The sequence below is a fragment of the Mustela nivalis genome, assembly GCF_964662115.1.
Source record: "Mustela nivalis genome assembly, chromosome: 8".
NCBI classification, from domain to species: domain Eukaryota; kingdom Metazoa; phylum Chordata; class Mammalia; order Carnivora; family Mustelidae; genus Mustela; species Mustela nivalis.
Genome location: NC_139027.1, coordinates 25,225,075 through 25,369,253, shown reverse-complemented (window position 1 = coordinate 25,369,253; position 144,179 = coordinate 25,225,075). Strand labels below are relative to the sequence as shown.

At 38.5% G+C, this 144,179-nt stretch overlaps 3 protein-coding genes and 2 long non-coding RNA genes across 6 annotated transcripts; 2 read left to right on the top strand and 3 right to left on the bottom strand.

Annotated features, from left to right (window-relative positions):
- Nucleotides 1-887: 887 nt before the first annotated feature.
- Nucleotides 888-22,282, top strand: LOC309871857. Its single transcript, XR_014315526.1, has 3 exons — nucleotides 888-1,002; nucleotides 10,624-10,673; nucleotides 21,562-22,282. It is a non-coding gene; the product is annotated as an uncharacterized lncRNA (long non-coding RNA).
- On the bottom strand, nucleotides 15,286-56,819 carry YIPF4 (Yip1 domain family member 4). 2 transcript variants are annotated; one of them, XM_082745285.1, is made up of 6 exons: nucleotides 56,504-56,810; nucleotides 42,089-42,242; nucleotides 40,448-40,619; nucleotides 37,442-37,519; nucleotides 31,552-31,665; nucleotides 15,286-17,135 (listed from the first exon to the last, which is right to left on the bottom strand). In XM_082745285.1, exons 1-6 carry the CDS (start codon nucleotides 56,580-56,582, stop codon nucleotides 17,127-17,129), a joined length of 606 nt encoding a protein of 201 aa, XP_082601411.1. In that variant the 5' UTR covers nucleotides 56,583-56,810; the 3' UTR covers nucleotides 15,286-17,126. The 2 variants fall into 2 exon arrangements, with proteins under 2 accessions (XP_082601411.1, XP_082601410.1); XM_082745284.1 differs by lacking the exon at nucleotides 15,286-17,135 and adding an exon at nucleotides 28,004-28,405 and having other exon boundaries at nucleotides 56,504-56,819.
- LOC309871856 lies at nucleotides 19,286-21,567 on the bottom strand. Its single transcript, XR_014315525.1, has 2 exons — nucleotides 19,797-21,567; nucleotides 19,286-19,583 (listed from the first exon to the last, which is right to left on the bottom strand). It is a non-coding gene; the product is annotated as an uncharacterized lncRNA (long non-coding RNA).
- A 19,558-nt stretch (nucleotides 56,820-76,377) lies between the features above and the next one.
- NLRC4 (NLR family CARD domain containing 4) lies at nucleotides 76,378-100,364 on the top strand (the record flags this gene model as incomplete). Its single annotated transcript, XM_082743000.1, is given in 18 exon segments — nucleotides 76,378-76,601; nucleotides 76,603-76,637; nucleotides 78,276-78,786; nucleotides 78,788-78,896; nucleotides 78,898-79,405; nucleotides 79,408-79,473; nucleotides 79,476-79,542; nucleotides 79,544-79,605; nucleotides 79,608-79,667; nucleotides 79,670-79,743; nucleotides 79,747-79,875; nucleotides 79,879-80,204; nucleotides 80,206-80,315; nucleotides 87,749-87,916; nucleotides 91,562-91,693; nucleotides 98,017-98,076; nucleotides 99,268-99,326; nucleotides 100,275-100,364. Coding segments are annotated over 18 exon segments (2,790 nt in total).
- Nucleotides 100,365-102,016: 1,652 nt separating this feature from the next.
- SLC30A6 (solute carrier family 30 member 6) lies at nucleotides 102,017-142,292 on the bottom strand. The gene is made up of 14 exons (XM_082745283.1): nucleotides 142,220-142,292; nucleotides 137,026-137,112; nucleotides 132,099-132,183; nucleotides 131,179-131,221; nucleotides 130,128-130,193; nucleotides 123,032-123,112; nucleotides 122,222-122,257; nucleotides 121,429-121,523; nucleotides 119,012-119,060; nucleotides 118,378-118,497; nucleotides 114,230-114,332; nucleotides 113,153-113,200; nucleotides 112,085-112,153; nucleotides 102,017-105,536 (listed from the first exon to the last, which is right to left on the bottom strand). The coding sequence occupies exons 1-14, from the start codon at nucleotides 142,220-142,222 to the stop codon at nucleotides 105,036-105,038; spliced, it is 1,386 nt and encodes a 461-aa protein (XP_082601409.1). The 5' UTR covers nucleotides 142,223-142,292; the 3' UTR covers nucleotides 102,017-105,035.
- Nucleotides 142,293-144,179: the final 1,887 nt, after the last annotated feature.

Below are 144,179 nucleotides of genomic sequence, written 5' to 3'. Positions count from 1 at the left end.
TGGGAAATGATTTAGAAAAAATACAAGGCACAGCAACGTACATAAAGGTCATTGTTGTATAAAAGTGGGGGAGAGAGACTATGGTACACATATATACGTATGAATAAAACAGCTCTGGAAAAATATAAAAGTGATACGATTGTTGGGGGTAGCCTGGCTCGCTCCGTCAGTAGAGTACTTGACTCTTGATCCCAGGTTCCTGTGTTTAAGTCCCACACTGGGCATGGAGCCTATTAAAAAAAATTAAAATAAAAAACATATAAAAAATAAACTTTAAAAATCCAGAACAGGGGCCCCTGAGTGGCTCAGTGGGTTAAAACCTCAGCTCAGGTCATGATCTCGGGTCCTGGGATCGAGCCCCGCATTGGGCTCTCTGCTCAGTAGGGAGCCTGCTTCCTTCTCTCTCTCTGCCTGCCTCTCTGCCTACTTGTGATCTCTGTCTGTCAAATAAATAAATAAAATCTTAAAAAAAAAAAAAAAACTCAGAACAGATTGTACTAGAATAATTAAAAACAAAAAGTTATGATTGTTTACTTCAAAGGAGGATAACTGAGTATCTGGGGGCCAGTTACTACAAAGCTTTGTGAAACTTTCAAATTTTGAACCATATGGGTACATTACCCATTAGCAAAATAAAATCATCGAGTAAGTGTCCTGAAGGGAGAAGATTGACCAATTAGGTACAAACTATTGAAAGCAAATCAAGGCCATAGTGATTGTAAACACCACAGGAAAATGTTTCATCTTGGATTTGGTGCCCCTGCACAGTTCTTGCCTTTAGCTGATACCTTGAAGCGCCCCTTCTGTTCCCACTCAGCTTATTTAAAAATGGGTGTGTCACTTCAGTGGATGATATGGACTGGCTCCCTCAACCTGCATTCTGCCCTTCTCTAGGGTGCCTTCCTGTACAGGAGAGGCTAGAACACCAAAACCCGCCATCCTGGCTCCTACGCAGGCCCAACTCTGGATGTGAGATGGCCTCTGTCAGCTAGACACACTCAGGTGAGATTTGGAAGGGCAAAAATCAGGTGAGAGCTCTTTTCTTGCTCTTCTTTGCTTACCTCTCTGCGGCAGGTGAGGTCATGGAAATGTGAGATTTTATTATCTTACAGCAACACCTCCAGTGTCTTCCCACAGCTTTCTCGGGATTGAAGTACAGTTACTGTGGTAACAGGAGCCATGTTGGATTCCCGAATCAGGCATCTATGAAGCCTGCTTCCATGGTGTTGTGGTCCTGAACTCAGTCATTCCAAGTAGTGGCCTCAGAAGGCAGTCCCTTGGCGAGTCAGTTCCATATTGCTATAGAAGGCATTTCTGACGTTCCAGCCTAGAACACGCTCCCTCAGCCCTTTCGAAGATTTTCCGAGCGCCTCAATCTATATAATATACCTCTTCATGTTTAAGATACCTCCAGTGGAGGCACCTGGGTGGCTCCGTCTGTTAGCATCTGCCTTAGGCTCAGGTCAGGATCCCAAGGTCCTGGGATCGAACCCCACATCTGGCTCCTTGTCAGTGGGGAGCCTCCTTCTCCCTCTCCTCTCCACTCATGCTCTGTCACTATTTCTGTCATTCTCTCACAAATAAATAAAAATCTTAAAAAAAGAAAAAAAACAAGGATACCTCTAGTGGTTTCTGTTTCCTGCACTGAACCCTAGCTGGTACAATCAGTAAGATTTTAGAGTACACGGGAATGTTGTGCGTGGACCCTCACGTTCTAATCCAGGGTGTTCTCATTACTACTCCCTTTTCGCTCCATGGTCCTGGCCTGCCCTTCACTGTGATTCCAACCTGATGCCAGGCTAGTAAGATACACAGAACCCAAATTCAGCAGTCCTCTGGCTTTGCTGCTTATTCTAACCTTTGTTCCAAGTCCTTTAGCCTTGGGCATAAGCTCCCCTCTGGAGCTGAGTTTCTACAGTTTCTGAAGAACTAGACTTTTGCTTAATCCCTTGGAAGCTGAGTTCCTGCCTAGATGATTAGAAAATTATCTGGATCTCTGCTCACTGCAAGGGCTCCAGACTGGAAACCACCGCAGGGAGCCATGACGACCAGCATGACTATCCAGGTGGTTAAAATACTGACACAGCTACTATCCTGACATGCCGGTGTTTCCTCACACTTCCCTCCCACCTGGAGGCCCTCCAGGCCCTCTCTCCAATACGTCCTCTCAAGAGTTAATGGTCTGCCCAGCAGGGTCTTCTAGGCACTGGTTCCACAGCCATGGTCAGCCTCAATTCTGATTGGTCTTTGTTCCCAGTTGGTTGTCAAACATTTCGAAGAGCAGCTCTGCATACAAGCCTTTAGTGTCTTTGCTGATTGGGTAATGGTTTTTTAGCTCTATTATTTCTTTGCAGCTGGGATGTTTGCTTTCCATTTACTCCATGAATCTTGACTGTTCAGCTCTGGGGACTATTATTATCCAACTCTGGGTTTTAGATTTCAGTTTCTATTGATGTCCAGGATTTTTATAATATCTATTGCATCCTTCTGACAGATTTTTTAGGTTTGATTAATGTCACTAACTCCTTATTGCTGGAAAGACTCTGAGATTATGGACACCTTATAAAAGCCTCGATTTGGGGCACCTGGGTGGCTCAGTGGGTTAAAGCCTCTGCCTTCGGCTCAGGTCATGGTCCCAGGGTCCTGGGATCAGTCCTGGGATCGGTCCTGGGATTGAGCCCCGTGTCAGGCTCTCTGCTCAATGGGGAGCCTGCTTCCTCCTCTCTCTCTCTGCCGGCCTCTCTGCCTACTTGTGATCTGTCAAATAAATTAAAAAAAAAAAAATAAAATAAAATAAAAGCCTCGATTTTTACCAGCCATTAGTCCCAGGCTTTTTTTTTCCCCTTAAGATTATTTATTTATTTATTTGCCAGACAGAGATCACACCGAGCTGAGTGCCCAATGCAGGGCTCCTCCCCAGGACCCTGGGATCATGATCCGAGCCAAAGGCAGAGGCTTTAACCCACTGAGCCACCCAGGTGCCCCAGTCCCAGGCTCTTGAATCAATCCTATTCTACACTATTTTTATAAGAAATAATATTTTTAAAACATTTTAAATGTTAAAATATGCTTAAATTCTTTAAGCTAAATAAAAGTTTATCTCATGTCCATTATTAAAAAATAAAATTTCTGGTTAAAATTTAGGTCTTCTCTTTAAAAGCTATAATAATTAAATTGTACACCCTTAAATTGAGTTTATCTGTATTATTTTCCTAATAACAGTATTTCCATACTGTTAAAAATCAAGACAATTTGACAAAATTGGTCAAATTCACACTCCACCTCTACAAAAGGTGGCAACTTTTATGTTGCAAAACACATAAAAAAAAAAGTGCCTGGGTGGCTCAGTCGATTAAGTGGCTGCCTTCGGCTTGGGTCATGATTCCAAGGTCCTGGGATTGTACCCCACATCACACTCCCTGCTCAGTGGGGACCTGCTTCTCCCTCTCCCTCTGCCTGCTGCTCTGCCTGCTTGTGCACTCTATCTGTCAAATAAATAAATAAAATCTTTTAAAAAATTAATTTAAAAACTACATTAATTAAAACACACATACTAGGTTTTTCCATCTTATTTGGGTCATTATTCCACCACATAGAGAACCAATAGTTGTTACAAGTTATGTAATTCATAATCCACCTTTTTAAAGTATATTGGTGCTTTTCTTGTAAGGAATCTTGTAAGAAGGGGGTTGCAAGATAAATTCATAAGGGAGAACATTTAAACCAGAAGAAATTCAAAAGGGTGCATATTAAGTTTTTTTCAGAAAGGAAAATCAAGGACATTTTTTAAAAGATTTTATTTATTTATTTGACACAGAGAGCGAGAGAGCTCAGGTAGGCAGAGCAGCAGGCAGAGAGAGGGGTGTAGCGGGGGGGGGGGAGTGGGACCCCCCGCTGAGCAGAGAGCCCAATGTGGGACTTGATCCCAGGACCCTAAGATCATGACCTGAGTTGAAGGCAGAGGCCACTGAGCCACCCAGGTGCCCCAAGGACATGTTTTAAATTAGAAAGAAGAAATCCTTGTGAAAATGTATTAATCTTTGTGAAATGTGTTAATCTGTGCTAGCAAAACAAGGACAAAAATCCAAAAAGAAGACACGGGATACAAGAACACAGTAACTATCCATGACTCCAGTGAGGAACAATGTCAAGATGCGGCCGATTTGGAAGGCATCTATCTCCAGAGGACATAAGTCAGTGGGCTCCCTGTATTCAAAGAATGGAAGTATTTCATGCTATGGATGGGTAAAAGAGGCACATATGTCTTCTCTTCAGTAGGGAAAAAGGAAGGCAATTGAGATTTGTAGGAAAAACAAGTAAAACAAAATCTCAAGAAAGCCATGGTCCAGATATGAAGTAGACTAAAATGGGGCTTGATTTTGATCATGATGGAATTCAAGGAAAGGGACATTTTCTCGTAAGTGGCAGAGGAGGGGGTCAAAAAGTGGACTCGTGACAGGAAATGTTGTCCTAGTGCAGCACTTGTTTCCACACTGAGTAATGTTTACATTGTGATAACAGAGCAAACGCTGCTTACTGCCATTCAAAGTCTAGAGCTGATGAGGGACAAAACACTGAATATTGTTTATAGTTACAGAAGAGAATGTAGTTGCCATTAACCTTGATGTCATAAAATTAAAAGATAGAAAGCAAAAGTGAGGCTGACAGAGGTTGGTTGGAAGGACAGAAGGACAGGTGGGTGTGGTAACAGCTTCGTCTTACCTACAGGGGAGACAAGAGCGATGTAAAAAAAAAAAAAGCTGATCGAACAAGGAACAGTAGCTTATCTTAAGTTATAAAGACTTTCAATATAAGAACTAAAAATAATATACTAAAACTGGAGGGGAGAGAGAATAGCTTAAGTCGTTAAATCTTTACCTTTCAAAGGTAGGAGTAAAGGTCTGCAATTGATACATCAAGAAATATTAACATAGGAGGGGCACCAGGGTGTCTCAGTCAGTTGAGCGTCTGCCTTAGGCTTGGGTCATGGTCTCAGGGCCCTGGGATCAAGCCCCACATCGGGGTCCTTGATCAGCAGGAAGCCTGCTTCTCCCTCTCTCTCTCTGCCTTTGCTCCCACTGCTTGTGCTCTCTGTCAAATAAATAAAATCTTAAAAAAAAAAAAAAGGAAATATTAACATAGGAATATTATTTAGTTATAAAGATGACTATGTGAAAACAAAAATGAATTGCTGTAGAGAAGCAGTACTGGAATGAGTGGGGAAGGAGCAGTAGAGGGGCCGTGGCTTTTTATTGTAAGTCTTCTGGACTGGTTAATTTTTTTTTTTACTAAATATTAATTTAATTCCTAAAACTGTTAATAAAAATAAAAGTGCATTAAATTACAAATGGGCATAATAATTTTTGTTCTTAACATATCAGATGTGGGGGTGCCTGGGTGGCTCAGTGGGTTAATCCTCTGCCTTCGGCTCAGGTCATGATCTCAGGGTCCTGGGATCGAGCCCTGAATTGGGCTCTCTGCTCAGCAGGGAGCCTGCTTCCTCTTCTCTCTCTGCCTGCCTTTCTGTCTACTTGTGATCTCTGTCTATCAAATAAATAAAATCTTTAAATATATTTAAAAAAATCAGAGGTGAGGATAACTGGTAATAGATCTAGAACATTTTAGAAAATATATGATTAAACTTCATCATAAATAAATACTGTTAAATAAGTAATTTGATAAGTTTCTAAAGAATATTAGTACTTGGGGGCAACTGACTGCATGGCTCAGTCGGTTAAGCATCTGCCTTCAGCTCAGGTCATGATCCCTGGGTCCTGGATCCCTGAGCCTGCATAGGGCTCCCTGCTCAGCCAGGAACCTGCTTTTCTCTCTCCTCCCCGTTTGGGCTCTATCTCTGTCTCTCTCTTTCAAATAACTATTTAAAAAAAAGAAGAATATTAATGCTTGTATTCCTTAAGTAATTATCACCTGTTTCCTTACTTCAAAGGTTTCTAGACATGTGAGGTAATCATTGCATATGACACATTAAACATGATTTATTTATTTGAGAGAGAGAAAGCATAAGCAGGGGGAGCGGCAGAGGTAGAGGGAGAGGCAAACTCCTGCTGAGCAGAGAGCCCAATGCAGGGCTCCATCCCAGGACCCTGAGACCATGACCTGAGCAGAAGGCAGGCACTTAACAACTGAGCCACCCAGGGCACCCAGGTGCCCCAAATATGACTTTTTCAAAACTATCTGATGATCTGAGGTTTTCCTACAGATTGATGAAGGCTCTGTGGACATTTCCTTTCCTAGTGAGATATAAAACCAAGTGATGGTGTAAGGGATCTCTCAGCACTTTGTAGCTTCTCCATTTTTTTAAAAAAATGTTTTCAAGTTTTTTTTTAAAGATTTTATTTATTTATTTGACAGAGAGAGATCATAAGTAGGCAGAGAGGCAGGCAGAGAGAGAGGAGGAAGCAGGCTCCCCACTGAGCAGAGAGCCCAATGCAGGACTCGATCCCAGGACCCTGGGATCATGACCTGAGCCGAAGGCAGAGGATTAACCCACTGAGTCACCCAGACACCCTAGCTTCTCCATTTTGGGGGCACCTTCAAGCTTATGCTCCTGGGGAGTAGAGCAGTGATAAGTAACTTCCTACTACTTCGTTTTGCTCAAGCACAAAATAAGCAAAGGAGGACGGGGAGAGATTTATCCTCTCTCATTTGTTGGGACAAGTTGTTTTGCCCTAACAGCTTTAAAATTTTGCACAGCATGTAAACACTTACAAGGCTGGATTTTTTTTTTTTAAGATTTTATTTATTTATTTGGGAGAGAGAGAGCAAAAGTAAGAGGAGAGGCAGAGGGAGAGGGAGAAGCAGACTCCCCACTGAGTGGGGAGCCCGATGCAGGGCTCCATCCCAGGACCTTGAGATCATGACCTGAGCTCGAGATAGACGGTTAACCGTTTAACCAGCTGAGCCACCCAGGTGCCCCACAAGGCTGGATTCTTGTCCATGTATTGAATATCATTTGAATTTTTTGTTTTAAATGAGATTTCCCAAGACATGTCTAAAATGTCATTGAAAATCCTTTCATTATACAAGAAGCCACAAAAATTTTCTTTCAAACTCAATCTCCATTGGATATTGCTTGTTCTTCACTTTCCTGTATCCTAGTTTATCTATAATCTTTTTTTTTTGGTCTGAATTTTTTTAAATTTTTAAATTTTCAAAATTACTTTTCAGTGTACTAGAATTCATTGTTTATGCACTGTACCCAGTGCTCCATGCAATACATGCCCTCCACAATACCCACCACCAGGTTGGCCCAACTTCCCACCTTATCTATAATATTATATAAAAATCTCTCCCTTGCTATATTTTGAAACAAGGGTGGGACACTTACTGTAGCTAGCAATGAACTTCTGGTCCAGTTTTAGTGCATACATAAATGAGAGGAAAACCATAAATAATATTCATAAAATAAGAGCAGCACAAATTTTTGATTGATTAAACAAATATATATTGAATCTTTATTATGTACTAAGCACAATAAGCTATGTACTAGCTGATAAAATTCTATACCAAGATAGGACTAGAAACATTATCCTTACTAGCACTTTAACTGCTTGACATTTTAGAAAATGTATTCACTTTGTGTAGGATTTCTCATCTTTGGCACTATTGACATTTTGGACCAGAGAAGTCTTTGTTGTAGGAGGCTGTCCTATGGATTGTAGGTTTATTTAGTAGAATCTCTGATTTCTCTCTCTCTCTCTCTCTTTTTTTTTAAGATTTTATTTATTTATTTGACAGAGAGAGAGAGATCACAAGTAGGCAGAGAGGCAGACAGAGAGAGAGGAGGAAGCAGGCTCCCCACTGAGCAGAGAGCCTGATGTGGGGCTCGATCCCAGGACCCTGGGACCATGACCTGAGCCAAAGGCAGAGGCTTTAACCCACTGAGCCACCCAGGCGCCCCGCATCTCTGATTTCTAACACTAGATGCCAGTAATAATCCCTCCCCTTTTCACCTTCCTTTCACCCACTAGTGACACCCAAACATGTCTCCAGACTTTGCAAAATATCCGCTAAAGGCAAAATTGTACCTGGTTGAGGATCATTGAGTGTGATTGTATTTGAAAATTAGAACTTATTTAATTTTAGACCCTACGGTGCCAACTTTGTCTACTGCTTACATGACGAATTTGTCTTGCACATCCGAACTTGAGAGGTACAAACCATGATGGGCTCTGAGTCTTAGAGAGGACAAATGAAATCATTAGCTCTGCAATTGATGGCATTTTCAATTAACATATGAATGGTAGAACAAAAATGATATTTTTAGCTTACAGGGGTCTATCTTAAACCATACATGGCTGATAAAAAATGTGGAAATCTAAGTTCTAGGATTTCTCTTGAGTTAACCAGATGGTGTGCTTATCATCTGCCTACAAAAATCTTTCCATTCTTTTCAAATAAAAAGCTATTTTTTACTTTCCACTTCAAGATCATATGTTTTTCAATTCTTTCCAAGTGGAAAAAAATACAGGCTATGTTGGACTCTAAAATAAACTATCACAAGTCCTGGGATTCCTGGGACTTGTGACCATCTAAGGAGAATGCCACTTATGTTCATGATCTTTACCCTCACATTCTTGTATCTTCACATCCCGTAGGTTTCTAATCTATCCTTATAATGGCAGCAAAGCCACATATACTTATGTGACAGACAATATCTAAGCTTTTTTACATACATTAAAATTTTTTCCCCTTTACTGTTGTATAATTGACACACAAAAACTGCACATATTTAATGTATAGTTTGATGAGTTTGCACATATGCATACACCCATGAAACCATTACTATAATCAAGGTAATAAACAAATCAATTTCAGAGAGAAAAGTTGCAAAAATAAGACAAAGAGCTCCTTAATATCTTTTACCCAGATTCGCCAATTGTTAACATTTTAAAATTTATTATATTATATATATTTAATTAATTTATTTATTTGACAGACAGAGATCATATGTAGGCAGAGATGCAGGCAGAGAGAGAAGGAGAAGCAGGCTCCCCACTGAGCAGAGAGTCCGACGCGGGCTCGATCCCAGGACCCTGGGATCATGACCTGAGTCAAAGGCAGAGGCTTTAACCCACTGATCCACCCAGGCACCCCACCAATTTTTAACATTTTACCTTTACTTCTCCCTATTCCCTTCATATGTATCTATAATATGTAATTTTTTTCTTGAACCATTTAAGAGTAAGTTATATTCTATTATTTTATCTTTAAATACCTCAATAGTGAGTTTTTCCTAAAGTCATAGAAACTGTAATTGATGTAATACTATTATCTAATCTATCTAAACATTCAGGTTTCAACATTTGTTCGAAAAATGTCTTCTGAATCAGAAGAACATTCGAGACTATGTGTGCATTCAATTGTCATGCTTCCTTAGCATCCATTCATCTGGCAGTTTCTCAGCCTTTCTCTGTGGTAAATGGCACTGATATTTTTGAAGAGCACAGGTCAGTTGTGTTGTGGACAGTCCCTCAGTTTGGACTTGTCTGATAGCTCCCCATGAGTAGATTCAGACTAAGTGATTTGGCAAGAATACACAGAAGTGATGTTGAGTTTTTTGTTGTTGCTGTTCGGTTTTTTCTTTCCTTTTTTTTTTTTTTTTTTTTTTTTCCGATGCTGAGTTCTCATCAGTGCTTCAAAAGGCATATAATATTGGTTTGCCTCACTATTAATAACATTACCTTTAATATTGGTTAAGTTGGTATCAACCAGATTTCTCCAACTGTCAAGTTATTAGTTTACTCCTTTTACTTAATAGGTGTCTTGTGGAAAGATGGTCTGAGACTATGTAAATATTATTATTCCTCAAACTTTCATCCACTAGTTTTAGCGTCCATAATTATTACTATTATGGTTGCCAAATGATGCTTTCTTATTCCCTCATTTCTTCCACATGACTTTCTACTTTAAAAAATGAACTTTCTCTTTCTCTCTAACTTTACCATTGTGGCCATGTTCTTTTTTTTTTTTTTAAAGAGAGAGAGAAAGAACAAGGGGGGAGAGGCAAGAGAGAATCTTTTTTTAAAAGATATTTTAGAGAGACAGAGTGTGTCTCTCTAAAAGTGGGGTGCGTTCGATTGCATGGCCTGAGCTGAAATCAAGAGTAGGATGCTTAACGGACTAAGCCACCCAGGCACCCCATGGCCCTGTTCTTTACTCAATAGGTTATATCCCTTTTTGTTTGTTTGTTTGTTTGTTTTTGATGTTCAAACTATTCCAGATTTGGTCGATGAGAGCTCCTTCAAATAGGTTCCTGTGACTTTGAAATAGCACAAAAAGATGTTCCAGGGTCATCTTGTATTTTCCCTGCCTCAGACCTTGCAACCATTTCTTCAAGGAGTCTTGGTTCTTTTTAATGGAGAATGGAATTTAGGAGCCAACATCCCAATACTTTGTATACTCAAGGCTACTAGGCTGTATGAGCAAATGGGAAATAGACATATTTATATACACACATGCATACATACACATACACATATTTATATACACACATGCATACATACACATACATCATTTAATTATCATATCCCACCATATAGTATTTCCCGATCATTATAATCCTATAGAGTATCTACTACTTTTATTATTTTCATTTTACAGTTCAAGAAACCGAGGCACAGAAGTTAAGTAACTTGCTGAATGTCTACCAGGTAAGTGATAAGGGTGAGATTGGAAACTGGGTGGTCTGGTGGTCAAATATTTTAGCATAAATATTTGAGGATAAAAGTATTCTCAGAGTTGAGAAGAAAGTTTATACTATATAATCTAAAATACTTATGGGTTGACTTTAATGTCCTATCTGTTTTCCATCGGGGGAAGAAGGGAGTAGGGAAGGTACTGTTGACCTGTGAATCAAATCCACGTTTCAGACTTGGTACAGAATTTTCTCTTACCTCAGAAAAAGTAAAAGTATGCAGTTGTGCTAAATTTACTATGCCTGGTTCTCTCTTCCCCAAGGATGAGTTCAGTCCTTTAAGCATTTGCAGGCCCTCATGGAAATGGGCTTCTGGTGAGCCTGTCCAGCAATCCTGTAAATGTGCTCAGACTTCATCTCGGGCTAAATCGAGGCTCCATCTCCTGCTGCTTATTCACACTTCAAGGTATGCAGGAAAAGTAAGAAGATTAGTGTATTTTTTAAAGTGGAGCATGAAGAGGATCATGGATGTTTAGAGAAATTTATTACTTTAAAAATGAATCGGGGGCGCCTGGGTGGCTCAGTGGGTTAAGCCGCTGCCTTCGGCTCAGGTCATGATCTCAGGGTCCTGGGATCGAGTCCCGCATCGGGCTCTCTGCTCAGCAGGGAGCCTGCTTCCCTCTCTCTCTCTGCCTGCCTCTCTGACTACTTGTGATTTCTCTCTGTCAAATAAATAAATAAAATCTTTAAAAAAAAATGAACCGGGAAATACTATATGGTGGGATATGGGAAAGTTTTTATTATCTATCCAGAGAACATTTGCCTTGCTCATGATTATATTTCTCTAAAGGAAGCAAAAATATTAAGAATGACTTGTAAGCCAAGCTGAATTATGATCAGAAAGATAGATTTATATCATGACACCAGTGTGAATTTATCCTTGGAAGATACTATAACAGCAAAAGGAACGATGTTGAACATACATTAGACATATACCCTAAACTTTGGAAGTGATATGAAAAATTTTATTATTCTTTTTAAAGATTTAATTTATTTATTTGACAGAGACAGATCACAAGTAGGCAGAGAGGCAGGCAGAGAGACTGAGAGGAGGAAGCAGGCTCCCTGCTGAGCAGAGAGCCCGATGCAGGACTCGATCCCAGGACCCTGAGATCATGACCTGAGCTGAAGGCAGCGGCTTAACCCACTGAGCCACCCAGGCGCCCGAAAAATTTTATTTTTTATTTAAAAGATTTTATTTACTTATTTATCACAGAAAGAGAGAGAGAGAGAGAGAGAGAGAATATGAGTGCACAGAAGCAGAGAGGAGGGTCAGAGAGAGAGAGAGAGAAGCAGACTCTCCACTGAACAGGGAGCTCAATGTGGGGCTAGATCCCAGGACCCTGAGATCATGACCCGAGCCAAAGGCAGACACCCAACCGACTAAGCAACCCAGGCTCCCCCAAAAGAGTTGTCTTTTAGAACAAGATTAAAGCACACATGAAAGAAAACTGACATTTAACTATACTAAAGTTTTAAAATTCTATACATTCAAATATGCCATAAGCAAAATAAAAAGACAAGCTGCAGATTGGAAGAATATATTTGCAAATGTAAGCCAACGACAAGGAATTCATTTTTTTTTTTTAACATTTTATTTATTTGAGAGAAGGAAAGAGCATGCACACAAGTCGGGGGAGGGGGCAGAGGGAGAGGGAGAAGCAGACTCCCTGCCGAGCAGAAAGCCCGATGCCTGGTTTGATCCCAGGACCCTGAGATCATGACTTGAGCCAAAGGCAGAGGCTTAACTGACTGAGCCACCCAGGCGCCCCAAGGAATTAATTTCTTGAACACATAAAGAACTGCTATAAATCAGTATCAAAAAAAGACAACCCAATATTGTAAAATAAAAATAATGATGATGACGACAGAGAGTATGATCAAGCACAAGAGCCCTTTACAGAATAGGAAACCAGAACAGCTAACAAGCATATGAAAAATGCTCCACTTCATTGGTAATCAGGGACATTAAAACCACAATGAAATACCATTACCTTGGCAAAAGCTAAGAATTCTGGACATGTTAAGCATTGGTAAAGATGTGAAGCAAAAGGTAAGCTGGTGTATGGGCGTCTCAACTATGGAGACCAATTTACGGCTGATAATGAATTAGAAGGTGTTCATGCCCTAGGAACCAGCAATTCTACTCCTAGGTCAAGTTTCCTGTAGAGAAATGTTCCTTCAGTCAACAAGGCACTATGGAAAAGAATGTTCATAGCTACATCGTATGTAATACCTGGTAATACATACTTGGTTACAAGCTACCCCATCCACTGGAGAAAGGGTGAGTAGGATGTGGTTTACTCATTCAAGGAAATTCTCTACAGCAGCGAAAATGTGAATCTGCAGCTGTCTCCCCACAGATGAAGTGGATGCAGAGGAATACACACCAGAAGATACTACCGACATACAAACTTAAAACACACAAAACAATCATACATACACTGCTCAAGGATACATACATATGTAGTAAAATTGTAACGAAATGCATGGAAATGAGAACCACAAAATTTAGGAAGAGTCTTCATTTCTGTTGGGAGGAAAAGTAAGGAAAATATGATTATGGAATACAAACTGTTAGTAATGCTTTACTTCTTAAACTTTAGTTTTTATTTTTTTAAAAGATTTTTTATTTATTTGACATAGTGGGAGAGAGCGTGAGAGAAAGCACAAGCAGAGGAAGGAGCAGAGGGAGAGGGAGAAGCAGGCTCCCCATTGAGCAGGGATCCCGACATGGGGTTCAATCCCAGAACCTCATGATCATGACCTGAGCTGAAGGCAGAACCACCCAGGACCCCGTATTTTTTTTTTTTTTTTAACACAGGTGCTGATTACATTAATGTGCACATCTTTTTTTGTAAGTCTGAAATGTCTCATAGTATATTTAAAAGAAATATCACCTTTGTCTTATTTTCCTGACTAACTTCTCATGATAGAAACGTATTTCCTCATTTTGATAGAGAGGTATCACCTATTTTCCAATCAAGACTTTATGTTCCAGAATTGGGGTTCTTCCCCACTGGTTATTTGTAGAGAGTGGGGTATGATGCAGCTCCTTTGTATTTCAGGAGTTGTCATGGAAGAAAATTCTTCCAGTACTTTGTTGAAAAGGAATTAACCTGGTGATGACGATGGAACAGGGATGTGGAAGATACTGGTGCTTGGGATGGAAAAAGGAGTAGCCTGGTTAGAATAAAAGGAGTCCCAGGGACTGGGAAAGGGATTGGGTTTGGGGGAGTTTTCTTAAGAGGGCTGGATGTGTCAGGACACCTTGGTTAAGTATCTGACTCTTGATTCTGGCTCAGGTCATGATCTCAGGGCTGTGAGATCGAGCCCCACATTGAGCACACCCTGGGTGTGGAACCTGCTTAAGATGATCTCTCCTTCTCCCTGTGCCCCTTTCCCACTTCCAAAAAAGAAGAAGAAGAAGAAGAAAAGAGGTTTGGATGTGTCTCTTTAATGTGTCTGTGTCCAGAGTGGCCAAGGCTGGCATAAGTGCAGGGCCCTGAGAGCAAAGTGGAGGTTTCTGTGCTGTGCCAGCCTGTGGTCAGTGGGAAGATGGCAGTGAGGGCATTTGATGAACTTTTCAGAGCAACAGGGCCTGATGAACGACCACCCCCCAACAACAGCATTCTCTAAAAGAAGCAATGGGAACAATGGAAAACTCAAAAAACCACAGAAGAAAGATCCTTGGCAGCCAGTAAGATCAGGGGTTCTCGTAAGATCCAGTGAAGGGGTTAGAAAATCCCATATTCCACCCATACTGGAAGTCCTTTAGCCAGGCCTGAGGAAGCTCAAGGTTAGATTTAATTTAGAAAAACAGAGAAATATGATGTTTCTTGCACCTTAATGAATACACATTAAATTAGTATTAGAGAGCTACCACACTGAATAAGCAAAGGCTGGAGATTATTAGGAAAAGGTCCAAATACAGAGAAGATAGTGCAGACTTAGAAGGTAACAGGAAGGAAACAGCTAGGAGTCTCTTTTTCCTAGTTTCTCAAGGGAAGAAAATAACCTCCAAAGCACCAGGCCAGACCAATAGTAAAACAAGAAAATTTAGGTTCATAATAAGAGAACTTGTGTAACCAACGTGTTAGATAAACCAATCAGCTGGGCATCGCTGTGATTCAGCTTCCAAAAAATAAACCCTGTAGCCGACTGAAGCCAGACTTCTGAGAGTCAGATGACCAGAGAGAGAGAAATCCCACTGGGTGCCAGTTAGAAAACATCCAGGTTTGAGGAACAGTAACTAGCCAAAAAATACTCAGGAGTGAGTGGAGCTTTCAGGTAACCGTATTCTGTGACAAGCTGTTCACAAGTATGATAACACACTTACAGAAAGATTTGCATTCCCTATGCTTTAAAAAGGTAAATGTTATATAACTATTTTCTCTAATATAGGTTTCTGAAAATCAATGAACACTAAAGTATACTTAGAATAAGATTGTACAAAAGTTACTTTAAAAATCCATGTTTTAAGACTACGAACAGGAAAGAAAGCATATTGGGGTTCTCCAGAGAAATAGAACCAATAGTAAATATATAAATGTATAAATATATATATGTATAATACATATGCAAAGAATTTTATTATAAGGAATTAGCTCACATGGTTAGAGGCTGACAAGTCCAAAGATACGCAGGTTAAGTAGGCAGGCCGGAGATGCAGGAGAGCCAATGGTATAGTTCCAGTCCAGACGCTGGCAGGCTTGAAACCCAGGAAGAGTTGAGTCCAGAGGCAGGAAAAAAAAAGATGTTCCAGCTCGAAGGCAGTCAGCCATGAGGAATTTCTCTCTTGGGGGGTGGGAAGGAGGGTCAGCTTTTTTGTTGTATTCAGGCCTTCAGGTTGACGTCCACTCACCTTATGGAGGGCAATCTGTTTTACTCGGTCTACTTATTTGAATATTAATCTCATCCAAAACACTCATAGAAAACCCCCAAATAATGTTTGATCAAATATCTTTTAGTAAGGCCAATTTTTTTTTTTTTTAAGATTTTATTTTTTTTTATTTGACAGAGAGAGAGGGAACATAAGCAGGGGGAGTGGGAGAGGGAGAAGCAGGCTTCCCGCCAAGCAGGGACCCCGACTTAATCCCAGGACCCTGGGATCATGACCTGAGCTGAAGGCAGATGCTCAACGACTGAACCACCCAGCTACCCAGTAAGGCCAAATTTCTAAAAATATTTTCATATTTTTAGAACCATCCAGGGGAACCATCCAGGGGCGCCTGGGTGGTTCAGTGGGTTAAAGCCTCTGCTTTGGGCTTGGGACATGATACCACGATCCTGGGCTGGAGCTGCATCCGGCATTCTGCTCAGCAGGGAGCCTGCTTCCTCCTCTCTCTCTGCCTGCCTCTCTGCCTCCTTGTGATCTCTGTCAAATAAATAAATAAATAAATAAAATCTTAAAAAATATATTCATATTCTAAATGTTTGCTCTGATTTCCAGATTTCGAATAAAGAAACCAAGCGAGGCTTGGTATGATTTTCAAATCACCTTTGTAGTTCTGAAACTATAGCCTGCCTTTGAAGCCAAAACGTAAATCCAATTACCATTATTATCATAATTCTGAGCTCTTCTGATATTAACTTTCTCAGAAAATTTTACCTTTGTTTGTAAATTTATGATAGTAAATATACAGTTTATTGGGAAAATAAAGTGATTCTTTTTTTATATCTTTACTGCATTATTTAGACATACTCAAGTGTACTGACTTTTGTCAATTTAAGACACCTAGAAGTTTTTCTAAACTTTGGCTATAATTTCAGATTTCTTCTCTAGCATTTCATAATACTGTCTGTTCAAAATGCAATATAGTTCTTATTGGAATCATATTCCTTGGAACGCCTACAATAAAGTTTGGTATTTTCCCCCAGATGTTACTTTCAGCTCCATAGCAGCAATGAAAGCCATTAAACTATTTTAAAAATTGTGATATTTTGCCTTTTAAGTAAAGTACAGAGACACTTTTATGTGTAACAATTGAAGCTTTGAGGTAATGATTGAAATTTACATTCTTCTTTTTGTCAGATATGTTTTATAAGTGAGACCATAAGTCTAAATTACAAAGTCTGTATTAATAAGTTTTATTAAACATTTCATGCCTAAAATTTCTTCTTTGTACTTAACATTAACACACAGTAGTTAGCTCACATGGTTAGAGGTGAATGGTACTTTTAAAATATTTTTTCTTTGATCAATTGGAACTCTCAGGTGAAATTTATATAAAACACTACTTCAAATTCCTTATTGTTGAAAATGATATATGGTCTTTTTAATCTTCTCATTGATGACTGCAAATCTTTGAACTATGCGCTTTAAGCAAGAATGATTGCTTTTTGGTTGAAGTCTGAGTTAGCACTTCCCAACTTCAGCACATTTCTGATCACTGTTTGCATTCATCCTTCACATCACCTGCAAAAAGTCGTGTTTTCATTTCAGAAATGAAAATCACTTGTTTTATTTTATATTAATTCTTACACAGTATCCAAAGACATTTCAGGATGTTTCAAGAAATGTTCTAAGCTAAAGTTCATTATCATATTTTTCCACAGTTTTAGAATGTGAACATTTATGACATTTAAAAGAAATGTTAAGAAGCTTACCAACATTTTGCTGACACTTCTTTCTGGGTGTTCCCCCCCCCCCCCCCCTCCAATTTACAAGGTTCAAACACAGTATCCTTATACAAAGTATGCATGTGGGGTGCCTGGGTGGCTCAGTCATCAGGTGTCTGCCTTCGGCCCAGGTCATGATCCCAGGGTCCTGGGATTGAGCCCCACATCGGGCTCCCTGCTTAGTGGGAAGCCTGCTGCTCCCTCTCCCATTTCCCCTGCTTGTGTTCCCTCTCTCACTGTCTGTCAAATAAATAAATAAAATCTTTAAAAACAAGTATGCATGTTACAAGTGTACAGCTTGATAAATTTTCACAAACTGAACACACCCATATAATTACCACCCAGATTAAGAAATAGAACAGCATCCTAGATGCCTAAATCCTGAACCCTCTTTCAGTCACTTCCTCCCCACCGGAGAGTAACCAACATCCTGTTTTTGTACTTTACATAAATAGAACCATAAAGCATGTATTATTTTGTGTTTGGCTTCTTTGGCTAAGCATTCGGTTTTTGAACTCATCTGTGATTTCACATGTAGTTCTAGACCTTTCAATCTAATTATATTCTATTGTGTGAGAGTGCCAGAATGTGTCTATTTGTGTTGTTTCCAGTTTTGTGTGTCATTAATGGTGCTGTTATACTTACTTTGACCAATATATTACCTAATAACCACAGGTGCTCCTTAAGTTTAAATAAAATTAAGTTGAAAATGAGGGGCTCCTGCCTGATTCAGTAGGTAGAGCATGGGACTCTTGATCTAAAGGTCGTTGAGTTCAAGTGCTCATGTTGGGCAGAGAGCTTACTCAAAAAAATAATAGTAACTCTCTCAGTTGATTTAGTCACATTCCAAGTACTCAAAACCCACACACCTGCTGTGTAGATAACAAAGACTACAGACTACTTCCATCATTGTGCCAAGTTCCATCACACAGTGCTGAATTCATGTGTTGGTGTGCATACGGAATTGCTGGGCCACAGAATATGCACATGTTCCGGTGTCAAACAGTTTTGGGGTATCCATTATTTATATTTTGTTATAAATTCTCCTATTTTTTTTAAAAGACTTTATTTATTTGACAGAGATAACAAGTAGGCAGAGAGGTGGGGGGTGGTGGAGAGAAGAAAGCAGGCTCCCTGCTGAGCAGAGAGCTGGATGTGGAGCTCGATCCCAGGACCCTGGGATCATGACCTGAGCCGAAGGCAGAGGCCTCAATCCACTGAGCCACCCAGGCGCCCCATAAATTCTATTTTAAAATACTAAATGTATTTACTTCTCGCCTAAGAATTACAACGCACTAAAAGTAAAACCAAATTAAAACCAAACTATTTAGAAGTAGCAATTGCTGGGGCATGAAGTTTCACAGGTCAAGCAAAATGTAGCAACATTATTTACCAAGACAAAGACCATGCCAAAAATGTTGCAAATGTTTCTCCTATGCCATTACAACAAAAGGTCCATTACCAATGAATGTCACAATAGGACTAATAAATCTTTACCAGGATTTACCTAATTAACTTCAGTGCTAATGTAGTAACAGTAATACTACTTACCAATGCTAGCATGCATTTCAATATTTCAGCAATTTAGACAGCCATGCTCATGTTTATCAGTTAAATCAGATCTGCACATAATCTGAACTAACACTGGATATTACCAATCTTTTTAAGTTTAGGCAATCAGAGGGGCCAATGTTGCTACTGTTTAAACTGCATTTAATCACAAATGAATTTGTACATTTGTACATATGCATTGGTCTTATTTTTAAATTATTTCTCCCCTCTTGGATTGCTCATTTATATCCCTTGCTCATTTTAATTATATTCTTTTACTATTACATATTACATAATACATAATTGCCCTTATATATCCTTTGAACATTTTAAATAACTAGTTAATTTTTTTTTATTAAGGAAATTAGTCATTTGTCTATGTAAGTCTTATAAACATTTCTCCTCAACTTGTAATTTATCTTTTTTTTTTCTTTTTTAAGATTATATTTACTTGAGAGAGAGACCATACAAGCAGGGAGTGCGGCAGAGGGAGTGGGAGAAACAGGTTCCTGACTGAGCAGGAAGCCCAGACACACCTTGATCCCAGGACCCAGGGATCATGACCTAAGCCTAAGGCAAACGCTTAACTGAGCCACTATCCTTATTTATAGAATAATTTTAAATGCCATGTAGCCAACTTTCTTAATCTCTTCCTTTTTGGTTTTTGTGTTTTATGCCATCATGCTTTGAAAACCTTAATTTTTCTGGGGCGCCTGGGTGGCTCAGTGGGTTAAGCCGCTGCCTTCAGCTCAGGTCATGATCTCAGGGTCCTGGGATCGAGTCCCGCATCGGGCTCTCTGCTCAGTGGGGAGCCTGCTTCCTCCTCTCTCTGTCTGCCTCTCTGCCTACTTGTGATCTCTCTCTGTCAAATAAATAAATAAAATCTTAAAAAAAAAAAAAAGAAAACCTTAATTTCTCAAAGAATTCTATGAAAAATTAAATCCTGTTTTTTTTTTCTTGCTTTTGTTTTTAAAATATTTGATAGATCTGTAATTTACTTTGGCATAAAAAGTGAGGTGCAGATCCAGCTTTGTATCTTTCCAAGTGGCCTGCCATGTCTTTCTAAGACACTGCTATTTACCTACCTGGCATCCATTTTCCCTTTACTAACTGAACTGTGACTTTGTTTAGAGCAAGTAATTTGCCCAGCTTAAAATAGCATCCCAGACTCTTGCAGCAAGGGTATCCAAGGGATGCAGCTCTATACCAAGATATAAGGGGAAGTCATGGAGTGCCATTTCTAAATAAGGGCAACTTTGACTGACATGATCATTTTGGCCTCTTTCACCTTTCTTTCTGCTAGGAATCTAGATGTAATACCTAATATGAAGCACCTACCTTGATACAATGAAAATGAAAGCCACACACCCAAAATGGCTCAACAAGAAGATAAAACAGCCTGAGTTATTGATGACATTAAGTTGCCATATTAGTCCTGGATTATATATCCTTGGATTTCTTAAGTGAGAAATATAAACTCCTATTTAATGAAGCCATTGATCATAGGGTTGCTTCTTATAACCACATATGTTCTTATCTGATGCAGTACTCCCACTTATTTAATAATTCATATCCCTCTAATAATTTCTACATTCAACGTGGGGCTCAAACTCACAACCCCAAGGGGGTGGCTCAGTTGGCTAAGCATCCAACTCTTGCTTTTGGCTCAGGTCATGATCTCGGGGTCCTGGGATGGAGCCCCAAGTGAGACTCCCTGCTCAGCATGGAGTGTGCTTGTCTCTCTCTCTCTGCTTCTCCCCCTGCTTGCATTCTCTCTCTCACTTTGTCTTTGCCTCTCTCAAGTAAATAAATAAAAATAATAATAATAATAATAAAAAAACAAATTCACAACCCGAGATCAAGAGTTGCATGCTTTTCTGACTGGGCTAGCCAGGCACCCTGATAATGCATCTTTTTGTATAAATTTGACATGCTACCATTATCATATACTAATTTTCCACATATAATTGGATCTGTTACTGGAAATGCTATTAATCTAAATTACTTCAGTATTATTAATAGCTAACATATAAGCTAATGTTTATTGAATACCAGGACAATTCAAAGGATGACAACCCTTTGAGCTTTAATTATTTAATATTAATGTGTAGTACTTGAAAGCCTAAAACTAACAGTGGACTTTAAAAAGTGGAAAAGAAAGGATTAAAGGATTAAAAAGGAAAGCAAAGATGTTTCCATTATTTTTATGATGGACTATGGTAAAAGGCAACTACACCTATGCTGCTAAGTGGCAACACTGTTATGCCATGCTGTAATGAAAAACACTAGGTTTGAGGTTTGGAGACAAACTTTTTTTTTTTTAATTTTTATAAACATGTAATATATTTTTATCCCCAGGGGTACAGGTCTGTGAATCGCCAGGTTTACACACTTCACAGCACCCACCATAGCACATACCCTCCCCAATGTCCATAACCCCACCCTTCTCCCTACCCCTCTCCCCCCAGCAACCCTCAGTCTGTTTTGTGAGATTAAGAGTCACTTTTGGTTTGTGGAGACAAACTCTTAACTGGTCGGTCAACAGTGTTATTTCAGACACTAATTTCCTCATCTGTATAATGAGAAATGATTATACTCATTAGATGATCTCTAAGGTTTTGCCGAACTCTAACACTTTTTTTTTTTTAAGATTTTATTTATTTATTTGACAGAGATCACAAGCAGGCAGAGAGAGAGAGGGGGAATCAGGCTCCCCACTGAGCAGTGAGCCCGACGACGTGGGGCTCAATCCCAGGACCCCAGGATCATGACCTGAGCCGAAGGCAGAGGCTTTAACCTGCTAAGCCACCCAGGCGCCCCTGACTCTAACACTCTTAAAGACTCATGATTAAGGCTTTGAAATTCACTGGATGTGGATCTGAGTTCAGGATTCAACGATCAGGTTTATGTATGCATTCAAAAAGTACTCGGGATAAACTGATTAACATGTCAGAAAATGTCCTATCCCAGTGAAGCTTGCATTACTGTGGAGAATAACAATAATAATAAAGATGGGAAGTAATAATTTACCTCTGTTAAAATGTGTCGCCTGTCTAAAACAATTTAAAAAAATATAAGACTGCATTGTAACACACACACACAGAGAAGACATAAAACATAACAGCTTAATGATATATGATATTAAAAACCAAACACCCATGAAAGGAGTCCTTCTCATGACTCCAAATACAAACCTTCTCCTTCCCCATTAAGGGTAACCACTATTAACCTTTTATAGCGGTCACTTTATTTTTTATAAAAATGACTTGGCCAATTGGATTGTGGTAATGGTTGTACAACTATACAAACTTACTAAAAATTATCAAACTGTATACTTACGATGGATGAACTTTGTGGTGTGCAATATTCCTCATTAAAACTGTTTAAAAAAGACTTTGCACCTCAGTATGTATCTCTAAACGCTATTGCTTAATTTTGCCTGTGTTTGAACTTCATATAAATGGAGTAATACAGGGTAAGTTCTTTGGCTTCTCCTTTGTTCACCCATAATGATTGTGAAACTCTCCACGTTACATATGGTTTTAGTCATTCATTTTCATCGTGTAACATTTCATTGTGTTACACCTATATATCCACTCTATGTTGATGGACATGCTGTTTCCAATTTTTGGCTATTATGAATCATGTTACTACGTGCATGTCTCTTGTGGCATATGTATATGCATTTCTGTTGGGTATATATCGAGAATAGAATTGTGTATCTTAGCTTTTAATATTAAAAACACGTTTCTGATACTGTACTTCTTAACAAAAGCCATGACAAGGAAAACATGGCTTAGAATGTCAGATATGGACTACTGCCAATTTAACCTGTTCAATTTCATGAACTACTGAACTTCAGCCAAATGAGTTTTCATTTCCTTCTACATACCTACTATTCTCTGTCTAAATAGTCTTCCCTCCTATCTCTGCCTAGTTGACTTCTTTTTTTTTGAAGATTTTATTTATTTATTTGAGAGAGAGAGAGAGAGAGAGAGACAGCAAGAGAGGGAATACAAGCAGGACGAGTAGGAGAGGGAGAAGCAGGCTTCTCGCTGGGCAGGGAGCCTGATGTGGGGCTCGATCCCAGGACTCTGGGATCATGACCTGAGCCAAAGGCAGATGCTTAATGACTGAGCCACCCAGGTGCCCCTGCCTAGTTAACTTTTACTTATCCCTAAGATTTTAGCTTGAGCATCATGGCTTTTCTTCAATGATAGATTCTCTTGCTTTCTCAGACCTATACTTCTTATTTCTCCACTTGCTGCAATTGTTTTACAACTGTGAAACTAACTGGCGATCTCTCCAACAATACTGCCCCCTTAAAGTCAAGGTGTGCATAGGTGGTTTCTGCATCACAGTATCCTTGCACTTAGCACAGCACCAAATAGGTCAAAGAACTCAATAAGTACTTGATGCATATCTACCTTCTCTTCACAGTCAGGGTACCAATTCAAATGTTGTTTCTTCTGAATGTTTTGTTCTTGGGGCCACCACCGATACCATCCTTTGAAAATAAAGTTTTATTATGCAAAAGATTGTCCTAAGTCCCATGGGCCAAAGAAAATTGAATATGAGGGACTTAGCACCTAGACCCATCATCATAGAGAATAATTCTGCATAAAGCTTAGAAAACATGGGAGTGTTTACCATTTGATAAGCATACTATTTAAGTGATACTTCACATAGCAACTGATTAATTTCACAAAGGTGAGCAGAGTCATAATAAAATCAAGCAAAAAGAGGGAATTTCAATCATTTACTTTCAACATAATGTGAACAGCAGCAATCTACTTTTCTATATCACCAGAAGACAGATTTCTCCCATAACCAGTCATTCTGTGTAATTAATCCTGTATAAATACTTTGGTATTTTGACATCAGTAAAGTCTGCTTGTTCAGTTTTTAATAAAAATTGCTCAGTGGCAACTATTGTAGAAAATCCAAGGTTTCTGTTCTTGATACATCTAATTTACTTATATTCCAAGTGTTAATTTAATAGAACTATTACAGGTAGCAAAGTTTACTTCCCCATTATATTAATAACCTTCATATGCTCTAATTATAAGTTAAATGTAAAAATTGTACAAAAAGTATTTTTCCTACCAATACCTAACTTATAAGAAAATCTCAGTGACAGCATTTGTATAGCTCCGAATGGTCTAGAAAGGATGTTGAAGAAATTTTTTTCAAGCCCTTGCAAACTATTAATATCTTCTAAGTAAAAACTTGTGGATACTAAAACTGAAAATAACTGAAACTGAAACTAAGTAAAGTTAAAACCAGAGTCACTACCAACATACAGTGTTTAAGACTGGGAATTATTTTACTAGTGCCATTAAAAAATTTTTTGGGGGGGCTGTCTGGGTGGCTCAGTGGTGGTGCCTCTGCCTTCGGCTCAGGTCATGATCTCAGGGTCTTAGGATCAAGTCCTGCATTAGGCTCTCTGCTCAGTGTGAAGCCTGTTTCCCCCTCTCCGCCTGACTCTCTGCCTACTTATGATCTCTCTTTCTTTCTGTCAAATAAAATCTTAAAATAAATTTTTTTTTAAGATTTTATTTATTTATTTGACAGAGTGAGATCACAAGCAGGCAGAGAGGCAGGGAGAGAGAGAGGAGAAAGCAGGCTCCCTGCTGAGCAGAGAGCCCAATGCGGGGCTCGATCTCAGGACACTGAGATCATGACCCGAGCTGAAGGCAGAGGCTTTAACCCACTGAGCCACCCAGGCGCCCCCAATTTTTTTTTTTTTTTGGAGAGAGAGTGCGCATGCATGCAGGGAAAAGGGGTGGAGGGAGAGAGAGGGAACCTCAAGCAGACTCACAGCTGATCTTGGAGCCTGATGCAGGTTCAAGATCATAACCTGAGCGGAAATTAAGAGTCAGATGCTTACCACAGTCACCCAGGAGCCCCTTACTAATGCCACCTTAATCATCCTGACACTCTTTCCTTTAATTAACCTCCAACCATGCTGCAACCTCAGCATATCAAAAGAATTTCAAACGAGAACCCTAACCTTAAGCTTCTGGTTTAATAATATGCCGTGTACAGGGAATTCTTTCAGATCACCACACTCCCGAGAGACATGGGTAGTGTCCGAAATTTATACCAGTCTGTTGCAAAGAAAATATATTCACAAGTGGAACTTTCCTCAGAAAATATCATGATTTGAAGTTCAAAGATCTAAGAATGTCTAGACTTTACTGATGTCATAATCTTATTTTTGGATTTATTTAAGAAGTGGCAACAGATTCTCAAACATATAAACTATTGCCAGGAAATCATACAAATGAGAAACAATACAGAAACTGTGATTCAGTTTCTTAAGGGAAATTAAAGAAACTGTTTATGAAAGGATGATAAAGCACTATTATTTTACGTTACCAGAGCAGAGAACTGCTTAGGGTGATTTTTAGCTCTATTAAGCCTTATTTCAGTCTGCCATGCCATGCAACCAGAAAGAAATATATTAATACAAGCCTCTTCAACTACAAACAAAGAAAAATAAAAAAAGAATTGTACGAGGGGCACCTTGTTAGCTAAGTAGGTAGAGCATGCAACTCCTGATCTTGGGGTTGTGAACCCCATGTTGGGTGTAGAGACTACTTTAAAAATAAAAATCTTAAAAAAAAATTATATGGAAGATACTATAACTTCAAAATGGCGTCACAATTCCCTAGAGCCTAAAACTGGCTAAAATATACATAAAAATGTAAAAGACAAGTAAATAACAATCATCTTAAAATATTCAACTAGTTTTGCTGAATATGAAAAATACTGTTTTTATTAGTTTGTAGAAGCTTTGTTTTATTCAATGTTTAATTGCACTGGAATTTTAAAAAATAAATTTGACTAAATTTTAAACAATAAAAATATCTACTTCATTATTTTAAGTCAATGCAAATTTTCACTAATTTAAAACTCTATATTAGCATTTTAATATTGGGGAATTTTTGGAAACATACATTGTTATATATAAAACTGTCTCATAATAGACCTTACAAATAAGCAAATTTAATAATGGTTCATAAAGCTTTATAAACCTTCCTAACTTGTTTAATACAATGAAAATTATAGATTTTAATATTTAATCAAAATTTCAATTATTTTATAATCACTTTGAAACAGAAGTAAATATTTCTCATAATTCTCCTTTTAATGATTAACATTTATCTTGATTACTACAACTGGTAACACTTAAAAACAGACACACACATACACACACACAACTAGAAGAGACAATCTGGCTAGTTCTGTCTTAAAAATACTAATAAACTAATAATTAGGTTGGAATCATGATTTAAAATCAATATGACTTAGAAAATATTATGATATAAAAACTCAAGGAAAGGACATTGTCATGGTCAGCTTATCACTGTTAGTACTGTACCTTGTACAAATTTACAAGTCATTTCCAAACTGACAATTTGTTTTAACGACCTTGCTTAGCACATGAAGATGTTGGCTGGGCTTGTAACATTATGAACTGTATCTACATAGACCCTGAGCAGGGTAGTTCTCACGATTAAATGCTATTATTTTTAAATACCTTTTTAGAACTCAAATACCTTATCTTACATCATTAGGGAATAAACATGATCCACATATGTAACCTTTTATTCACATGTTAAAGAAATGACAGCTTAAAAAAATTAAACCATTTTTTGATAGAATGGGTCCCCAAATGCCTTGACTTATTGCTTAGTAAAATATTACCCCCTGGTACCAAACCCCCAGCTTCTTAGGGAAGATTCCAGAGTCAACACCATGTACATCAAATATAATAATTCACTGTAAGAAAGTACTGACTTTAGAAATTCCTTATACGTGACAAATATTTATTTTACAGTTGCTGCATCTATAGTTATTGATCCTTCCTCATAACTTCATATTATTTTAGGCTCTAGAAATTCTATCCCTCTGGGTGCTTCTATTTGTTGCCCTAAGCTTGTTTAAAAAAATTAGTTTATGTAATTTTCTTATTACTCTACCTCAAAGATAGTTTCACACTTTTCCTGCAGCTTAAAAATAGGTTTTTTTCTTTTCTTTTTTTTTTTATAGTGGGAGAAGGGGTGAAAAGAGGGGAGACAGGCTTGGTACCTTTTTAAGACTTGCCTGAGAGTTGCTGGGTATTTCCTGACACATTTGGCTGCTAAAGGAATACATACTAAGAGATGGCCATGGCCATGTTAGCACTGAGACCAGAAAGGATAATATGATAATTTGCTAACAGTTATCAGGCATTTGCCATTTTATGGACATAAATATTTTATCTACTTTACAAAGTAATAGTAACTAAAGTACATGTAGAGTCTATGAAATAATTTGCAACAAAAATTTTACTAGTTAAATTTCTTAGGGCTTAACAAATACTGTACATTTGTTAGAGTACCTGATACTGGTTAGTAATACAGGACAAGGTGTTCTAAAGAAAAACACAGCTGGGAAGCATTTTATTTTTTTCTACTTCATTTAACATTGTTCAGGACCACAAGATTTTAAAGGTCTCTTTCCAGCAACTTTTATAACTTAGGAGTACCACTTAAAAATATTTACTGATGCTATAAATATTAGTATTTTCTACATATTAGCAATTATAATAATGCCATATCCATTAAACCTCTGTTCCTTTGGTCAGAAAGATGAACAGAAACTGAAATCAGACAGTTAGGCATTCAAAAAAGTTTTTTCGAAGCATAACCAAGCAAACCTACGTCAGCAACTGTTAAAATTAGTTTTAGTTAGACTTCTTAATAAGGACATACTGAAGCACAAGTGAGACTTTTTAAAGTATATACAATACAAAAAACAAATTTAAATTTATAAATAAAAAGATTAATGGCCAAATTAAAGAATGGTTAAGCATCAGATTTAAAATATCTTAACTTTTAGCTATTCAGAAATATATTTTGTGACTAATAAGAATTATTTCATAAATATATATGTATAAATATAAATATATATCTACAGGATCTGTGATGCAGGAGAAAACCCTTTAAAGAAAAAAAATTGCACTTTTAGATTATGAGGATGCTGCCATATTTACCCTTTGAATGAAATATAATTGCCATTCCAGGTGCTTTTGGCACAAGTTTTTAGGTGAATATTGACACAATCTTAAAAACACAATGCTTTTATATTTTATTCACTGGAATATGAAGAATCAAACAGAATTTGGAATTCTGACCCCCAAAAGTCCAGAAAACTGCAAATGCTTAATTAAATACAAAAAATATGGTTTTAAAAAGACCTCAAAACTGCCTTTACATGTAGAACATGTAAAATTTTACCATCAACAGGTTTTCTTCAATCACCTCATCAAGAATTCCCCGACTACACACAAATGTAACATTGCCTTTTTCTACTCATATATGACTTGAATCACACCCCAGTATATAAGGACAAAAAATAAATGTATAGTAAAAAGATAGGATAAATCAGGAGAGGCTTTTTGGTCTTGAATTCTTCACCCACTAACAATGAAGCAGCACTGTAGGCAGCCCAAAACACACCAAACAGCTTTAAAAAAACAAACAAAAAAGACAAAAGACAGCATATTAGCAAGTCAATTAACATTTTTGGTATCAGAGAGTAAAATAAAATTAACAGTATTTTCTTAAAACAACCCTGACAACCAACTGTGATAAACAGTACAATACTGAGAATGTTTAAAATTATTAAAAATGTTTTAAAAATGTTTGTGGTTGTTCTGTTCCTTGTCTTATGCAAACGAAATCTTTTGTTATCAAACTTGTCTCATCATAGAAATCACCTGGGTGCCTATTAAAAAGAGAATCCCAAGGGGCACCTGGTTGGCTCAGCTGGTGGAGCATGAGACTCTTGATCTTGGGGTTGTGAGTTTGAGCCCCATGCTGGGTGTGGAGCTGACATAAAAATAATTTTTTTTTTAAAAGATTTTATTTATTTGACAGAGAGAGAGATCACAAGTAGGCAGAGAGGCAGAAGGAAAGAGATGGGGGGGGCAGGCCCCCTGCTGAGCAGAGAGTCCTAAGCAGGGCTGGATTCCAGGACCCTGAGATCATGACCTGAGCCCAAGGCAGAGATTTAACCCACTGAGCCACCCAGGCACCTCTGAAAAATAAAATCTTAAAAAGAAAAAAAAAAAAAAAAAAGAATTCTGGGATTCATTCTAGCTCTGTTGAATCAAAATCACTAAGGAAAGAGTCTTGTTATCAGTCTTTTTAACAGTATCCCTTGTGATTTGGGCAACTTTTGGGCAACTGCTTCAAGAAATTTGGTTGCTGAAAGAAAATGAATTGATCATTACAAAGTTAACCTTCTCCTGATTCTTCTTCTAAGAAGTAGAAAAACAGATTAAGTGAAAATTTTACACGTTTATTAAGTGTAACAGCGTTTTCCCAGGAATAGGTGAAAGTATAGAGTTAAATAAAAAGCAGGAAAAATAATAACATTTTGGTCAAGAATTTAACTAAATAAAATGTACCATGGTTTTCTGATTATACACATAACCAATCTTAAATTATTTCCACTAGAAATTTATACAGTACTTATTGATGTAGTAATTTTATAGAGTAAAATGAGAGGAAGAACTTCAAGGGTAGAAATCAAGGAAACTATGATAGAAAAAGACTTGACACAGGATAGGATTTCTCAACCTTACACTACTGACATTTTGGTGCTGGATAATTGTTGTGGAAGCAGTCCTGTGCATTGGAGGATTTCTGGCAGTATCCCTGGCCTCTACCCACTACATATTACCAGAAGATTCCACTCTTAACCCATTTGTGACACCCTAAAATGTCTCCAGACATGGCCAAATGTCCTTGGGAGGCAAAACTGCCCTTGAAAACCACAAGTAGAGAGGTTAAAAATAAATATTGGCAGGCTGAAAATGTGTTTGAGATGGTCCAATTTTCTACTGTGTTTTTTTAAATTAAAACAAAAATAACTACAAAATATTTTAACTTTCAGAAAAGTATAGGGAAAAAAATAAGATTATGATCAAATTGCATTTGTATGTCAAACATTTTTTGTTATAAATAAATGGTTAAAGACTGGTAAGAGTTATACAGATTTAATGTTAAAAAACAGTGCTGGTAGATTAATCTGTACTCTAATGCTAGATTTAAATAAGTTTTGCAACATATTTCTCAACAAATTTTGGACTGAAACAAACATATAATACCTCACTATACAAAGAAGATTAATTAACTAGGAAAAAAAAATTTGGTGAAGAAAAATCTGAAGTTTAAAACAACTGTATCCTAAATTTTTAACAACATAAAAGACTGCCATTTTGTAATAACACATTCTTAAGCTGCATAAAGAATATTAAAGACCAACTTTCAGCTAAACTTGATTACCAAAAGTGACCAGAGGACACACAGTTTTATCAATTTTGGGAGTAGTCTCAGAAGTATTCAGTCTTTAACCCAACTTAAAACTGAATGATTCAGTAAAGTGGTGTGTTTACTAAAGTTAGGCCAGCAATGGGACTAGCTTCTGTATTGCAAGACTTGTAAGCTAACTGCTAATAATGCCAATTAAAAAAAAAAAAGAAATTTTAGGATTAGAATGGAGAGAAAAAAATGATATTCTACTTGGTCTCTAAAGTGTTCATGCAGTTCTAACATACAAAGATGTTCTCAAAATATCCTTTTATAATATTTGTAATGACAACAGCTACCACTTAAGTGCCTACTCTGTATCAGATATACATCCGTTACCATCGAGATAACAAACCCTAAAAAAGAGTTGTCAAGATTCCCAATTTGCAGAAGAGGATAAGAAAAGATATCCCCCTGCAAGGGAGGCAGCAGGTAAGTGGAAGAAACAGAATTTGAATTTAGAACTGACTGGTTCCAAAATCCATACTTTTAATACTTAATGCTTATATGTCAGTATAAGCCTGTAGTTACTCAATTCTAAAAGCAATCATTTCTCCTATATATGAATTAGTAATCAACTTTAAATAAAACCAAATGTTATAAAAATTAAGTGGCTCTAATTAAAAACAAATACTTTAAGGTGAAGGCTACATAATGGCAGTTCTGAAAGTGGTAGTCTTAAGTTCTACATATTTTCATAAAGAAAATATTACATTCATTGTATAATTTACCTACATGTGCTAAGGCATTTATTTCCCAAAATTTATACTTTCCCAAAATTAATACTTTATGTTATCATTAAATATTTAATATGGGTCTATATGTTAATTTAAATTTAACACAGTAAAAGAAATCCTGATCTCTGGAATATAGAAAGGCCAATTTATTACAATCATGTCTATTATATTTGATAAGGCAGTTATTATTTAAATAAGAGTAACATTAAATAAATGTCCAGTAAAATTTTAAATAAATATCTCCCATAAAATCGAAGTCATATGAGATTGTATTATAGAGAAGAAAAACTCAACATTAAAAAAACTATCTGAGTGTAGCATCTTATAGCCTTGTTTGCTCTTTGTTCCTTGCTCCCCTTCTAGACATACATTTTAATTTCTGGTGATTAAAATGGGAAAATAAAAGAAATAAAATTGGTAAAACCAATGAGTGAGATCACTGTTTCAAAACATTTAAAAATATATGACAGTTACAGATTACAATCTTCTTAGGCAGATACAAGTATACTTTAGTTCCTGGAAAACAGTTCATTACTCTTTTATAATATACAGTACTTACTTTTATAAGTGTAGATACCACTTCAAATGATCCAACCACCAGAAGTATAGGGGCTATTACAATGAGAGGAAGTAGTGAATATCCTATAACTCCAAGAACTTGGCCATATGCAACCTGTGAATTTTAATGTTTTAAATCAATATCATAGAAATCAAGATAATTATTTTAATCACCATAGAACATCACATATTCTTAGTTATATTTACGTAAACACAGGAAGAAATCATGAAGTATATGCTTTATATTTCAAATTATCATACTATCTGCTATGTTCCTGGATAGTCTCATCAACCCACCATAGCTTCAATTATAATAAACATTCTGATGACACCCAAATCTACATTTCAAGCCCTCTTTCCCTTTCGAGACTTGTGTATCCAATTATCTTCATTATACCTACAATATACTTTCTTGCTACCTCCCTTAAAGTTGTAGAAGGGTTATTTAAAGGGACTACAACTAGTTTATTCAAACAAAAAATTCAAGGTCTAAAGAAGCTATGTGTGATACATACAGACTACAAAGGAAGGGAGGGCAGGCAGGAGAGACTAAAGGAAAAAATATTTGGTGGCTACTGTGTGCCAAGCTCTGTGACAGAACAAGAGAGATCAATTGCAGCAACAACTCTATCAAGTAGGTATTACTACACCACTATGAAGAAACTGAATTTTAGAGAGACAAAATGCTTTGTTCAAGAAAGTAAAACTGGCAGGATTAAGAGTTCAAATTAAGATCTAGATTTTTTTAGAAGATCTTATTTATTTGAGAGAGAGACAGAGAGCACGTGCACCTGTGTGTGACAGGGTGGGGGAGGCAAGTGCAGGTTGTTGGGGGAGAAGGATAGAGGGAGGGGGAGAGGGAAAAGCAGATTTCCTGATGAATGTGCAGCCTGTCAGGGGGCTCACTCCCAGGATCCTGAGGTCATGACCTGAGTCAAAGTCCACACTTAACTGAGTCACCCAGCTGCCCCTAAGATCTAAGTTTCTTTTCTTTTCTTTTCTTTTTTTTTTTAAAGATTTTATTTATTTATTTGACAGAGAGAAATCACAAGTAGACGGAGAGGCAGGCAGAGAGAGAGAGGGAAGCAGGCTCCCTGCTGAGCAGAGAGCCTGATGTGGTACTCGATCCCAGGACCCTGAGATCATGACCTGAGCCAAAGGCAGGGGCTTAACCCACTGAGCCACCCAGGCGCCCCAAGATCTAAGTTTCTTAACTATTACATCAACAGTCCTAAATTACCAAAACATTTAATGATACCTATTTTCATATAAATATTACATGGGGTTGTATCAAAGATACAACAAATAATATGTGAACAAATATAATCTTAAGTCTCCATTAGAATTATTTTAAATTTTTATATGCAGAGTGAAAAAAGTTTCATAGGTAAATGTTATTCCAAATTTATTCAACAGTTTTAGGTTAAGATGATGGATTGAACACATTTATTTAATATCATTCCCTCCTGAAACTATACTAAAAGGGAAGGTGGGGGAAACCCTCTAAAATGGGATAGAGGGAGGTAGAGTCTTAAGCAGACTCCATCCTGAGCGGGGAGACTGATGCGGGGCTCGATCTCAATGGAGCGAAATCAAAAAGACGCTCAAGAGACTGTGCCAATCAGATGTACCCATGAACTTTTTTTTTTTTTTTTTAAGAGGCATAAACAAAGGAAACTAAACCATAAAATATCTTGGGATCTGAAAACATGGTACACACCTTGGAGAAACAAAGTAACAGAGAAATTCATAGAGGTCATGTAGGTTGGTCACTGTATAAAGGAGAACTGGTTCCTAACTGATATTTTAAAAATGTATAAACCTGAAGGCACACCTCAGCACACACAAGGAGTGATAACTAAAGGCTCACCAGGTTGTGGATGAAATCTTTGTGCACCTTCCAAATACAGATAATGCAGATCAAGTTCATTATCATTGTTTATATATCTTAGACGAGTCACAATAATGTAAGCCCCCAAATATATATGAACCCATGAATAAAATGGGAAAAAAATAATACCTCAAAAGGACCAGGAAAAAAAAGTCTGATCCTAAACTCTGTAAGTTTAGATAAGACACATGATATAAAGAGAATGAGTGTAATGAAAGAAAAGCCATTTATAAGAATCAAAGTGTTATTTTGTATAAGATAACTGCATTACTTTGGAGAAAATAAAGTTTGAGGAAAGCTACTTCCTCCTCTTTTATAGTAATTTTCAGTTGTGACACTTTATGAATGATGGTATTTTCATATTATTCTTTGCCTAGTGCATAATTACATAATCTGTATTACAAAATAAAACTATGTGCTTTGTTTTATTGTATTAATAAGTGATATAATTTTCTTTTAAAAAAGAGGCTAAACAGAATAAGAGAAGATGGGACAACAGCAACATAATTTTGGAAACTGGAAAGCAGATAACTAAACTAAGTAACAGACTTGGCAGATCTTTCTATCAAATAGGAGAAAAAGGTTTAAGGTCTCTGCATTGAGCCATCAATGTTCTTAGAGAGTCAATACCCACAAGATAACTGTGCCTGGCATCCTTACTGCTTTAATCTCTCCACAGAACAAACTGCTAGAAAAAACAAAAAGCAAAAGAAAAGAGAATAAACTGCTAAAATTCCTAGGTTTACAGTAATTCACAAAGTCTTTTTTAATGGGGCAGCAGTTCAGAAGATGTGGTTCATGGGCTACCGAGGGTCCCAGAGACTCTTCCAGAAGACTGGAAGGTCAAAAGTATTTACTATAAAAATAATAAAACATTATTTGCCTTTTCTCATTGGATTCATACTAGCAGGGAAAAACAACAATGGGTAAAATGTGCTGCTTTACTGTGAATCAAGGTGGCATAAACTATACTAGTAGTTACTGTACTCTTTACTACTACACAATCACAGAAAAAGAAAAAAAGCTAGTTTCACTTAAGAATATCCTTAATGAAACAGTTAAAATGATTAATTCTATTAAATCTCAGCTTTTGAGTATATCTCTTTAACATTCTGTATAACAAATGGGAAGTACATAGAAAGTCTTTTTTTTTTCTTTTTAAAGATTTTTTATTTAGTTATTTTTATTTATTAATTTGACAGACACAGATCACAAGTAGGCAGAGAGAAAGGCAGAAAGAGAGAAGAGGAAGCAGGCTCCCTGCTGAGCAGAGAGCCCAATGTGCGGCTCGATCCCAGGACCCTGGGATCACAACCCGAGCCAAAGGCAGAGGCTTTAAGCCCCTGAGCCACCCAGGTGTCCCCATTTTTTTTTTTCCTAAGATTTTACTTATATGTCAGAGAAAAAGAGAGCACAAGCAGGGGGAACAGTAGGCAGAGGGAGAAGCTCCTCCCCAAGGAGCCTGACACAGGACTCGATTCCAGGACCCCAGGATCATAACCTGAGCTGAAGGCAGACACTCAACTGACCGAGCCACTTAGGTATTCCCATAGGAAGCATTTCTGTTGTATCCTGGTTCAATGGTTATCCCAAAGAAAAGTGCTTCTATAACTGTTTGAATGAAGTGTTGAGTTAGATGTAATTTCAAGTAAAAATGGAACACCATTTTTACTTGAAAGAACAAGTGAAAGAAAAACTATGGTTATTCAGAGTTGGGTATCATAAGCGTTTTTTTTTTTTTTAATATTTATTTATCTGAGAGAGAGAGAGAACATGCATGAGAGAGAGCACAAGTGGTGAAGAGGGATAAGCAGGCTGTCCATCCACCAGGGAGCTGATCCAAACTTTAGCCTGATCTAAACTTAAAGATGGGTGGATATATTAATTAATGTGATTTTCTGATATCGTACAGTAAGACGTGTCAACATCTGGAAGATGTGTAAAACTCAGTGAACCAGTGTCTTCCAAATAACCGTGCATGCGTAAAAAGATCCACTCAAAGTGAAATTTTAATGAAACAAAGTATGAAAAGTTCATTAATATTGTTTGAGATTCCTTACTGCAACAAACCTTTAAGAAGCTATGACTTATTAAATGTAGGTATAGTTTCAGAGAAGAACATCCATAATCATCTGAAAAAGCTATTAAAATACTCTTTTTTCTGGATGCCAGTTAAGCAACTACTTTTGGCTCAGGTCATGATCCCAGGGTGTTGGGACTGAGCCCATATGGGCTTCCTGCTCAGTGGGGAGTCTGCTTCCACCTCTATCCCACCCCCCACCTCCCGCTTGTGCACTTTCTTTCTTTCTTTTTTTTTTTTTTTTAAGATTATTTATTTATTTAATTGTCAGAGAGAGAGAGCGAGCGAGAGCGAGCACAGGCAGACAGTGGAAGGCAGAGTCAGAGGGAGAAGCAGGCTCCCTGCGGAGCAAGGAGCCCGATGTGGGACTCGATCCCAGGACGCTGGGATCATGACCTGAGCCGAAGGCAGCTGCTTAACCAACTGAGCCACCCAGGCGTCCCAATGCACTTTCTAAAATAAATAAAATCTTAAAAAGAAATACCCTTCCTTTTCCAATTCTATGTTTAAGACCTTCTTTTTCTCATATACTTTAACCAAGACAATGTATCATAACAGACTGAATACAGAAAGCAGATATTAGAAACCAGCTTCCATTAAGCCAGACATTAAAGCTACCTGCAAAAATGCAAAACAATGCCACTCTTAGCACTTTTATGTTTTTGAAAAGGTTGTTTTTCTTTAAAATGTATTATTATTTTTTTTATATAAAAAGCAGTTTGGGGGCGCCTGGGTGGCTCAGTGGGTTAAGCCGCTGCCTTTGGCTCAGGTCATGATCTCAGGGTCTGGGATCGAGTCCTGCATCATGTTCTCTGCTCAGCAGGGAGCCTGCTTCCCTCTCTCTCTCTCTGCCTGCCTCTCTATCTACTTGTGATCTCTGTCAAATAAATAAATAAAATCTTTAAAAAAAAAAAAGCAGTTTGGTTTTTTAAAAAGATTTTATTTATTTATTTGCCAAAGAGAGCGAGAGAGATCACAAGTAGGCAGAGAGAAGAGAAGGGGAAGCAGGCTCCCCATTGAGCAGAGAGCCTGATGCGGGGCTCGGTCCCAGGACCCCGAATGACCCAATCTGAAGGTAGAGGCTTAACCCAATGAGCCACCATATTATTTATGGACACCTGGGAGGCACAGTCAGTTGACCATGGACTCTTGGCTTTGGCTTGGGTCATGAGATCAAGCCTGTGTTGGGCTCTGTACTCAGTGTCGTCTGCTTAAGATTCTCGATCTCCCTCCCATTCTGCCCCTCCCTGTCACGTGCTCTCTCAAATAAATAAGTAAATAAATTAAAAAGAAATTTTTAAATTATTTATGTTAAAATGTATTTGGTTTTATTTTTATTTTCATTATTTTTTAAAGATTTTATTTATTTGTCATAGAGACAGAGTACAAGCACAAGCAAGGGGAAAGGCAGGCAGAGAGAAAAGCAGGCTCCCTGTTCAACAGGGATTCAATCCCCGAGCCCTGGGATCGTGACCTGAGCCAAAGGCAGACACTTAACCGACTGAGCCATTGAGGCGTCTCTGGTTTTATTTTTAAATGAATAAATACATATTCAAAAATTTTATTTTAATTTCTAATATGATAAGTATTAATAAATAAAACCCACAAAAAAATCTCCTTGGGGACCTGAGATCAAAAATTTGAGAAATGCTGTACTAGAAAATAAATTATGTTTCCCTAAAAAGCTGTACATTACTTATGAGTGGTATGGGATCTTTTCTTTCTTCTTCCTTTCTTGTAACCTTTATTGAGCATGCACAAGCCCAGTATGTTGATCATCTTAGGGGAAGTAGTGTAACTTAAAAAGCAATTCTGGGACAAGAAAGAATTATGATAAATATAGCTACTGATAATATGTACAATACCAAAAATAAAATTTATGATCAGAAACAAAGGCTATTTTCAAAATCAACTACTTACTTCTCCACCAAGAACTCTGGCCAGTAAGAAAATTGTTAGGGAACCAAATATCCAAATGGTTATAATCCATGAGACCACCTTAAGGGAAAAAAAAAAAAAATTCATGCAATTAATAGCTTTGTACCAAATAAGGTGATAATTTCCCTTGAAGTCAATTCTCTGCTTATGTAAGACAGTTTGGGATATACAATTTCAGGTCATAGAGACTTTGAGTTCCCAAGTATCTTTCCAAAACCTAGTAAGAATGCAGTATGTTAATACAATTTTATATCCAAATGAAAATTTAGCAATGATCAATTGCCTAAGGAAATCTCAATATTTCAAGATCTCTGATGAAAAATTACCGCAAAAAATGAGCAAAGTATTTACTTCCAAACCTCTGGTTTACAACATCTTGCAAGGAGCTCCCAAGGTCTTTAAAATTTACATTAATTATATATGTAAGTGGGAGATATTTTAGGTAATTTTAACTCCTGAGACTTAGTGTGATAATCATATATGCCTCTATCTCCAAGTTTTATCTGCTTGCAGGGTCTAGAAATAATGAAGACCCAATAGCAAAATAAGCATATTTATTGCCCACATCCTGGTTTCTAAGCATCATTCCCTGATAAAAGGAACTAGGATTCTTTTGATAAATAACTGATGCCAGGGTTGGGGCAGGGGAGATAAAAGGAGAGCCCAGAACACTCTGTGTACTTAGAAGGAAAGGAAATGCTCAAAGAACTAATGGGAAGATGTTGAAAGGACACAGAAGCTAACCTGAAGGAGTTCCCAATGCTTAAACTGGAATAATCTCACCAATAAAATAAATAATGATAGCACTGGGTTATAATCCAGAAAATAAAATAAATATTCATGATTCCATATTGACATAAATAAATACAACAGTATTTAAGCAATGGCCAAGTACGGGTAGCTATTCCATAGAGAATACCAATCAATACATGTGGAAGGAATGAGGAAAACAGAACACCACCATGCAGTAAACACTATAGTAGTAATTGCTGAACTCAAGATCCATCAACTGATGTTAAAATTAGTGAGCTAAAGTTTGAGGAGAAACACAATGTCTGCATAGTCATAAAGTATCTCCACAAGATACTTATTTATTAATTAAAACGGAAAAATAGCAACTTTACTGTGGAGGAACTGGGCAGATACCACCCTATCACCTAATCAAGCAACCAATGTTAAAGGCACCAGTAAAAGATATATCAATATCACATATTCCCTAAGAGTATACTGAGGACACAAAATAGTATCCTTGCCAAAAATTCATGACCCCAATCTAGTCACAGAAAACATCAAGTAAAACCAAACTGAGTGATGTTCTATGGAGGCAATAATCTGTTTTTAGTCTTTCAATCCTTTGTTCAAATGAAAGATTATACAAAACAGATAAAATTAGAGATGTTCCAGGTGAAGGATTAGTGTTGAGTAGTAGACCAGAATCCCCATCCGACTTCTTCAATGCATATTTCCAACAGAATACTTGATATAAACTATTGATCTAAGGTAAATATTAATAAGACTAGTGTTATATTACACTAAGGATCTTGCTATTGCTATTCTGGATTATCCAAATGAGCACTAAATGTAATCACAACTGTCCTTTAAAAAAGGAGGGAGAGGGAATTTTGACTACAGTAGAGAAGAAGTAATGTGACCACAATAGCAGAGATTATAGTCATGCCACCAGAAACCAAAGAAAGCTGACAGCCTCTAGACGTGGGTAGAGGCTTTAACCCACTGGAGCCTACAGGGGAGTCAGCCCTGCTGATATTTTGATCTTAGCTCCTTCAAGCTCATTTTGAATTTCTGACTTGTTTAACCGTCAAATAAATTTTCACTGTTTTAAGCCACAAAACTTGTGGAAATTTGTTACAGAAGCAACAAGAAATGAATTCATTTCTCAATCATTCAGTGATAGAGTTATTTTTTACTTCCATAAAGCCTTAAGCCAGGGATTAAGGAGTAATGTGTATGTTGTTTTGATAATAAAGATAAAGCCCCTGAGAGTAAAACAAAGTATTTTTTTAAAAAGATTTTATTTATTTATTTGACAGATAAAGATCACAAGTAGGCAGAGAGGCAGGCAGAGAGAGAGAGAAAGAGAGAGGAGGAAGCAGGCTCCCTGCTGAGCAGAGAGCCTGATGTGGGGCTCAATCCCAGGACCCTGGGATCATGACCTGAGCTGAAGGCAGAGGCTTTAACCCACTGAGCCACCCAGGCACCCCAAAACAAAGTATTATATAAAAACAAATTCTGATGGAACCCTTGTCATTATTTATTAAAATATTTACTATTATGTTTTGAAGTAAGCTCTAGGCCCAGTGTGGGGTGTGAACTCACAATCAAGAATCATGTGCTCCACTGATTGAGCCAGCCAGGAGCCCCTAAAATATTTATTTTGAGAATAAATAAAAGGTAAGAACATGTTGAGTATTGTGTTTCAAACTCTTCATCCCTTGGGAGAAATCATAAAGGGCAAGGGAAGCCCTTTTGGTCACTTTGGTCACTTTAGCTTAGCTTAGAGTAGTCTCATCTGTTTATCCAGTTGCAATGCAATTGTTAGTACTTTCTAGAAGAATGATGATGTAAAAGTTTGGAAAGCATTAAAGTACTCCTCACTTATTTAATTAAAAAGAGTTCTAGAGATGAACAAGTTGGAAATAATGTGTAAAAGTAAAGCATTTCTTGGAGTGCCTGGGTGGCTCAGTGGGTTAAGCCTCTGCCTTCAGCTCAGGCCATTATATCAGGGTCCTGGGATTGAGTCCCCCATAGGGCTCTCTGCTCAGCAGGGAGTCTGCTTCCCCCTATCTCTGCCTGCCTCTCTGCCTACTTGTCATCTCTGTCTGTCAAATAAATAAATAAAAATCTTAAGAAAAAAAAAAAAGTAAAGCATTTCTTAAATATAATGTAGCATTACAGTTAACATTTGGCTACTTTTAATTTTAAAGCTCTTAAAATATTTCAATTTTCTATAAAGTAACATATACTTACCCTAAATTGTCCATACAATGATATCATGGAAAAGAAAAGAACAACAGCCAGAGGACCCCAAAAGTCAGGATTGTCCCTCACCACTTGTCTGTTAAAACCAAGTGATGGCATTGGCATCAAAACACACCGGATTTTGTAGTAAATATCCTTTAGATCGATATCCAGTTCCTCCCTATAATATAAAATAAAAATTCTTAAAAAGCATGCATTTCTGAATACTGAGACAGCTGCAATAAAATTAAAGTTTAAACATGACAGTGTCGGGCGCCTGAGTGGTTCAGTGGGTTAAGCCGCTGCCTTCGGCTCAGGTCATGATCTCAGGGTCCTGGGATCGAGTCCTGAGTCAGGCTCTCTGCTCAGCAGGGAGCCTGCTTCCTCCTCTCTCTCTCTGCCTGCCTCTCTGCCTACTTGTTATCTCTCTCTGTCAAATAAATAAATAAAATCTTAAAAAAAAAATATGACAGTGTCATCTCCATTGGTCAACAAAGCATTGCATTTTAAGTACGGCATTTCACTGATTCCATGGCATACATTTTCAACATTTTAACCTCTCTAAAATCAGGATGCTTGTCACAACTGCTGGTGTCATACCTTGTCAACCTGGAGTGAAGCCAACTTCTTCCAAGATCTGCCTTTCCATTTTACAGTCTCCTGGAGCCACTATTTTGGGGTAACTTTAAATAAAATCTTCTGCTTGAGCCCTGGACCATACTGATAATTCAGACTGCAATCCTATGAGAACTGGTGTGGGGTTTCCATTCTCAGGGGTTATTTTTCTTCTAACAGCCCACCCACTGCCAAACTGAGACAAGCAAACATCCTTGCTGCCTCTTTTTGTAGGGTGGGTTGTTTCTCATTTATCCCTACACTAATAAGATAGCCTTTTGATGTCTTAGCTTTATGCTGCCTTACATACTGTTTCCTGCTTATCGATGAACATAAAATAATTGCATCTTATGACTCACTGTTTTAAAAATTTGATGAAAAACAGTATATTAATATTAAGAAACAGAAAATTTTAACACTTAATCTACCAACAATTACCACAGAGATTAACCTGATAATGCCTTGATTTTACAGAGCTATAGGTTCTTCCCAAGCTGTTAAATTCTTTACTTTTTTTTTCTCAAATGATAATCACTTGAAAAATTTCAAGTACTATGAAGAAAGTGAAAGACTTCCTCTAGTCCTGCCAGTGCTACCTCTAAAATTTCTGCATGGGAGAGATTTTTTGGAGTGCTAATCTTTGTGGAAGTTTTAATTTACCTTAAACTTAATTTCCATAGCAAGCAGTCTGCTTTTTTACTTAGACTGGATGTTTACTTGAGATAGCTCTAAGCCCAAGTAAGCCCTAACAGTTTGGAATATCTGTGTGTGTGTGTGGGGGGGGGGTTAGGTACGCGCACGTGAGTGAGACAAATATACAGAATTACAATTCTTTCCATTTTTGCCACTCAATAGGGTTAAAATATTCTCATTATTTTAATTTTTCTAAATACTAGTAAAATTGAAAAGCACCTAATAGTCTAACCAAAAAGGTTAAGATCAACCATACTTGTATTTAAATAACACAAAAGAATATAATCATCCCACAGACTAGTTCCAAAAAACAAAGAAACACATATTACGATTTTTACATACAAGAGTGGCTTGTTATCTTCAGGATCATCATCTTCAACTTCCAAAAGCCAGCCATATCCTCTTTGTCTCAGAAATGTAGTAGCTGTAGATTCTTTAATAAAATCTCCACCAAGGTTTAATTTGACATCTGGAGATGCTATTGAACCACTGAGATCTTAGGAGGAGAGAGGACAAAACTATAAAAATCAAGGTAAAAATGTGTGACTCTTAACCAACATGAATATAATATTTAAGTAAAATAATTATCATTTGAAGATCTCTATGAATATCTGCTATGGCATATAATCCTATTTTACAGCTGATAAATAACTAAAAACCATCTTTTATTTTACAACAAGAAAATGAAAGATGAGGGAAGTGAAGACGTTTAAAGATTTCAGATAATTGGTGAGACCAGTAAAAGAATCTTAGACTTAAAACAGCCACTTTATATGGATGATATAAACAAAATATATTACATGGTATCATTTTGGATTCCCTTCATTATTATGCACACTATGTGCTTCAGAACAAATTGACTGTATAAATTCTGAAGGCATTATCCATATATATGTAAACTATTAGATAAAATTTGTTAAAGAAAAAATGCAAATGGCTTTCCCCTACATTTCATGTATTTATTTACACATTCTTTTCATTTAAATCACCAAATATCTATGCTAAGTGCTTTGTATATTAACGCTTGGTTCTGGACAACTTTTACTAGTAAGAGTTCCCAGCTATTTCAGCCCTTTTCTTTATATAATGACATCATTTATCTTTAGTTTGGGCAAAAATGAAGCTGTTTGGGGATTTTTGTTTTGCTTTTAGGGCAACTCTAAAAAGGAGTAAAGAGATTCAGTTATCCACATTACAAAATAAATTCCATTCATAGTCTCAACAGTGCCTTAGAGGTTACAGATAATTAAAATAGTACAAATGCCACATTTTCTGGTTGAAAAACAAATGGCAATAGTAAAGGGACTGAGGTCATACAGAAATTAAGTAAAAAAAAAAAAAAAAAAAATGTTGGACCAGACAATACACACTATTAAACAACCATTGCTGCTGTTAACTAGAAGCCTCATGACTGGAGTGGGTAGTTGAGACAATAATCTTGGCAAAGACAAACCAGAATAGTTTTAATACAGACTCTCCTTCCCTGAAGATCATATATAATATAAAGACTTAATTTGCACATTACTCCAAATTCTAGGTTACTTTTTGAGAACTGCTATTAGAATTCTGGCTTACACTTCAATTAATGAGTGGCTCATTTATGAGTCACATCTTAATCTGGTTGTGACAACTCCTGCAATTAATTGTAACAAAGTTTGTATTCTGGGGATAAGTCCTAGTTTTAGCTACTGATACAGCAAATCATTAATGTCCTATGTCTCCAGTTTCCTACTCAAAATACTTCCAGGTTAGCAGTAGATGATTCTAAAAAGTTTTTAAAAGGGAGTTGACTCAGCTTGAAATAAAATGCAAGTATTTTTGAATTCATGTCCTTCCCTATTTAGTCTAAAAATAGTTCCTGTAAATGCTATCATAGAATCTTGAGACTAAAATATTCTCTGAAATTACTTTCTGCTTGTTTCAATCTAAATTGAGAAATAAATAAAAGAGGTGAAATGTAACTAAAATTCCATTTCCAATAGTTACAAAGAGTGCTTTTCTCGATTTAACAAAGGGAAGATTTAGATCAGGAAGTCATTAGTATGGCAATAACATTAAAGGTTTTAGAATTATGAGGCAGGAAAGGACCTTAACAACTGTTTCCTGGCCTCCAGAAAGGACTGCACCTAACAGTCCTTAATCTAAACCAAAAAAAGGATATAGAAATTATAGTACTAAAAAATGCTGTGATGAAGAATTTTATGTTCAGCAGTTTGTCATAGCATGGATGCCAGAACCTCAAAAAGGCACCTTTAGCTTCATTTTGTAGGTTTTTTTTTTTTTTAATCCCATTTACTATAAAGTAGAAAAATATCATGGACATATGCAGGAATGCCAGTAATAGCAGTCTGACACATCCCTTAGTGTTCCCAAGATATAATTAGGTGTGGGTATAAAAAAGCAACAGAAAGTCAAAAAACTTGTAGTTAGCTTAACATGTTGACAAGAATGTCAGAAAACAAGAAGATTCCAAACTACTCCAGGAGCACAGGTTTCTTAAGTTAAACCAGAGTTAAGAACCTGCTAGCTTGGTTGTCAACTCCAGGATAGGTATTATAAAAAATTAATTTTAAATTAATTCCTTCTTGCTATACTATTTATAATATTCTTGTCATTTGCTAAGTAAAACCAATGTAAAGATAATAAATATAAGTAGATTTGTTTTTTTAAAGAAAGATTTTATTTATTTATTTTAGAGCGAGTGAAAGTGAGAGATATAGAAGGAGAGGGAGGAGCAGACATGCTGCTGAGCAGAGAACCCAATGCAGGGCTCAATCCCAGGACCCTCGGATCATGACCTGAGCTGAAGGCAGACACTTAATTAACTGAGCCACCCAGGTGCCCCGATATAAGTGGATATAAAATAAATTAATCTTTGAAAAAAATCTACTGCAAAAGGAAATCTTAAAAATGTTTCCACTTGTTTGCCTGAGAATGAGGAAGAGTATCAGTGGATTTCAAGTTTTACTGAAAGCCACCTGGAAATACTGCAGGGTAAGATTTAATAGTAATTTTCCCCTCCCTTTAAACTCAAGTATATTACTAGATGAGGGATCTTTTCTGTGAATCTTCTGAGCCTGAGAACTTCACTTGGGAAGAGGAGAAGAACTCGGTCAGTGCTGTAGGATATCATACTCAGGATGAGATTTACTGATCTGCAACTAGACGAGCTCTATATTTCTGAGAAAGAAGAGTGTTTTGCAAAGAATAATTAATTAACATTTTGTTGATACCTGTTAACATTATATATGTGGAGAAGCTTTTTCTTATTTAACAAGCAACAAGGGCAAAGATAAAAATTCTCATTTCATGTGAAAATGAAATCCATGTGTCCTTAAATCTAAAACAGAACTGAGTATTTGTGCAGCAAAATAAAACAAGCACATGTTTCACACTGAATGGATAAATTCTGTTGTTCCATTTTAGAGATAAAAACATTTTAATGCTTGCATAAGGCAATGAAAAGAGATCAAGAAACCGATGGAAGTAAATAACAATCTTGTAATTGCTAGACTTACATTGGATTTTGAAGTTATTTCTTAAGAAAAAAATTTTTTTTTATTTTATTTATTTAAGAGAGAGAGAGAGAGAGTGAGAGCATTAGCAGGGGGACAGAGCTGTAGTAGGCCGGGGGAGGGACAGAGGGAGAAGCAGATCCACAATCCTGGGATTATGAACTGAGCAGAAGGCAGATGCTTAACTGACTGAGGCACCAAGGAAGAATAATTTTTATTATTCACACAGTAAGAAACATTTTTAAAGCCTCATATGAGATTGTGTCTTAGGTTATATTTTTATTCATACTGTTTTGATTTATGGTGTTAGTACCTTTACTCTTCAATACTGTTAGTACATTTTTATATTGTATACAGTATTAATTAAAATCAATTAAATCAGGGTGCCCAGCTGGCTCAGTTGGACAGCATGTGACTCCTGATCTCAAGGTCATAAGTTCTAGCCCCAAGTTGTATGTAAAAAAATGACTCAAAAAAAAAAAAAAAAAGAAAGAAAGAAACTTAAAAAAAAGTCAATTAAATCTCCTGAACCTACCTTTGGAAAAATTAAATCTCATTTTGGCATAAATGTATGTAACAGAAATTTCTTTTGTCTTATGAATCTTTTAACCAAACTTTTTATTTTGAAATAATTATAGATTCATAGGAAGTTCCAAAACTAGTACAGAAAAGTTATATCCTTCACCCAGCTTCCTTCAATGGTACCATGTTACATAACCACCAAATCCAGGACACTATCATTGATACAGTTTGCTTTTTTTCAGATTTTACCAGTTTTATATCCACTTATTTGTGTATGTATGTGTATATAGTTCTGTGTAGTTTTATCACTCTTATAAATTTATATAATGCCTTATGAATTTAAAATTTATGGAAATAGTTTAATTTTTTAAAACAGTAAACCTTGCTTAACTACCCCAAGAAAGGCTGCCTAAAAAGTCATTTTCTTTCTTTCTCTTTCTTTCTTTCTTTCTTTGAGAGGCAGGGATCACAAGTAGTCAGAGAGGCAGAGAGAGAGAGAGAGAGGAGGAAGCAGTATCCCTGCTGAGCAGAGAGCCCGATATGGGGCTCGATCCCAGGACCCTGGGATCATGACCTGAGCTGAAGGCAGAGGCTTTAACCCACTGAGCCACCCAGGCGCCCCCTAAAAAGTCATTTTCAACTTTCAAACAGGGAAGAAAAGCTATTCTTGCCCCATTATACACCACATATCATACTACATAAGCCAACTGTATAGATGATATTTGTGATAATATCTATATGGACACAGATATTTTTTTAAAGTAGGCTCCATGCCCACTGCAGAGCCCAGCCCAGCGCTTGAATTTACTACCCTGAGATCAAGAGCTGAGCGGAGATCAAGAGTCGGACACTTAACTGAGCCACACAGGAGCCCCACATGGATATAATCTATTAAAAATCAAGTAGGAAATTTTTATAAAAGAAAAATTAACAATTCTCTTGTCCACACTATTAACTTGTATTAGAGATAGTATCTATTTTGGGGAGGGGGAAATTCACACAAGGAATAGGCTAAATGTTTGGGTACCTTAACAGAAAATTATCACTCAAAAGAGCACTGATAGTAACTATTGGATTATTATGATACTGTAATTTCTATATAAGAGTGTCTTAGTCTGTTCAGACTGCTGTAACCAAAGATCACAGACAGGTTGCCTTATAACAACAGAAATTTATTTCTCATAGTTTTAGAGGCTCTAAAGTCTAAGATCTAAAGGCTTAGATGACTAAAGTCTTCTTTCAAGGCTAAAGTCTAAAGGCTTGGAAGTCTAAGATCTGCTGGGTCAGATAAGGGCCTTCTCCTGGTCTACAGATTTTTCCTTGTATCCTAACACAGGAGTAGTGGATAGGAAGCTCTGTAGAATCTTTTTTATAAGAACATTATTCCCATTTATGAGGACTCCACCCTCTTAACCTAAATACCTCCCCAAAGTTCCCTACCTCCTAACACCATCACACTGGGCATTAGGATTTCAATATAATGAGCTTCGGAGGGGACCCAAATATTCAGACCATCACAGGGCGCAAGAAGACTGAAGAAGGCTGAGCTCAAAAAGCAATATATTGAGTCCAGTCCACTTCTACAGATTTATATAATCAACTATTAGCTTAATATTTCCTTTTAACTATGTCAGAAGCACCTAAAACTCAATATTCCAAAACTAAATTCTTTTTTTTTTTTAAAGATTTTATTTATTTATTTGACAGACAGAGATCACAAGTAGGCAGAGAGGCAGGCAGAGAGAGAGAGAGAGAGGGAAGCAGGCTTCCTGCGGAGGAGGGAGCCCAATGCGGGGCTCGATCCCAGGACCCTGAGACCATGACCCGAGCCGAAGGCAGCAGCCCAAACCACTGAGCCACCCAGGCGCCCCCCAAAACTAAATTCTTAGCATCTAAGGTCTTCCTCCAGTTTCTTCTTTCGGTGAATGGTACCATTATTCATTCAGCATTATAAACTGGAAGCTTGATAATCCTTGACAACTTCCTTCACTCACATGCTCCCTGCTCCATCCAATCCACCACTAAATTGTCACTTTCACCTCTAAATATTTTTTAACCTGTCCACTTTTCTCCATTTCTACCCCAAGCACAAGCTAGACCCAAACTGTATCTTCTGCCTGCCTGACTATAATAGTCTACTAAGTGCCTTCTCCCTAATCATTCCTGTCTCCTTACAATCCATTCTCTAAATTGTAGCCAGAAGACTCTTTCTAAAATGCTATTCTTCCACTCTCCTGTTTCAAATCCTTCAGTGGCCTTCTGCAGCTTTTTCAGCTCAGGTCCAACAATCCCTATGCACCCTACCTACTTCTCCGGAAAAATTTTCTGCACTATGCTCTAACCACACTAGGCCTCTCAAGTTCATTAAATGAACCAGGATCCCTTTTACCTCCTATGAATACCAGGCTGTTTTTATCCAACTTCAGATAATTAAATGCCATCCATTTTTCAGTTCTCCTATGTACTTGCTTAAGGAAATTTTCCTTGATCTCCCAGACTAGATTAGATTCCTTTCATTATACCCCGGGCTTTTCCTTCAGAGCATTTATCACTGTTTTTTTTTTTTGTTTGTTTGTTTTTTTTTAAAGATTTTTATTTATTTATTTGACAGAGAGAGATCACAAGCAGGCAGAGAGGCAGGCAGAGAGGCAGGCAGAGAGAGAGGAGGAAGCAGGCTCCCTGCTGAGCAGAGAGCCCGATGCGGGGCTCGATCCCAGGACCCAAGGATCACAACCTGAGCCAAAGGCAGAGGCTTAACCCACTGAGCCACCCAGGCGCCCCTATCACTGTTTATAATAACGTATTTGTGTGATTATTTGGTTAATGTTTGTAAGTTCTATGATGGCAAGAACTAAGTGTTTTGTTGTAGTTTTGTTTTGAACATATCTCCCCACCACTTATAATAGTGCCTGGCCCATAGTAGGCAACAAACATGTACTGGTTGAAATTAATGAATGAACAGAAGGGCAAATAGCCTCCTATAGCTTAAATCAGTAAGTGACATCAAAGCCCTTAAAAAAGCAAATATACAAAATTAGATTTGTATTTTGGAAACATAATCTTAGCTGCAAGATGGAAGATTGATCTAAGAGGGGAGAGATCTGAACAGGGAGAACAGTCAGGCAGCTACAGCAGAGATGAGAAATGGTAAAGGTTCAAGGCAGGGAGAAGGAAGAATAGATTCATTATATAGTTATTCTGGAGGTAGTATGAAATAATCTGATGACCAAGTAAATAAGAGAAAGTGGACACAGACTACAGACAAGTTTCTGGCCCTTGGCAAGAGGAACTATATCACAAACATTAAGTCATTTTTATTTTAGTATCTTTCTTTTTTTCAATATCGATCAATTACTCTAATAATTAATACTTCTGAATTATTTAGCTTATTTCTTTGATGACTTGAGAGTGATATAAAGAAGTGAGATACTGTAAGGACTTTAAAATCTAACTGATAGTACTGTATATCCAAACAATGGCACATTTTTCATCCAGAAAAAGGAAAAGTTACAATTCAGGCTGCAACATGGATGAAACTTGAAGACATTATGCTGAGTAAAAGACACCTGATACAGGGGCACCTGGGTGGCTTAGTGGGTTAAAGCCTCTGCCTTCAGCTTGCCTCATGATCCCAGGGTCCTGGGACTGAGCCCCTTGTCAGGCTCTCTGCTCGGTGGGGAGCCTGCACTCTCCTCTCTCTCTCTCTGCCTGTGAGCCTGCTCTCTCCTCTTTCTCTCTCTGCCTGTCTCTCCACCTACTTGAAATCTCTGTCAAATAAATAAATAAAATCTTTAAAAAAAATAGTTAAAAAAAAAAAAGACACCTGCTACAGAAAGTCAAATATTACCTCACTTACATGAAATGTCTGGAACAGGCAAACCTACAGAGATAGAAGGTAAATCAGTGGTTGCCAGTGTCTAGGTGGCAACAAAGAAGGACTAAAAACAAGTATAGGGTTGCTTTTTTTGGAGTGATGAAATGTTCTAGGCTTAGAAGTGGTGGTAGTTGTATAACTTTGTGAATAAACTGAAAACCACTGAATTGTATCCTTTCAGAGGGTGACAGGGTATGTAAATTATACCTCAATTTAAAACACACTCTTCTGTAGGTAAACGACAATGCAAATTGCCCAGTGATCATAGGTACCAAAGGAGTAAATAGGCCTAAGCTACCAGAGAAGTGGGCAGGAAGGCTATATGGAGGTAGAACCTGAATTTGGGGATGAGGGATAGCCAATAAATAGTAAAGTAAAGAGAAGAGAATTCACTCCAAGGGAAAAAAAATGGCAGGAACAAAGGCACTGAAGCTGAAGGCTTCTGATAAAGAAGTTCATCTCCAAAAGCTGTACAAGATAGGGTGGGGACAAATCATTAAGAGCATAAATAATCAAGCAAAAGGCAAATGAACTTGTCTTTATAGCTTAAGTGTTTCTTTATACACATTCTGTGTATAAATCTGGAATCTGGATCCTATGACATGCCCTTCACGAAAGGTTTTTGATGTTCACTAAGTTTGGAAAATCCTGCATACCACAATCCCCACTTGGCGTTTTAGAACTAATACTCATATTAAAGGCTCTGGGAATTCTGCATTAAGGAATTTAGCTTAACACATTACTTGTCATATGTCAAATTTATGTTCTCATGGACCTTTTCCTGCTGAGAAACACTGTTGAAGATTTTTCTGCAGATTAAAGGTAGCAAGTGAAGTGCCAACAGAGTGGTAGGGATTGCTGGATGCTGAGGAAACAGGAAACAAAACAAAACAAAACAAAACAACAGGAAAAAACAGCCTAGCTGTGAAAATAAGGAAAAAGGGAAGTGGATTTAATTTACAATTCTGTCAACGAGGAGGGTACCTGTGAGTGATGGTAGAGATGGAAAAAAACAGGAGACATAGAAAATGCTAGAGGGAAAAAGAGTGAAGATAAAGAAAGGTTCCATAAAAGACAGGAAGATAAAAAGCACTAGCAGAGGCTTATCCTAGGAAAGGAGAGAAGAAACCTTTCCTTTAAGATTTGCAGGAAAGATAAATGTTTCAAAATAGATACAAAGATAGTTAGAGGTAGAAAAATATGAAGACAGGAAAATGGCTATCAGGTGGCTTAGATCATCTTTCTTGCTTAGTTGTCTCTATTCATTACCTTTCCAACTACTTGTTGAATTTCTCTTGAATTAGTATTGGCTTCACTTCTAGGAGCACAACACCTTTATCTTAATCAAAAAGTATCATGTGGTCATTCATTCATCACAGAGTTCCTGTGAGGCTCTGTGAGCTCCGTGCTAGGCAATGCAAATAAGCAAAGCACAGCTTCTAACTGTGAGGAGCTCACAGTCTAAATCAGCATTGCTTTAGGTCTGTGAAGATGAGAAAGTATAAGACCAAGGGACAGACTCCAACAGGTACTGTGCTTGCACAGTTCTTAACTGAATGTTCTTCCCTCTGTTCAACTGGAAAAAAACCTTCAAAATATACCTCATCTCATAAGTCATCCCTGAAGACTTCCTTCATCCTTCCTGCAGAAACCACTTTCTCCTTTGAACCATACTTTTTAAACCATTTACTACGTACAACGAAACTCTTATTAGACCATTTCTTGCCGTCAGGGACTTCTTCATAAGCAGACCCCTGCACATGGAGGTACTTAGTTCATCCTATATATAAAACATTATCTACCCTTCAAAGTTTGGCAAAATTACTCCATTAAACTGTCCCAGATCTTACAGCTAGAAAAAAATTTCCTTCTCCCTTTCTAACCATTCATAACATTCTAAATCACTGCTTCTCAAGCTTTAATATGCGTATGAGTCACAGCGGGATCTTGTTAAAATGCAAATTTTGACTGAGGCAGATTCTTTATTACTAAGTGCCCAGGACATAAACCAGCTAAAGACTTACTTACTTATCTGATACAAAATCAAGTCAAAGGATCCTTGAAGACTTCTATACTACACTTTACATATATATATCATTATGTTCTTGCATTTACGGACATGCATTTCATTGCTGCTTTTGGATAGTTTTTCACTACCAACTTGAGTATTCAGGGTGGATTTCACTATTTATTTATTTACTCATTTGCTGACTTATTCATACATAGCTCATGTCCTTTTAACTTGTACTTAAGGAACTTGCTTTTATACACATCTTAAATACCTCAAAATATTATGTGTGCTTTTCATTTTTCAAAAGTTTTTTTTCATTTTTGGGGGCACCTAGGTGGCTCAGTTGGTTGAGCGTCTGCCTTCAACTCAGGTCATGATCTCAGGGTACTGGGATCAAGCCCCACACTGGGCTCCCTGCTCAGCAGGAAGCCTGCTTCTCCCCCTCTCTCTGCCACTCCCTTTGCTTGTGCTCTGAAAAATAAAGAAAATCTTTTTTTTTTTTTTTAAGATTTTATTTATGTATTTAACAGACAGAGATCACAGGTAGGCAGAGAGGAAGGCAGAGAGAGAGTGGGGAAGCAGGCTCCCTGCCGAGCAGAGAGCCCAATGCGGGGCTCGATCCCAGGACCCTGGGATCATGACTTGAGCTGAAGGCAGAGGCTCTTAACCCACTGAGCCACCCAAGCGCCCTCCTAAAGAAAATCTTTAAAAAAATATTTTTCAGGGTCACCTGGGTGGCTCAGTGGGTTAAGCCTCTGTCTTCGGCTCAAGTCATGATCTCAGGGTCCTGGGATAGAGCCCCGCATCAGACTCTCTGCTCAGCAGGAAGCCTGCTTCACATCTACTTCTGCCTGCCTCACTGCCTGCCTACTTGTGATCTCTCTCTGTCAAATAAATAAATAAAATCTTAAAAAAATATTTTTCATTTTAAAAATTTTAAAAGATTTATTTATTTTAGAGAGAGAGAGAGCAAGCGAGCCCATGAAAACATGTGCAAGTAGGGGGAAGGGCAGAGGGAGAAATAATCTCAAGCAGATGCCACACTTAAGCACTGAGCCCAATGATCATGATCTGAGCTGAAGTCCAGTCAGACACAACCAACTGAGCCATCCAGGCATCGCGCTTAGAAAAAAAATTTTAATAAGTAATCTCTACACCCAATATGGAACTCAAACTCATGACCCCAAGATAAAGAGTTGTATGCTCTATGAACTAAGCTAGCCAGGTGCCCCTGCTTTTCATTTCACAGGTGATAAAACAGAAGCTTATAGAAGCTATGTAACCTGCCTGATATCACATAGCTACTCTAAGACTCAGGACTTTAACTGAAGTCTGCTGGCTCTACATCCAGTAATTTTTTAGTTATACCATCCAAAATGTGCTGCTTTATAGTCCCAAGTATCAATGTCATATGAGATAAAAGCCGAAATCATTTATTCCTTCAACAATTACTTTGTGATGTTTACATTCTGGATTCTGTGGTAAGTGCTGGGGTATAGAAAAGATCAGGGAATTCTCTGTTTCTAACGGACAGTTAAGCAAGGTTTCATCAAGGAAGAAGCATTCCAGTTCTGTCTTAAGTCTTAACTCCAGGGAAGGAGGAGAAAGGCTTTCTAAGCATGAGGATCAGGATATGCATAGGTCTGGAGAGAAGACACCAAGGGACATTTTATAACAAAGGATTTGTATGCACAAATACTACAGACAGGTATCATTGAGAGAGACCTGGACAGAATTTAGAAGGAAAATATACACTGAAAATACTCATGGTTAGAGTAAAGAAGAAAGAATTTACATGACATGCTTAGGAACCAGAGAAAAGAGAGTTGTAGAGTCAAATTTTCATGTTCGAAAACAATAAAAAATAAGTGTGGAGCCAGTTAATAGTGAAAACTGAGCAGCAGTATCATTGCTACCATGTACCAAGCTCTTCAATCTTCCAGATATAGTACTAAGTACTGTGCATCTGCAAACTATTTCAGCACTTGTGTATTAATTCCCAGTCTGTATATGAGAAAACTGAAGCTGAGAGGCTAAGTAACTTGGGCAACATCACATGTATAGTAACTGCCAAAGCCAGGAAGTAAACCCAGGACTCTTTTACAAAAATATAAGAATCACCACAATTTCATGAAAATAATTCTGATTAGCTCTGAATTCAGATCCTTCACATGGAGGTTACTGAACTTCTCTAAGCCTCATTTTCATCATAAAATATAAGAAAAATAAAGCTCAGAAGAATTCTTATAAAGACCAAAGAAGGGGCGCCTGGGTGGCTCAGTGGGTTAAAGCCTCTGCCTTCAGCTCAGGTCATGATCCCAGGGTCCTGGGATTGAGCCCCACATTGGGCTCTCTGCTCAGCGGGGAGCCTGCTTCCTCCTCTCTCTGCCTGCCTCTCTGCCTACTTGTCATCTCTGTCTGTCAAATAAATAAATAAAATCTTTAAAAAAAAAAAAAAAAAAGACCAAAGAAGTCATTTGCTTAAAATACTTTGTAAACTTAGGTGCAGCTGGGGGGCTCAATCGGTTAAGCGTCTGCCTTCAGCTCAAGTCACGATCCCAGAATCCTTGGATCGAGCCCTGCGTTAGACTCCCTGTTCAGTAGGGAAACTGCTTCTCTCTCTCTGTCTTCCACTCCCCCTGTTTATGCTCTCTCTCTATCAAATAAATAAATAAATAAAATCTTTAAAAAATCCTCTGAATTTAAAATGCACAATGTCATCCACTTGAGGGTATTTTTATACATATATCTATTTTTGTCTATACATCTTTGGATATACAGGGAGTCTGTATCCTTAGAAGCTAAATGGACAAGTTCGAATAAACCTTACATCCGTCCGTTAGGTTAAGATTACTTATTCCAGGCTTCTTGGTTTAGTATAGAGTCAATGGGTTAGCTTGTTGTATCACTGTTAGTTTTCTTAGGTGTGTTTGAGAAAAGTTATTTCAGTGGGTTAGGGTGGATAAGGCACATATACACACAGATACATGAGTCTGAACAATGGCAAGACAATTTTTTTTAAAGTCTAGTAAATTAAAGTTGATATACCTCCCAAATCACTATGCTACCAAATTTAGATCAAACAAACTGAAATACTTTGGGTTGCTATATTTCACCAAATATTCATATTAAGTTTAAAATAAATGTATCAAGGGAGCCTGGGTGGCTCAGTGGGCTAAGCACATGCCTTTGGCCCAGGTAATGATGCCAGCGTCCTGAGATCCAGCCCCCAATGGGCTCCCTGCTCAGTGGGAAGTCTGCTTCTCCTTCTTCTCCTGTACCTGCTCTCTCTCTCTCAAATAAATAAAATCTTTTTTAAAATTTTAGGAAAAAAAGTAAAATAGCAGTATCAGCTATGTTCTCTATGATAAATAAAAATTATATTTTCCATTTTAAATTATAACCAAAATTATAATACCATTTTTAAAAAAAATAGAACTTTATCTTTTTAAAGATTTTATTTATTTATTTGACAGAGAGAGATCACAAGTAGGCAGAGAGGCAGGCAGAGAGAGAGGAGGAAGCAGGCTCCCTGCTGAGCAGAGAGCCTGATGTGGACTCAATCCCAGGACCCTTGGGATCATGTCCTGAGCTGAAGGCAGACGCTTTAACCCACTGAGCCACCCAAGCGCCCCCCCCCCGCCCGTCTTTTTTTTTAAACTTTAAATTTTAGGTAGTTAACATATGCAACATTGGTTTTTTTCAAACACCACCACTCACAAATCAAGAGGAAAACAAAACAAAGAAAAGGAAAAGAAGCTACACTAACTGATGCACTCTGAAACCATATTTCTTTCCCCCCTTTTTTTTTTAAGAATTTATTTATTTGTCAGTGAGAGAGAAAGAGAGAGAGAACATAAGCAGGGGGAGCAGCAGGCAGAGGCAGAAGCAGGCTCCCTTCCCAGCAAGGAGCCCCATGTGGGACTTGATCTCAGGGCTCTGAGATCCTGGCCTGAGCCAAAGGAAGATGCTTAACCGACTGCACCACGAAGGCGCCCCTGAAACCAGATTTCCTGGCAAACTCTAGGTTCTTCTTCTCTAGACTGAAATTTCTACAGCTTTATGCGTAATCTTTTTTATTATCAGGGAGTAAGTCCGGTTACATAGTCTAACAAAAGTAGAATTTGAAACTGACTAGCAGAGAAAAATACGGGTTCCAGAGAGTCTGGTGAGGAACAGAGAAGAGGAAAACAAACTTTCCTGTGATGTTGAAAAAGAAAAATCTAGCAGAACTGCTTCCTCGCAACAGGACAAGGAATTAAGTAAAAGCCTTTGGGAACAACCCAACTGTATTACAAGAAGTTTCAAACATACGTGGGCCCACTTCTCTGAATATTGAGGTCAAACACTATAAAACAGGAGGAAAACTGGGACGTCCGCAAGATATCAGAGTCCATAAACAAAACAAAACAAAACAAAACAAAAACCCCCACGAACTCCCAGAGGGAAGTTTGTATTCGCAGTACCGAATCTACGCCCAGCATGAAGTTATCCAGAAATAAGAGAGGACCACCGCTCCCCTACACTGTTTTCATTCTGACACCTACCCTGGCCAATCTAACCACCCCTTTTCTGAATAACAGCAAGTCACTGCAGAAATAAAATCCTACTGTGGCGTGGGCTCACTTGAGGCGCGGGGCGAGGAATTTGGGACGTCGTCCCCCGCCCGCCACTCAGGCCCTTCCCGAAGGCCGGGCAGGCGCAGAGGGCTCCGGTCCCCAGTCGGCTTCCTGCCCGTCCCCACCCGGCCGCAACCACCTCAGCACCGGAGAGAGCCCGCCGCGTGGGACCCCGCGTCTACTGGGGGGACGGGCCTTCTTGGGGTGCAGCCTCACCTTCCGCGTCTGCCGAAGAGACAAAGGTGAAGTCCCCGTTCGTGGGGGAATACGCCGGGGGCGGGCCCGGCGGCTGCATCTCGCGGCCCCTCTGCGGCTGGGCCCAGGCCCCAAGGCGGCCCAGGCACCCGCCCGCACGCACACCCTACGCTGAGGCCCGCGATCCGGGATGAGCAGGCTGGCAGCGAGGCCGGAGACAAGCTGCCCCCGAGGCTGCCCCAACGAAGTCCTTTAGGTGGCGACCGCCCAAGCACCACGACGCCGGCGCCCTGACAGCATCACAACAGTGACAGCGGCCCTTGGATTGGCTCTTTGTAATGTGCTCTCCCATTGGCTCCTGGGAGAAAGGTTCTGATTGGGTCTCTCCGTTGTTGATTCCGGAAGTTGACCCGAGGATGGGAAGTTCGCCTCTAATTCGTGGAACCTCGATGCTTCACCTACATTTTTGGCTGCTATTGTTTACTTTATGTCTCTTCGCTTGTAGCTTATCTATACTTGTTTATAACGTTTTTGTTAAGTGGATGGGTTACAGAATTTTAGAACTCGGAACGTTCCTAGAGGTCAACTCCGGTCTAGGATACCAAGATTGCTTTGCTTTCCCATTACTGTGATTACTTGTCATGGGATTTTGAGTAAATCATATAAAAGGAAGGGGGCTGGATTGGGTAATAATAAAGAAGCAGAGAAGTTGTAAATTGCCACCCAGAAACTGGGGCTGTACTCTAGCTACATTATGAGGGAGACCACTGAGGCCCAAATAAGGAAGGAATAGAATTAGGATGGTACTCAAATCTTCTGACTTCTAGTCCAGTGCTATTTTCACTACGAGGCCCTGTCTGTTGATAAACTTAACCAAATTTACGGACCCATCTACGTTTTTAAACGCTTAAATAAATATACTTAAATTTAATATACAAGTTACATAACTGTGGCTTCCAATCTGGAGAGAGAGGGTTTGGGGTAAAACATGAGACAAGACTTGCAGAGATGCGTGATGCATCAGCGGTAGAGCAATAGATTAGAAGGGAATATTGAAAGTGTTTGCATAGAAGATAACAATTAAGTTGGTACCTAAAGGAGGGTGAAAACTTCTGGAGAAGAAGGGGGGGGGGAGGGTGAGGTGGGGCTTGCTGTCAGCTTGGGTCCTAATATTCCAGAGATCATTTAATGTACTTGGGAAACCAGAAGTCATCTAGATTTTTTTGGAGTTTAAGTCTGATGGGAGAAATGGCTACAAATGAGATTGCATGAATAGGTAAAGAAGAGATCATAAGGGACGCCTGGGTGGCTGTGTTGGTTAAGCATCTGCTTTTGGCTCAGGTCATGATCCCAAGGTCCTGGGATTGAGTCCTGCACTGAGGGTCCAGTTCAGTGGGGAACCTACTTTTCCTTCTGCCTGCAACCTTTGTGTGCGTTCACTTGCTCTCTTTCAAATAAATAAATAAATAAAATCTTTTTTTTAAAGATCATTAATAATCTTGCATGCTATTCAAAGATTGGCTTTTCCCCCTTCTTTTCTGGAAGTGTTAGAGGAACCATTAAAGGAATTACAGCAAAGGAATGACATATCAGATATCGAGAGCACATACTTGTATGAGACATTTGCAGAAATATAAGTCTTGGGCTTTGGTTGCAGCATTGGAGATGGCAAAGAGAAAACATATATGAGATATACTAAGTTTAAGAATCCCCAGAACTTCATGATCAATAGGAAGAGTTTGGATTAAAGAAAAGGAAAGAGCCTAGTGTGATTTCATGTTTCTTGCTTAGGTGGTTGGATGTGTTTGTTATTTGTCAAGTGATGAAACAGAAGAAGAGGAAGAAGAGGACCTCGTGTGGGGAGAGGGGAAAGTTTTGAACACCATGCATTTAAGAATACGCAGGCTGAGCTGACTGGTTACTCTTCGGTAATAAAGACTCAGTGCACAGAGTTCTGAACTGAAGGTAGTGTCATAATCATCAGTGTATGGTTGGTAATTGCATGTATGAATATAGATGAGATGTCCCAGGAAGAGTGTGGTAAGTGGGAGAAGAGTACCAAGAATGATGCTCTTTGGAACACCACCATTTACAGGCAATCTAGGAACAGTTAGCCTGCAAAGGAGGTGAGATGAGTTGCAATTTAAAATAGGATGGCCAGGTGCTCGCTTCGGCAGCACATATACTAAAATTGGAACGATACAGAGAAGAGTATCATGGCCCATGCACAAGAATGACATGCAAATTCATGAAGCATTCCATATTTTTAAAAATATAAAATGAAATAGGATTGTCAGGATATTGGGAAAGTGACAGTTGAGCAAACATTTGAAGGATGTGATCATTTGTACTGGATACACTCAGTTAACTTGGAACTATGATTTGTAGAATTCATATTTGTATATGCCTTCAGGTTAGAGTTTCTCAAAAGAATAGTTTGTACAAGATTTGTAAGGTAGAAGTGAAGGAATAGCCATTGCACTGTAAGCCTCTTCTTAGATGTGGTGATGAACAAATGCAGTGAGTTCCAGCTACTCCTGATGGTCCTATGGTTTACATTCAAGTGTTCATGCTATTTGCAAACCCTGTCAACCAACGGAGGCCACTAGACAATTAGCTGTGACCCCACAGAGGTGATAGTTACCCAGATGAACTGTCACACTCACTTCAGGAGTTGGATGTGCTTAGCTTCTCAAATCAGTTGGTGACTCCTCTGGTTCTTCAACTCTCTCTTCTAAAACCTGCACATTCCCAGTCATTTTATCTTCAAATAATTTCTCTATCCCTTTCTCTCTCTCTCTCCTCGTTGTGGTATTTCCATAATACCATAATTATTTGGTCCACTTGATGGTGTCCCACAAGCCCCTTATGCTCTGATCACCTTTCTTCATTCTTTTTTCCTTTCTTTGGAAGCAAGATTCTCTCTCTCAAATAAATGAAAAAAATCTTTTAAAATATTTTCAATACATTGAAGATATTCCACTCTCTTTTGTTTTCTAGTTGCTGTTGGGAAATGAGCTTCATTTGACTGAAGATGATTTCTCTATTTTCTTTGGTTGCTTTTTTTTTTTTTAAAGATTTTATTAATTTATTTGACAGAAAGATCACAAGTAGGCGGAGAGTCAGGCAGAGAGAGAGAGAGAGAAGCAGGCTCCCGCTGAGCAAAGAGCCCGATGCGGGGCTCAATCCCAGGACCCTGAGATCATGACCTGAGCTGAAGGCAGCGGCTTAATCCACTGAGCCACCCAGGCGCCCCTTTCTTTGGTTGCTTTTAATATGTGTTTGCCTTTCTGTATGCAGAGAATGGAAGTGGAAATGAGTAAGTGGTATGGATTTCTTTTTGCGTATACTGCTTGGAATTTATTGGGTAACCTGAACCTCAAGGTTGTTGTCTTTCTTCAGTTCCTGAAAATTTTAGTTATTATCTCTTCCAATAGTGCCACTACTTTTCTCTCTCTCCTCTCCTTCTGAAGCTCCAATTAGATATATAACAGTAATAGTAACCCTTCAAGGATACTTTTAGCTAACAGTTTCATGGCACTTACTATGTGCCAAGTAATACTCGAAGTGCTTTTTCTAAAGATTTTCTTATTTATTCCAGAAAAAGGGAGGGGGAGGGGCAGCAGGAAAGGGAGAGAGAATCTCAAGCAGACTCTACACTGATCATGGAGCCCAACACAGGGCTCACTCTCACAACCCCAAAACCATGACCTGAGCCAAACCTAAGAGTCAGATACCCAACCAACTGTGCCTCCCCCACCCCAACTACTGTCAATGTTTTACATTAAATCATTTAATCCTCATTACAAACTCATGAAGTAGGTATTCTTTCCCCATCTTACAAACAAGGAATATGAGGCATATAAAAATTAATCACTTGCCAAAGATCACAGAAATACTAACTGGCAAAATCAGGATGTGGATTTTTAGTAATCTGACTCCAGGGCTCCGACCTCAATGCTCTGAAACCGCATTGTGTTTTGCTACGCCTGAGAGTTCAGTATTCCCCCTTTGATGTTTAAGTTTTGTGGTGGTGTTGGTGTTTTGTTTTGTTTTGTTTGGGTTTTGGCTCTATTCAAGTTAGTGGGTCACTTCACACAGCTCTGGTTGTTTACTGAATGTGACACCTTGCATTCAACTTGCAGTGGCCACAACAGAACTTAAAAGAGTAGTTTTGATGTTGCTGTGCAAGGGCTGCTGTATTCTCAGTCACTGGGTTGTCATATAATCTTAGTAAATTGTAGACATCCATTCCTCCAATCCAGACTTTGGGCAGTTGAGGTCAGGAGATTTTCAGACTGTGATTCTTGTCTCTGGAATCTTGTTTCAGGAATTTATGTCCTCTTTTGGTTCTTTAAATAATGGTTTTGTTGACCTTCAAATGCTATGTTTCATTTGCTAATTTGACTTTCATGTTTTAACTATTGTTTAAGAGGGCTAGTTTACTCAGATGAAGAAACTTTAACTGTGATAGTCACTGGGATTACCTCAAACTCCAGTAGGAAACCCATGGCTTGTTTTTTGGTTATCTTTATAACTTTTTTCATCTTAAAATTAATGCATACTTATTAGAGGAAATAAAAAGGAAAAATTGCCCTATTATATTACCTATAGAGGTAAATACCATTAACATCTTCATGTAAATTTTTACAATCCTTTTGAAAGGATTTTGTGTATAAAATTATATTACCTCATACACACTGTTTTACAACATTAATATTTTCAATGTCACCATATATTTTTCTATATTTATAATGCTGCCTTTTATTTCATTTAGTGAAGATGTTATAGTTATTAAAGAAAATTCCCTATCTTTGGACATTGGATTTCCTTCCAAATGTTCATAATTATAAACAGTACCATGATAAACAAACTTTCAGCTTTGTACATATTCATGAATGTTTCTCTAGGATAAGATTTTCAAAGAGAAATAACTGAAGTCAAAGAGGGTACAAATCTCTATAGTGTTTATTTATTTATTTTTTAAGATTTTATTTATTTATTTGACAGAGATCAGAAGTAGGCAGAGAGAGAGGAAGCAGGCTCCCCGCTGAGCAGAGAGCCTGATGCGGGGCTCAATCCCAGGACCCTGGGACCATGACCTGAGCCGAAGGCAGAGGCTTTAACCCACTGAGCCACCCAGGCGCCCCTCCATAGTGTTTAAATACATATTGCTAACTTGTCCCGTTATAGAGGTAACAAGAAGTTGTACCTCTATTGACTGAGTGTAAGAGTACTTCTTTCCCTACTCCATTTCCATTATTAACGCTAGCTATAGTAATTTTTCCAAACACGCTAATGTGATGAGTGATACATATTTTGTTGTTTCAATTTTCATTTCATTGATTTCAATTACCTTATGATACTTTAAAGTACTTGAAAAGTGGACAGAATCTAAATAGTGGGTAGGAGAGAAATCTGAATGGGAATGAAAGGATGTGTTTTCAATTTTTAGTTAATGCTAGTGAGAGAAGAATTTAATACAAAAAACTGTAATGTAAAGGTAAATAAATCCCTGACCGCAGGCAACTGTCATTAAATTTATAGCCAAGGAAGCAGATGTTGTGTACACTTAAAGGACTGGATGGTAAATCTGGAAAAACGGAATTGAAAGCTCTCAGAATGTATTTAAGCACATTGTAGGGTCATTACATAAGGACCAGTATGCCATACCATTGCTAATTCATTTTTCACTTGTTGGTTTTCTATTTTGGTAGATGGCACCCTCATTCACTTCATCATCAAAGCCAGAAACTTCAGTGCCATTACTGACTCTTGTCTGTCACTTACCGGAGTCCCATCCAGTCTTGCTTGTTCTTCCTCTCACAGACCTGGAAAGCACTTCTCTCCATCTTTGATACCACCACTCGTATTCAAGTTACTGTTATTTCTCACGTGAACAACTGCAATCACTTTTTAACTGGTTTTACATTGGAGCGGCTAAAGCAACCTTTAAAAACACAAACACCATGTCACCATGTTTAATGTAGAATCATTCCTTGGCTTCCCACTGTATTTAGGGTAAAATCCAAATTCCTTACTATCTCTTGCTTACCTCCTCAGACTCCTTTCATGTCACTCTCCTGCTTGCAATCTGTTACTCTGGCTTTTTTTTTTTTTTTTCATTTTTAGAATTAGCAAGGCTCTGTGCTTGCTTCCTTCTGCTTGGAAGGTTCTTTCCTGGCACTTTTAGGGCTGGTTAAATTCACCCTTAAGACCCCAGCTTGGGGCACCTGTGTGGCTCAGTGGGTTGACGCCTCTGCCTTCCGCTCTGGTCGTGATCCAGGGTCCTGGGATCGAGCCCCACATCGGGCTCTCTGCTCAGCGGGGAGCCTGCTTCCCCCTTCTCTCTGTCTGCCTCTCTGCCTACTTGTGATCTCTGTCAAATAAGTAAATAAAATCTTTAAAAAAAAAAAAAAGACCCCAGCTTAAATGTAAACTTTCTAGATTCCTTGGCTACCACATCAATCTCTATTATAGTATCCTGATTATTTCTTTCCCAGCACTTATCACAAAATGTCATTGTTCTATTTATCTACTAACTTATTTATTTTTTCAACATGTTCAGTTAGCTAGCATATAGTACATTATTAGTTTTTGATGTACTTTCCAACGACTCATCAGTTGTGTATAACACCCAGTACTCATCACCACATGTGCCCTCCTTAATAACCATCACCTGGTTACCCCACTCTCCAACCCCCTTCCCCTCTATAACCCTATTTGTTTCCTGGAGTCCAGAGTCTCTCATGATTTATCTCCCTCTGATTTCTTCCCATTCAGTTTTCCCATTCCATTCCCATTCCCATTCCTTTCCTCTGTGGTCCTCTGCGCCATTCCTTATGTTCCACATGAGTGAAACCATATGATAATTATCTTTCTCTGCTTGACTTATTTCACTCAGCATAATTCCCTCCAGTTCCATCCATATCAAGGCAAATGGTGGGTATTCATCCTTTCTGATGGCTGAGTAATATTACATTGTATATATGCACCACATCTTTAGCCATTCATCTGTTGAAGGGCATCTCTGCTCTTTCCACAGTTTGGCTATTGTAGACATTGCTGCTGTGAACATTGGGGTGAATATGGTCCTTCTTTTCACTACATCTGTATCTCTGGGGTGAACACCTAATAGTGCAATTGTTGGTTTGTAGGGTAGCACTTATTTATTTTTTACATAAAAAATAAATGAGTAAGTGAAAGAACAAATGAATGCAAACAAAATGAGATACCACTTTACACACAATAAAGATGGCTGTAGTAGGAAAGACATATAATAACAAGTGTTGACAAGGATGTGGAGATGGGATGCCTGGATGGTTCAATCAGTTAACTGTCTGCCTTCAGCTGAGGTCGTGATCCCAGGGTCCTGGGATGGAGCCCTGCATCATGGGTCCCTACTCAGTGGGGAGCCTGCTTCTCCTTCTGGCTTTCCCCTGCACCAGCTTCTGCACTCTCTGTCTCTCTCAAATAAATTTTAAAAATCCCTTTTTTAAATGATGTGGAGAAGTTGGGACCATCACACACTATCCTCATTAATGTAAAGTAGTGCCACTGCTTAGGAAAACAGTATGTCATTTACTCAAATGATCTATATGATCTATCAATTTTACTCCTATGTGCATGCCAAGGGGAAATGAAGTATATGTCCACACAAAAGCTTGTGTGGTAGCATCATTCATAATAGCCCAAAATGAAGAAGTTCTAATCCACAAGAACAAGTAAAATTTGGTATATCCATATACTGAAATATTATTTGGCAATAAAAAGTAATGAAGGGCAGATACATGCTACAGCAGGGATAAATCTTGAAAATCTTATGCTAAGTAAAGAAGCCATTTATAGACAACCATGTATTGTAATTCCATTTATATGAAATATTCAGAATAGGCAAGTCTGTAGAGACAGTAGATTAGTGGTTGCGTAGGGGTGGGGAGCATTGGGGTTAGGGGTAATAGTTAAGAAGTACAGATTCTCTTTTGGGGATAATGAAAATGTTCTAAAATTGTAATGTTGGATATAAAATTCTGAGAATAGACTAAAAGTTATTGAATTATACACCTTAAATTACTGGATTGTAAGGTATGTGAATTATGTCTCAATAAAGCTGTTTAAAAAGATAAGTGGATGGGGATCCTGGGTGGCTCAGTCAGTTAAGCATATGCTTTCTGCTCAGGTCATGATCCCAGAGTCCCGGGTTGGAGTCTCACATTAGGTGCTCAGCTCAGCAGGAAGCCTGCTTCTCCCTCTCCCACTCCCCTTGCTTGTGCTCTTGCTCTCTTTCTGTGTCAAATAAATAAAATTTAAAAATAAGAATAAAGAGATAAGTGGATGACCTTGTGCAGAAAATGAAGAACATTTAAACTCAAATTTATTTCGGTAGTTACTAAAACATTGGCTTTTAGTTTTAATGTATTTCTGTTCAAATTTTACTTCTGCTGTTACCATATGGCCCATCAATTCTAATCCTAAATATTAGCTATATTACTCTGGGGAGGTTATTTCATTTTTCTAAGCCTCAGTTCCTCCTCTGTAAATTGAGGATGATAATCCTGTCATAGGTAAGAGTTAAATGACATAGTAAGTGTAAAACACTTCACAGTGTGGGAAGCAAACAATAAATAGTATGTGTCTTGATAAAATACACTCAGAAAATGGGTGAAGGGCTGAGGAAGATATAATCTTCCAGTTATGGAATAAAGAAATCACTGGAATGAAAGGCATTCAGAGAGAATATAGTCAATGTATTGTAATAGAGTTATAGTGCAATAGATGGTAGCTACATGGTGAGCATGGCATGACATAGAGATCTTGAATCACTATGTTGTATGTCTGAAAATAATGTAACATTGTGTGTCAACTATAATCAAATAAGAAAATTTGTCATAAAATAAATAAAAATTAAAATAAAATAAAAAATAAATTAAAAAAGAAACAAGTAAAAACACTCAACAAAGTAGGAGCAGAAGAGCAGTTCTTCATTCTGATAATGGACATACATGGTAGGCAGAATGATGACTCCCCAAAGATATCCACTCCTAATACCCAGAACCTCTGACTATATTATATTACAGGGCAAAGGAGGATTAAAATTGCAGATGGAATCTTTGCTATCTTGAATTAACAAAGGTCTTAACATGATACAAAAAGCATAACTCATAAAAGAAATAAATGCTGAATTGTGCTTCACAACATTTTGAAACTTGAAGAAATTAAGTCAATGAAAAGATAAACTACAGACTGAAAGAAAATCTTCACAATCTATATATCTGACAAATGATTTGTCCCTAGAGTACTTAGAAAATTTTTATAACTCATTGTCATTAAAACATGGACAAAGAATTCAAAGATATATTTCCTGAAAGAAGATATTCATTTAGCCAATAAGCATATTAAGGTACCCAACATCATTAGTCAGAATGGAAATATAAATTTATAACCACACTGCAAACTCATTAGAATAACTACATTTAAGAGGACTGATAATACTAAATATTGGAGAGGACGTAGACCAACTGAAATTCTAACACATAAAGCCATCTATTTGGCAGTTTTTTTGGAAAGTTAAATATATATTTACCATGTGACCTATCAATTCCAATCCTAAATATTTATCTAATGAAAACCTATATCTACACAAAAACTTATACAGAAATATCCATAGTAGTTTTATTAATAACAACCATTAAAAATAAAATCTTAAGAGGCACCTGTATGGCTCAGTTGGTTAAGGGTCAGACTCTTGATTTTGGCTCAGGTCATGATACTAGGGTCCTGCGGTCAAGCCCCATGTGGAGCTCTGTGCTCATTGGGGAGTCTGCTTCTCCCTTTTCCTCTCCTTCTGTCTCACCCCTGCATCTGTGCTCTCTCTCTCAAATAAAATCTTAAAATATAAATAAAATAAAATCTTTAAAAAAATTAAAAAATGGGCACTTGTTTGGCTCTCTGACAAAATATTTTAAAAATCTTTTTAAATGTATTTTTTTAAAGATTTTATTTATTTATTTGACAGACAGAGTTCACAAGTAGGCAGGGAGGCAGGCAGAGAGAGAGGAAGAAGCAGGCTCCCCGCTAAGCAGAGAGCCTGATGCGGGGCTCAATCCCAGGACCCTGGGATCATGACCAGAGCTGAAGGCAGAGGCTTAACCCACTGAGCCACCCAGGTGCCCCTAAATATATTTTTTTTTATTAAATAGTTTATTCATTTATCTTTTAAGTAGTTTCCACCCTAGCATGGAGCCCAATGCAGGGCTTAAACTCATGACCCCAAAATCAACACCTGAGATCAAGAGTTGGCGACTTAGCCAACTGAACCACCGAGGTGCCCCTTAACATTTTTATTTTTAAGTAACCTCTGCACCCAACACGGGGCCACAAAATCACAACTCTGAGATCAAGAGTTGCACGCTCTACCAGCTGAGCTGGCCAGGCACTCCTTTCCTTTAAGCTTGGCTTGTAAATCACCTATGGTGGAAAATTAATTGCATGTTGTTTATAGGACACCAGTCAAATTTACTCACCCAGCTTCCCACATTCCAACCCTTTCCCACTCTTATTCATAGAATCATAAATTCGAGAGAGACATCAGAGTGAATTTAACTTTCCACATAAAGCAAACATTAACTTCCTAGAGAACCCATGCCAATTAGGGGCTAAGGTACAAGAGAACATATTCCAGAGCATTTATGCAGAAAAGAAATTTATCCAGGATATCAGACATCTCATAGAATCTTCAGGAAGCTCCAGTGAGCCACAAAAGGAGGCCATGCAGGCAAGCACAGTAATGTTAGTGCTGAATTGCTCACTTGGAAACCCTACTATTGCTACCATTGGGCACAGGCTCCCCAGAACACTGAAACAGGAGCAAATGTGCTGCTGCTGCCCAAAGCTGACTGCCTCTTTGGAGTTTCTCCAGGAAGGCTTTCTCCTTGGCACTGTCTTGGCTCCAAACTGCAGTCTCGTGTTGGCCTTCAATCTACAGGATCCAAGGGAAACATAACACGCCGACTTCAAGGGAAGCTGTGAGAAAGGGTTTCCGGCTTCTACTCTAGGGATGTGGGTTTCACAATTTAGGAGTCCCCTTCCTGCTCCGCCACCCCATGTTGGAAGGTGTTCAAGAATTCAAGGAGAGCCAAAAGCATGACTAATTACCCTAGGAAGTGCATTTTATCATTTGTCTTCTTTAGCATTTGAATGAACTGCTGACTCCTTGTAAATAACATTTTTCATAAACATCTCAGATATGCTCCTTCTTCCCTATGCCATGTCTCTGCACTACCTGAACACAGCTATCAAATATTCTTGAAGTTTTTTCTTCTTGCCAAATATCTCCAGTTCTTGCAAATGTTAATTTTAGGATAGGATTTCAGCTCCCTTGAAAATCAAAAAGCTGTCCCCCAGCATTAACTTTCTTCTACTGAAGCCTCTATAGTGTATCTGAATTGACAGTCCAATTATAAGGGCTGAGGATGGGGAATTTTGTGTGTGTGTGTGTGTATACATATATATGTATTATGTACAATGTAACACAAATTCCCAAGTCAAAAAGGTTTGAACTTCCATTAGAGAGGCATATTAGGAAGTTGCCAAACATGACTTGGCCCAGTATCTTCCCATCTCTGACCGCATTGGCAGAAGATTAGCACAATTCTAGACTGATTATTAGAGTTATAAATTACAGGCCACCAAGGAGAAAAGTACTGTGAATTTTTCCCTCTTCCCCATTAAACTGGGAGTGAAATGCATGAGTATCTATAAATGCTTAAAGTCACAGAATAGTTGCCCTGGTGTGGTGCTTTCTGACACAGTAGCTCAGCCGATGTTTATGAACAATCCCAGGGCAAACTTGGTCACTACCATTTTATCGCTAAGAGGCTTGTGACTTGTTTTAGTCACACCATGGAACCCACACTTGAACTCACATCTTTTGTCTTCAGAGTCCTGGGCATTTCCACCATTTTACACTCCCAGGACAGTAAGGGGTGGGAGAGACTGAGAGAAAGAGCAAAAGGACAAGGGACATAGTTGTTGGAACTTAGTGTGCTGACATGTCTAGAGAATTATCTATTTTAAAAGCACTGAAAACACTTGACTGTAAATCCATTTGCAAAGGGAACTTGTGAGGGCCACTTGGAGGATTTGCTTGAACCAAAGTGGATAGAATTGTGTTTATTTTTCCATGTATAGTACGGCATTTGTTTCTTATGCTGTAACAAAATGCCACAAACTGGATAGCTTAAAACAAGAGAAATTTATTTTCTCACATTCTGGAGACCAGAAACCCAAAGTGAGTATCACTGGGCTGAAATCGTGTTGTCAGGACTACACTCCCTCTTGAGGCTCTAGCGGAGAATCTATTTTTTGCCTCTCTTAGCTTCAGGTGGCTGCTGGACTGGCTTGACTCGTAGTCACGTGACCCCAGTTTCTGCCTCCAAGGTCACATTGCCTTCTCCTCTTTGATTTCCTGCCTCTCTTTCATTAGGACACTTGTCATCCTATTTAAAGCTCACCCAGCTAATTCAGGATTATCTCCCCAACTCAAGATCCTTAATTTAACCACATCTACAAAACTAAAACATTTATAAGCTCCAGGGGTGAAGAACTGATATATTTGTGTGGCCCACACAAATACACCCCATTACCACATCTCCCTTTTTTATCCTGCATTATAGAATTTGTTCTTATAAAAGCGATGGATGGGGGCACATGGGTGGATCAGTCAGTTCAAAGCAATGTGTATTTGATACAGAAAATTAGACCGTACAGATAAAGAAGAAAAATTAAAATTACCATAATCCGGGCACCTGGTGGCCTCGATGAGTTAAAGCCTCTGCCTTCAGCTCAGGTCATGATCTCAGGGTCCTGGGATCGAGTTCCAAATAGGGCTTTCTACGCAGGGGGGGGGGCTGCTTCCCCCTCTCTCTCTGCCTGCCTCTTTGCCTGCTTGTGATCTCTCTCTGTGTGTCAAATAAATAAAATCTTTAAAAAATAAAATAAAATAAAATAATCACAATTCTATCCCCACCCTGGACTTAAGCACTGCTAATATTTTGGTATCTATCTTTACAGTTCTTTCTCTGTGAACATATATTTACATGTAGGTTTCATTACAAGTTTAAAAACCCATCTGATAGCACAGCCCTGATTTCACTTCAGAGGAGCCCCCTCACAAGTTAGAAAAGACTACTGGTACTTTCCTAGAAAACCTGGAATGCAGAAATTTATTTCGGGGACAACTTAGATATCCCCCTATGTCAGACAGGTTAGTGTCAGGGCAATGTTTTTAAAATAGGTAGTTAAATAACATAAAAAGTTCAAGGCAGCTTGTGCAATGTCAGAAGAAAGAATAGGTAAGAATGTCCTTCTCAAGAGAACAGCTAGGAGATGATCCGTTTCCAGAACTGAATGTCAACTGGCTTCTTGGAGTCTGGGACCACAAGCTTTGAATGTGGGGTGTCTGTGGAACCTGACACCAAAATTAGCCCTTGTTCACACGCACATGTTCCCCATTCTTGTTCCCAGGCTATTTCTCCATGGCTTCTTGCCTATGCTGTTCCTCTGCCTAGAAACAGCCTTTTTCGTTTATTGCCTCGTGAACTTCAGTTTCCTTCAAGAACAACTCAAAAGTCAGCTCTTCCAGGGAGTTAAATATCCCTCTGCAGGGGTTGTCCAAGAACACAGACCTTCAAGACCTCAACTCGCAATAAGAAATACATCTTTATCACTAACCAGGATCAGGATACATAAACTATTGAAATAAAACTTTCATGAAAAAAGACAGTGCATTTTGGGGTGCCTGAGTGGCTCAGTCAGTTAAGCAGCTGCCTTTGGCTCAGGTCATGATCCTAGGGTTCTGGGATCAAGTCCCGCATCAGGCTCCTTGCTCATCAGGAAGACTACTTCTCTCTCTGCCTCTGCCTGCCTCTCTGCCTGCTTGTACTCTCTCTCCCTGACAAATGAGTAAATAAAATCTAAAAAAAAGTGCATTTTGAAAGTTTTAATCCTATTTCATTAAAAATATATATACTGGGGCACGTGGCTGGCTCTGCTGGAGAAACATGCAACACTTGATCTCTGTGTCATAAGTTTGAGCCCCATGTTGAATGTAGAGATTACTTCAAATAAATAAATAAACTTCAAATATATATATTTATATGTAAATATATATTTATTTTTATATATTCATATACATATAAATATATTTATATTTATATATTTATAAATTCAATATATATTTTATAAACTATATATTTATATATAAATTTATGTATTTATAATTTTTATGTGAATTTATTTATATATATAAATAAATATATAAACTTCAAACATATACATTTGAAGTTTATTTTATTTTATTAAATAAATATATACATAAATTTATATATATTAATAACTCACTTAAGTTGCTATCATGACCTGCTAATGAGTTGGCCAATTTGAAAAACTGCCCTAGAAGATACTCTTTCTAGCTTTGACAGCTTTTCTTGCTTCTCTCATCTCTGAAAGCCTCAGATCCTTTGACCCCTCATACAAATGTGCTGGGGCCCAGTTCTTTTCTGATACTGGTTTCTGCTCCTGTTGCTGCTCCTTGTGGGTTTCTGCTCCAGTAAGTGTGATTCTAGCAGCCTGACTGTCTCCAGTTTGGGGCAGCTGTTTGCTCTAATTCTCTGACAGATCTAAAAAGAGCTGTTGATTTTCAGTATATTCAGTTTACTTTTTACTTGATGTTAGGATGGAGTAACAATTTCTTTACATGACAGACCAGAAATTAGAAGTCAAAAAGTCTTCTTTTCAAAATATAAATCAATCAACTGATTTTAAAATTTATATGGAAATGCAAATAATTCATTTTTTAAAAGAATTTATTTATTTGAGAAGGAGACAGTGCACGAGAGCATGAGAGGAGAGAAGGTCAGAGGGAGAAGCAGACTCCCTGTGGAGCTGGGAGCCCAATGAGGGATCCTGGGACTCCAGGATCATGATCTGAACTGAAGGCAGTTGCTTAACCAACTGAGCCACCCAGGTCCCCAGTGCAAATAATTCTTTAAAAACAAACAAAATGGAAGGAGTTATACTACCTGATTTCAAGACTTATTATAAGGATACAATAATCAAGACAGTGTGATATTGGCATAAGAACAGACATATAAATCAATGGAATGGAAGAGAATCTAGAACAATCCCAAATTCAATGGGTAACATATACTTTTCAATCAATCATGCTGGCAAAATTAGATATCTCTATAGGGAAAAAAGAATGAACTTCAACTCCTCATCTTACTTCATGAACAAAAACCTTCCCCAAAAGGATCAATGACCTAAATGTAAAAGCTAAAATGATAAAACCTCTAGAAGCAAACGTAGGTGAAAATTGTTGTGGCTTAGGATAACAAGGACTTTGTAGACAGGACACAAAAAGCACAAATCAAAGAAGAAAGATTAACAAGGTGGAATTCATAAAAAGGAAAATGTTTTATTTTTCAAAAGATGTTAAGAGAATAAAAGGCAACTGTTGTATTAATCATGTTTTTGATTTTTTATATTTTATGGTGCTTTGCTGTCTTGGGAGTCTTGTTAGCTGGAAGAGGCTACCCTTACCAGGGCTAGCTAATTTCTAGGAATAGCAAAAAACTTGTCTGTGAGCCTGCCTTTCTTATGCAAACCAACCAATCCAAAGACAATATCCCCAACCACCGGTTTTACAAACTCATGCACCAACTCAGTATTTCCCTTGCCTGAAATCACTCCAGAGTCACCATTATGGCCCAGTGTCTGCCAAAATTATTCAAACTATCCAATCCTAAACTTGCTCAAACTTGCCTACCCTGCCTCACTCATTTCCTACTGTGGAAAGAAAACTACAGTCCAGGCTCTGGACTAAGGTTTCTCCTTTTCTCTTCTGCCTCCTGATCAAGCCCTGTATGATGTGGCATATACTTCTTCTACTGGGGATTTTAAGTAATAAAATTTAATTTATTGGCATTGACCTCTCCATGTTGTCACTCAGTTATCTTTATACATTAACTTCTGGATACAATCAAAACAACCACAGGTTAGGAGAATATACTCATAGTACATATATCTGGCAAATGACTTAGATCCTGAATCTATGAAGAACTCTTTTTTTTTTTTTTAAGATTTTATTTATTCAGTTGACAGAGAGAGAGAACTCTAGCAAAAAGAGTGGCAGGCAGTGGAAAATGGGCAAAAATCTATACAGCTAGTTCACAAAAGATTTATGAATGAACAATACAGTACATGAAAAGATGCTCAACATCATTAAATGAAAATTAAGACTACATAATGAGAGGGATGCCTAGGTGACTCAGTTGGCTAAGTGTCTGACTCTTGATTTTGGCTTAGGTCATGATCTTGAGGTGGTGGGATGGAGCTCAGCACTGGGCTCTTCACTGAGCACAGAGTCTGCTTCAGATTCTCTCTCCCTCTGCCCCTCCCCTGTATGCTCTCTCTAATAAATAAATAAAATCCTTAAAAAAAAAAACAAGACAAAACAAAATCCCTACATAATGAGATATAATGAGATACCACTACCCATTCATTGGAATCCTTGGAACTGTTGGTTTTACATGTTAGTAGGCATGTAAAGTGGTACAACCACTTTGAAAAATAGTTTGGCACCTTCTATAAAATTAACATACACTTACCATGTATATGACGCAGAAATACCACTTCTAGGTATTAATCCAAGAGAAATGAAAACATGTCCACAAAGATACTTATACATGAATGCTCATAGCAGCTTCATTCATTATAGCTAGAAACTGGAAACAAACCAAATGTCAATCAGTAGAATTGATAAGTCAACTGATTTGCTCATACAATGGAATACTGCTCAGTCAAAAAAGGACTTAACTACAGTACATGCAAACAACAAGGCAAATCTCAAGTCAAAGGAGCCAGATTCAAGAGTACTTACCACAGGGATGCCTGGGTGGTTCAGTCAGTTGGGTGTCTGCCTTCAGCCAGGTCATGATCCCAGAGTCTTGGGATCAAGTCCCACAACGGGCTCCTTGCTCAGCAGGGAGACTGCTTCTCCCTCTGCCTGGTTCTCCCTCTTCCCCCTCTGCTCCCTCTTCCTGCTTGGTGCACTCACTTGTTTTCTCCCTGTCTCTGACAAATAAGTAAATAAAGAATTTTTTTAAAAAAAGAGTACATACTATGTTTTTCATTCACATGACTCTCTAGAACAGGCAAAACTAATTCTACTTAAAGAAATATGATCAGTTGTTGTTTTGGTGGGCAGTAGGAGGGATGGGTTATATAAGGAAACTTTCTGCAATGATGGAAATAAATTTTGACTGGGGTGTTAGTGACTTTGGTGCATACATTGGTCAAAGCTCCTTGCATTTTATTGTATGCAGTTTATGTATTGTATGTAATTATACCTTAATATAATATAATATTATATAATAATGTAATAATATAATGTAATAATACATATAAAATGTATCTTATATAACAATATAATAACAAACATATAACACATATACAAATTCATAATAATATATAAATACAAATATACCATATATATGTATGTATTTTGTAATTATACCATAATGAGGTTGATTTTTTAAAAGATTTTACTTATTTATTTGACAGAGAGGCACAGCAAGAGAGGGAACAGAAGCAAGGGAAGTGAGAGAAGGAGAAGCAGGCTTTCCGCCAAGCAAGGAGCCCAATGCAGCGCTCAATCCCAGGACCCCGCAACCATGACCCGAGACAAAGGCAGACTGAGCCATCCAGGAGCCCTGAGGTTGATTTTTTTAAAATGAAACAGTTTAAGGGGTGTCTGTCTGGCTCCATTAGAAGGGAATATGAGCCTTGAGCTCAGGGTTGTGAGTTAGAGCCTCACATTGGGTGTAGAGATTACTAAAGTAAATCAGTAAACAAAAATAAATTTTTTTAAAAAGATTTTATTTATTTATTTGCCAGAGAGAGAGAGCGAGTGAGTGAGCACAGGCAGGCAGAGTGGCAGCAGAGGCAGAGGGAGAAGCAGGCTCCCTGCCGAGCAAGGAGCCCGATGTGGGACTCGATCCCAGGACACTGGGATCATGACCTGGGCCGAAGGCAGCCACTTAACCAACTGAGCCATCCAGGCATCCCAACAAAAATAAATTTTAAAAAATAAAACAGTTGAGTTCAGATTGTGCCTTTCTTTTTCCTTTTTTTCTTTTTAAGTATTTTATTTATTTATTTGACCAACAGAGATCACAAGTAGGCAGAGAGGCAGGCAGGGAGAGGAGGAAGCAGGCTCCCTGTGGAGCAGAGAGCCTGATGCGGGGCTCAATCCCAGGACCCTGGGATCATGACCTGAGCCAGAGGCAGAGGCTTTAACCCACTGAGCCACCCAGGTGCCCCCAGATGGTGCCTTTCAAACCAGAGAAATCTTGGGGGCTTCAGGAGGAGCACACCCATTTGCATTAGTCAAGCTTAAGATTTGAAAACCAAGAGCAGCCTAGCCCAGGAAGAAAACTAGTATAGATGAGTGTCTACGAGTGAAAAACAGAGGAAACATTTCTCCAAGCTATGAAGGGCTGCTGGGGTGCAGTGTGGTCTGCATTTGAGAGTTAGATCGTGGAGAGCCAGAAACAGAAGTGACTCTGCTTCTCCAGGGACTTGGAGTGGTGCCAGAGCTTACCCCTGGTACAGACAATGGTTTTGCTGTGATACTCTAGAGAAGACCAAATTCTATGGGAGGTGAAATGTGCTATTCCTTTGGGTGGTGACAGAAGAATAATGGCTAAAAATAGTAGCTAACATGTATTGAACTGTTCCTTTTATGAGATATGACATAGGAATTCTCATAACTTCTTAAGTTAAATACTCTTCTCAACTCCCTGGTACAGGTGAGCAACAAGTGGGGTACTGGCGCTAGTTCTTACTGTTTAGTCAGAACTGACTGTCGAATTATCATGATTTTTGTTAGCCAGTTGACATATGTTGCTAGCTTAAGATCAGCCCTGGTGAAAATACTTCTAATGTGGAGATTGGTAAATGCTACCAACCAGAGCCTTTACCCCAGAGAACAAGTGTGTTCAATACTTAGCAGCAGAGCACTGAAACAGGCATGGAGAGGTTTAGCAGCTTGCCAAGGTTACACAGCTTATAGCAACTGGCAGATCCCAGGCCAGTTTCATTACTCTAAAGCCCACAGTCTTACCACTAGAGACCCTTTTAAACATTTTTTTTTTAAGATTTTATTTATTTATCAGAGAGAGAGAGGGGGAGAGAGTGAGCACAGGCAGACAGAATGGCAGGCAGAGGCAGAGGGAGAAGCAGGCTCCCTGCTGAGCAAGGAGCCCGATGTGGGACTCGATCCCAGGACGCTGGGATCATGACCTGAGCCGAAGGCAGCTGCTTAACCAACTGAGCCACCCAGGCGTCCCTAGAGACCCTTTTATATTGAGGCATAAGACTGCTTCCCTGAATTCATTTCCAAAGAAAAACCATGTTGCTCAAGAAAGACTCTCAAATTAAGGATGTGGACTTTGCAGAACTTTTCTTGAGGGCCTAGAATTCAAGTATTTGGCATTTCCATAACTCAACATGGGTTGGAGGTGGGTGTGAGGAGGGCATGACCCTAGTGCTCTGGCAACAGGCTGCTGAGATGCACATTTTATTTATTTCTTCATTTATTTAAAGATTTTATTTATTTATTTGACAGAGAGAGACAGCGAGACAGGGGAACACAAGCAGGGGGAGGGGGAGAGGGAGAATCAGGTTCTCCGCTGATGATGCGATGTGGGACTCAATCCCAGGACCCTGGGACCATGACCTGAATCAAAAACAGACACTTAATGACTGAGCCACCCAGGGGCCCCAGCACATTTTATATAAATAAATAAATGTGTATATTTCCCCCCATTTCCTCAATGAATTTCATAAAGGAGAATAGTCGAGTCCTCATTCAAAGGATGGGAATGACTCTTATAAAGCAAATTGTGTATGAGCTATTTGTGTGGAATGTTCTGAATCATGAAGAAACAAAAATCATTTGCTGCGAGAAGGTCAAGCAGAAGGCTGTGAGAGGGATCATTCCCCTGATTTTGAAGAAGGGCTCCGAATCCTATAACCTCTTTCTCAGATCCCTTGAAAAGTAGAACTATCCTGTTTCAGGATTTGATTGGACAAAGCAAGTATCAACTTTCTTTTTTTTTTTTTTTTTTTTTTAAAGATTTTATTTATTTATTTGTCAGAGAGAGAGCGAGCGAGAGCGAGCACAGGCAGACAAAGTGGAAGGCAGAGTCAGAGGGAGAAGCAGGCTCCCTGCGGAGCAAGGAGCCCGATGTGGGACTCGATCCCAGGACGCTGGGATCATGACCTGAGCTGAAGGCAGTTGCTTAACCAACTGAGCCACCCAGGCGTCCCATCAACTTTCTTTTTTTTAAATTTTATTTTGTTTTATTTCTTTTCCGTGTTCCCGAATTCATTGTTTATGCATCACACCCAGTGCTTCATGCTATATGTGCCCTCCATAATACCTACCACAAGGCTCACCCAACTCTCCACTCCCCTCCCCTCCAAAACCCTGTTTTTTCAAGAATCCACAATCTCTCATTGTTTGTCTCCCCCTTCAATTCCTCCCAACTCACTTCTCTCCATCTCCCAATGTCCTCCGTGTTATTCCTTATGCTCCACAAGTATATGAAACCATATGATAATTGACTCTCTCTGCTTGACTTATTCCACTCAGAATAATGTCTTCCAGTCCCATCCATGTTGATACAAGAGTTGGGTATTCATCCTTTCTGATGGAGGCATAATACTCCATCGTATATATGGACCATATCTACTTTATCCATTCATCCGTTGAAGGGCATCTTGGTTCTTTCCACAGTTTGGCGACCATGGCCATTGCTGATATAAACATTGGGGTACAGATGGCCCTTCTTTTCAGCAAGTATCAGCTTTCTTATATCTGTTCTACAAATAGAATAAACTATGAAGAAAGCCTATACTCCCAATGAGAGAACGTTTGCTCCCCTCTCTCTTTATGTCATTAGGTAGTTTTTGGTTCCACAGAGGAAAAACTCAGATACTCTCAACAAAAACTACTAGATTACTTGTCATTGAAGTCAAATAAGTCACTCCATGGTCAGGGATTAAAGATTTAGTGCAGTCTCATTTCAAAATCAAACTGGATAATGAAGGCATTCAAGAAGTTAACACGGTCATGGTTCTTGACATTCTTTAGTCCAGTGAGGAATTACTATTTTTAGTAATATTATCAATAAGTAATAGCTTTTATTTTGTTTCATGATAGATTTTATTTTTTTTTTATTTTTTTTTTAAAGATTTTATTTATTTATTTGAAAGACGGAGATCACAAGTAGGCAGAGAGGCAGGCAGAGAGAGAGAGAGGGAAGCAGGCTTCCTGCGGAGCAGGGAGCCCGATGCGGGGCTCGATCCCAGGACCCTGAGATCATGACCCGAGCCAAAGGCAGCAGCCCAAACCACTGAGCCACCCAGGCGCCCCTTCATGATAGATTTTAATCAGGGTTAAGGGTTGATCTGGGGAAAGTTACCCTTAACCATCCCTCTCAGCCAAATCCTTACTATTCTCACACACTTTCCTTAGCCCTAACACAGGCTCCTCCCATTCCCGTTTGGCTGAGACAAAAATCCTGTGGTGGGAAGGAGGAAACAGAAGGCAAAAAGGGAAGAGTAAATATTTGGAATCCATTGTGCTGGCTCATACTGGGGAAGGAAAGTCAGGTCACCAATGGAAAATCCTCTGCATAACTCCATCTTCATCCTCGTGAACTCTAAGTTCTGGGGAGACACAGAATTGGGTCCTCTAACCTCACCTCTTCTCTGACTGGGCTTTTTCAGCAGATATCAGAAGAAGACTTAGATGATTTGACTTACAACCTAAAGGATTTATACCATATCCCATCTTTTTTGAGCTTCTGTCCCCTGAGTAAAGATATTGACATTATTTTTAATTCAAAAAGCACCTTTACAGAAGGTGTTCTATGGAGGAAGGACCATCACCATTACCGAGTGGAGCAGCTGACCCCAAATTATCTGCTAGACACTCTTCAGAGCCCCTGCATCATCAAAGGGGAGTCGGGCAAATGGAAGTCCACTCTGCTACAGCAAATTGACACACTCTGGGCCTCTGGAAAGTGTGGGGCTCTGACCAAGTTCAAATTAATCTTCTTCTTCCAGCTGAGCAGGGCACAAGGTGGGTTCTTTGCAACTATGTGGGATCAACTCGTGCATATACCTGATGTAATCAGGAAGCCAACTTTCCTGGCCATGCTGCTGAAACTACAGCAGAGTTCTTTTTCTCCTTGGCGGCTACAATGAATTCAGGGCCCAGAACTGCCCAGAGACTGAAATCCTCATAAAGGAAAACCACAGCCTCCAGAATATGGGTGTTGTCGCCCCCCACCACTGAGTGCCTGAGGCACATCAGGCAGTTTGGTGCCCTGACTGCTGAGAGGGTTATGACGGAGGACAGTGCCCAGACTCTCATCTGGAAAGTGCTGACAAAGGAGCATGCTGAAGGTTTGTTGCTCCAAAGTCAGAAATCCAGGTGCTTGAGGAGTCTGATGAAGACCCCTCACTTTGTGGTCATCATTTGTGTCATCCAGATGGGGGAAAATAAGTTCCACTCTAACACACAAACAACACTGATCCTTACCTTCTATGATCTGCTGATATACAAAAACCAGCACAAACTTAGAGAGGGGGCTGCAGGTGACTTCACTCAGAGTCTGGAGTACTATGGAGACCTCACTTTGGGGGGGGGCGTGTTTTTCCACAGATTTGATTTCCAACCGGAAGACATGTCCAGTGTGAATGAGGACACCCTACCAACAACTGGACTCCTCTGTAAATACACAGCTCAATGGTTCAAGCCCAAGTATAAATTCTTTCACGACTCATCCCAGGAGACCTAGCAGGATGCAGGGTCGGCAATTCACTGAAGTCTCAAGAACCAGAGGAGGTGACCAAGGGAAATGTCACTTGCATAAAATGGTTTTCATTTCAGACTTTACATCCAAGTATAGCAACCTGCTCCCGTACACCTGGATCAGCTACCGAAGCCACCGGGACTGTTTTGAAAGACTGCAGGAGTGTATCAAGATGGCAACCTCCTCGGGCCTTGGGCTCTCCAACACTAAGAAGCCTCTCTGGAGGCAAGAATCTATGCAAATGTGAAAAACACCACCATGCAAGAAACTCTGAAAGCCATAAACATCAATTCCTTTACAGAGTGTGGCATTAATTGATTCTATGAGCATATATACGAATCAGACCTGACTAAAGAATTTGAAGCTTCCTTTTGTGGTAAAAGCTTATATATCAAGTCAGAGAACATCCCTGATTATTTATTTAACTTCTTTGAACACTTACTTAATTAGGTCAGTCCTCTGGACTTCATTAAACTTAACTTCTATGGAGAAGCTCTGGTCTCATGGGACAAGATCACAGGAGACACAAGCAGGCGTGGAGAAGAGTCCTCAGAAACCTACATTCCCAGCATGGCCATGTCTTTGTTCTGCAACTGGAAGCAGGAATTTAAGACTCTGGAGGTCACACTCCGGGATTTCAGCAAGTTGAATAAGCAAAAAATCAGATACCTAGGAAAGATATTCAGCTCTGCTACAAGCCTCAGATTGTGCATGAAGAGGTATGCTGGTGTGGCTCGAAGCTTTAGTTCTCTCCTCGGCACCCGTGAGAATAATTTTTGTCACCGTGGAAGCCAGTGCCCTCACCATAGAAGAGGAGCAGCACATCACACCCGTGACAAACCTGAAAACCTGGAGTATTCAGGACCTCCAGACTGTAGGGCTGCCAGGTATTGTAAACATCAGCAGTTTAAGCTATAATCAAGCCCATTGGGGTGCCATGGAAATAATAGGTATCATATAGTTTTGCTTTAAATGTCCTAAAATGTCTATACTGCCTAGAGCAATCTATACTTTTAATGCCATTCTGATCAAAATTCCACTGGAATTTTTCAAAGAGCTGGAGCAAATAATCCTAAAATTTGTATGGAATCAGAAAAGACCCCGAATCGCTAAGGAAATGTTGAAAAACAAAAATAAAATGGTGGGCATCACAGTTTTACCTGATTTCAAGTTACCTGATTTCAAGCTTTACTACAAAGCTGTGATCACCAAGACAGCATGGTACTGGCATAAAAACAGACACTTAGACCAGTGGAACAGAGTAGAGAGCCCAGATATGGGCCCTCAACTCTATGGGCAAATAATCTTCAACAAAACAGGAAAAAATATACAGTGGAAAAAAGACAGTCTCTTCAATAAATGGTGCTGGGAAAACTGGACGGCTATATGTAGAAGAATGAAACTTGACCATTCTCTTACACCATACACAAAGATAAACTCAAAATGGATAAGACCTCAATATGAGATAGGAATCCATCAGAATCCTAGAAGAGAACATAGGCAGTAACCTCTTTGATATCAGCCGCAGCAACTTCTTTCAAGATATGTCTCCAAAGGCAAAGGAAACAAAAGTGAAGATGAACTTTTGGGACTTTATCAAGATCAAAAGCTTCTGCACAGCAAAGGAAACAGTCAACAAAAACGAAGAGGCAACCCACGGAATGGGAGAAGATATTTGCAAATGACAGTACAGACAAAAGGTTGATATCCAGGATCTATAAAGAGCCCCTCAAACTCAACACACACAAAACAGATAATCATGTCAAAAAATGGGCAGAAGATATGAACAGACACTTCTCCAATGAAGACATACAAATGGCTATCAGACACATGAAAAAACGTTCATCATCACTAGTCATCAGGGAGATTCAAATTAAAACTACATTGAGATACCACCTTATAACAGTTAGAATGGCCAAAATTAGCAAGACAGGAAACAACATGTGCTGGAGAGGATGTGGAGAAAGGGGAACTCTCTTACACTGTTGGTGGGAATGCAAGTTGGTGCAGCCACTTTGGACAACAGTGTGGAGATTCCTTAAGAAATTAAAAATAGAGCTTCCCTATGACCCTGCAATTGCACTACTGGGTATTTACCCCAAAGATACAGATGTAGTGAAAAGAAGGGCCATCTGTACCCCAGTGTTTATAGCAGCAACGGCCACGGTTGCCAAACTGTGGAAAGAGCCAAAATGCCCTTCAACAGATGAATGTATAAGGAAGATGTGGTCCATATACACTATGGAATATTATGCCTCTATCAGAAAGGACGAATACCCAACTTTTGTAGCAACATGGACGGGACTGGAAGAGATTATGCTGAGTGAAATAAGTCAAGCAGAGAGAGTCAATTATCATATGGTTTCACTCATTTGTGGAGCATAACAAATAACATGGAAGACAAGGGGAGATGGAGAGGAGAAGGGAGTTGAGGGAAATTGGAAGGGGAGGTGAACCATGAGAGACTATGGACTCTGAAAAACAATCTGAGGGTTTTGAAGGAGCGGGGGTGTGGGAGTTTGGGGGAACCAAGTGGTGGGTATTAGAGAAGGCACGGATTGCATGGAGCACTGGGTGTGGTGCAAAAACAATGAATACTGTTACGCTGAAAAGAAATAAAAAATTTAAAAAAAAAACAAAAACAAAAAACATGTCCTAATAGTTTCAACCACATGTCAGGACTTGGAAGGGAGGTGGGAGGACTGAGAGAGCCGTCCATAAGGTGGGGAAGGCTGTCATACTGGGAAGCACCAGGGACGATTCCAAGAGCTGAAGTTATAGTTTGACAGAATGGCAATATAATTTGTATGGTTGTGTGTGTGTGTGTGTGTGTATGTGTGTGCTGTGGTAGGTTCAGCTTGTCTTCACTGACCTCTCCCCTCTTCTCAGCATCTCCATTTCTACCCAGCACTCACTGCCTCCTTGCCAAATGATAGCCTTGCCCGCTTCAAGACTGGGAGGAAATATAGCCTGTAAACTAATCACCTGCAGAAGCTGGTAGCTAATTGTGTTACTGGCTTCTTGTCCAGGAAACTGCATAACATACATAACCAGCCCCACCCCACCCCACGTATTATTCATTTTGAATTAAGATTTTGGAGGGGCACTTGGGTGGCTCAATGGGTTAAGCCTCTGCCTTCGGCTCAGGTCATGATTTCAGGGTCCTGGGTTGGAGCCCCACATCGGGCTCTCTGCTCAGCGGGGAGCCGTCTTCCCCCTCTCTCTCTGCCTGCCTCTCTGCCTACTTGTGATCTCTCTCTGTGTGTGTCAAATAAATAAATGAAATCTTAAAAAAAAAAAAAGAAAGAAGATTTTGGGAACAGATTTTGTCTAACATGAAGAACTTTTGGGCGTCAGACACATACATGTGGGGCCAGTCTTCCTGGGTAAAGGGAAGTTTTCCCAAAATTCAAAATAGTATTATAGGTGAATGTCTATCTGCCTTACCTGGGTAGAGCAGCTTGACCTAGGTAGATCAGCCCTGCTGCCTAGAACAGGGGCTACTGTTGGTGTGAAACTCTTGGCTGGAAGGAGCCTTGCTCTTCTTGACTGTAATCCAAGATAACTTTTTATTCACTAGATTTCCCATCAGGCTCTGCCTCACTTGTCACCCTGTAGAGAAAATTTCATATCATTTTAAAAAAATCTAGACTCTGTTGTATAGATAATTTTTGCAACCTTCTCAATGTAGGAATCCCTTCCATAAGATTCTGCATGGTCACCGGGACTTCATTAGACTAACTTCTGTGTCAGGAAGCTCGCCTCCTCCTCTTGATGGCTGTTCCTTTGTGCTGATCCTGCACACTGGTTGTCTACGTGCTGAATTTGGCCTACATGTTGTACAGAATTGTCTTTTGAATGTTTGCCAATATTTTGTTTTTAATTTTTACATTTGTTTTTTGTTTAACATATTCACGTGACCCAAATTATAAAACTGTCTACAACAAAGTCACCTTCCCTTTCCCATCCCCTGGTCACGATTCTTCTCCCTGGAGTTGGCAGCACTTTGCAACTGGGAGATTGCAGTGTGAAACTACAGGTTACTCATTTCTCTTGATAATTATAGGTCTGGCAACTGCATGCCCACATCTTCACTTGGTAACAATCAGCTAGAGCTTCCTGAGATGTTCCTATGCTCTGTGGACAAGATACATCATCTCCGTGTGGCATGGTACCCACCTGTTCTACTTCTTGGAATGACACTATCTCCCAGGCCCTCGTTGACATTTGGGTTTGTAACCAGTGCTCATTCCTTCTTATAGCTAAAATCCAGTGCCCTGCCTTCGGCTCGGGTCACAATCCCAGAGTCCTGGGATCAAGCCCCACGTGTGGCTCCCTGCTCATTGAGGAGCCTGCTTCTTCCACTCCCTCTTTCTCTGCTATTCTGCCTGCTTGTGCTCTCTCTCTCTCACTGTGTCAAATAAATTTAAAAAGTTTTAAAATCCAGTGCCCTGTCACTTCTACCCAAGGCTGGTTTCTATTTTTGCCCTCCGCATTTCTTCAGAATATTCCTCATTCATCCATTTCTTTGCTGAATAGTGTTGCACTGCATGGAGGTGCCACAGTTTATCTCATCATCGCTGAAAGACATGTAGGTTATTTCCAGATTGGATAATTATAAATCAAGCTCCTATAAATGTTTGTATGCAGGTTTGGGTGTGAAAATAAGTTTTCCCTATTTTAGAGAGAGAGAGTGTGCATGCCCCAGGTGGTGGCGGGGGCGGGGAGGGGATGGAGAGTCAAAGAGCAAGGGAGAGGGAGACAGAGGATCTTAGGCAGGCTTCACACCCAGCACGGAGCCTCACCCTGAGATCATGACCTAAGATCATAACCTGAGCCAAAATCAGGAGTCAAACGCTTAACCCACGGAGCCATCGAGGCACCCCTGAAAATAAGCTTCCAGTTCACTTAGGTAAATACCTAGGGGTAGGATTGCTAAGCTATGGGACAAGCGCTTATTTAACTTTTTAAGAAACTTCCAAGCTATTTTCCAGTTTGTACCCCTTTACATTTCCAATAGCAATATACGAGAGGTTTTGCTGCTCTGAATTCTCACGAGCACTTAATAGCGTTTGTGTTTTTATTTTTGTCATTTTACAATTGCCCTACAAGAAGAAAAAAAAAAAGCAGAAAACACCAAGTTCTGATGAGGGTGTGGAGCAATTGGAATTCTGGTGTTCTGTTATCTCATCATACTTAGCTCCTAAAAGTTGAAAACTTATCACGGGCTGGTTTGCCAATTATATACCTCTCTGACAAAGTGTCTGTTTAAGTTTTCACTTGCTTTTTAATTGGGTAATTTATCTTCTTAGTGTTGAGTTTTGAGTGTTCTTTATATATTTTGGATACAGGCCCTCTGTCAGACAAGTGATTTGAAAATATTTCCTCCTAATCTGTAGCTAGTCTTTTCATTCTCTTAATGGTATCTTTCATAGAACAAACATTCTAGATTTAGCTGCAGTCCGTTGTTGCTTGTATGAATCACGCTTTTGGTGTGATTTCTCAGAACTTTTTGCCTAATCCCAGGTTATGAAGATTTTCTCCTATCTTTTCTTCTTAAATTTTTATGTTTTATAATTATATTTATGATCCATTAGAGTTAACATTTATGGAAAATATGATGTTTAGATCAAGGTTCATTTTTCTTGCATATGAATATCTAGTTTATTGAAATGACTATTCTTTCATGTTTGAATTGCCTTTGTACTTTCATCCAAAATCATCTGGCTGTAATTATGTGGGTGTATTTCTGGACTCTATACTCTTATTGATTGATCATTTGCCAATACCCTTCTCTCCTTTGCTAATAACACATAGTGTTAGTAACTGGTAGTTTTAGAGTAAGTCGTAAAACTGAGTAGTGTTGTTTCTCCAACTTTGTTTTTTTCCAAATTTGTTCTGTGTATTTTAGTTCCTCTGCCTTTCACATTATTTATAATATCAAACTCTTTGGGATCTTAGCTGGAATTACACTAAATCTATGGACCAATTTAGGGAGAACTAACATCTTTATTTTGTTGAATCTTTCAATCTATGAGTATGATTTGTCTTTCATCTAGATTTTCTTTCATTTATCATCATTTTGTAGTTTTCTTTTTTTTAAGATTTTATTTATTTATTTGACAGACAGACATCACAAGTGGGCATAGAGGAAGGCAGAGAGAGAGGAAGGGAAGCAGGCTCCCCGCTGAGCAGAGAAACCGATGCGGGGCTTAATCCCAGGACCCTGGGATCATGACCTGAGCTGAAGGCAGAGGCTTTAACTCACTGAGCCAGCCAGGTGCCCCATTTTGTAGTTTTCATCATGTTGATCCTGTATATATTTTATCAGATTTATATCTAACTTTTTCATTCTTTTGGAGCTATTGTAAATAGAATTTTATAAAATTGGTTGCCAATCATTTATTGTTACTACATAGAAATGCAATTGATTTTTGTCTGTTGATCTTATACTCTACACATTTGCTATACTCACTTCATGTCATCCCCCAAAATAGCAGGTTTATTCCTTCCTTTCTGATTTGTATTTATTTTATCTTCTTGCCTTATTGCACTGATTATGACTTGCAAGACAGTGTTGAATAGGAGGGTTGAGAGTGAATAGCCTCCTTTGTTCCTGATATTAAGAACAAAGCATTCAGGGGCGCCTGGGTGGCTCAGTGGGTTAAAGCCTCTGCCTTCAGCTCAGGTCATGATCCCAGGGTCTTGGGCTAGAGCCCCGCATCAGGCTCTCTGCTCCGCGGAGGGCCTGCTTTCCCCTCTCTCTCTGCCTGCCTCCCGGCCTACTTGTGATCTCTCTCTCTCTGTCAAATGAATAAATAAAATCTTTTAAAAAAAAAAAAAGAACAAAGCATTCAGACGTTCACCCTTAAGTATAATGTCAACTGTTGTATTTTTTTTAAGATTATTTATTTATTTATTCATTAGACACAGAGAGATCACAAGTAGGCAGAGAGGCAAGCAGAGAGAGAGAGGAGGAAACAGGCTCCTCACCGAGCAGAGAGCCCGATGTGGGACTCGATCCCAGGACCCTGAGATCATGACCCGAGCCGAAGGCAGCGGCTTTAACCCACTGAGCCACCCAGGTGCCCCATCAACTGTAGTATTTTTGTAGATGACTTTTATCAGGTTGAGGAAGTTCCCTTCTCTTCCTAGGTTGCTGAGAATTCTTATTATGGATGGATGTCAGATGATGTAAAATGTTTTTTCTTCCTCAATATATCCGATCATGCAATTTTTCTTCTTTTTTTTTTTTTAAAGATTTTATTTATTTATTTGACAGAGAGAAATCACAAGTAGGCAGAGAGGCAGGCAGAGAGAGGAGGAAGCAGGCTCCCCGCTGAGCAGAGAGCCCGATGTGGGACCCGATCCCTGGACCCTGGGATCATGACCTGAGCCGAAGGCAGTGGCTCAACCCACTGAGCCACCCAGGCGCCCGCAATTTTTCTTCTTTAGACTGTTAATACAGTGAATTATATGGATTGATCAGCAGATACTGAAATAGCTCTGCATTCCCTGTAAGAAGCCCACTTGGTGGTAGTATAACATTCTTTTTATATATGGCTGGAAACCTTAGTAATATATTGTTGAGGATTTTTGCTTCTATGTTCATGAGTGATATATTGTTCTGAAGTTTTCTTTTTTATTTGTTATTATTTTTGAACTTTTCTTTTAATTTATCCTCTGGGCCTGGGTTTTGTGTCATTTAATGACATCATAAAAGGGAAACTTGTATTTTCTGGAAGTGATTTTGTAGAATTGGCGTTATTTCTCCTTTGAATGTTTGATAGGATTTGCAAGTTAAATTATCTGTTTCAACAGATTTCTTTTTTGGAAAATTTTAAGCCATAAATTCAGTTTCCTTTAAGCATTGTGTTAGCTACAGATTTTGATATATTTTATTTTTATTTCTATCATTTTCAAAATATTGTCTAGTTTTCCTTAATCCATGCTTATTTAGAAGTCTACTGTTAAATTTATCAGTGTTTGGAGATTGTTATTTTTCTGTTATTATTTTCTAGTCCAATTCCACTGTATTTGGAGAACATGCTTTTAGATAAAGAAGACACCCATCTCTGACCTTACTATGGTTTTTCTCATGCTGCTGAGAGAATGACCTTCACATAGGTGACCTTTGTATGATCCAGGAGATGGGAGAGTGAGTTGAAAGAAGAAAAACTCTCTTGCTTTTTATAACTCAAGGTCTCTACAGAAAGAACATGCAAGATCTCTGTGCAATGGTTCTTTGCTTTCTTTTCAGTCCATTAATCAATGCGTAAATCAAATTAACCTGATGCCCTAATGTATTTCCTTTCCAACTTTTTGCTGACAAACCTGAAGAAGATGAGTTTACTTCATCCGATGCATTTGTCTGACATTGGGAAAGGAATGGATTACATAGTAAAGTTTCTGTCAACTGAACCCTGTGACCTTGAAGAAATCCAATTAGTTTCCTGCTGCCTGTCACCAAATGCTGTGAAAACCCTAGGTACCGTTGCCTGCATTAACTGAATGAGAACAGTGTAAGAGAGCATGTGAGGACACAACAGATGTTGGTGAGGATGCAGAGAAAAGGAAACCCTCCTACACTGCCGGTGGGAATGCAAGCTGGTACAGCCACTCTGGAAGAGTATAGAAGTTCCTCAAAAGTTGAAAATAGGAGCTATCCTATGACTCAGCAATTGCACTACTGGGTATTTACCCCAAAGATACAAATGTAGTGATCCAAAGGGGCACCTGCTACCCCAATGTTTATAGCAGTAATGTTCACAATGTCCACTGACATATGAATGGATAAAGAAGATATGGTATGTGTGTATGTGTGTGTGTGTGTGTGTGTGTGTGTGTGTGTGTATAATGGAGCCACCAAAAAAAAAAAAGAAATCATCATATGTGTGTATATATATATATATAATGGAGCCACCAAAAAAAATGAAATCTTCCCATTTGCAATGACATGGATGGAACTAGAGGTAGCTCAGTCTTTAAGCATCTGCTTTCAGCTTGGGTCATGATCTGAGGGTCCTGGAATCGAGCTCCACATTGGGTTCCCTGCAGGGAGCCTTCTTCTCCCTCTCCCTCTGCCTACCTGCCTGCTGCTCCCCGTCTTGTGCTATCAATAAATAAACAAAATCTTTTTTAAAAAATGATCTCATCAATACGTAGAATTTCAGAAACAAGGCAGAGAATCTTAGGGGAAGAGAGGGAAAAATGAAACAAGATTAAGCTAGAGAGACAAAGAGTAAGATCGTAGGAAACAAACTGAGGAGGGGTGGAGGGGGGTGCTGGAGGGGTAACTGGGTGATGGACATTGGGGAGGGTATGTGTTGTACTGAGCACTGGGTATTGTATAAGACTGATGAATCACAGACCTATACACCTGAAACCAATAATATATTTTATGTTAATTAATTAAATTTAAATAAATAAATGAAAGAAAAGAAAATACTGTCCTGGGCGCTTGGGTGGCTCAGTGGGTTAAGCGGCTGCCTTCGGCTCAAGTCATGATCTCAGGGTCCTGGGATCGAGTCCCGCATCGGGCTCTCTGCTCAGCGGGGAGCCTGCTTCCTCCTCTCTCTCTGCCTTCCTCTCTGCCTACTTGTGATCTCTCTCTATCGAATAAATAAATAAAATAATTTAAAAAAAAAAGAAAAAAAGAAAATACTTTCCTGCCTTCAGGTTTTTAAGCATTGCATCTATCATATTAAAGGAAAAACATTCCCATTATCTGACAAGGTATATTATGTTAGGAATTGCTCTTGCTAGCCTTAACTATTTGAAATTCAACAATGCCTTTCCAATTTTGGGAAATATTTTTAAGGAATGCCTGTTGGGTATTCAAAACATGTAAAGATAAGTGCAACTGTATCTAAATGGGATCACGAATATCTTTTTTTTAGAAGATTTTATTTATTTATTTGACAGATAGAGATCACAATAGGCAGAGAGGCAGGCAGAGAGAGAGAGAGGAAGGGAAGCAGGCTCCCTGCTGAGCAGAGAGCCTGATGCGGGGCTCGATCCCAGGACCCTGAGATCATGACCTGAGCTGAAGGCAGAGGCTTAATCCACTGAGCCACCCAGGCACCCCATGGGATCACGAATATCTTTAAGCTACTGTGAAATTATCCTGGAACAAACAGATCTGTAAATGACAGAAGATTTTACCCGACTCAGGCAGCTGATGGGGGGGGGGTGTCTTCATGCTATCTGTATTAGTCATCAATTTCTATAGAACAGATTAATCACCCCCAAATAGTGGCTTACAACAGATATCAATATTATCTCACAATTTCTGTGGGTGAGGAATGTGGGAGCTAAGGGGTTCTGGCTTAGGCTCTGTCATGAGGTTGCAGTCCAGATGGTAAATGGGACTGCTGGAGGATCTGCTTTCAAGGCAGCTCCTCAATGGGTTGATGGTTTAATGCTGGCTGTCAGTTGAAGGCCTCAGGTTCTCATCCCTGGACCTCCCGTAGGCTGTTTGAGTGTCCTCACAATATGGCAGCTCGCTTCCCTCAGAGCAAGAGATCTAAGAGAGAACCAGTTGGAGGCTACAATGTCTTTTAGAACCTTGGAGGTTTTAGACAGCCTTGGAGGGTCATTTCTGCTTCATCTATTGGTTACCCAAGTCAGCTCTATCCACTGTGGGGAGTGGTACAATACAGGGAAGTATATAGTAGAAGGCAAGCATCATTGGCGCCATCTTGAAGGGTGACTAACATACTCTCTAACAGCCTTGACTTCATTTCCCTCACAGATTGTCTAGAATATATTTGTAGTATACATACCATGAAACTTAAAATTTTAGCTGATTTTAAGAGCACAGTTCTGTGGTATTAAGTACATTCACCTTCTTGAGCAACCACCATCACCATCCATCTCCAGAACGTTTTCATCTTCCTTGACTGAAACTCTGTACCTGTTAAAAACTAACTCCCCACCAACTTCTCTTTTTAAAACCTTTTCTCTTAGGGATGCACATGTCTCTAAGTGCTTACGCTGCTGAGCCCAATAGTGCTTCCCTAACAGTGCTTTCAGTTCTGGATCTTTTCTTCCTTTATTTCCTAATTCTACCTCCATCTCCTTTACCTACTCCCTTAACCCATCAAATCATATAATCCTAGGTGTCATTCTTACAGGTCCCTTCTCTGTTCTTGGTGATATTGGAAGCAGGTGGCTTCTGTGACAGACTAATTAGTTAGCTAATAAATAATCCCTGTCAGGTAACTTCATACCTTAAACGAATTGAAAAGGGTGTGTCTTTTCAAGAGGGCCACTGGAGAGTGTGTAGAATTAGAATCAGGGGCACCTGGGTGACTCAGTCTTTAAGCGGCTGCCTTCCGCTCAGGTCATGATCCCAGGGTCCTGAGTTCGAGCTTCGTGTCAGTCTCCCAGCTCAGTGGGGAGCCTCTTCTCCCTCTCCTTCTGCCTGCTGTTTTCCCTATTTGTGCTCTCTCTCTGTCAGATAAATAAAATCTTAAAAACAAAAAGAATTAGAACAGATGTTGGGGAGATATTTTTTAGGCAGAAGCCTTTTAGCATCTTTCAAATCTTTAAGTAGGTATCAGCCTGATTTGCCCACTTCTCAGGGTGGCCAGTGAGAGCAGAGAGGAGATGGGATATCTAAGGAAGTAAGAACTGAGCTAGCCAGTTAAGTTGCCCTTTGACTTGAGTTGCCTAGTGCCTGATAGCCTGTACATGGAAATGAGAAGAATAAGTGTCACAGAAGGCAGGGGACTCTTGGAAATTTAGCTGCAACAATGTACCTTCAAATGCAAGTAAAAATGATATTACAAAATGAACAATCCAATAGGAGTAACTACTTTATTCTCAAAGTGTTTTTATTTTTTTAGTTTTATTTATTTTAAAAGATTTTATTTATTTATTTGATAGACAGAGATCACAAGTAGGCAGAGAGGCAGGCAGAGAGAGAGAGAGAGAGGAGGAAGCAGGCTCCCTACTGAGCAGAGAGCCCCGTGGGGCTCCATCCCAGGACCCCAGGATCAAGACCTGAGCCAAAGGCAGAGGCTTAACCCACTGAGTCACCCAGGCGCCTCCTCAAAGTGTTTTTAAGAAGAGTTTATGGAATAATCATGACATCCTTAATAAAAGCTAACATTATTCCTCTTTTATAAAGCAGCAGGCCCAGAAGGTTGTTGTACTAAAGCAGGGAAAGTGTTGGAGACAGAAGAGGAGGAGTTGTTGAAGTGGGGAGTGGGAGTAGATGCTGGCACTGCTCCCCTCCAGCTGTTTCCTCCACTTCGCACAGGTATAAAAAGCAGTCCGCTTGTGCTTGAGGCATAAGCTGAAGAGGGAAAGCCAAACATTCTCCGTCTTTGGTCTCTATCAGCTGATGAGATGGCTGTTTAGAGGCTCCATCTTTATAAAGTGGTCCAGTGCACTGGTTTTGGGGTCAGACCTGCCCACCCTTTCCACTTGATAGGTGGACGATCTGAGCAACTTAAAAGGTCTCTAAGCCTCAGTCTGCCCGTCTGTCAAAGGAGAGTCACTATAATATGAACCATATAAGTAGTTACTGTGCTAATCGGTAATTAAACTAATGCATAGAAAGAAGTTCAACATTGACCTACTGTAAATGCTCAATGAATAGTACTGTTATTTTCTTCTGTGGGTTTCAAAGGGAACCAAATACTAGGTTTATCTTCCTTTTGAAGAGAACCTTTCTCATCTTGCAAAATAAGTAAAATTTATAAAAGTAAAACCTCTCACTTTGTGTTTAAGACTCTTCACAACAAAACCTCAGCTTACCTTCCTCTCCACCTTTATCTTTTTTAAAAAAAGATTTTATTTATTTATTTGACAAACAAGAGATCACAAGTAGGCAGAGAGGCAGGCAGAGAGAGGAGGAAACGGGCTCCCCGCTGAGCAGAGAGCCTGATGCAGGGCTTGATCCCAGGACCCTGAGATCATGACCTGAGCCGAAGGCAGAGGTTTTAACCCACTGAGCCACCCAGGCACCCCTCCACCTTCATCTCTGCCATGCCTCCCTCCCTAAATGAGGTTCCACCATCATGAACTTCTTGCTGTTCCCTTTGTACGTGCACTTCCTTTAGAATGTCCTTTAACTTCTCTTACGATCCCTTTGAGACCTAACTTAAATATCTCCTCCTATGCCCTCTCCTCCAGACCCCCATATGTAACTTAGCCTCTTGTCTAGAGCGTTTTAAGCTTTTTTTTTTACTATGACCTTCCATTAAAAATACATTTTATCTCATGATCTAATATTAGCACATACATCCACATTAAAAAATTTCACAGAAAGTAATTATCTTATGCTCTGTAGGACACAATCTGTTATTTTCTATTCGTTCTGTCCTATTTCACTTAAAACAGATGCTGATTGCAACCCATTAAATTTATTTCATGTTCCTCTAAAGGAGGGTACACCCTGCAGCTTAGAAAAAACAGTACCCATGGGACACCTGGGTGGCTCAGTTGGTTGGACAACTGCCTTGGGCTCAGGTCATGATCTCGGAGTCGCGGGATCGAGTCTCGCATCGGGCTCCCAGCTCCACGGGGAGTCTGCTTCTCTCTCTGCCCTTCTCCTCACTCATGCTCTCTCTCCCTGTCTCTCTCTCAAATAAATAAATAAAATCTTAAAAAAAAAAAAAAAGAAAAAAGAAAAAACAGTACCCTAATCCACCTGCCACCAGGATGTCAGCCTAGATCCAAGACTTGTTTCCATGGTCACTTCTGGCTCTGACTCTCTGCTCCCGGGTGTCTCTGGATTTGGGTCTCCTTGCCTTCTGCAGCGGTTCCTTTCCCCTTCTCCAAGTGATTTGGATGGGGAGAAGAGTCACTTGTCACTATACAAGAAGGCTTCCGTATAATTGTGGATATAGCAAGTCTACTGAGTACTTATGGGTAATTGTGAAGGATAATTGTGATAGTTCTGAGCAGCAGATTAGTTAAAGGTAACATCGGCACTTCCAAGCTCTCAAAGAGATGTTGAAATGTTTCTGCCTGTTTAGGCTGCAGCAGCTGGTCAGTCGCCATCCATCTCCATCTCTTATAGTCCCCTGTGACACTCTCACACCCGCAGTACCACAAGCCAATTTAGGCATTAACATTTTGGGGGGGGGAGTGGTTTGTGATTTTATTTTTATATTTTTAATTTTTTTATTAACATATAATGTATTATTAGCCCCAGGGATACAGGTCTGTGAATTGCCAGGTTTACACACTGCACACAGGCATTAACATTTAATGATGGACATATGTGATAGACACCACAGGGGAATGAACAAAGTGTAATGAGAGACAGATTCTCTAATTGAAGAAAGACGACCTGATGAGATGCAGGGAGAAAATGAGATGTGGCTGCGAGGGGTGAAATTAGATACAGTGGTTGGGATGTACTTTCCCGGCAAAATTCTAAGCCTAGGTTGTCCTTAAACTTCCACTTTTTCTGTGCCTATACTCAGGATACTGGGGAACATCACCTAATTTGGCAGATAGGTATGCTACAAATTCACAGTGACAAATTTCAACAAAAATACTTAGAACTGGATGGTAAGAAAATGCTATGTACCAAAACTTGTGGCATGTAGTAAAAGTAGGGCTTGAATAAAATTCTCATAGCCTTCAGAAGACTGAAGATTAATGTTTCCAATTTAGGAAGCCAGAAGAACATCAGAGTAAACCCCAGGGTAGTAAACATCAGAAAATAAGTCAATGACACAGAAAATAAAAATACACTAAAAAGAGTAATAAAGCTTGAAGTTGATTTTTTAGAAAGAGTAACAGAATAAATAAAAGTCAAGCAAGACTGAAACACTTGGTTGGCTCAGTCTGTAGAACATGTGACTCTCGACCCTGGTGTAGTGAGTTGAAGTCCCATGCAGAGTTTCCTTTAAAAAAAAAAAAAGTCAAGCAAGATTGCTCAAGAAAAGATAGAGTGACATAAATAATTTCATTAGTCAAAATGGAGACAGGCACATGAATGTTTGTAGTAGCTTTATTCATTATCACTAAAACCTGGAAGCAATGGAGATGTCCTTCAATAGGTGAATGGATAAACAAACTGTGGTATAGCCATAAATTGTATATTATTCAGTGGTAAGAAGATACAAGCTATGAAGCCATGAAAAGCCATAGAAGAAACTAAAATACATATTGCTAAGTGAAAGAAGCAAGTCTGAAAAGGCCACAAAAGGTATGAATCCAATTACATGACATTTCTGAAAAGGCAAAACTGTTGAGACAGTAAAAAGTTCAGTGACTGTGGGCATTTACCCAAAGAAAAGAAAAACACTAATTTGGACAGATATATGCACCTCTAGGTCTATTGAAGTATTTTTTTTTTTTTTACAATAGCCAAGATATGGAAGCAACCCAACTGTCTACTGATGGATGAATGAATGAAGATGGTATATATACACGGTGGACTATTACTCAGCTATAAAAAAGCAAAATATTGCCATTTGCAATAGGGACAGACCTAGAAGGTATTATGCTAACTGAAATAAGTCTGAGAAACAAAACTACTGTGTGATCTAAAATCTGAAAAATAAATGAACAAACAAACAACAACAAAATTAGAAACACAGTCATAAATACAGAGAACTAGTGGTAATTATGAGAGGGGAGTAAGTGGGAAGATAGGTGAAATAGGTGAAGGGGATTTAGGGAATTAGAGGAACAAACTTCCAGTTATAAAATAAATAAGTCACGGGGGTGAAAAGTACAGCGCGGGGAATATAGTCAGTTATAGGTGACAAAGAATAACTACTCTCGTCATGAGGAACATTGTGCAATGTATATAGTTCTGAAATCATTATGTTCTACACCTGAAACTAATATAATATAATATAATATAATATATCAGTTATACTTCAATTTTTAAAAAGTTCCATGGTTGTCTGGAGCTCAGGAGGAGGGGAGAAAGGGTTGAACAGGTACAGCGCTGAGCATTCTCTTAGGACAGTTCAAATATCCTGCATGATACTGTAAATGTGCATACATTTGTTGAACCCCACAGAACTCTGTAGTGCAAAGAGTGAGTCTTAATGTATGCAAAGTAAGCAATCATTTAGCGGGTGCCTGGGTGGCTCAGTCAGAAGAGCATGCGACTCTTGATCCCAGGGTCATGAGTTTGTGGCCCACAATTGGGTGTAGAGATTACTAAAACAAAACAAAACAAAAAAGCAACTTAAAAAATCATTAGGGGTATCTGGGTGGCTCAGCTGGTTAAGCATCTGCCTTCGGTTCACATCATGATCCCACAGTCCCGGGATCAGGAGCTCTAGGGGAGCCTTCTTCTCCCTCTCCCTCTGCCTGCAGCTCCCCCTGATTGTGCTCTCTCTGTCAAATAAATAAATAAAATCTTAAAAAAAAAATCATTCAGGAGGTCTGGGAAACCCGAAGATGGAATGAAGAATGCAGAACATTCTAACTATACTAAAAATTGTGAAACTAGCTCGCTAGGGGATAAGGGGGAAAAATGCTGCCCTAAATAACTTTGGCAATGAATGATCTGTCAAACTAAAGGCAAAATAAACTGTACATAAGTGCTATACTCTAACTGATAAAATTATATTCAGTTGGGGTACAAGTTAACAATTTTGATACTGCTATATACATTTACACTGGAATAATTAAGTAAAAGGATGGCAGATGGTGGAAGCTGGGTTTTTCATTGCTGGAGTAGGAATTTATAGCAAGAGGAGGAGGTTGGAAAATCCATGGTATAAATTAGATTTGGAGACATCAGTATAGACTCATTTCATGTTTACTTGATATCTATGGTCACATATACATATACACCGTGAGATAATAGAAAAAAAATATTGGTTTCTTACCCCAGTTCCTGACACAATGCCTGAAACCTCTGTAAGTTCCTAGGTGATAAGAGCACTGGGAGCATCTTTTGTTCCAATGCGGTGACTCTGGGTGGGCTCCTCGTGGCTCCTGGATGGAGGCTGGTCAGAGAGACCAAGCTATAATTAGAATCTGGGAATTTTCATTCTCACCCCTCATCCTCCAAAGAACAGAGAGGGGCTAGAAACTGAGTTAACAGTTGATCATGCCTACATGAGGAAACCTTCGAAAACCCCAACAGCACAGGGTTAAGGGAACTTCCAGGTTGGCAGACAAATTCATGCCGGGAGGGTGGCGCACCCCACACTCCATGGGGACAGAAGCTCCTATGCATGGGATCCTCCCAGACCTTGCCTTAGGTTAGCTCTGCATCTGGTGGTTCATCTGTATTCTTCAATAAACTGGCAAATGTGATTCCTGGAGTTCTGTAGCCGCTCTAGCAAATTAATCAAACCTGAGGAGGGAACATGGGAACCTCCAATTTGTAGCTTAATTAGACAGAAGTTGTGGATAACCCGGGGACTACCACTTGTGATGGACATCTGAAGTGTGTGTGGGGGGGAATCAGTCTAATGGGACTGAGCCCTTGGCCTGTGAAACTGGACATGATTTCCAGGCTGATAGTGCAAGAATTGAGTTAACTTGTAGGACATACACCTAGTGTCACGGAATTGCATGATGTGGGGAAAAGCTTTCACATGCTTGATGACCAGAAGTGTCTGAGTGTTCTGTATGCATAGTTAAAGGAGACACAGGGGAGGAATGGGAGCTAGCATGAATGGAGTTTTTCTTACATGTGTACATACACATATTCTTTGCTCTGTCAGCTGAGAGGACTTAGAAGCAATGACACCTCAGAAGCAAGAAGCACTCACTGTACCCAGATTTTGGATTCTAATACCATTTTTTAATAAAGGGAACCAGGGGGGACAATTGGGTGGCTCAGTCAGTTAAACATCTGGCTTCGGCTCAGGTCATGATCCCCAGGTCCTGGGATCGAGTCCCACATTGGGCTCCTTGCTCAGCGGGGAGCCTGCTTCTCCCTCTGCCCCTCCCCCTGCTTATACTCTCTCTCTGACAAATAAATAAAATCTTAAAAATAAAAGGGAACCAGGGCCCTTGACAAAATGGCTAATTCTAGGACTAGGGCAGGAAATGTATAAGCTTAGAGCATCATACAATGCCACAAAAGTAAGGAAGGGCTCAAAACAAAGAATCAACCAAAGACACCCACAGTAATAGGAGAAAGTCAAAGTGATACAGAAACCAACTGAAAGAGCTCACAGTAAAGCTGCGCAACTGAACAATAAAATAAAGTAGCATTGGATTATATCCCAAAGCATAAAATAAATATCCATGAATCCATACTGATATAAATTATTGAATAAATGAACAAATAGTGGGGGAGATAAATCTCCTATACAAAACTGCAAATAATTATGTATATAACTTTGCCCACAAGAAAGTGGAGCCTAACTCCAACTACCTAAGTGGAGACTGCCCATAGTGACTTCCTCAGTGCTGGTATAGACATTTCACAGAGGATAAATGGAACACCACCTTAGCCAGGTGATCAAGGTCAACATTAGCATTGACAGACTGTGTTGATAGTTTGTATCCTGGACATATAAGGAAAATGATCCTTTACACTTCCGTGATCTTCCTCTCCCAATTGCAAAACCCCAATCTAATCAGAAAAACATCAGACAAGTCCTACAAAATACCTGACCAATACTCCTCAAAACTGTCCAGGTAATCGAAAACAAGAAGAATCTGAGAAATTGTCAGAAGACAAGAGGTTCTATGAGGAATGTAAGGATACATGATGATTAAATGTAATGTGGTATCTTGGATGGAATCCTGGAACAGAAAAAGGACACTGGTAAAAAGAAATATCAATACACTACAGACTTAATCAGGTACTGATACCTGTAAGTATCAGTACTGGTTTATTAATTGCAGTGAATATGCCATGCAAATATAAGATGTTAATAATAGCAGAAGCTAGGGGTGGAGTGTACGGCAACTCTGTGTACTATGTTTGCAATTTCCCCATAAATCTAAAACTGTTCTAAAAAAAAGAGAGTTTGTTTAAAACATCAAGGGCAAGGGTGCCTGAGTCGTGCAACTGGGTTAAGCATGGGACTCCTGGTTTTGGTTCAGATAACAATCTTAAAGTCCTTAGAGATCTTAGGGATGGAGCCCTGCATCAGGCTCTAAGACTCTCTCTTCCCTGCCCCCTCCCACCCACTCTCTCCCTAAAGTTAACAAATACATCTTTTTACAAAGGTCAAAGGCAAAAAGGGAGTCATATTCTAGATTAATCAGAAGTTTAAAAGATATGGAAATCCATCAACTGTGATACCAAAAAAATGGAAACAAAGAAAACATGTTTTTCAGAAAAATATAATTTCCCAAACTGATTTAAGAATTAGGAGAAAATCGGGACGCCTGGGTGGCTCAGTTGGTTAAGCAGCTGCCTTCGGCTCAGATCATGATCCCAGTGCCCTGGGATCGAGTCCCACATTGAGCTCCTTGCTTGGCAGGGAGCCTGCTTCTCCCTCTGCCTCTGCCTGCCATTCTGTCTGCCTGTGCTCTCTCTCTCTCTCTCTCTCTCTGATAAATAAATAAAATCTTAAAAAAAAAAAAAAAGAAAGAATTAGGAGAAAATCGGGGAACCCAGGTGGCTCAGTCAGTTATGTGTCTGGCTTTGGCTCAGATCATGATCTCAGGGTCCTGGGATTGCTCCCTACTCAGTGGGGAGTCTGCTTCTTTCCCCCTCTCTCTGTCTCCCCTTCTTTGTGCTATCTCTCTCTCTAAAAAAAAAAATTCAAATAAATGTATCAAAGATATAAATGTAGGAGCTGAAATGAAAAATTTTGAAGAAAATCTAGGAGTAAATCTTCATGACTTCAGGTTTGGCAAAATCTTAGATATGACAAGCAAACACAAATAAGAAATAAGTTGGACTTTATCAAGATTATAAACTGTTGTGCTTTAAAGGGCTTCGTCAAGAAAGTGAAAAAAGAGCCCAGAGAATGGCAGAAGAGTTTTACATGATGGCAAGTTATGTATCTGACAAAAGACTACTGTCTAGATAAAGAAGTCTTACAACTCACTGATATAAAGATAAATAATTCAGTTTTTTAAGTAGGCAAAGGTTCTGAACAGACATTTCTCCAAAGAATATATATAAACCATAAAAGATTCTTAATCATAGGAAACAAAGTGAGGGTTGCTGGCAGGGGAAATGTGGTAACTGGGGGATGGACATTAAGGGAGGGCATGCAATATAATGAGCACTGGGTGTTATATAAGACTGATGAATCACTGAACTCTACCTCTGAAATGAATAATATATGTTAATTGAATTTAAATTTAAAAAAAATCCCCTGCAAATGTGTGTGTGTGTGTGTGTGTGTATACTGTCAATAAGCCAGAAAGGATGCTCAAAATCATTAGGCATCAGGGAAATGCAAATCAAAGCCATGATGAAACCCCTCTTCCGAACCACTAGGAATGTTTATAATAAAAAGGACAGATAATAACAAGTGTTAACAAGGGCTTGGACAAATTAGAACCCTTATATCCTGGTGGTTGGAGTGTAAAATAATACAGCACTTAAAAAAACATTCCAGCTTTAAGTTCTTTGTTAAATTTCTTTGAGGTGGCAAAACCTGCTGCTAACGGAGGAGAAAAGCTGCCCTTTAGGGAAGGAGCCTTACATAGAGACAAGAGATGTGGCTGAGTGCATTCCATGCTAGGAAGCACATGGAAAAGAGGCAGAGGCTGAAAGGCTATAAAGGTGAGTCCGAGAGAGCAGGGCGAAAAATGCTTCCAACCAATAAAGATGGGCTTCTTATGGGAAGGAGGAAGAGAGGAAAGAAGCCTCAGGTATGATTAGGTTAGGCACAAGCTCAAGCTGGTATAACAGGCGACCCTCCCACACCATGACTTACAGAAGACAGGACTTTATTTCCCTTTTCAGTCCAGTTATTTCCCTCTAACAGTCCAGAAGTGAGCCGTCCAAGCAGGTGGGCGATGTTCTGTGCAAGCTTTCACACCGAGAAACCTACTTTTTGGACCTCTCCATTCCTTAGGCTATTGTCTTGGACTTCATGCCTAGGATATCCATCTTCCTTTGCAGGAGTGCCCTATTCTGAAATGAATGGAGGAAGTTCCATTAGGGAGCATTAATAAAAGACAACCCCAAAAACCCAGGTCTGAAAGAGGCTCACTTACTCAAGTTTACAGTTAGGAATATGCCATACCCAAGAAACAATAGTTAGTATTTGGTTCTCAAGAAGAAGAAATGATCTAAGGTTGATGAAGTCTCAGTCCAGTTTTGAAAAACTGTGACAAATATTTAACAGCATCTCTTACACCTCAATTTTAAAGTCATCTTCCATTTCCTGGAGGAATCAGAAAAAGTGAAAAAATATGAAATTGGTTTATATTGGTCTGCTATACTGGTACCAATTACTATCAGGTTTTCTTACACTTTAGGAAAAATATAACTTGTAAATATAATGGAGCAGACTCACAATCTTTGCCCTACCTAGAGAGCATTCTAGGATTTTTTTAAGCAAAACACAGTCCAAACATAGCCATTTCTCTTAAAAAAACAAAAACAAAAACAAAAACAAAACTTGTTTCACTTCCAACTAACATACTTACTTCTACTTTTTCATCCAGGTGCATTTTTGAAAAGAAACATTTGAAAAACTTTCAACAGTTGAATTTGGCAAGAAATTATATGAGCAGTGATAGATCGCTTGCCTTCAAGAATGTATTTCAGAATCTTAAGCAATTAGTTTAGTTTTTTTTTTTTTTAACCTCAGCACTACAGGATTTTTGCATTAATCAGGAAACTTAGCCATGTGTTATCAAAGTTAACTTTTGTGCAAAAAGCGAAGCATGTTGTGTGGCAGTTTGATGGTGACGATATTAGTGTTACTAAAGGTGTTTTTAAACTAGTAACTTAGGGGAACCTGGGTGGCCCATTCGTTAAGCATCTGCTTTTGGCTCAGGTCATGATCCCAGGGTCCTGAGATCAAGCCCCACATCAGTCTCCCTGCTCAGCGGGAAGCCTGCTCCTCCCTCTCCCACTTCCCTTGCTTGTATTCCCTCTCTCTCGCTGTGTCTCTGTCTGCCAAATAAGTAAATAAAGGCCATCATGAGCCCATGAATGCTCTGGGTAACCCATTACTTTTAGCCTGGTGACTTAATAATCTTTGCTCATCCAGTGCAAAAGTCTGAAAGTCTGGGGCAATCCATTATATAACCTAAAAATGATCCTTTCTCAACAGTGTCTGCCTAACTTGCCCTTTCCAAACTTTTTCTTCCTTTCCTGATAACAGGATGATGTGTGACATCATGACCTCTAGCTGGCCTTTTCCATGGAAATTTACTTCCTTAGTTTCATCATTCAGTTTAAAAAATAAAAAAAAGAGGAGGATGGAGGATGCCAGGAAAGTAAGACCTAAGAAGAGGAGGAAGTGGGAGGGAGTTCCATCTGATAAGATGTGTAATAGCTCTGTGTCTTATCACAAGTATGATTACTAGGTACTTGAAGGGATCATTTGTTTATCCTTATGTTCCCTTTGGTCTCAAGACTAGGTCACAAAAATTGATATACTGTGTGAACATTTACTTAGCACAGTGCCTGGCATGTACTGAATGCTCAGGAAGTATTTGCTGAATAAAACGAAATGACCAATAAATAGCTACTGAATAAAGAAACAAGGCAAAATTATTTAACATCAGGGAGAAAACCCCTGTATGTCTTTATTCAAACAGTGTGGTTCAAACAGTTTGGAATGTAAAAAGAATTTCCTTTCCACTAAGAAGTGGATTAGGCTCCCAAAAAGATCAGCGTACCTTAGTCAAGCAAAAAATTGGCAGTTTACGAGCACCTAAATCAGAGGCTTGAAACTCAGGACCTCTCCATTTGCTGATACATGTATGTAATTCCAACTGTATCTTCGGAGACTTAAGGAAGAAAGAAAAATGTAGCCCATTCTTTTGTACCCGTCCTGAACTTTTCTCCAACACCCTCCAAAATAATCCTTCCCCACAAAGAAAGATGTCTAAGAAAAACCTGTTTGATCTTAACAGATTTAGCTCAAGGCAAGTCTGAAATAAACAAAAACCTAACTGGTATTAGCCTGTGGTTCCCCTTCTCGATTCTCATGGCACCTCAAATTAATGGCTTGGGTGTTGGTGTAGGTAATACTTGGCCTGTATGCTGAGGTAGTCACTAGAAGGGTGTTCTGGGGACAGTACTGTTTAGCAAAAATGGGCATAGTTTGTAGATTTAGTCATAAAATTGTAGGGCTGATTGTTTACAGATCAACTAATTCACTCCCCACCCTAACTTTATAGATGATAAAGCTTAGAGAAGTTAAATGACTTGCCCATGGTAACCAAACTACTTACATAGTGGCAGCATTGGGCTCAGAATCCAAATCTCCTGACTTCCAACCCAGTGTTTTTTTCTGTTACAGTGTATTACATTACGGTATTTTCTCAGACAGGGTTAATTACACTCCATGGAACTTGCTCTTAATCACAAGCCATGGGCCAAGTAGTCAATTTAAACTTCTTTGTTTAGTTTCATGTGACTCTGGTAAGATTTACCAGTAAGACCTGTGTTGGCCAAGTTTCTTGTTTTCAGATCCAGATGCTAGGCAGAGCTTGGCAAGTAAGACTTTGTTATATAATAATGCATGAACCAATGTCACCTGCAGCAGTTGGCATTGGTGAATTTCAGCAAGTAGAGCCAATTCCTTTAGAATCCACAGGAAATTTCTTAGTGTAGGTGGGTATCTAAGCACCTTTGGTGGGACAACTACACAGGTGTTGCCTCTGAATAGGTGTTGAGGAAAACAGACATTTAACATCATGCAAAATTGTGTTCAGTACCTGCACACTTTAAAAATCCCATGAGAACGAAAAAAACATGCAAAGGGTGGCAGCGCAGACCTCTTAATCTCCACTCAGTACATGACAGTTCTTCAGATTTCATGTGTGACCCACTTGGATGAGGTCAACGGAGGAAAAATCACCCTGTAATAGTAGACCAATAATAGGTATACTAATAGCTGGAGGATGTAAGACAAAGGAGAAGGAACTGGTTGCCATAGTACATTTTACGGCATTTCATTTTCCCCAGCAGTCAAGGTCGTATGTGCTCTAGTTCTTCAGCAGGTCAAATGCCTGAACAGGATTGCAGATATTAAAGTCAATGACCAAGTCTTCACCATGCAAAAGCTGGGACACGGTCACTTATTATAGGATGACAGTAATTCTGCTTGACAGAGGTGGCTTCTTGGATGTTTGTGAATCCACCATGAAATCCGATTTGGAAATGTTGTTCATATTTTAAAAAGGATGAGTTGACTGAAGAAACTGGCAAATTCTTCAAAAAACAAAAATCTCCACATAGCTGGCTGATGGCTGGAAAAGCCATAAGTCTCCAGGACTACTAGATTCCAGAGAAGTTGAATCCACTCTCAAAATACCTTTTTAAAACTCTAGTTATAAAACTTGTGATAAAAACAAAATACAAAAAACACCTCAGGTAATTTTTGTCATTTGCTGCTTGTGATATTTTTTATAAGTAATACTTGCTATGTTGGCAAGTCCTTAGCATTTGCATTTGGAAAATAATCAAAAAATAAAACAATCCATATGATTCTTACACTTCAGCACAGTTAACAATTTATGATTTTGACAAAGCAAATCAAAATAAGTTAGAAATTGCCTGTTACACATCTAACAATACTGTATTCTATAACCTATCTAGGGTCTATTATGTTTTGGTAAAATTATATAATATAAACTCATATTGTTTATGCAACTTTGAAAAGATATCAAATCCCGTATTATGCATGGAATTCCACAAATTTTATAATATATTTGATATATCTTGTTAATGAGAGATTAAAAAGTCAACCAATGAAAGGGTGACAGATAAATTCCATCATTATGTCAGTATTTGGGTGTTTGGTGTTTTTTGTTTGTTTTATTATGTCAGTATTTGATTAAATGTAAGTCAGAAAACTGCGATTCCTTCTTTTCACATTACCAAAGGATCTGGTATTTATTTAAGCAAAATAAAACACTTTGAGAACCACGGACTATTTATAAATGTACTGAAATATTTTAATGAGAAAAACTATAAAAAACATAATATTTCAAATTATGCTAGATAGTAGAATATGGTCTAAAATTTCTGATAAAAAATTCTGCTTTACTTTTGCAAGACATAAATCAAGAGGACCTCAAAGAAAAATGTAGCAATTAAGTTTGGAAAAGCTATAAAAGAGACTTTTACTTTTGGAATGGACATTTTTTCCCTTTCCTAAAATGTATATCATCATTCAAGCATGTTTATAAATTTCACTGAGGAAAATATTATACTTTAAATAATGTGACAGATCTGTTCCATTAAGTGGTCCTCTTCTTGTAAAGATGATGTCTATCACACTGCAGTCAACTATAAAACCAAAAATAGCAAAATTCAAATTTAGAGAAACAAACTTTCTATAGGAAGCCTATTTAAACCCTATGACATTTAGAAGGTTCTCACAGTCCCAAATACATTTAAAAAAAATAAAGTTTCATCAGTTTCATGTAATGGGAACAAACCCACTATTCTCTAGCATTTAGAGTAAATGATTGAACAGTCAATGCACAGTTGGATTAGTAAATAAATTGGAAGTCAAGGAGTCAATATTCCTCATAAAAATAAATTAAATTACAGTACATCATGGTCTTGGTTGTCCAATTCTATTGTTAGTTCCATATCTACTTGGCACATTTGTAAAACCAGTCCTGAATCCTTGTGTTGCTCCAATTCCTGGAACTCCAAGTCCTTGATTAAGCATGCTACTGTAAGGTGTGTGTCCATGATTAAGACCCAAACCATAAGGTCTTGTTTGGGTATTTAGGAGAATAACTGGGTTTATGTTTTTTCCAGGGGTGTTAAATGAAAATTCTGGAGGTGGACTACTAGGTTTAGCTGGAGTCGATGTGACAGGGTTTGAATCATCAGCACCCTTTGAAGGAGGCATTGGAATTATATGATGATCTGAAAAGTTTAGGACGTTGGCAGCAACAGGCCCAGAGAGTAAGGCAGGTCTAATCCAATCATCCTTGAAAATCTGAACAGTCAAGGTAGACACTAGAGTGTATAGCCTGTTGGTCACATGAGCAAGAACCATTTGTTCATTGGCATCTCGTCGAATTCTTACATGAACTGATCCAGCCTAAAAGGGGCAAAATCATAGAAAAGAGATCCTTAAAATTATATCACTGAAAATTCCATTAGAAATAAACATTTATGATTTAGCTGTACCTGTACTTGGTCTTTTCTTTATTTAAAAAAGCTTTTTTAAAGATTTTAATTATTTGAGAGTGAGGGAGAGAGAGCAAGCACAAGCAGGGTGAGGGGCAGAGGGAGAAGCAGACTCCCTGCTGAGCAGGGAGCCTGAAGAGAGGCTTGATCCAGGGACCCTGGGAACATGACTTCAGGTAAAGGTAGCTGCCTAACTGACTGAGCAATCCAGGCACCCCTCGATATTTTCTTAAAAACAAGAGAAAATATAGTATCTCAGTATTTCTTAAAGACTACTCAGTAATGATTATCAATGTGAAGAGTAAATGAAGTTCTTTATGTCTCTTTAAATAAAATATGACTTTTAAAAATACATTAAAAAGAGAAATACATATAGGAGGAGGGCAGGCATACTATAACTTAAGGCAGAATATAAAGTATATAGAAAATGCAGTGGAAGGATAGAAAAGGTAGCTGCTAATTCAAATTGAGGAAGACTTCAAAAAAAGATGGCATTTGATCTACGGTTGATGGTTAAATGTAATTTCAAAAGGTGGAGACAGGCATTTTAAGCTGAGAGAATAGCAATTAAAATGCATGGCATATTTGGACAAGAATAAGCAGTATTACTACTAATAAAAAAGTACAAATATTTTAGGGGGCAGAAAAAGAATGAAAGAGAAAAACAAGAAAGAAGGAAAGAGGAAATAAAGAAGAAAGAATATAGAAGGAAAGAAAGATAAGCAGGTAGTAAGGTTAAAAGAAATGCTAGCAGAGGACTCTAAAAATCAGAAATTTGAACAGTAGCAATCAATCAGAAGTAAAATAATCAAAGTTCAGAAAAGCTATAGGTATGAATGATTGGAAATCAGGTAGGAACTGAGTGCAAGTCTAGGTTAGAAATGAAGAGGGCTGAGACAGGACAAATACAGTGGGATCAGAGAGGGACAGATGGATTGATGATATCCCATGGGTTAGATGTGTGGGAACCTGATACCCAAATGGATGTAATGGTGAGGGATATGGACCAACTAATCAAAGATGATCTCAAGGTTTCTAGCCTGGGTTACTATGACGACAGAGTACCCCAGGCATTATAATAATGGCTAGAAGTCTATTTACTAAAAAGACATTTATCATACATTATGTTTTTCTTAATTTTATATACATATTTAAGAGTTTATTATTTATTTGAGGGAGAGAGAAAGCATGAACAGGAGGGAAGGGTAGAGGGAGAAGCAGACTTCCTGCCAAGCATGGAGCCCGAGGCAGGACTTATCCAGGACCCTGGGGTCATGATCTGAGCTAAAGGCAGACGCTTAACCAACTAAGCCACCCAGGCGCCCCATACATTACATTTTTAAACTAGGTAATAAAACAGTAGGTACAACAATGATCCTATTTTGTTTAAAACACACAGAGAGAGAAAAATAGCCAAGAGTAACAGAACTTATCTCTAGAGGGTGGAATTATTAAAGGTTTTTATACTCTTCTCTTTGACTTAGTTGTATGTTTTAATTTTTCTAAGAATCAGGTACTCTTTGCATAATAAAACTTAAGTGAAAAATATATAGTAACTAAAATTAAATAAAATGTCCACCAGAAAGGCACCTGGATGTTTCAGTCAGTTACGTGTCCAACTCTTGGTTTTGGCTAAGTTCATGATCTCAGGGCCATTAGATCAAGCCCCAGATCAGGCTCCATAATGAGTGTGGAACCTGCTTAGGATTCTCTCCTTCTCCCTCTGCGCCTCCCCTCCCCGTTTTCTCTCTTGCTCTAAAAAAAAAAAAAAAAAAAAAGTCCAGCAGACATTCAATGTTGATTTTTAGATAAACTCAGATCTCAGATTTTCAAAAAGGAAAAATATATATAACCAAGAATAAATTAGCCACGTAGTGGATTTCGTTAAAATGTGTCTGAATCTGTGACTTTAGCAGTAGTGAGAGAGTTACTGTCAATCATAAGGTGAAGAAAATATAATCCTCAATTTGACTTCTAGTTTATTATTTTTCTGTAAGACAAACCATGTCTGGGGCGCCTGGGTGGCTCAGTGGGTTAAGCCTCTGCCTTCGACTTGGGTCATGATCTCAGGGTCCTGGGATCGAGCCCCGCATCGGGCTCTCTGCTCAGCAGGGAGCCTACTTCCCCCCCTCTCTCTCCCTCTCTCTCTGCCTGCCTCTCTGCCTACTTGTGATCTCTCTGTCAAATAAATAAATAAAACCTTTGGGAAAAAAAAAAAAAGACAAACCATGTCTAAAAATTAAGTCATCTTTGATTTCTCCCTTTTCTTGGCCCCTACCATCACTAGACAAAACTATAAAAGACACTGTAATCTCTTTCAGTCGGCTATGGAAATTAAAGTAATTAAAATAAGTGAAAACCATTTCCGTGCAGGAGCTTGAACAAAGTCTGCTATGATGGTTGTGTTTGCATTAATTTATGGCTTTTGTGACAACTACTCTTGGCAGCTTACAAGCTTGTTTTATTTTGTCCTCGGTCTTAATTAGGCACTACAGGGTGCAGGGTTAGGTGCAGGGTTAGGCAGACATGTACTGAACAGCTGGGTGACTATATTCTTTGTGTTTATAAGCCACCTAGCTAAATAAACACTTATCTACTATTTTATTAAGATTGGTAAAATTAAAAGAATGATCGAAAATGAACTACATTTGGGGGTGCCTAGGTGGTGCAATCAATTGAGCATCTGACTCTAGGTTGTGATCAGGTTGTGATCTCAGCAACACTGAGCCCCTTGTTGGGCTCTGTGCTCAGCGCAGACTCTGCTGGGGACTCTCCCTCCCTTTACCCACCCTCCCACTATCTCTCTCTCTCTCAAATAAATAAATAAATTAAAAAAAAAAAAAGAACTACATTTCTGAAGGAATGTAAACTGGTATAGCCATTTTTGGAAAGTGATTTTGGCTATATCAAAAGTATAAAAATGTGAATATCCCTTTTTTAAAAAAAGATTTTATTTTTAAGTAATCTCTGCACCCAACCTGGGGCTCAAACCCACAACCCCAACATCAAGAGTCGCATGCTCTACATGCCAGCCAGGTGCCCCAATATGAATATCATTTGACTCAAAAAAACAACTTCTAAAAAATTAATCTTAAGGAATAATCACAAGTTTGTGCAAAGACTATTCCACAAAAATGTTCATCCCAGCTCTTTCTATATGGGAAAAATGGAATAATACTTTGCCCTTTAGGGACCGATTAAATAAATGATGGCATATTCATATAATGTAAAAACTGAAGCCATTAGGGGTGCCTGGGTGGCTCAGTGGGTAAAGCCTCTGCCTTTGGCTCGGGTCATGATCTCAGGGTGCTGGTATTGAGCCCCACATCGGGCTCTCTGCTCAGCAGGGAGCCTGCTTCCCTTCCTTTCTCTCTGCCTGCCTCTCTGCCTACTTGTGATCTCTGTCTGTCAAATAAATAAATAAAATCTTAAAAACAAAACAAAACTGAAGCCATTAAAAATTATGTTGGGATTCCTGAAAAACAGCAGTAGTAGTGGCATTTTTTTGAAATCCCCCAAAAAACAGAGAAACTAAGATATTAAATCCAAAATCCTATGGACGATATCTATTAAAAAAAAAACCAACATAACATGGTTCCCCTAAGGAACCCCAATCACAAGGCTTAAGACCTGCAAGGTATCAGTGTCTGCGGAGGAGGAAGTGACAGGAAATCTGACTGACCTAAAAACCTCAAAGCAGCTAACCTGTACTTAATGGAAATCTAGGACAGCAAATTTGAAAAAGGCAGCTGGGAAACTGGGCAGGGTTCTACACATTTCAATAGTAGGTGAGTACACAGAGTCTGTGTTAAGAAGAGCTGGAGCAGCCTAAGTCCTGTGAGCTCTCCAAAGTAGCCAAAGCAAAACTCCCATTATAAAGCCCCAGGTTAAGAACAAACAAATTGTTTCTGAACCTACAAATTCAAATTGAGCAACACAGCAGAAACAAAAGATAAAGACTCCAAATTGGGCAACACAGTAGAAACAAATTCAGATACAAATAGGGTAAAAAGAACCAGGGTAAAGAAAATTTTCACTTCACAGACTCATCAGAAGAGGGAGCTTTAGAGCCATAAATTCAAACACACTACTTTAAACCACTCTTCGTTTTAAAGTGCGGCATCAGAAAGGAAGAATCCCCACCATTTACATTGATGAGGATGGGACTGGAGGGTACTATGCTAAGTGAAATAAGTCAATCGGAGGAAGACAATTATCATATGGCTTCACTCATAGGTGGAACATAAGAAATAGCACAGAGGATCATAGGGGAAGGGAGGGAAAATTGGGAAGAGAGAAAACCCATGAGACTCTTGACTCTGGGAAACAAAATGAGGGTTGTGGAAAGGGGAAGTGGATGGGGGAAGTGGATGGGGTAAATGGATGATGGATTAAGGAGGATGCATGTGGCGATGAGCACTGGGGGTGATATGTAACTGATGAATCACTGAACACTACATCTGAAACTAATGATGTACTCTATGTTGGCTAATTGAATTTAAATTAAAAAATAGTTCAGAAATACAATTTTTTATAAAAAGGAGCAAGAGAAAAGGACTGAACCAAATCATGCACAAAGTTATTATAAGAAAAAAGAGAACGAGTAAGAACTACAGCAATTTTTTCAAAACAAGCTGAAAGACATAAAACAAGAACATAAATCAGCATTAGAAAACCTCAGAAATGAGTGGTGCCTGGGTGGTTCGGTGGGTTAAGCAAATGACTCTTGATTTCAGCTCAGGTCTTGATCTCAGGGTTATAAGTTCAAGCCCTGCATTGGGCTCCACTTTGACCGTGGAGCCTACTTAAAAAAAAGAAAAGAAAACCTCAGAAATGAAACAGTAAGAAATACAAGAAAAAAACAACCACTTCAGAAATGGGAGTTCCCAAAGAAAACAAAAACCAAACCAAACCAAAACAAAACAAAAACACCAACAACCAAGAGAACAAATATTATAAAAGAAAACTTCCCTGAAAGTTAAAAAAATTTTTTGAAATAAAATTATTGAAAGGATATATTGCATACTTAGAGTAACTAACCCAGAAAGACCAACACCAAAACATAGTCTAGTGAAATTACAGGATTAAAAAAAAAAAAAAAACACCCCAAAACCTTTGGGCATTTAGGCAAAGATCAAGTCACATTTAAGAGAAAAAAAAAATCTGACCACAACAGTAATATTTAGTGACACAGAAAAACTGTTCATGATATATTATGTGAAAAGAACAAATTATAAACAGCATAGTCTCATTTTCTTTTCTTTTTTTTTTTTTAAGATTTTATTTATTTATTTGACAGAGAGAGGTTAAGTAGGCAGAGAGAGAGGGAGAAGCAGGCTCCCTGCTGAGCAGAGAGCCCAGATGTGGGGCTCGATCCCAGGACCCTGGGATCATGACCTGAGCTGAAGGCAGAGGTTTTAACCCACTGAGCCACCCAGGCGCCCCAAAGTCTCATTTTCTAAGGAGAGTACATATATGGGTATAAATAAGAAAATGTCATAGCAGGTTTCTCTACATGAAAGTATTACAGTGATTAAAAGAAGTCTTTTTCTGAGTACTTTTCAGTATTTTCCTCATTATTTCTGACAGGAATGAAACCATGCCATAATAGTCTCTCTGGTAATGGGTCCAAAGTGGATTTGTGAAAATTAATTAAAAGAAACCTTACTAAAATGGGAGTTGGGAAGCCAGAAGGGAGGGGCTTCGAGGCACTACCGGCCCTAGTCAACTGCAGACTCAACAGGAAGAGAGGTCAAGTCCATACTATTTTAGCTACGACTTTATTATATCAGCAGGAGAAAGGAGGCTTTCCTTCGTCCCCCACAACATCCCAGCCAATGAGAGACTGTCGCAACTCAGCAATGAAAGCCACAACACTTGAACTCCCAGTTTCCTCCACTGGATTTTTCAGTTATAACTCCCCCCTTCCCTCTATAAAAGAGCATTCTTTCTTTTGTTCTTCAGACTTGCCTATGGTTTTGCTCTAGCTTGCTTGTGCCAAACTGCAATTCTCTATTCCCAAATAAATCCACTTTTTGCTAGTAAAATAACTGGTTTTCTTTTTAAGGTTAATATAAAAAATATGGAATTTTATGCTGAAGCAAGTTGTGTTATTGTAACTCTTTAACATATTCACAAAATCTCCAAAAGCAGAACCATAATTTTAAAAAATTGTACCTTTTACTTTTCAGATATTTTCATATCCAGAAATGTGTGACTAGAGAGTTGTCTTATCTGGACAACCCAGTATGAAGATCATTAACAGTAGTGTGAAAGGAAAAAAAAAAGAAAAATATCCTTCAATTAATGTCAATTAGGTTACTGAATCCATCTACATTTCAGACTCTATTGAACAGAAATGGTAATCAAAGACTATAAAAAATTTAAAGAAATGCTTTTTTTAGTTTTAAAAATTATAAACTACACTGTAAATTATCTAAATTAATATGGAAAACATACCAATGAGCCAAAACCTAGGGTCCAAAAATGCTCATTTCGAACTTCTAAAACTCCATCCAGGGTAGATACCTAATCAAAAACAAAGAAATAGGGTTTGTATTTGACATATCCAACACAGTTAGTCACATTATGGACTTGATCAAAGCCTAGAAATGACATGGTCAAACTCTGCATGAGGACACTCATTAGCCAAGAGAAGTCTCAGACCGCTCACGATCATTTCTACTTGTTTGGTAGTGAGCCAAAACCTTGGATTCTGTTTCTTGTCTGGCCCAATTCCTTCAGAATCAGGTGTTCACCACCTATCCCCAGCACCACCTTGTTCAGCAATGTATGGTTCATTTTGCCAATATGTCATATACTTATATCCAGCACTTGCAGTATTAGATTTTTCCTCCCTTTGGGAGGGGGGTTTCTCTATTATTTCTTTCTCTGTATTCCCTTTTAACAAGTTTCTGCACAACAGAGGCTGTTATTTGAACGTGGGCCAAAAAGAAATTCTAAGACCAGACATCTAGTGTATGGCCCACTGGTATAAAGACACAGGCTTCACTAGCTAAGACAAGTAGCCAGTTATCTTGGTAAAAGTGGCCTTTGTGATACCAACAACCAATAGTTTGAAATATTTCAAATATTTCAAAATCCAAATAATTTAATTATCTATTCCTTCATTAGTAAAGAGGTAGATATTTATAAAATAAAAAATTTAAACTCACAGATCAATGTGTTACATGGTGAAATAATCAATCAATAAATAATAGTGGCCTTTGACTTAATTAAAGTTCTGGATTTGAACACAGACTCATAAAAACTAGAGCATTTAGAAAGCTAGTAGTATGGTCTCTAGACCAGTACCTCCCTTACACATTTATTTCAAGCTTCCAGGCTGAGCAATCCCTTAAATTTTTTACTTTTGTCACTGTATTATATCTCCTACTACGTTATTATAAATAATACAAACTCCCCTAAAATAAAATGTAGGTAGGACTGAATAAAATATTATTTGTATCCACTCTTTCCATCCTCTAATTATAAATTAAAATGATTTTATTTACTATTTCATCTTACCTCTCTGATAAGTTTGTCCAGCTGGCCAATAACATGGGGTGGTGTTGTCTAGAGAGAAAATAAAATAAAACACATAAAAAAAAGTTTTGCAGGTGCCCAGGTGGCTCAGTCGTTAAGTGTCTGCCTTTGGCTTGGCCCCGCATCGGGCTCCCTGCTCAGTGGGAAGACTGCTTCTCCCTCTCCCACTCCCCCTGCTTGTGTTCCCTCTCTTGCTGTCTCTCTGTCAAATAAATGAATAAAATCTTAAAAAAAAAAATTTCTCTTGCATTGTGGTCCTAAAACTAACAGATTGGCTTATACTAGACTTTACATTGTATGACAAGAGCCCTATCATGATTTAGTGAAGAGAGGTTTCAGTAGGCTCCACTAGTGGAGCAATATCAAGAATCAGCCCATACTTACTTTTCATCTCACAGAGAAGCATTATCTCTAGACCCAAACAACTCTTTTAAAGAATGAAGCAACCAACTAAAAATCTTTTGTATATGGCAAAGTACCATACAACCATTATCTTATTGTTATTACTACTTCAGGAGCTGGAGCTAGTACCCCTAAATTTTAGAGAAGGCATGAGGTAAGACAGAAGGAAAAGCAGTGCTTACAAATATGTCACCCCTGGGAAACTTGTGTTCAGGTGCCTGTCTATAGGTGTTCCTATTGTTTAAATATATAGTAATCTATCATCTTGAATTTTAAGTTTGAAATCAAAAAGTCTCATTAATTCAAAAACAGGAAATAAGAAAACAATTGCAACCAGATTACAAAATAGATAAAGCACATTTACTGGGGGAAAATCAATATGTAAAAACAATTTCTAATTAACACTGTTTTCACTTGAAACATTAGAGGCAAAATATTTTTAGCTTGTGATTTTGTATTATAAATATGGAAAGAGTTGTGTCTATTTTATGGGCCAACAGAATTATCTGGTTCTTACTATACAGACTTCAGAGATTATTGTTTGACTTTATTTCTGACGGGGAAATTTCACAGTGTGATAGAAGAGCACATATAATTTTATAATCTGGTAGAAAACTGTGACTAATATTAAGCGTGTAATTGAAAGAAGACCCTTACCTGCAGTAACACTTTGCCACTGTACACGCTCATGGGATACATAGTGCCAAACGTCATCAGAGCAATGGCTATGGCAGAAGCAGTGTCTACAGCAAAATAATTGCTAAAAGGAAAAAACAATTCTGAATTTTAAATGTATGCTTCACTGGGCTATTTACAATTCAATCTTCCAAAACATCAATTATCTAAAGCAACAGGACTGTTCTAGCAATCCTGGCCACTACTGGCAATGGGAGCGTCTCCAAAAAAAAACCAACCAAACAAAAAACAACAACAAAATGTTTTCAGAATCCTTCCTGCCAAAGTTTAATGGAAAATAATAATTACGTTAAGCAGTGTGAAGAGACGGTGAAAGAAAAAAATGTGAATATTTCCCAACTACGTATTCTCAATCTACTTGCTAGGTAGAAAGATTTCACATATATTCCCTTGTTTCCACAAATAAAAACCTTCACCTAGTAATTTCTTATACAGAGAAGACTAATGTATTTAATCAGTGATTCTGGCAATTTCCTGTAAGCACCACCTTTCCAATTATTAGTACTAAGAATTTTTTTGAAAATCCCCAGGAATTACACAAAGTGGGATTCCACAGGAGTCTGTCAGAGGAACACTGGCCACTAGAGTACAACACTCATCTCATCAGCAGTTCAGGCTGTTCTATTAAGAAGACAGACCAAGGGCACCTGGGTGGCTCAGTTGGTCGAGTGGCTGCCTTCGGCTTGGGTCGTGATCCCAGATTTCCAGGATCGAGTCCCGCATCAGGCTCCCGGTTCCTTGGGGAGTCTGCTTCTCTCTCTGACCTTCTCCTCTCTCATGCTCTCTCTCACTCATTCTCTCGCAAATAAATAAATAAAATCTTAAAAAAAAAAAAAAAAGGCAGACCAAAATGTTTACAGACTGATCATGCACTCTGAACTCTTTTTTTACTTTTCCCCCACATGCTGGGAACAGAAACAGGCGGTAAGACAAAGTCCCTACCTTTGAAACACCAGGAGATACCCATGTAAAGAAAATAAAGCAATTTGGGAACAAAGCAGTCCTACTGGGTATCATGGATGCACAGAGTTAGTGACAAGACTCCTGAGAAAGGGATAATCCAGAAGGGCTCAATATAAAAAGAGGGGACATCTGAGCTGACTCCTCCAAGATGAGCGAGCAGATGGGAGAAAGATGCCGCAGACAGGGAAAGCAGCATGCGCAGAGGCACGAAGTCCTGATACAACACTGAAATAAGAGCAGGTAAGTACATGCTGCTGGATGGCCAGTAAAGGTGGCAAGGGCTTTATCATTCTAACAACTTTTATATTCTTAAGTTTGTGAAGAAGAGGATTTTGAAACAGGAAAATGTTAAGGTCAAACTGCAATTTTGAATGATGACGTTAGCAGCAAAATGGGAGGTAACTAGAGAGGTGTGGGAATGATAGAAGACAAGAAGACTATTCTAATGAGATCAAGGAAATGGTAAGGCCTCAATATGGGCAGCAGCAAGGAGAATGGGAAGGAGCAGACAAATTAAAAAGAAAGATCTAATCACACTAGCTGACAAGACTGTTATTTACAACAGCCAAGACATGGAAACAACCTAAGTATCCACTGACAGATGAAGGGATAAAAAATGTGAGTTATACACACCCAAAGACATAACACACAAAACTGGAAGGAAACCATGCCATTTACAATAAAACCACAGAGAAAGATAAATATTATGATGAACTCCCTTATATGTGCAATCTAAAAATCGTAAGAAACAGAAGAGTTTGGTGGCTGTCAGATGCAGGGGGGAAAGAAGGGGAAGAAATGGGTGAAGGTGGTCAGAAGATACAAACTTGCAGTTATGAGACATGTAAGTTCTGAGGATGTAATATACAGCATAGTGACTATAAAAACTTAAAAAAAAAATAAAAACAAAAACCAGGGGTCCCTGGGTGGCTCAGTGGGTTCAACCCTCTGCCTTCTTCTTGGGTCATGATCTCAGGGTCCTGGGATCAGGCCCCACATCAGGCTCTCTGCTCAGCAGGGAGCCTGCTTCCTCCTCTCTCTCTGCCTGCTTCTCTGTCTACTTGTGATCTCCATCTGTCAAATAAATAAATAAAATATTAAAAAAAAAAAACAAACACAAGACTGGGCGGCCAACTAGAACTGGCTTTGGGAAGGGTGAGGGGGAGGAGGGAGAAGTAGGTTATTTAAGAATGCGTTGGAGTTCCTAAAAAAATTGAACACTGAATTATGATATAATCCAGCAATTCTACTTTTGGGTAATTGCCCACAAGAATTGAAAGCAGGGACTCAAAAAGATATTGTAGACCCACATTCACAGCAGTACTAGTCACAGTAGCGAAAATATGGCAACAACCCAAATCTCTAGCAGTGGATATGTCCGCAAAATGTGTTTTTATGTACAATGGAATATTATTCAACCTTAAGAAGGAAGAAAATTCTGACATGTATTAAACATGCATGAATCTTGAAAACATTATGCTTAGTGAAATAAGCCAAACAGAAAAGATCAAATATTGCCTGATTTCACTTACAGGAAGTACTTCATCAAATTCATAGAGACAGAAAGTAGAAGAGCGGTTCTTCTCTTCTACAGGGGTTGGGGCAAGGAAGAGGGGGAGTTACTGTTTAATGGTACTTAGTTTCAGGTAGGGAAGATAAAAAAAAGTTCTGGGGGCGCCTGGGTGGCTCAGTGGGTTAAAGCCTCTGCCTTCAGCTCAGGTCATGATCTCAGGGTCCTGGGATCGAGTCCCACTTCGGGCTCTCTGCTCAGCGGGGGAGCCTGCTTTCTCCTCCTCTCTCTCTCTCTCTGCCTGCCTCTCTGCCCACCTGTGATCTCTGTCTGTCAAATAAGTAAATAAAATTTTAAAAAAAGTTCTGGAGACGGATGGTGGTGATACTTATACAATGATGTGAAGGCACTTAATGTCACTGAACTGTGTGCTTAAAATTGGTTAAAATTTTAGTTTTATGTTATATATGTTTTAACACAATTAAAAAAAAAAACACAGGGGCGCCTGGGTGGCTCAGTGGGTTAAAGCCTCTGCCTTCGGCTCAGGTCATGATCCCAGGGTCCTGGGATCGAGCCCCGCGTCGGGCTCTCTGCTCAGCGGGGAGCCTGCTTCCTCCTCCCTCTCTCTCTGCCTGCCTCTGCCTGCTTGTGATTTCTATCTGTCAAATAAATAAATAAAAAAAATCTTTAAAAAAAAAAAAAAACAAAAAAACAAAAAAAAAACACAGGGGAGCCTGGGTGGCTCAGTGGGTTAAGCCGCTGCCTTCGGCTCAGGTCATGATCTCAGGGTCCTGGGATCGAGTCCCGAATCGGGCTCTCTGCTCAGCAGGGAGCCTGCTTCCCTCTCTCTCTCTCTGCCTGCCTCTCCGACTACTTGTGATTTCTCTCTGTCAAATAAATAAATAAAATCTTAAAAAAAAAAAAAAAAAAAAAAACCACAATGCAATGGAGTAGATGGCAGTAGGATTCCCTGAGATGGGAAATACAAGAACAAACAGCTTTGGGGATGGGGAAAACAGGTGCAACTGCTGTAGACAAGAATAGAAGTCAGTAGGATACGCCTTTTGGAATTCAACAGACATCCAGACTAGAAATAAAGGTTTGGGAAACTCAGAGGTTATAAATAAAAACAAGTAAGAGAATGTAATCTCTCAGGAGAGTATGTAAAAGAGGAAAAAGAATAATTAAGGAAAGATCCTAGTAAACACTAATATTTAAAGGGTAGGTAGTGATAAAATCATATGTCATAAAACACTAAGCTTAAAGGAGCTATAAAGTATATTTCCTAAAAGGCTTACCATTTAAAAATGGTTTCACACCTACTTCCTCTTCCTTCTCTAAGCAACAATAGCCATGGCTTATTCCTCTCTTACTGACATCTCTGTTTTACTCACTAGGTCAGCAGTAGGGAATTTAAACAGTTTTCTAGTGTGAATTATAGACTACGGTGAAAAATAAGTATTGAATCCAACCCTTTTAATTTTTCAGATGAAGACACTTAAGGATAAGACTTAACCAAAATTACACAGGCCATAAGCAAACATGTTCTAAGCTCAATTCTTATCCATCCCACAGATGCCTTTAAAAGTCAGGCCCCCAAAACGGAAACCACTGGACAGTGATAAAAAATACTTACTTAATTTCAATGAGCATATATGTAATACAAAGAGCAAATGCTCCAGCGAGATCAATCAAAACAAATGGATTCATCCGGGGAAGGAAGATACTGCTAAGTCCTGGAATAATTCCACACAAGCTATGAAGAAATAAAGAATATTCATTAGCAGAACTCAATGTAACATTGATGAAGATCTTGTATTTTAGTAACATATGTCTTTTACAGATAGCAAAGAAGATTTGTGAACAAAGCTCTCTCACTCATAAAGGTCTCCTACATCATGAGTTGAAAAGTAATTGGAATGTCTAAGTGGCTCACTCAGTGGGGCGTCTGCCTTCAGCTCAGGTCATGATCCCAGGGTCCTGGGACCCAGCCCCACACTGAACCCATGTTGAGTTCCCTGCTAGGCAGGGAGCCTGCTTCTCCCTCTCCTTTTACCCCTCACCCACCCCGAGCACTCTCTCTTGCTCTAAAATAAATAAAAATCTTAAAAAAAAAAAAGTCAGAACAAGTAGGAAGAGTAAGAGTCTGATCTGTAAGATTCATGTAGTAACTTCAGCAACAAACAATGTAAGTTCCCATGACAGATGAATTTTTTGTGCATCCCTCTGAAATTACGTGTTATCATGAAACCCCATACATAACATCTTACCTTCGACTAAGATCTGCAACATGCTCTTGAAGCCAACTCGTACTAGCAGCTTTAAGAAGAAAACACTTAAATTACCTCTATTGAAAAATAAAGCACTATCAGAAATATTTTATTTCCTTAATTAAAAAATAAGTTTGGCAATGACTGTATGACACTTTACGAAAGGACATGCTATTCAAATCTAGACCTTTTTCCTCTTTTAAGCCTTCAAGATGATAAAATAAAAGCAGTTTCAACTATTTGTACTGACCTGAAGGAATTAGTAAGCTTACATATGCCACTGTTACTATTAATTTTAAGTTTTAAAGGCTCCTTAAATGTAAAGCAGAACGTCCTAACCAGTGCGCTGAGAATGGCTTATAGGTAAACCAATTAATTCTCTCAGCTCTCAGAAAGGGCATGTAGGGATCCAGCTACTTGCAGACATCAGCCAGATACTGTCCCTGAATAAGTATCCTCCAGGTTCAAGCACCCTCTTACACTGATCTCAGGGTTATAGAAACATTCACTTTAAAAAAAAAAAAAAAAAACTTATTTATTTATTTGACAGACAGAGGTCACAAGTAGTCAGAGAGGCAGGCAGAGAGGGAGGAGGAAGCAGGCTCCCTTCTGAGCAGAGAACCCAATGCGGGGCTTCATCCCAGGACCCTGAGATCATGACCTGAGCCGAAAGCAGAGGCTTAACCTACGGAGCCACCCAGGCGCCCCAGAAATATTCACTTTTTAATGTGTAACATGATGTAAAAAAGATCGGCAAACTTTATGCAAAAGCCATATAGTGGGGCAGTTAAGAAGACTCTGACGCTAGACTACCTGGCTTAAAAACCAGCTCTGCGGTCGCCTGGGTGGCTCAGTGGGTTAAGCCGCTGCCTTCAGCTCAGGTCATGATCTCAGGGTCCTGGGATCGAGTTCCGCATCGGGCCCTTTGCTCAGAAGGGAGACTGCTTCTCTCTCTCTCTCTGCCTGCCTCTCATCTACTTGTGATCTCTGTCAAATAAATAAATAAAATCTTAAAAAAAAAAAACAAAAACCCAGCTCTGCCTTAGCTAAATGTGTCACCTGGGGCAAGTGATTTAATCTCTCAGTGTCTCTGTATAAAATAGGAATAATAAAATTGCTTACTTCATATGGTTTAGGGAGAATTAAATGGGTTAATCTACATAAAGAATTTAGCACAGTGCCTGGTAGATAGAAAGTGTTCAGTATTATTTTCCACTCAAATTTCAACTAACATCACAAATAATGCTTCTGGGAACTTGAATATCCAGCTAATGAAAATAGAAATTAGATAACCCTTCTGAAATAAGTCTGGCACAATATATATCAATGACTTAAAATATATTATATTTCCAACCCACTTACAATTTCTTCTGTGGGAATTTATCCTACAGAAGACTCAGAGATGCATAAAAGATACTTGGTATAAAAAAGCAGATTATAGAATTATTTATAAAAGGAAAACCTCTTTCTGATCTTTAGGGAGAGGTATCATTTCTAAAACACTGTACCTTCTTAACATTTCTAGAATGAATGTTATACTATTTTCATAATTTGTAGTTCAAAATAATTCTGGACATTACAAATATCGCTATTTAATTTTTTAGTTCATGCAGTAATTCTTAAACTCTACTTCATATAAATACTTGAATATAAATACTTCATGCTTCATAATATTCATAAAGTTGTTTAAATTTGAATGGGCAACTCAGAGAGCTTTCTTCTCTTGGCTGTCCTAGTGTTCAAGTCAGTGAGACCTAAAAAGACCCTATCTTTGCTTCAAAGTGTGGGTCTGTGCACACAGTCCACTTCTGTTTTTACCTCACTTCTCCAACAATTAGTGATTAACACTTTGTGGGTTAATGGAATTCCAGAACATGGAAATGACTGAAAAATGATAATAATTTTGACCACTGAAGTGAAGTATCAGTTTGAATTTTTAAAGACTTGAAATAAATGAGTATTTCAAAATATATATGCTACTTTACAATATATGTCCATCCACCACTGACAAAAAAAATTTCCTTGGAATTTAACAGAATACAATTATTCGCAAAGAGTACATCAACTATTTCAAGTATACTGATGCTTCCAAAATGCTTGCAACAGGCTTTTTGTAGGTAGGTTATACATCTAAAATCCCATTCGTGTTTTTTGGCAAATGTAATTTTTCATCATATAAATTTAATACATAAGTCAGTTCTGCCTGTTTTTAAGTAATACATTATTTTAAAGTTTGAAATAATTAGATTTTGTTTTATAATTCTCTACTTAGAGAAGACCTGAGAACCTCTAGGGTAGTTCTCTCTTCCCTTCACAATAAACTTTCTCGTTGATTTATGAGTTAATAAAATAAGCACAGACTTGCTTTTATAAGAGGTTAATTGGATTTTTAAGTTAATGGTAAATAAAAATCATACCTTCAGAGACATAAGCAAAAGGTTTATTCCGAATAGAAAGCATTGTGAACAAGTTGAAGGAAAGAGCCACAAAAGTACCAACTAATAATCTTCCCCTAGAAAGAATAATAACATTCACCATTATTTTTACCTTGTTAATACCAATATGCAACTTCAGCATGCAGAAAAGAGATGGGAAGGCAGAGTCTGCTTCAGTGGTTTGGGATTTGCAGAGCCACATTCTGAACTTGCTTTCGAGCTCCATAATCCACGTCCTATTGCTCCATCTTACATAGAACCAAAACTGACTCACTGACTCTTAGCATTAACAGTATCTTCTCACAGGTATCTAATGTTATAAAATCCATATAAACGCAATGGTGTTCAGGTCAGGATATCCGGAATTAAACCAATCAAATAGGTAAGTCCATATATTTGGCAATTATGTGTAGTAGATAATAACATTCTATCTTTTCTAAAGATGCTACTAAAAGATTTTTGGCATCAAATTTTAAATTATAGGAGCTCAATGGGGCTAGTTTAGTGTGTTGACCTAGGCCTGTAAATAATGAGGGACCTAAAGCCAGAGTACAAAGCTTTTCTTGTGTAATATAAAATGAAAGTGCTTGGGAATAGTTAAGGGTGAGAAGTTGTCTTGGGATTTGGGAATTTTTTTTGTGAAGTATCCTTGAAATGTATATTGCCACACTCTGAACTCTGACATTGGCCAAAGTAACCATTATTACTAATATGCCACTTAATAACTGGGAATCAAACATAATAGTTATATATTATGTCAAAAGCAAAATCTCACGTGTGTATCTCAGGCTGCTCCAAAAAGCGCTCTGCACTAAAAGAAAGAAATAATGTATTAGGTTAATTCTACAAATTATGAAATTAAAAAGCCTTATTAAATATAAAATTAATCCAATAAGTGGACAAAATCTTTTTAAAATTAATTAATTTCTACATCCAACATAGGGCTCAAACTCAAGACCCTAAGATCAAGAGTTGCACGCTCTTCCAACAGAGTAAGCCAGGTGTCCTGGACAAAATCTTTTAATGATATCCAACTGTTGATTATTAGCAGAGATCAGGCAAAAAAACTTACAAATTATTCTTAATATGTAATATCAATTTCTCTAAAACCTTTTTTTTTTCTTAAGATTTTATTTATTTATTTGACAGAGAGAGAGAGATAGTGAGATAGGGAACACAAGCAGGGGGAGTGGGAGAGGGAGAAGCAGGCTTCCTGCTGACCAGGGAGCCCAATATGGGGCTTGATCCCAGGACCCTGGGATCATGACCTGAGCCAAAGGCAGATGCTTAACGACTGAGCTGCCCAGACAACCCACAAAACCTGTTTCAGTGGGTTTGTAACTCAGCATTAAAACATGTCTGACTGAAGCCCTTTATTTCACACCTTTCACACCAAAATTAAGTAATAAAAGAAGAATGAAAAGAAGGGATAAAAGTCTGAAACACTAGGAAGCCATACTGTCAAAACTCCAGTAGTGTTCATCTTAATTTCATCTTCAAATCAATCCAGTGTCTCATGAATTCATGTTCTCAAAGGTGGCATAGGTAGAATTTACAATGACAGTAACATTGTATACAAATGTACCTTTCTTTTAATATAAAGAGAGCTCCCAACTGTGCCAAGACTGTGGAGGCAAATACAGCTAAGACTTCTAATCTTTCAAATCTGAAATCAGAAAATTAATTAGATCAGCACAATTCATAAACCAGTATCTTCAGAACACATTTTCATTCACTTATTCCCTACTCAATTTTCCAATGTGCCTACTTTAAGCCAAACACTGTTCGGACAGATTACAGATTTTCTAGAATGAAGATAAAAAGAAGATCACAGATTAAGAAATAAGAACATCACAGGTTAAGATGTACAACATCTATTCCAGGACCCAATTATGGCTCTTATTTTCCTAGAAATATTTATTATCCTAATTAACAGCTAATACTGGATTGGCCCATCTTGTGTTAGACATAAATGCTTAACACTATCTCTCTCTCTTTTTTTAAAAGATTTTATTTATTTGAGAGAGAGAGAGAGAGCGCACATGATCAGAGGGAGAAGATGTCAAGCCTGAGGCAGGGCTCAATCCCAGGACCCTGAGATTGTGACCTGAGCCTAAGTCAAATACTTAACTGACTTAGCCACCCAGGCACCCCCATATTATCTCTTCTAAACTTTCCAATACCTTAGGAAGGTTACTTTATCCACTTTTTTAAAAAAGAAGAGATAAGGAACTTGACACACAAAAAAGAAAAGTAACTGTTTAGAGTCATATAGCTAGCAAGTGGAGGAGTCAGGTTTCCAAACTTAGGCACTCTAGCTCCAGAGTTCATGATTTTAACCACTTATTATACTGTCTATCACTGCTACACATAATTGCAGTTAATTACATATATGTCTTATAATCCCTAAACTGTCAGCTGCAGGACAGGGGCTGTAGTTCTACTCATCTTAGCTTTTTCCACAACACATAATTTAATGGCATTCAATATTTGTGGTATGTATAAATGCTTGAACTTTCTTGAGGAATTACATATCTTCAGAAAAGATAACAAAATGATTAAGGATGTGCATCATACTGATATTTGTAAAGGAAAAAATGTTGAAATCAACAAAAGAACATATATAAATTATTAAAAATACAACAGAAATTGGGGTGCCTGATTGGCACAGTCAGTTAAGCCCCCAACTTTTGGTTTGGGCTGAGGTCATGATCTCCTGGGTTGTGAGACTGAGTTCCGCATTGGGCTCTGTGCTCAGTGCAGAGTCAGCTTGGAGATTCTCTCCCTCTGCCCCTTCCCCTACTTGAGTACATGTTTTTTCTCTTTCTCTTTCAAATGAGTAAATAAATCTTTAAAAAATATGTAACAGAAATGTACTTATTGACATGGAAAGATGTAAGTGAAAAGAATGAGTTATAAAAGTATAAAAACAGTATGTACATGAAACAAACTTATTTGTGGAAATTGATAAACTGGTAGTAAAGTGCGTATGGAAATGCAAAAAGTGAAGGAAAGCAAAGATAATCTGAAGAAAAACAAAGGTGGAAGATTTACACTGCCAAATGTCAAGATTTATTTCAAAACTATCATAGATGACACAGCATAGTACTGATGCAAGAATAGACAAATGTACAAGATTAAACAGAGCAGAAAATCCAGACATAGAATTACACATTCATAATCACCTAATTTATGAAAAGGGTAGAGACAGAAAAAGCAGTAGAAAAAGGATTAATTTTTTTCCACTATATGTTTTATCAGTTGAAAAACTAGATAGAAACAAATGTGCCTTGAACCTCTACCTCAACTCATGGACAAAAATGAATTCCAGTTTGACTACAGGTCTTAAATGTAAAAAGTCAAACAACAAGACATCTGGCTAATACCAGAGTATCTTTATGACCTACGAGTGGCCAAGATTTCTTGACAAGAACACAAAAAGGACTAACCATAAAAGACTGATAAATTGAATTTATCATTGAAATTAAAAACTTATCATTTACGGGAAAGATAATTATATATAAAGAACTCTTACAGATCAATAACAAAAGAAAAAAGGTAATCCAATTTAAAAATAGGTAAAACAATTTAATGAGCATTTCACAGAGCAGGTAATCTGAATGATTTAAGAAGCATATGAAAAAAATCAATAAAAAATATGAAAGTATTCAACTAGTCATCAGGAAAATAATTTAAAACCACAAGACACATCTACACACCCCAGAATGGCTTAAAAAAAAAAAAAAAAGGCAATTATCAACTATAAGTACAAGCAGGAAACAACCAGAACTTGCACACATTGATAGTAGGAGAGTAAACCGGTAAAACTCAAGAGAACTGGTATTTTCTTATCTTTTAACAATGAACATCTGCAAATCCTATGACTGAGTAACTTCACTCAAAGATATGTACCCAACATAAAGGGATAAACATGTACACCAAAAGACATGTACGAGAATATTCGTAAGTAGTTTTATTTATAACAACTAAAAGCTGAAGATCATCTAAATGCCCTTCAACAGCTGAACATAAAAAGAAATTATGGTATATTCATAAAATGGAATATGAGAGCAACGAACCAGAGTGAACTACTGCTATGGAGAGTTTATGTGTCTTCAAAAACAGACAACAATAATCTGCAAGGAATAGTGGTCAGAACACTGATTACTTTTATTGGGTTTGGACTAAGACTCAAAACAAAGGGAGACTTTTTGGGGGGACTTGTAGTGTTTTATATCATGATCTAGACAGTAGTTAAACAGGTATATTCATTTATTAAAATTCACCAAACACTGGGGCACCTGTGTGGCTCAGTGGGTTACACCTCTGCCTTCATCCCAGGATCTTGGGATCGAGCCCCATGGCAGGTTCTCCGCTCAGCAGTGAACCTGTTTCCCCCCTCCCCCTCTGCCTGTTTCTCTGCCTACTTGTGATCTCTCTCTCTCCATCAAATAAATAAATAAAACCTTTAAAAAATAAAATAAAATTCACCAAACTGTAGAAGGATGTAATACAGAACGAGATATAGCCCTGCTACAATGATATTTGTATTTTAAAAGGGGAGAAAGACCTAGATCAGAAATGCTTGCCTATGTTTAACTTTGAAACTTTGCAATTGATCAGAAACTTTTGTAGGTCTGGTCCCATGAGAGAGTGGGAAACTTACTCCTAAAAGGGGAGAAAGAATAACAGTTGAAAGAATAACAGTATGTAAGTTCTAGTAAATTGTATGTAGAGAATTATAGTAGTCTGATGTGAAAAGAGGCTAACTAGGATTCATTTTAGAATCTATTTTAGATTGGGCCCAGTCATTTAATGACACCAGCATTTAGTGATATTAGGATTGGAATAACAAGATGGAGCTCATCTTGTAAAGATGATGTGAAGAGCATTTTAAAGAAAGACAACAGCTTGTACAAAGAACCTAATGCAGGAATAAATTAGTTGTATACAAACTACAGGAAAAAAGTGTGGTATGGAGGGCATGAAAATGGTAACTTGAAGAGAAGTCGGCACAGAACAGTTTATGTAAGAATTCTGTAAATTAGAGAAAGGACTCAGGATTTTATTCTAAGTATGACAGCAAACAACTGGGTGGTTTCAAGGAGACTTAAATTATGGCTCAGATTTAAAAAAGAACATTCTGACTGCCAAGGGGGTAAGAGCAGAGGCAGTTAGAAGGATGGAATAAGGCAAGAAATGAAAGTAGCTTGATTAGGAAGTTAGTAGTTTAGAAATGGGGGGAGGAACAGATTCTGGATGTGTTTGTAGGTTACCCTGATGTAACCTGCTGATGGATAGATGTGGGGAATGAGAAAATAACAAAAGATTTTGCTTGAACAACTGAGTGGTGGTGTATTTACTGAGATGGGAAAAACTGAAGAGGAATATTTCAGGGGGAAGAAAACAAGAATTCTAGACAATATTTAAGATACCAATTAGATATATCCATGTGACACTATAAAGGCGGCAGTCTGAAACAAGACAAGTCTCAGGGCTAAAGAACTAGAGTTTGAAATTACTAAATACAAACGATATTTCAAGCTATGTGACTGATTGAAATTATAGCCAGAAGTTAATTTTATGGTTTAATTGCTCCCTCCTTTCTTGTTCACTCTAAGTAGGCCAAAATGGGAGCATCGTGTCCTTGCTTAATCTTGTCTCCTGGCCATAATATCTAATCTAAAGACTAATACCTGTTCAAGCTGGACCAATCAATGGTTCTTTCTCAAGACTTTTTATTTATTTAATTAATTTAATTTAATTTATTTATTTGGGAGAGAGCAAGGACACAAGCAGGGGAAGTGGCAGAGGGAGAAGCAGACTCCCTGCTCAATGTGGGGCTTGATCCCAGAACCATGGGATCACGACCTAAGCCGAAGGCAGATGTTAAACTCACTGAGCCACCCAGGCGCCCAACTTTCTCAAGATTTTCCTAACTAGAGTTGAGGAAAATGCTTTCCTTCTCTAAGATGAAGGCAATAAGGTTCCAGCTAAGGTCTTGCTAGGAGTTATTCCAGGATGGTAGGGAAAAGTGGTCTGAGAAACTAAACCTAACATGCAGAGAAAAGCAGCCTGAGAGGGAAGAGAAAGACAATGTCCTGAGTGTACTAGTCCCTAGTCACTTCAGTCTTCCCACATTTTGATTACATAAATTATAAGAGTTCCCATTTTCCCCCCATACTAGCTTGAATTGGATTTTTGTCACTTAAAAGCAAAAGCTTTAACTCAGATTCAAAGATTTCTATATACAGGTACCTATATGTACCTTGTAACCAATTATCATAGTAACAGTCCAAGTCTATCAAATCTCAGTGACACTTTTGAATATCTTCTCTTTGCATTAAAATTTCCTGTTTTCTTTGCCCCCTTATTTAAGTAAATAAAACCTGATTTTGTTCAAAAGACTAATTTTGGTTCAAAAGTTTATTTGCCAAAGTTAAATTCTTCTTTCAATGGGAGAAGATATTTGCAAATGATATATCTGATAAAGGGTTAGTATCCAAAATATATAAAGAACTTATACAACTCAATACCAAAAAAAAAAAAAAAAAATCGAATTAAAAATGAACAGAAGACACGAACACACATTTCTCCAAAGAAGACATACAGATGGCAATAGACACATGAAAAGATGCTCCACACCATTTATCATCAAGGCAATGCAAATCAAAACCACAAGATATTACCTAACACCTGTCAGAATGGGTAACATAAAAAATTTAAGAAACAACCGGTATTGGTGAGGTTGTAGAGAAAAAGGAACCCTTGTGCACTGTTGGTGGGAATGCAAAGTGGAGCAGCCACTGTGGAAAATAGTATGAAGGTTCCCTAAAAAATAAAAATAGTATGACCGTATGATCTGGTAATCCCACTACTGGGTATTTACTCAAAGAACACAGAAATACTAATTTTTAAAAGGTATGTGCACCCCTATGATAAATGCAGTGTTGTTTACAATAGTCAAAATATGGAAGTAGTCCAAATGCCCATCAACAGACAAATGGATAAAAACTATATATATATATATGGAATATTAATCAACCATAGAAAGAATGAAATCTTGCCATCTGCAACAATATAGATGGATCTAGAGGGTATGATGCTAAATGAAGTAAGTCAGAGAAAGACAAGTACCACGTAATTTCACTCATATGTGGAATTTAAGAAAAAAATAAAATAAAAAAAGAGAGACGAACCAAAAACCAGACTCTTAACTACAGAGAACAGGTAGTTATCAGAGGGGAGGTTGGGTGTGGGGATGGCTGAAATAGGTGAAGGGGATTAAGAGGAGTACACTTACTGTGATGAGCACTTAGTAATGTATAGAATTATGAATCACTACATTGCACACCTGAAACTAATATAACACTGTATGTTAACTCTGTGGGGATTTTTAAAAATTAAAAAAAAAAAAAAAAAAAAAAAGAAAAGAAAAATGACAAGTGTTGGTAAGCATGCTGGCAGGAATGGAAAATGGTGCTGCCGCTGGGTATAGTGGTTCCTCAAAACGTTAAAGATGGAATCACAGAGTATGATCCTGGAATCAGTGTACACCCAAAAGAGCTGAAAGCAGGGATTCAAAGAGATCCGTGTACACCAATGTTTATAAAAGCATTACTCACAATAGCCCAAAGGTGAAAACAAACCAAATGCCCATCAAAAAAAGAATAAACAAAACATCATATATACATACAACGGAAAATAATTCTGCTTTAGAAAGTAATGAAATTCTGACATATGCTATAAACACAGATGAAATTTGTAAACATTAAGTAAAATAGGCCATACTCAAAAAACAAATATTGTGTGATTCCATTTATATGAATAACCAGAACAGGCAAATTCATAAACACAGAAAGTAGAATGGCACTTGCCAAGGTCTGAGAGATAGGAGAATAGGGAGTTATTGTTTAATGGGTACAAAGTTTCTGTTTCGGAAGGGGAAATATTTCTGGAATTAGTGGCAGTGCTCACAGACCAATGTGAAGGTACTTAATGCCACTGAATTGTACACTTGGAAATGGTTAAAATGTTAACTTTTATGTTACATTTATTTTATCACAGTAAAACCCTCCACAAATTAAAAAGAAATTCTTCTGTCAAGTTTTTTCTTGGAATCCAAAAGGAGCTCACTTTTTCTAATACATCAATAAAAACCTCTAACACAAACGATTATCTTCCAACTTCCAACTTTTAGTAATTCCTAAAACTACAGAAACAGAACCTCAAATTATTAGTCTATTGCTATCACAAATCCAGTCTTAAGATAAAAATACATCTCTACCACTACATTAATGTTAAAATATATCACATTTACTCTAACATTTACAGGACATACCTAGAGGAAAATCCTTTGTACCTTCTCTAAAATTTAAGAGATTACCAAAATATTAAAGAACTTACTGTGAACATTTTATGTTAACATTTGTTTTATAAAACAGAAAAAAACTTAATGTGAACATTTTATTTTAATATGATTTAAATTTACATTTTCGTGTTCCTTATCGAGAATCCTGTGGAAGATATCTTTTTAAATCTACTTTCACTATTTGACCCCCAACCCACTACGCAGACAGCATTTCTTCTCTACAAACACTCTAGCTAGCTCTTTATTGCCCGATAATAACTACCACTTTAATAGCAGTAAGTTAGCAAAAAATAAAACGACTTGAACTTACCCAAATGAATAGACAGGGCTAGGTTTCCTCATCATTACCCAGTAACTTATCAAACATGTCATTAAACTAAGTAAAAAGGAAAATAAATTTAGCTTTAGAACTACAACAAGAGAACACACAAAAAGAAATTGAGATTTTGGAATTCCTAAGTTTGCTGAAATTTATCAGTGTTTGCACACTAAATTAATAAATTATTGTAATAAACTGTAATCTAATCATCACAAGCATCCTATTATATGAGTTTTAACATACAGAGAAACTGAAAAAAGTCATGATCCATCAAGTCAGTAAACCGAACCTAAACCCATACTTTCTCTACTCAGTAAGTTATCCACCCTAAATGGTTTCTGTAACCGAGAAAGCAAAAGTGACACAGTAATAATAAAGGTAATATATTTTATTTAAGCCACAGACAATAAACTTTAACTCTGATAATCTCTAATCTTTGTTAAAAGTTAAACTAAATATTAATAACAACAATATTCAGGATAGGATAAAATTATGTTCATTTTCGAAATACAGTGAAGATTCACTCTAAAAAAACTTACTATAGTGTGAAATCCAGGTGGTAACTGTATGCTTTAGATGAGTCAAGTAGATTTAGTTACAGAAGTGATGAAAAGACATACTTATACTCCTATGGCATGGACCCTGAAGACATCAAGTATCTTGCAACCTAACATAGTGATATGAAAGGTCCCACAAAGCAGGGAGCCAAAAGGGTGTCTCCCAATTCACAATTGCTCACTTCTTAGTTATTAATGCCCACCTACATGGTATGTTTTTACTTGACCGTGCTCCTGGCTACTGGTGACTCACCTACAGGTAGGCATCCAAGGCATATGATCTAATGCCTAGGTATTACTTTCTCTGTTCCTCTATAAATGGGGTATTTTCTTCCAGTATATCTTCTAATGGTATTGTTTGTATACATGTTCTATGTTGATAATCTTACTTCTTTCACAGATTACTTTTCTTTAGGCACAGAGAACAAAATTCAGTGCAACAAATTCCTTAGTTTCAACATAGTAAAGAGACTTTTAAAACTTACCTAAAAAGATCAAAAATGGTCAAGTATGTATAAGCAGTTAAAGCTGCAAAACAACAGAACAACTGATTAAAATGTTGCTGAATCCACGATGGTTCATACCCGGAGTATCCTTTACCAAGAAAACCTGAGTCACTAATTAACCTTATATGTTGGCAATTACCTAGATTAATATTCGTAGTCAAACGTAGTAAATACAGAGACTTCTGACTAGCATGGTTGATAGAGTAGGGGACTCTTGATCTCAAGGTTGTGAGTTCAAGCCCAGCATTAGAGCCTAGTAATTAAAAAAAAAAAAGTTTGGCAAGTACGAAAGCTTGCTCTAGAACCTGATTTTGCCATCAGGACAAAGGAAGCAGCGCATACCCCAAAGTGCTATGATTGTTTGGGTTTTTTTTTCCTTCTTGTCATCTAAGTACTATTTTAAATATATTCTTGGGGCGCCTGGGTGGCTCAGTGGGTTAAGCATCTGCCTTCGGCTCAGGTCATGATCTCAGGGTCCTGGGATCGAGTCCCACATCGGGGCTTTCTGCTCAGCAGGGAGCCTGCTTCCCTCTCTCTCTGCCTGCCTCTCTGTCTACTTGTGATCTCTCTCTGTCAAATAAATAAATAAATAAATAAAATCTTAAAAAAAAATAAAGAGCTTGGATTAGGTTGCAAAAGCATTGGGGGCGCCTGGGTGGCTCAGTGGGTTAAAGCCTCTGCCTTCAGCTCAGGTCATGATCCCAGGGTCCTGGGACCGAGCCCTGCATCAGGCTCTCTGGTCAGCGGGGAGCCTGCTTCCCCCTCTCTCTCTTCCTGCCTCTCTGCTTACTTGTGATCTCTGTCAAGTAAATAAATAAATAAATAATCTTAAAAAAAAAATCAAGACAATAAATATGAAACTAATGATTAACTCCAACAAAATAAGAAAGGTGACATACCTATACTGTTAGTGGAACTGCACCACATAAGCAGGAAGCCAGTACATGTTAAGTTTATTGCACCAAAGAGCAGTATCTTCCAGGACTGTGAAAAACAAAATCATTCTTATTTGCATAGTGCTGATAAACTTCACTGGGTCTGTTCAAGTTGCTGCAATTCCCACTCAACAAAGGAATAAGCACAAATTCCTTCAAAAGGTCATAGTTCTTATATCTACAAAAATTACCATCAACCATTTTATTAATTTAAAAAAAAGGTAGTTCTAGAGGACAAACTCAAGAGAAGAAAATTCTGCCATATAAACTCTCAAACAGTTGAGAAAAATAGGCATATAGTTTAATATCATTTTCTCTCTATACGTAGAGACAACAATAGCAGATGGGGCAAAATATAAAGCAACTGGTGAATCTGAGTAAAGGGCTTAAAGGAGTTCCTTACACTAATCTTGTGACTTTTCCATAAGCTTGAAATTATATCAAAATAAGTTATTCTTCCTCTCTCAACAAAAAGGGCTACACTTATTTACCAAATAAGTCATATGAAATAAGACTGCAAAAGAGGGAAAGACTACCATGGGTTAGAAGTTGGTAGACCTGAGATACAACATGCTAGCGAGGATTTTGTCAGAGAAAGCAGAAAGGGCATTCTAAGAATAAAGATCAAGTGAAGTGTTTTAAATTTTTTATTCCACTGTACTTCCTACAAAAGGAGACCTATAATTATGTGAAAGTAGAAGTGAAAGAAATTAGTGAAAAGGAGTTTTCACTGAAGGTTTTAAAATTAAATGGATATAATTCCAAAGGTCAAGTGTGGAATAGGATGGCTTTAGAACGCAGATGCAGAGTATAGGTTTAGGATGAAGAACACCTTCTCTGAGAAAGGTGAGAAGGGTAAAAAGGTTGACTGAAGGGACAGAGAAACTGTGACTAGAAAGAAGTGACAGCAAAGTAGCACAGAGCCACTAGCCTCTACATCTCTAGAAAAGAAGAAACAAGGCCACTTTCTAAAATTAAGGGATGTGGTAGAATAAATAGGACTGGAAACGTAAATCCAGAGGAGAATGTGCAGAAGAGCAGTTCTAGTGAGCATCTTCTGAATCAACAGAGGAGAATAAGAATGGCCACCATGAATTTAGGGTAGACAGCATTCTGCACCTTCCTCTACCCCCAAGAGCAAAACCAGAGGACCAGGTGAGATAGCGATGTCAGAGACAGAGCTGATATGATAGGTTAATGGGACAAGGGACTCTAATAGTGAGGACATTAATGAAGTGACTGGACAGGGGCTCTAGTCAGGACAGGGATTCAAGAACAGTCAGAAAAGGAGGATAAGGCATATGATTTGAAAATGACATTCTCTGCAGCTCTACTGAGGAATCACGTTATTTATCAACAAATACTTGAGTACCTATTTCGCAAAAGATGCTTTTCCAGGCACAGGAGATACAAGGGTGACAGACAATTAGCAAATATGCAAGGTCAGGTGGTGTAAGTGCTACAAAGGAAAAATAATTTATGGTAAGAACACCATAATGGGAGACATGGAAAGGGTGCTCTGCCACACAAGGTGGTCAAAAAGACCCCCTTGGTAAGGTAACATCTAACCAGAAATTTTACAGAGGCAAAGGTGCTAAGCATGCAGATATCGGGGAAAGAAAATGGGAGCTACAGTGTGAATGCCCTGAGATAGAAGAGAACCTGGCTGAGGACGGACAGACGAGAGGCGAGAGGAAGTCCAGGGCTCCATCAGAGACTTCTTGTGTTTCAGATAAAAGAAATGGGATTTATTCCAAATGAGATGGAAAGCAGCTTAGCTTTCATTTCTAAAAGATCATTTTGGCTTCTCTTTGTAGAATAAACTGAATAGGAACAATGAGAGAAGTAGGAAAACCATTTAGAATGTGACTGCAGAAATCCATGTGAGAAATGGTGATTTTGAAGTTGGCAAGAAAGTGTTAAAGAAATCATATTCTGTGTGTTACATAGATGACAGACCAGCAAGATTTACTTACAGAATGGATGAAGAATGAGAGAAAGAGAGGGAGAATGACTCCCAGGTTTCTGGCCTGTGCACTGAAAGAACAGAGTGGCCATTTAGTGAGGAAGGAACAGAAAAATCAAAGTTCAAGTTTGACCATATTAAATTTGAGATGCCTATTAGATATTCAAGTGGAAATGTTGAGACAGCCATGATATTTATAGGAATCTAGAAGGAGGGGAAAAGTTATGGACTGAGATGTAAATAGGACGTCATGAGCATGTGGCAGACAAAGCATCACTTAGGTGTAATGAACAGAAACAACAGAAGCTGGAGCTCTAAGTGCTGGAGCTTAGCAGTTAGCTCTAAGTAATGAAGAGTATCTGTACAATGCAGGTGTTCTCTAAAACTCAGAGATCAGGAAGATGAGAGGGAAGTGATGAACAACGGCCATCTAAGTAGGAGGAAAACCAAAAGTGATATTTCAGAGTCGAAATGAAAAAGTACTTTAAGGAAGAAGTAACAAATTTTTGTTAAATGCTATTGAAGGTTAAGTAAAATGGGAAATGAGGATGACCATTGATTTTGGCAACACAGTGTTTACCAGTTACTTTGTTAAAGCTGTTCCAGTGGATTGGTGGGGGGCTACAAACAGACTGGTATATGTTTAGTGGAGACAAGGAGAAGAGAAAGTGAACAGGTAGTAAAGACAATTAGTTTAAGTAGTTTTGCTATAAAAGGAAGCAGAGAAATGAGGCAGTAGTTGAAAGTGGAAGATGTGGCATGTGCTCATGATGCAGGAAGGAACAACTGTGGGAAACTTGTCTTTGAGTAGGCAACAAGTGGAAGCGCAGAGAGCCCATTCGTAGAAACAGGAGCAAAGGCAGAATGTTGGGAGAGGACAGGATGTGGAGGTGTTTTCTGATTACTTTTCCTTTAGTGAAATAGGAAGAAAGATCAACAGGTCAGAGTGAGCATGAATAAGATTTTGGAAGTTTGAGGGCAGAAGTGAAAGACTATGGCCATCTACAAAATGGAAAACTGAATGAACTGAATGATATACTATGGGCAGCCTAATGGTGCACTTAGGCATGGATTTAAAGTGAGACCAGTAATCATGGTTTTGTGTTTTTCTCAGGCTACATTCAGTTGCTTGGGTGCACGTACAGAACAGCAGGAATGTTGACTTAATGATGTTAAGGATTTGCCATGGAAGTGTGAGAGGAAGAGTTACAGATGGATGGGAGGGCACAAAGGAGTTGAAGACATATGCAAGAAATCAGTAATAATGGACCAAAGAATCTAAATTGGATAATCAAGCAAATGAGGATAAAAGAGGTGAAAAACAGGGAAAATACAGCATAGTCAGTGGATTGGAGATCCTAGTAAGATTGAAGAACTACTGGAATTGGGATAATACAAGGAGTGAACTGGAATAACAAGAGATGGTGACTACGAGTGAAATAATTGAAACTGAGACAATGGGAAGACATAATTATGAATGATAATGGCAGTGGTATGGTCATAGGAGTGGACAGTTGGAAGGGATGCAGGACAATTATTTGTGGTAAGGAAGTAAAGAACTGAGAAGTAGGGATTTTCCTCATGGTGTAAGGAATTACCATGAACCAAAACAGGAGTAGTAGTAAAGAGAGGTGAGCTAGGCACATCTTATAAGATTTAAATTATGATGGACAGTATCTTCACAATGCAGGTGTTCTTATACCCGTTTTGCTCCTACTATCTATTCTGTGGTATATTGTGCTTCAATAAAGCTTATAGTTCAAGAATTTCCTGTTTACTTCTGTAATGTAGTTGCTTTCCACCAAGATTATAAAGTTCTATCTATCTGTTCTCAAGAGATCATCCTAAGTGGACTAGACACACAAGCAGCAGATGAATTTCCTACTCTTGGCTCTTTAACATACAGGACATACTATTTTCAAATACTAGAATTACTGAGTTCTGATTATATTCCAAGGTTTTAGCAACAGGAAATACAGTGATAAGAAACAAAGAACAAAAGGCTCTAATCTAGTATCATACATAATACATGACCAATGCCATAGGTACACTTACGTTCCACTAAAGCTAGGTTTATTTAAAATTCATCATGTATTTATTGGGTACTTATTTTGTACTTTTATTAAAAAGTGAACAAAACAGACACAGTCACTGTCTTCAGGGAGCTTACAGTATAATTTAGACAATAATGAAAACAATGAATATAGAACAGTAACTAGAAGGTCCATATTGGTGACCAAAAAGGATACCAATTATCTTTTTTTTTTTTTTAAGTGAGCTCTTTGCCCAACATGGGTGGGGCATGAACTCATGACTTCAAAGCATAAGTTGTTTTTCCTTCCTTACACCAAAAATGAGAAAATGTGGTTTTAAACTATATCCATTACCTTTGTAAAAAAAAGTAACAAAGGCAATCATAAAATATTTTTTCTTTATAACTCATTAGAATTAGAATAAAAATCTTAACCAAAGCCTATCTTCCTCCCAAGCAAAATAATTACGTTTCAAAGTAATTGATTTTTACATTACAATTTACATTAAATTTACAATGTAATTTAATTTTCCATTAAAATTTTGCTTAGCCAGCGGCGCCTGGCTCACTGTCAGTAGAGCATGCAACTTGATGTTGGTGTAGTGAGTTCAAGCCCCACGTTGGGCACAGAGATTACTTTAAAAAAAAATTGCTTACCCAACAACAACAAATGAAAACAGTGTGGCATGGAGCACCTGGCTGGCTCAGCTGGTGGAGTATGCAACTCTTAACCTTGGGGTTGTGAGTTCAAGCCCCATGTTGGGCGAGCATTTACTTAAAAACAAAAGGTGTATGGTGGGATCACAAGTAATTTCTATAATGCCTTAAAAATTATCTTTTTCAATGTCATAATGTTGTCGGTACAGTGATTAGAGTTAATAAAGATAACTTACCCTTCGGTCTGCTGCTACAAGTCTAAATTCCTGTAATAACTTGCCAAAAAAAGATCTTTGTGGTTTTCTAAAGAGATGAATTGTCCCCTTTAAAAATAAAAAATAAACAAATCAACATTGAAGCTTCTAGTCTTTTTCATATCCTGTGATGTGATACAATAGTAATAACTAACATTTACTGAAAGCTCAGTATGTGGCAAGCAATTATTTCTAGATATTTATGCATATTTATCTATTCTTCACAATTATCTGAGATGGAAACAATTTTTTTTTTAAGATTTTTATTTATTAGAGAGAGAGAGAGGGACCACAAGAAGGCAGAGGGCCAGGCAGAGAGAGAGGGGGAAGCAGGCTCCTCGCCGAACAGAGAGCCCGATGGAGGGCCTAATCCCAGGACCCTGAGATCATGACCTGAGCTGAAGGCAGAGGCTTAACCCACTAAGCCACCCAGGAGCCCCTGGAAACAATCTTTAATTGTCCAAGGGCACAATGCTAACAAATGGCTGAGCAGAAATTCAAACCCAGCCATTTTATTTTTTTAAGGATTTCATTTATTTATTTGAGAGTGAGTGAGAGAGGACAAGCAGGGGTAACAGCAGAGGAAGAGGGAGAAGCAGACTCTCAGCTGAGCAGGGAGCCTGATGTGGGGCTTGATCCGAGAACCCTAGGATCATGACCCCAGCTGAAGGCAGACACTTAACCGACTAAGCCACCCAGGTGCCCCAAAACCAGGCATTTTAGCTCCTGGCTACACAATTCTATTTTTAAATGGATTTTAGGTTATTTTGAACCATAAAATCAAACCATTTGCCAGATAGCCCTACTGGAAATCAAGTACTACAATTAGCTTAATAGAAGTTTTATATGTGAAAAGTTTGGAAACTATTATTACAGTAAAATCTCTGAGGTTCTCTCTTAAGCATTCAAAGTCAAGAGACATCCTCGCTAGTCTCCGCAGTCCTTGCTAGAACACTGTATGGGACCATCAGAGAAAGGGCATGATAGTGGGGTTACTGACAAGAGAAGAAATGTAAGTGGAGACTAAAGAGGAATCTGCCACTCAAGCTTATGAAATCTCAGAATAAAAGATAATTTAAGTATATATGGGAAATTAGCTTATGATTAAGTCAGTATCCAACATCAGCAGGAAAAAATTTGAGTTACCCAATAAATGGTTTTTGGAAAAGGTAATGTTGGATATTCACTATATTTCTTACTCTAATTTTTTATTATGTTAAAACTAAAATACAAAACTACAGAATACTTGAAGAAATTTATGGATGTACAATTTTATAATCTTGGAGTTGGAAAAGACTTTTCATAATAGTATATAAACCAAGAAGCTGTAAAGGGAAAAACTAATCAATTTTACTATTTTGGGAATATAATAACAACAGACAAAAATAAAGAAAATCCTAGAGAGAGAAAATAAACTGGGAAAAAAAGAATTTTTTTTTTAAAGATTTTATTTATTTATTTGACAGAGAGAAATCACAAGTAGATGGAGAGGCAGGCAGAGAGAGAGAGAGAGAAGCAGGCTCCCTGCTGAGCAGAGAGCCCGATGTGGGACTCCATCCCAGCACCCTGAGATCATGACCTGAGCCGAAGGCAGCGGTTTAACCCACTGAGCCACCCAGGCGCCCCGGGAAAAAAAGAATTTTAATTGTTATTTCAAAAGCTAAGCATTGTTTCTAGGGAAAAAAAATCTTTCACAATTATCAGTGGGTCATATATAATAACTTGATTGCTAAGTGCCATGCACTTAAATATTTATTTGGATTTTAATTTTAGCAAAATGCTTTCCTAGATAGTAAGGCCACAATCACCATAACAACTGTTTCTACCTCACTATTGTTAGCCAATTTGACTTAAACACTTAAATTCCACAGAAAGCAGTGGAACTGGGTGTCAACAGATAAAAAATGAGGAAAACTTTCAGATCCAACTCCAGCACAGGTCTAATTTTCCTAAGTAATAGTAGGAACATCTCAATAGCTATAAAAAAGGTATATCCCATTTCTTCAAAGCTCAGACATGTCATTAGTTCCATTAGATGAAACTCAGAAAAGGCAGAAGATAAAGTTGAACACTAGAAGTCTAGCATTTAAAACCAGAATGTTCATCATTGTTGAGGTCAAGTGATGGCTACATGGGTGCTTATTATATTCTACTTTCCTGTTTTTGCAAATTTCCATAATAAAAAAAAATTTAAGTAAAACATACTTTAAAATATAAAAATAGGAGCGCCTGGGTGGCTCAGTCATTAAGCATCTGCCTTGTGCTCAGGTCATAATCCCATGGTCCTGGGATTCGTGAGTCAGGTTCCCTGCTTAGCAAGAAGCCTGCTTCTCCCTCTCCCACTCCCCATGCTTGTGCTCCCTCTCTTGCTGTCTCTATCAAATAAATAAATAAAATCTTAAAAAGTAAGTAAATATAAAAATAAAGCATTAGAAAAAAGTGTTACTAATTTTTGCTATCCAAACAAAGACCAGTGTGTGTGTGTGTGTGTGTGTGTGTGTGTGTATAACTCTAAGGCTTTGCTAAGCTAATTCAGTTGAGAAGGAACAATATGCTATTTTCATCTGAGATGCTAATGAATGGTCAATTAATAAATATACTCCATTCTTAATGAATTATGTGTGGGATATTTGGTCCCAAAGATAAATTCTGCTTAATACTGTTATCCCTGGATATCTTCTAACTTCATTCCACTTTAAATGATTTAAGTTACTTTAAGTTTCAGGTTGAGAAAATAAGGTTTCTAAAAGGTAGAATGCCTTTTCTGATGCCATTCTGATATCGGTTAAAAAAAGTAAAACCCCATAAAAATCCTAATGTTCATGTCACTTTTCAAAATTATATTGGCCCTCCATTGCTATCATGATAAACTCCTAATTTTACAACCTGAAATTCAATGCTTTCAATCACGTAGCCTGTTTCTTTCCAGTTTAATCTCTTACTCCGGACAGGGAATCAACTCCAACTAAACTAGTGTACCCCTGATCTAATGATCATATCACTCTAGAGTGAAAAGGCCAGACTTGTCTAACCAAGCTCTAACAGCCCTGTAATACTTAACAAATTACTTGACCTCTGTTTTCTCAACCGAATGAGAGTAAAGAACAGTAAGATTAAGAGTAATAGAATAGGGAGAAAATACTGTTTCATGGCTGACCTTCTATGTGAAGCCTTCCTAGATTACTCCAAACTATACTGTTCTTTATGCCACTTGCTTTATAATTAACTAGAGGCCAGCCTTCCTCACTCTATCATCATGCATTTTAAGTCAATTTTTTTTAGTTACTTCACTAACGACAAGGGCTGTATTTCCTTTACATTTTCTAAGATAGCATTGTGCGTTGCATATAACACCTTAATAAACAAGAGGGACTCGTAAACCCTTTCTTCTCCTCCAAAACTTTTACAATCAACTTTAAATGCTACTATTTTTCTGTATTATTAACGTTTCAAGCACAAAAATTTAGTGCCATAGCTATGTATTTGGTGTTTTATAAAACAGGTATTTATTGAAAACCTCCTCTCTGAGCCAGGGACAAGGCTCTGGAAATACCAGAGTGAATACAGAGGTCCGGCTCTCAAAGAGCTTACAGTCTAGGAAGTGAGAAGGACAAGTAAACACACAATTATAACACAGTCTAACATAGTTTAACATATGTAGTAAGGGCTGCATATGTAGTAAGGGCTAACATATGGAGTAAGGGCTACATATGTTATTGATAAATAACACCAAGATATCACAAGCACAAAGGAGGCACCTAACAGGATCTTGAGACATGGGCGGGCAGGAAGGCTCATGAGAGACTAAAGGGCGCTTAAGGGTTATACTGATAAGAATGAGGGGTAGGAGATGATCGGTTTTTGGCAGACAGAACAGCATATACAAATTAGGTGCAAAGGCCTAATCCCGAGAGCATCATGTGCAAGGTGTTCACTCTGACTGAATATGAATGTAGGTATGTGAAAAAAGAGGCTATAAAGAAGCTTGGCCCCCTCTCCCCCAAAAAGCAGCAGCAGCAAGTAGCTTGACAACAGCTTTGTATGCCACACCAAATAGGACTTTATCTTGAGGACTGTGTGTGTGTGTGTGGTTGGGGGGGCGGGGGGAGGTTATGCAAGGGAGCAAGAGAGTGCCATGGTCCCCAATTTTAGAAATTTAATTCTGGCTACACAGTGGTGAATATTTTGAAGAAAGTAGCTAGAAGGCTATTTGGTCAGCCGCCCCCGTCCCCCAAATAAGCTTTTACCCACTTTCTGTGTGCAAAAAACGGATTACAGAAAATTTACATAAGAAAAAGAAAGCATAAATAGGACATTTTTCTTGACTATATCCACTCAAGGAAAAAACTTAACGAGAGTGACAATGGCTTAGGAACTGAAACGTGATCCTGTTCACACAGGTAGGCCGTCAATAAGAGATCCATTAACTTCTGTGATAAAATGGTACCTCTTTTGACGCTAAAATTGCCATCAACTTATCTTTTGATAGGATTCGGAGAGCTATACATTTGATCTGTAAAAGCATAAAAAGAATAATTTCTCTAAAAAATTTTAGGCTCAACATATCCCCGAAACCGTCAGGTATACTGGGCTCTACAAAAGGAGGAAGAAACAGGCAACGAAGATGCTCGACCAACACCTGGACTTTCTCCAGTCACTGGCCTTCTGACCGTCGCTGCCGTGTCAGGCTCTCTGGCACTCCACAAAGCCAAGTCGCAGTGTGGGGCGTTCACCTCAACACATCGCTCGTAACCCTCTTTATTAACGCCAACGGTACCGTCCCCGGTGTAAGCATCACTAATTACGGTCGTGTAGCTGTGGACTTGTTTTCAGAACCTTCGTGGGTGTAGACACTGACGCCGGCCAAGACTTTTAGCTCCGTATGAAGTAAATCTCCGCAAGGGAGAAGTCATAAGCTCGCTAAAAACTGAAAGCTCGGCTCGAAGCAGGGCCGGGATCCCCAGCGTCTAACCAACCGGGTGAAGGGGGCTGAGGGAATCAGCTCTGGGGGGGAATGCTTCCGCCGTCACCGCTTCTCCTGTGGGGTGTGGGGAGCCAAGCACGACTCCCAGGACCCCACCTCTGGGCAGCTGAGGCCTGTCAAGGCCGCACGGGGATGAAAGAAGATAAGAGGAATCACCTAGGACAGAACCCCTCATACCCGCAGCCAACTCACCATGATAAGGAGAGGCACAGCTCCCGCCGGAAGACGCTCTGGGAGCAGGTTTTCCCTAGAGCGGAAGGGGTGGGGCATCAGACGCCGATTGGCGGAGAGAGACGCGGGGGCGGAAATGCGTGCACTGTCTCTTGTTCCCGCCCTTTCTCCGGCTGTCCCGGCGTTCTACGGCGGTGAAGACAGAGGCTAGGGTGGCCCCACGTAGGCATTTGGTGGGTAGGTGGAGAACTAGAGACCTTGTTAAGGAGCCCGTAGGTTTTTTTTTTTTTTAATTGTATGATGTCTTTTTATTTAAATGCAATTAATTCACATATAATGTATTACTAGTTTCAGAGGTAGAGGTCATTCATTAGTTGTATATAACACCTAGTGCTCATTACATCACCTGCCCTCTATAATGTCCATCACCCAGATATCCCTTCACCTGCCCTGCTCCCCCGTCCCAACAACCCTTAGTTTGTTTCCTATGATTAAAAGTATCTTGGTTTTCCCCCCTTCCCTTCCCCTAGGATCCCATTTTGTTTCTTTTTTATTTTTATTTTAAATATTTATTTATTTGACAGATCACAAGGAGGCAGAGAGGCAGGCAGAGAGAGAGAGAGGAGGAAGCAGGCTCCTGGCCGAGCAGAGAGCCCGATGTGGGGCTCGATCCCAGGACCCTGAGACCACGACCCGAGCTGAAGGCAGAGGCTTTAACCCACTGAGCCACCCAGGTGCCCCAGATCCCATTTTGTTTCTTAAAATCCACATATGAGATCATGATAATTATCTTTCTGTTTTTTCGCTTCACATAATACCCTCTAGTTCCATCCACCTCTTTGCAAATGGCAAGATTTCTTTTTTTTTTTTTCCCCCTTGGGTGGCTGAGTAGTATTCCATTGTATATATACATACCACATCCCCTTTATCCATTCTTCTGTTGATGGATGTCTAGGTTCTTGCCATAGTTTGGCCATTGTGGACAATGCTGCTATAAACATTGGGGTGCAGGTGCCACTTCAGATCACTACATTTGTATCTTGGGGTAAATAGCCAGTAGTGCAATTACTGGTTAGTAGGGTAGCTGTATTTTCAACTTTTTGAGGACCCTCCATACTGTTTTCCAGAGCGGCTACACCAACTTGCATTCCCACAAGTAGTGTAGGAGGGTCTCCCTTTCTCCACATCCTCAGCAACATCTGTGTATTCTGAATTGTTAATTTTAGCCATTCGGTTTGTGAGGTGGTATCGCATTGTGGTTTTGATTTGTATTTGCTTAGGGTTTATTTGTAATGTTAGGAAAATTTCATTTAGTGCTTAAGTGCTTTTACCTATGTTGTGTGATTTAATTTTTTGCCATACTTTGTGAAATAGTATTCCCTTTTGAGGAAGCAGGAAGAATAAGAAATTTGCCCAGAGGCATACAGCTGGTTCTCCACAGTAGCTGAATTTGAACTGAGACCAAATATAGAATACCATGTACTATCCTAAAACACTACCTAAAAACCCATGAAATTAATTTTATAATGGAAGTAATATTACTTAGAGACAAAAAGCTTTAATTACTTAAAAGAGACAGAAAACAAGTAGGGAGGAAAAAATGTCTAATATATTGATAGTGTCATGTAGAAAATGTTATGCTACAGAGAGTGACGATTGCTAATTCATAGTAGTCCAAGATGCTTCTCTAAGGAAAGTAGACCAAGAACTTTCTCTAAGGAAAGTAAATTTGACTTCTGAATGACAAAGTCTTTCTGTGAAAATTATTCCAGGCAGGATAAACGATCTAAATACGTAAGTCAAAAACAAGCAGAAGTGTTTCAAGGTCTCAGAGAAGGCAGTGTGTTTGGAGATCTAATGAAGAGATCTAAATGGCAAATGGATCAGATCAAACAGGAATTTCTAATGTAGGGGTAAGGGGACGGATTCTGTTTTTTGTTTTGTTTTGTTTTCTAAGTGAGAAAGGAAGCCTGTGGAGGGT

Excerpts from the sequence above, each read along its gene's own strand:
- YIPF4 (XM_082745284.1), bottom strand. The coding sequence starts at position 56,582 with ATGCAGCCGCCGGGCCCGCCCCCGGCGTATTCCCCCACGAACGGGGAC. Across the intron at positions 37,520-40,447 it reads CATTGTATGGACAATTTAGG|GTGGTCTCATGGATTATAAC; the intron begins GTAAGTATATGT and ends TTTTCCCTTAAG. Across the intron at positions 28,406-31,551 it reads TGGTATCTACACTTATAAAA|CTGTTTGGTGTGTTTTGGGC; the intron begins GTAAGTACTGTA and ends GTTTTTTTAAAG.
- SLC30A6 (XM_082745283.1), bottom strand. Across the intron at positions 131,222-132,098 it reads CAGTTCCACTAACAGTATAG|CTTTAACTGCTTATACATAC; the intron begins GTATGTCACCTT and ends GTTGTTTTGCAG. Across the intron at positions 122,258-123,031 it reads CTCTTTATATTAAAAGAAAG|TGCAGAGCGCTTTTTGGAGC; the intron begins GTACATTTGTAT and ends TCTTTCTTTTAG.